This window comes from Rhopalosiphum maidis, chromosome 2 (genome assembly GCF_003676215.2).
Source record: "Rhopalosiphum maidis isolate BTI-1 chromosome 2, ASM367621v3, whole genome shotgun sequence".
In the NCBI taxonomy this organism is placed as follows: Eukaryota; Metazoa; Arthropoda; class Insecta; order Hemiptera; family Aphididae; genus Rhopalosiphum; species Rhopalosiphum maidis.
This window is the reverse complement of record NC_040878.1, coordinates 29958286-30102464: the sequence shown is the minus strand read 5'-3', so window position 1 is coordinate 30102464 and position 144179 is coordinate 29958286. Positions and strand designations below refer to the sequence as shown.

Here is a 144179-nt window from a genome sequence, read left to right as displayed (position 1 = left end):
ACCGCACGAAAAATAATCACCTGGGAGTTTGAACTATTAGAAGTTTGAAGACAAGACAAGTGTTCGGACTTCGGACGCCTATTACCAGTATTACCAGTGACGCAGAACAGGGGGGGCAAGCCGGCCGCCCAACCGATATTTTTGGATGGTGTACAGTGCACAGATCGTATTATGAGTTGAAGGAGTTAAAATTAGTTAAAACTCTTTAGGTACCTACTTATATCGGAAATCGGATTTTTTAACAGCCATTTTAAATAATTATAATAACCAAAAATGTTCGATTATAAATTAGCATATAGTTAGGTAACATAGTTAAATGCAAACATCACAAGTTTTTGTGTTTGCGAAGTATAATGTACCTACAGAAAAAAATTGTTTTTGAAAAAAAAAAGGAATTATCTACGTTACATAAAATATAATACACTTCCTCCGGTTACTATTATTTAAATTCAACACTTTTCTAATTCTAAAACTATACTTAATAGTATAGGATTAATAAATAATATAACTGTCTATGATATATTATGGTAATATTTATATTGGACAAACAGCTATTATAGCTGAACTATTAAAATTAAAATACTCTAGGGCAGTGCCAGATTAACATAATATAGGCAAGGTAGGTACATGTCTTGGGTTAAATAAACATGACCGTCAGAGGAGGCAATTTTTTATAATAGTGACACTGAGGCAGTTTAACCGGTCTTAAATCTTAATCCAGCGCTGCTCTAGGATTTTTAGTACAACGATTGTAATGAATAAATAATATTCAGAAAAATACAAAATTATGTATATATATATTATATGTCTTACGGATCGTAGACTAGTCCAGCAGGTCCACCTCATCCTACATAGCTATAAATAATATAAAAACAACCTCACGCAAAAGATACTAGACATATTATAATAGTCATTTTACAAATATGTATAGGACGTAGGTGTTTTGCACACACAATATAAATACATAATAATTTTAAAAATATACAACTTAGACTAGGTACCGACAATGCAACATAATTTAGTTCAATAAAGAAACAAGGAGATCATGGTAATGCATGATTAATAAAATAATTGATATTGTATGGTATTATAATAACTATCTATAACTAATAACTTCTGTATTTAAAGCTAAAACGATCAATTTTTTGGTCAAATCTTTGTAATAAATTAATTACTTAGGTACACAATCTCATTGAGATATTTTGATGATCTAGCTCTCTGTGGTCCGCAGTCCGCCAGTTTCCGATCGTTGGCATACACAATTTACACGTTTATTTTAATTAATAATTTTTTATTATTAATAGATAACTCAATTATTTATTAACTTAGACAAATGCTATTGCGATAGGAACCTTCTCCGTGATATAATCTTCCATCATTTAAAAAAAATTTAAGATAATCGGTTGAGTAGTGTCCGAGAATATTAGCGCCAAAGGTTTCAATTTTCGATTTTGTATTATTAAGACATCTATATCAATGGTCTTCGGAAAAACAAAACGGTGCAATATCCAAATGTTGGATGGCTGGCTACGGAGACACTTGTCAAGATCAACATCTTTAAAAACGCGTTTTGGACGACTGAGGTATGACCGTTATGGTCAGACGGTTAGCGGGCGGTGGGCAAAATCGATAAAAGTGGTGGTGATATATTAGTACAGAAGACCGTTCACGGTGAGTTGCATGAAAAAAAAAATCACTTATGTTGAAATGGAACATCAACTATTTCCGGACACGGTGTAGAACGTGTAGATAGATGTGCGACATCATTCGCGACTGGATACAGACATGAGTGATGAGTGTTGAGTACATGACCAGCAAAACGAGTCTTACGCAGTATATCGGACAAGTTTATTCACAAATGAAATTTATATTCATGTGTTTTTACATAGATTTTCGGCAATATATGAAGTCGATACATACTGCGCGCTCTTTGTTTGTTTGAACCCGTTGTTATACCATTTTTTCTACATTTTATTATTTGTTAGTCTTTAGTCTTTAGTCTATTACCATAGTGTAATATGGCAACATTGCAACAAATTCCAATTCTTAGTACATCACATGATGAGGCTACATCGGTTAATTCGAACACTACTGATGATTGAGTTCAGGACTGTTAACGCACTCACTGTAATTATACATATTAGTGTATAAATTACCTATGAATAAGTATAACAATAACTAATAATTAATTGTTATACGCTGCACGAACGCAAGGGGAGGGGTTCAAACCGCCTCCGAAATATCAGGAACAAAAAATAAATTACCTGATCTACAAATAAATAGTATGATATTTATGTACATTTTTTTAAAAACCCCCATAAAAATTTTTTCCTCCGTTCGCGCCTGGTTATACGTAATGTTAAATGTAGCGTAAAATATCGTAAATTGCGTAAATATATTACTTTATACAATATAATGTTATATACTTATAATGCTATAAATAATCATGAGCATTAAATAGTGTTCGTATTATCTTATACTTATAAGATTTTAGATTACACTGATAAGTAATAAATTAACCTGCCTCGTGTTTTTCAACGATTTCGCCGACCTACCTTTTCGAAGAGCATTTTAAATTTTAATCGTCCACTTGTAGTATTGTAATAACAAAATTACGAAACCAACTGCGCCCGTGCCATATGGACCTAAATAATAAAATACATTTATTCCATTTTCTTCTAGTTACACAATAACTCTTGTTAATATTTACTATAGTTACTGCATTTTCTAATAGCAGTGATATATTATTTTGATAATACTGGCATACAGCATTTTATAAATTGTATCATTATATGATATAACATAAACAATTTCTACTACATTTCATCTACTTCTTCCTATGCTTGGTTTGGCACTCTGTTTATTATTGTAGATTTAAAACATGGCTTAGATCTAAAATGGGGCAAGTACGTTTAAGTAGTTTGGCTTTAATGCATGTAAATATTGTAAATAGACATATTGATATACTTACTGAGTAAATAATTAATAAATTTGCTATTATGGTGAAAAAAAGAAACTTAGATTTTTTAATTAAGAAAAATTCAGGTTAAAAATTATTATAAATACTAATTGGCAATTACTATTGAACTTTTTAAATTTTTATAATATAATTTTTAATTATTATAATTAATTGTAAATAATAATATCTTAAGTATGAATAAATAATTTAATAGTCTATACATTATAATAGGTATTTTGTTTCAACTCTGATCACACCTGTTTTTTTTTGGGAGGGGGGCTAAATTATCAAGAAAATAATCATTTAGAATGTAAAAATATATAAGACTTGAGGTACTTAGTACTATGGAACCCCTCTCCTCGAATGACCCTTGGGTCACTCCTCACATAAAATCAAGTCAGATACGCCTCTGATTAAAATTACAAAGCAAAACATATTTATTTATATGATCTCTCATCCAAACACCAAATTTAGGATATCTTACGAAGATATACATAATTGTACAATATGGAAAAAATACCAGGATAGTTATAAATAGTCGATTAGAATATTATGTGAAAAAAGTTTGATTAAAAATCAACCGCAATTTATTAAAATTTTATTTATTTTCATTTATTTGTATGTATATTATACTATACCGATTGTTGACCATTTTAAATATTTTCAAATAATACATAAAATTTTAATATTGCAGCAAATAACATTAATTTTTTTATATCTTTGTCGCTAATTTCATATTACTCATATTATGTATTGGCAATTGGGTATAACAGGTATATAATATTAAACTGGGTGGTGCTTATATCTTACACATTTTGACGCAAATGATATGAAATTTTGCACCTTTAGCGCTTTAATAAATATATAAAATGTTCATTTTCTTTTAGAAATTTTGATTTTATAAGGTTTTGGTGTCATAAGTATACCACAATTTACTCCATCGGGTAACTGATCGATTTCGATTATAAAATCATGTATTAAATTGGCAAATACTAAGCTAACAAACCGCTGTGCTAACGCTTCACCAGGACATCGTCTTTTTCCTACAAAAAAATAAACAATGGTATTATTAAGCATAATTACATCATAATATAAACCAGTGGTCTTCAACCTTTTTGGACTAGTGACCCACTTTTTTAGGCCTACATTTTTCACGACCAACGTAAGCTTTGTAAAAAAGCTAAAATTGGTTAATGCTTTGCAGTAGTACCATTAAAACTGAATACAATACAACATTTTTTAAACTGTATTATTATTTATTAATTTTCTAAGTTTAATAATAAAAAAAATATTTTTTTACCTTACATAATTGTATAAATTTAATTTTTTTTTAAAAACAAGACTTATCGCGACCCAAAAATGGGTCACGATCTACCGGTTGAAGACCACTCATAATACTATTTACCAAATCCAAAAAAATACATTTCTTCAATTTTATTGAGTTTTCCATTTGTATCCATAAACCTCTCTGGGCGAAAAACTTCAGGGTCATCCCATTTCAACGGATTGTGGTGTACTGAATATAAACTCATCAAAAGTGTTGTATCCTATTTAATTAAAACTTTAATATATTTTTTTTTTAAATCGCTAAACATATTTTTTTCAAAGTATTAAAATCAAAAGAATAAATACATTTATTATTTTATGAAAAAGATAAAATGTATGCAAATAAAATGTTTATAAAAGAGAAACTACAGTTGAAAAATGCTCCACTATGATGAACTAAACAGATTATGATTAAACATAAGCATTAAAGAAACATTATACCTTAGGTATACTATATCCACAAAGATTTGTATTTCTTAACACACTTCTAGGACCCATAATTGGTGCTACATGATTCAGCCTCTTCGTCTCTAAAAGTACCGCTTCCACGTATCGATTTCTATATTTAAAAATAGATTAAATATGAAAACAATTATAATTAATAAATAATTTAAAGATGCACCCATTCAACTTATTTTACTTAAGAATTTGTTCGGCTGTAATATACGTTCCCGGAGGCTGAATCTCATCAAGAAGAGACTGAACTTTAGTTTGGACATCTGGCCACAGAGCCATAGCCAATATAGCAAAATCCAATGTACCACTAGTTGTTGATGATCCAGCAATAAATAAGTCCAAACAAACAGCTATCAATTGTTCTTCTGAAATAATTAATGTATTTTAAAATGTATTAGAATGAACATAATTAATAATATCGAATATATTATATTATATTATTACTCTTATTTGTTTTATGAAATTCCAAGCATGTATAATATTATAATTTCGGTTTAATAAGTTTTACTTAAATGCCATAGATTTTAAATCACAGATTATGAAAAAAGACTATACTATTTAAATGTACTTGAGAAATTATATTTATAGATTATAATACTTCAAGTCAAACGTATACTTTAATACTAAAAATTAATTATACAATTAGTAATATTATATTACTAACCAGTAAACGTTGTATTGTCTATATCTTCTTTTTTCATTTGATGTAAATATGCGTCAATAAAGTCCCTGGTAGTGTCAGTTATCGTTCTCTTGTGCTCCGCAATATTATTCTATATTAAATATATACATTATTCAATTTTGTATGTATTATAAAGGTCAACATTTATAAAAGAATATATTAGCAAAAAATAAATAAATAGATGTAGTAATTTTTAGAAAATTTCATTCTGACAAGGGAGAAGGGTGCTTAACATCGATGAATCAAAAATATAGTATTATTAGGTACCTACTTCCTAATATTAAATACCTCTAAATTACATGTTTATTGCACACCTAATTCTTAATTAATCAACGTAAGAGAAAATTTTGCAAAGTATGTATTTATTCAAAAAAATAAAATACTTAAATGTCATAATATGTAAAACGCAAGGACAGACAAAAAACAGAATCATAAATATTTGTTGGGATTAAGTCGTATAGAAAATTATAAGGTTGTAAAAAAAAAATGATTTTAATGAGATCTTACAGATATCAAAGAATAAAGTTGCTGATTGATTTCAGTTATAAGTGAGTAACCCGTCCTGGTAGGTGCCAAATACCGTAACCACGGCATCTGGTTAAGCAGCCCACCAGCCAAATCGAATGCTGAACTTCGTTTCCTCATCAACGTTAACAACTTAGGGTCTTCAAACTTAGCGCCCGCTGTCAGCTCCCATAAAACATTCATTACAGCTGATTGTAAGTATAAGGTTGGCGTCACACTTTCCATCGCATCGATTAGACGTTGTACCATGTGTTGATATTCATCATAAATCAATTCATCTACTCTTCTTTGTCCTAAACCAAGTAACTTCAAATGTCTGACCACAAACGATCGGTGTACTTTCCAAAGATATCCGTCGGTCATTGTTATACCTAGTTTAATGCATACCATATATAAAGTAAAAAATATTTTATACGATTGACATTTAATGTGATAACTAATTATGTATTTAGTATTTACCTCTACGTTTACCCATTGTCCGGAGTCTCATAAAAAAATTATCAGGCCGACCTTGAAATTCATCTCTATGAAGCGTTTCATTCAATAGATCATTTCCAAACACAATAACGACGTATTCACGTCCTAATTTCAACCCAATGATATCAGAGTTATATCTTTGACGGAGCTCCTCGAAAGCTAAATATTGGCCGCCTTTGATAGACGATAATTTAGCTAATTGATACGTATTTCCCACAAACGGTATCCATTTTGGCCCTAAGTATATATATAAAAAATAAAACAAACATTAATATACATTACTAAACGTATATACTTAATACTTATGTATACAAGGCAATCCACTAAGTATCATTACCCCCGCATTTTCCTTTCATAATGAATTATTTGAATTCCTAATTTTTTGGGACATTTAAATGTACTCAAAGGCCATATTTTTAAATTCTTTAATGTTGTTGTTACTACTTAAGGACTAAGGAGTATTCTGTAACAATACAAAATTCTGTTTTTTTTTTTTTTTTTATTCATATCAGTACCCAAATTTTCATTGTTAATTATTTAGTGGATAATTGTTTTGAAATTTTTAATGTACCTAAATAAAAATTTGAACAAGTAGATTTTTAATTATTAAAACGTTTATCTTATGTATAATATTGGATAAATATAAATAAAATAAATAATATGAATTAATAAAATAATATTAAAACAAAAATGGTTTTACAAAAATAGGAAATAGTTTTTTTTTTTTAATTAGAGTTATTGGATCTAGTACTTATTATACTTCGATAATTTTTACAAATTATAAATGATAATAGATTAATACAATTTCCAAATCACCATAACTCCCATCACTCCTATTACATAGGCGCAAATAGTGTTTGAAATTTGGAGGAGGTTAGGGGGGACTGTAGCTCAGTTCTATACTGGATTTCCAATGTATTATGTAGTTAAATCATTAGTTTTGGGAGAACTAAGCCCCCTAAGTCCCACCCTATTTACGCCTATATAAATCCTATATCTTCCAAATCCATGATCACAGAACTAGTATTCTTAATACATGATATAGTATGAGTAAAAAATAACTTGTAAGATATTTGATTATAATGCTTCAAATTTTTCAAAAAAATTATCTGCTAAATAATTTACAGTAAAAACGGAAGTTATTGTTTAAAAATCAGGAGTTTACATCTCCACCGAATCCTCCTAAGATCCTTCAAAGAATTTGAAAATTAGAATTTAAAATCCCGTAACAAAATTCCATTGGGTTTTCTAAAAAAGTGATAATAACATTAATATTATTTTGTAGTTTATTGTAATATAAAATAAAAATGTTTAGTTTCAGTACTTAAATTAATTTACGGACATGTGAATATATTATTATTAATGTAAAGAAAGTTATAACTTATAACTAAGGCCGATAATTATATGCCCTAAAAATGTATAAAATATGTATGCAGTTATACCCTAAAAATTACCAAAATATGCTCTAAAAAAATGTTATTGTAAAAATGATTAAATGATTAATTTTTTTACGTATTATACTATAATACAATTATTGCCAATAATTTACAAAAATGTGTGGTATTAAAAAATTAAAGTAATAATTAATAAATAATAAGTTAAGCAAAAACATTATCTATAATCAAATGATAAACATTTTAATTTTTACTTGATCTTATGGCATTGAATAATTAATGATTTGGATAAGTTTTCAAACAGCATTGATCGTCGATTGCCCGTTAACAAATTTTTGTAGCGTGAAAAAGAACGTTCTACATCAACGGATGTAATAGGTACCTATTTATAATACAACAAATCGTTGCTTGTCAAATCTTCTGAGATACCTTTTAACGTGGATTAACACCGGATAATACTTTAGAAATTTTCGTAAGAATATAAAAACCTTTTTTTTTAAAAAAAAAAAAACATCTTAACATTTTTTGTTAATATCAGTGCCATTTGTACCACCAACTTCACATATTTTACTTCGCGCAGTTTTTATTAGTTTAATTGAGTCTTTAACTAGTTTTTAAGATCTTAAATATGCCCTACAAATGCAAAAATATGCAAAATATAATTTCGTGTATACAGCATCTTTAGGTTATGAAACAAATATTGGTATAAACTAGCTATTTTTTTGATCAACCAATAAAAATATGCAAATTCATACAAGTGTTGGTCCTATTTATAAGTTATAATAATTATATAAATTAAATAATTATAAAAAAACTAATCTAATTAAAGCTCATTTTATTACAGTATTAAAATATACAAAAAAAACTTAAAAACTTATAGAGCACCTACAAAAAAAATGTCATCACGTAAATGACTTATCGAAAAAAAAGTTATTCAAAATTCAATGTTTGTGTAACAAGTATGTAATAATAATATTCTAACTAAATTGTATAAAAATATATTTTTTTCAATACATAAATACTAAAAGATAATAGATAATCTTAACACCCGCATATACTCATAATAATAATATATATGTTATCGACAATGATGATAACTAGACATTATTAAAAATAACTACCTATATATTAACTCAGCCTGTTTTTCATAGACATTGATATTATTATAATTTGTAAGCAATACCGTATAATAATACAATTTTATTGTATTTTATTAATCAGTTTATCCTATAATATAAAATTAACCATATTATTCAGTGGCGCATATAGGGGGGTGGGTTTTAGGGGTTCAACCCCCCCACCGAAATTGTTTGTTGGTACGGCACTCATACGAATTTATTTAATCAATTTATCAACTAAAACCCAACAGCGCAACACGGGATAAAACAAAAATGAAAAACGCTGACGAGGCGTATAAATAAAAATTGTTCACAATTTATATGAAATAGGTATTACTAGGTAATTGAGATAATGACCGACCGTCGAGCGACTCGTGCGTCGTCGATAGTCATAATATCTATACAATATATAGTAATATTTATCTATATTCTATATATCTCAGTTCGTGGTATCGACTTTAACGGCCACTCAAATTCTTCATAATATACTTATTATATTTATTACGAGTTACGACCAAATTAGACGCGATGAACAGAATTTAGTTTGTTTTCTGACTTAGGTTATTTCAGTATATTATGGTCAATTGAGTGCTATGTGCGAGTGGCGTGTGTAATTATATGTAGGTATCATTTAAATTACGAAAAATAATATTTCTGTTACGATCCAACAATCCACGAGGTATCAAGTTCTAATAAGCATCAAGTATGACATCACAACCTTCACTACTACATTTTTTTAATAAAAAAACCGCTGTGCCCGAGCCTAATCATAATGATGTTATTCCTTGTTCATCAAATATTATTAATAACACCGAAATTGAAAGGAACACTGATACAACTAATTTAACTGAATAAACTGAAATATATGATATTGGTTAATATATTAATACAAGAATATCTAACGATAAGCTTAAGTATGATTTATTGAAAAAACCATGGTAGCCTCATACTTCATATAACCTTCCGGTAGTTTCAAAAAGAAAATTAAAATTTCAACTATCTTGGATTACTCGTTTTTCCTGGTTAGTATATTCAAAAAAAACTAGATGGTGCGTTTTGTAAAATATGTGTATTGTTTTCAAATGAAACATCGGGAAAATGTAGCTCTGGAAAAGTTGGTGCATTAGTTAATAAACCATTTATTAATTGGAAAAATGCTCTCGAATATTTTACAACGCGTTCAAATGCTGAGTATCATAAATTGTCAACGTTAAGAGCGGATGAGTTTGTTAAAATAATAGAAAATAAAACATTTGATGTAGCTACACAGTAAATTCTTTTAAAAAAGCTCAAGTTATCGAAAATCGCTTAAAATTAATTCCAATAATAGAAACTATTATCTTTTGTGGTCGTCAAGAGTTAGCAATTAGAGGTCACGACGATAGTAGCCCTATTTTTAATTGCGAAAAAGATAATAATGACGGTAACTTTCGAGCTTTGTTAAGATATCGAGCATTAAGTGGTGATTTAACACTAAAAAGTCATTTGATGAATTCATCGGGGAAATCGGTTTACATTAGTCCCATAATTCAAAATGAAATAATACAAATATGCGGTTCTCTTATTCAAAAAGAAATTGTGTTAAAAGTAAACCAATCAAAATTTTTTACGATTTTGGCAGATGAAACTTGTGATATATCTCGCATCGAACAAATGTCTTAGTGTGTAAGATATATTGATAATGGTTTTATTAGAGAAGACTTTTTAGAATTTGTTCCTATTTCTGATGTTAGTAGAAAAGGAATGGCATGTACAATTATACGAGAAATAAGAAAACTAGGACTTAAAATTGAAAATTTAATTGGTCAAGGTTATGATGGGGCGAGTGCAATGAGTAGCTTATATAGTGGTGTCCAAATGTATATTAGAGATGAAATACCACATATGCTTTACGTTCACTGCGCGGCTCATTCACTCAATTTAGCGATAGGAAAAATCTTGTACCATTCCTGAAATACGAAATTGTATTTGTTCAGTCTCAGCAATTATAAATTTCTTTCAAAAATCTCCAATGAGATCTGAGGTTTTAAAAGAATATATAAAAAAACATATTCCAAGTGCCCAACAAAGTACCCTTATAAAAATGTGTGAAACACATTGGGTAGATCGTCACGAAAGTATGTTGAGATTCAAAGATTTATACAAAGTTATAGCTTATGCATTACATAATCTCAAAAATAATCATAATATAGAAACATCACAACTCGCTTTTCAATTATCCAAGACTCAGCGCTCGTCTCAATTTATAATAGCATTATATATCATAGAAAAACTTTTTGCCTTTACATTTCCATTATGTAATGCATTACAAAAAGTAAATAGTGATTAAACTGGATGTTGTGAAAATGTTGAAAATTGTATACAAGTTTTATCTTCTATTCGCATAAATGCCGATAGAGAATTTCAAACATTGTTATTAGAAGTCGAAAAAAATTGAATATATTGGATGAAACTATTCAAATACCTCGAATAACTGGGCATTATTATTATTAAGTCAGCTAAATCACCGAAACAGTATTATAAACGAACAATATTTATACCATTTATCGATTATTTTAAAAATCAATTAATAGAATGATTTTCTAAACACAATGAAATTATTTCTGTATTACAAAAGTTGATTCTAAATCTCCTCAACAAATTTAAACCTAGTTATGATTTTAAAAAATGTATAGACTTTTATAAACATGTTTTACCCAGTTACAATACATTTGAATCAGAATTAAAAGTATGGATAGAAAAATGGAAAAAAGTTCCTTTAGAATGAGTGTCCAAAGTCTGCTATTGATACTTTCAATAAAGTATCCGTTGATTTTTTTCCAAGTATATGGTGCTTGATTTCAATATTAGTAACTTTACCGGTATCAACAGCATCATCGGAAAGATCATTTTTAACTCAAAAAGATTGAAGTCGTACTTAAGAAATAGTACAAGTGAAAATCGACTAACAGTATTAGCCCTCATGTCAATTCATCGCAGTATTTCAATAGACACTGAAAAAGTGATTAATAATTTTGCAAATCTGCCTAGAAAATTGGATTTTTTGCTTGAATTTAATTTATATAATATTCTAGTTTTTATAACCCCCCCCCCCCCAAATTAATTCCTATATACGCCACTGATATTATAATATTATAACCATTATACACTAAAAACAAATATTATATTATATAATCATATTATCCACTATAAACATTTATATTATTCACTCACCACATATTTTATTATTAATGAAAAATAACGTAACTACAAGAAATGACTTCCAACAAATTTTAAATATCATCAACACTTTTATTAGTGTATGAATAACATTGTGGCAATCGTAAAATATATTAATTATATAATAAAATATAATAGGTAAATTATGTACTATTATAATTATAATATATAATATATATAATTGTAAATATTGGTTAGTTACATTTCAAAAATTTCATATAGTTAAGACAACTATTGTTTTAATGCATTCTAACTGAATTATATAAGTAAAATAACTATAATTGTTTATCAATTTTGACCTCATAATTAGTTATTTACCTTAATTACATGAAACTGCCAAATAAAAATACTGATTGCATTAAAATATATAGTTGCACTAGGAAATACAATTTTAATTACCTTACTATACAATTATAGTCAATGCTCTAAAATAATTCAGTAAAATATGTAGTAAAAGTAAATAAAAACAAAGTAAAAACAACTGTTTTTATTAACATATTTATAATATTTATTAAATAAAAAAAAAATATAATTATTTTTAAGTTATACAATTTATAGTAACTAAATTAAGTTTATATTTTATAATATTGACAACAGGTATTTAAAAAAATAACATTACTACTTAGGTATATAATATAAACCATTCAATTTTACACATACAGTTGGATGTACACTATTTAAATTTTCAATACAGCAATATACTAATTCATTTGTTAAAGTTACATTATACGATTTAAGATGTTCATTAAAATAATTACAAACATATTGCATACCTACTATAAATGGTTTGTTATCAGCATCTCGAGCAATAAATAGTCATAGTGATAGGATTAAACCAAAAATTGGTACAATGTATGGATCTTCACTTAATTGTAAAAGAACTGACATTTGTTTCTTTTGTTTCATTAAAATCAATCGGGTTTAAATCTATTATTTCTAATATTTTTATTTTCAAATTACATAAAAACGAATAGTTAAAAAATTGAATGTCAACAAATAGTGTTTGAATTATATTTCTGGGAATTGAATCATTACTATACCATTTTGATGCTTAAGATACTGTATTGGATTGAAGTGTTTCTATAAACTCAGTAATTGTAATTGGTTCTGGACAAGGTTTTAAAGGGAATTATGATTTTTAATGGAAGAATGGAAATTATTTAAATCAGAGATTCCTTGAGAAGTTGTTGTTATGACAGTCAAATTACAGGAAAGTGGTGTATTTATATATTGTGTGTCTAGATTATTATGTTGGTTTAAATGATTTTTAAATGAATGAAAAGAGTTAAAAATTCTAAAGCAGTTTAATTCATTACATTTAAATTCATCTATAGATTTTGGATCATGAAAAATATTTATATGTATTAAAAAATGAGAATTTAAATTGAACTTAGAGTTGCACAAAATCAAGAAGGCATCTTTGTATTCAAAAGTCGTCTAATGTTTATAATAGGTATTTATTAAACTATTTAAATGAAATATTTTTTTTAAATTTAAATTAAATTACTTATTGTAAATTAAAACAAAAAATAAAATATTATAACTAAGTATATAAATAAGTGTGTACTTATATTACTTACTAAGAAGTGACAACTTTATGTTATTTAAATTGTTTATAAATGTTTTAACAAATAAAGCATGTTTATCTGACTTGAGCGTTGTATCGAAGAAACAGTTTTGGATAAACAACCAAATCTGTTCACTTTCTTGAGGATAATGTAAATTAAGAGCAAAATAAGATTTGTAACAAACATCTAATGTTTTTAACTTATAATATATGCTGTTGGTTACAGCATAAACGTCATTATTATTAACGATTACTATACAAGGCTGTAATGTTGTACCATATTGAACTGCATTTTCTATTTTTTGGGCATGAACATTCCTCAATTCCAAAACATCCTGAAATAAAGTTTATCAAAAAATTATATTTAATTAATAATCAAAAATATAAATTAGTAAAACTTAAAAATTATTTAAAATCTATGTATAGAATTAAACTAACAGGTGTACATAGAACAAAAGAATCTACTTGTTCAGCCTTAGATGGTCTCCAAATTGAATGTTTGTCGTCTATTTTATGTTTTTTGTCCAACTTGATTGTTAATGGTTGAAAAAGTTGTGACAAAAGTTTGAGTACAAATATGTTATCATTACCTTAAAAAAGACAATGGTATTTTTTTAGGAGAAAAATATATGTTAAACAAAATATTAACTAGGTTAGGTAGTAATTACTAATTACCAAGCCTTGACAGGGTTTTAAGTTCGGAAAATAATGAAGACTTGTCTTGTAATGAAAAACATTTTTTTAGTTTATAATTTTATCAATATAATTGATTAACTTAACTTTAAATGTGTCAAACTTAAGAAATAAAAGTTTATCTTTTCCTGGATACAAAGTTTGGAAACCAATTTCAATCTATAACAATAAAAATACAAGTAAATCCAATGCTGTTTCAAACAACATATTTGATAAAATATATAAACAATAAACATGTTATACACATTTAGTATAACCATAGTTAATATTATAATACGTTAATTTCATTGTGCACAATAATATTGTATTATTTACATAAACAATTAAACATAAAACTCACTAATAAATGACCAGTAGGACATTTAAGGGCAGGTTAAATTGCAATACAATTTTTTTTTTATTTTCAATCTATAATTTGATGTTTCAGTCCATTATTTATGTAGAGTCTGACTAGGTCATGTGTTATTCTTAAGACACAATAATTTTTCTTTATACTCTAATAATTAAAGATTTAAATTTCCAATGCATATTTCTAACAACTGGTATACTTGCCAAATACATAAATTTGAATTAATTAAATGGACAAGTAATATGAATTAATATGAAATAATATGTATAGGTATAAAATTTTTCAGTGACTGATTTGTCAAATATATTGACATTTACATTATATAAAATTCCAACATCCAACACAAACATATTATACTAGTATAATACTACCATGATTGATATCTATATATATATATATATCTATAGGTAGGTATAATAACTTATTTACTCACTTGAATTTCTCTTAGCCTAGTTAATTGTTTATTAAATGATGCACGTTTACCTATCTTTGGTATTAATTTTCTAAACATTAGTTTTGTTAATGATATAAACTCATCTTTATCAATTTCTTCATCTAGTTACATTTAAAAACACTAAAATTAAAAAATTAATTACAATTGAAACATTAATTTTTTAGCCAGATAATGTACTACCTACATATAAGCTAACCTGAACTCTTAGGTATGTATTTTGTTAAAAACTTAGAACTTAGAAAACATTTAAAGTACATTCAAAACTGTATATAGGTATCATATTAAATAAACCCAATATTGTTAAATAAATAATAATAATAATAATAATAATAATAATAATAATAATAATTACCTTTAAACGTATCTATCAGTTCTTCAAATCCCCATTTAATCGGCACGCCAACAATAAATTTATTCATAGCGAAAAAATTCGATCAATAATTATATGCAGTGGCATAAATATTCGATTATATATAAAGTCCGTTACTAATTACTACCTACTGTGTACAAGCACGATATAAAAAAGTAGGTAAGTACTAAAGAACAGTAAAAAGTCTATATACACAAATACACGCATTAACACATCACAAGTAAATGAAAAAGTGCAGTGGAAACTGAAAATTATTGTAATGATGGCCAAAGGGTGAATGAAAATAATAACATATAAAAACAATAGGAACCTATTATGGGTAATAATTTTTATATGTTCTGATACACATTCAAGTACGACCCATAATGCGCGACACGCACGAATACGAATGTTAGGACAAAGGATACGCGCGATATTTTGGTTTTTCTTATGCATCTAAAAATAATATAACCACAATATCAACAACAATAACAACTTTATTTTATAATTATTCCAACTGAATAATATAATGATTATGCCTAAACGTTTAGCTATCGACATATGCAGACACCAGTTTTAGTTACTTCAACTAGTATTATTAGTAAATATTACTATATAGTTTCAACTATAAGTCTTAGCTTGTTTAATCATTAATTTTGTTGTACATATATATAATTTAATCATGCCGACTAAATTTTATTGGTACAACTACTAAATTTCTAACCATAACTTTATAGTAAATGTCAATATATAGTTGTATCAAACCCAACTAAAATATAATGATACCAAATATATTTTCGTTATCCAAATTTATTTGGTAAATATTTTTTTCCGTGTTGTAACATAACTATAAATAAAAAAAAAATTGAGGAAATTTGAAGTTTTACTGTAGTACATTTAAGATAATACCTAATAATCGAGGTATATTTTTTGATTATTTTTTTAAAAATATAAAATATACCCAAAACATTTTTTAATTTTTAGCAATATTTTCCTGAAAATACGGTATAAACAAATTAATGGGTGATACATAAATGCCCCACTAGAATAAAATTTCGCCAGGTATCGCTCTCCTCCCAACAAAAAAAACCTGACGCCGCCACTAATTACTGCCAAATGGTAATTATAGAGTACAATATTGAAATTTTTATAACATACTATAATATATACCAAAATTACAAAAGTATATAAAAAAGTATACGATATATTAATATATTATAATGTTTCTTTTATTACATCTATGAATAATGACGATAAGACTAAATGGTTTCATGTTAAATTTAACCATATACTAACCATACTAAAAAAAAAACTAAGTAACCGTTTACTCTAATAATTTATTATATGGTATTATAGTTATTAATTAGTATTTATAAATATATTGTTATCATCATTATAACTATCCTAATTATTATGTAACTATTAATCAGATGTGTATAACTTCAAAATTCTTTAATTGTAATAGTGTATCTATTAATCTAAAATGTATGGATTGTTTAAAGGAGCCCACAACATAAAAAATAAGTTTTTTTTATTTGAAAGAATGTTCAATTCTAAGAATAATGGTGTAAATTTTACGTTTCTAGTCACATTATTCAATGAGTTATGAATAATTAATAAAGACACGTGACGTCACTGCAGGGCACTACTCATCGTAATTGCCTATCTTAACGTGTAAGAGTTCCTCGCTTCACACAACGTTTTACCAACTTAAAAATTTTATTTACGTATAAATATGTGGTTTTATGTTTTTAATATGATGCAAGTATCAGGATTTCAATAAGACGTTTAGTTTTATAAATATTAATAATGTCTCTCAAGATTTTTTACTCGTATAAGATAGTCAATTACAATAAGTAGAGCTCAATGACGTCACGCGGCTATTCTACATTTCTTAATATTTTTTAAAGTAATAATTTTTTTACATCGGATTTTCACCAAATCATTTTATATAGCCATAGCTACAATAATTTAACATTTAAAACAAATTTAAAGAAATGTTGTTTTGTGTTTTGTGCTCTTTTAATAGGTAACTCAAATATAGGTAATTATGTGAAATACTAAAATCACATAAAAGATAAAAATATGAGACAATAAAATACAGAATAACGAAATTGAGAGGTACTCGTCACATATATTAGGACAGTCTCTCACCATATATTTACAAAAGCATATTAACACGTAAAAGTGTTTAAAATATTAAATGAATTAATATAAAAATAAATATTATAATTGTTATTTTATAAGAATTTACATAAGTGTAACGTTTTAACTATAGTTTATGATTCATTAATAATTTCACAACGCAATAGTTTATCTCTTTGTAAAATGGTTTTGAGAGCACTAAGAGACATTTTTTTTACAATATATCCATGGATATAATATATCCTGGATTATAATTTATTGCATAGGTACCATATTCAAGTAGCAAATTAATTATTTAAATATTACGCCGTGGTTTAACATATAGGTTACTTATCTACACACTAACTCTATTAGCCCATTTTAAAGTAAATCATTATTAAAACAAAGATAATTCTGAAAATTTAGACTTTACCTGGTGGATAGTTTTTTGGTTTCCTACACGTACGGAGAGCGATCAATAACAGAATGACTGCAATAAAACATACAAAATACCAAGACATTAATAACAGAGACATGATAGTATTATTATCGTTTAATTAGTGCTAGGACAGGTAAGAACTAAGAATAATCATAAGATAATCCACAGTCTTATATACAGGTCCGGCAACTCACCTATAACACAATGTTTAAACGGGCGTAACACGTTTCCATCAAAAGTGTACCTTTCCCTTTTCCTGTTTCCACCAATATTCGTTTCCACCAAATGAGATCTACCAAACTTAACCACGCTTTTACTAAGGGTAAGGTAGTATACTACTCTTATATTAAAACCTTTGGTATATTTTTACTTTACGGGACACCTTTTTTTTTGCAATTTTTGTAATTGAAATATATGTAGTTAAGTACGCTGGAAACGATGGTAAAGTCAGAATTTGGCGCTCGGAAATAGTTAAGAAGTTACGACACTTCAAAGTTGCATTACTATATATGTCAAAGAATAGGTTATGTCATCTGTTAGGTTACCCATTATGTTAGCTTAGGTCTACACTTAGCCAATTTCCCTCCCTAGGTGGACTATTTTCATCCCCCTGGGGGGGGGGTTGGGAGTCAAGCCTCCAACCGAGAGATCCGTAGGACCTCGAGTTCGGCGACCGAAGCCGGTAGTCGTTGGGAGCAACTACACGTATTATTTGATATTACAAAATTCAAAAGATTGTAAATTGCTATATTAAAAAGTAATTCTGTTTAATTATAATTTGTAAAATAAAAAAAATTAAAAAATAAAGTTTGTTCTATTCGAGGATTGAACACGCTGTATACATGGTTAAAGTTACCGGTAAGTTACCATTGCGTAACAGTTTGATTTGAACGCAAAATGGGTATTTAAGGATTATAGTTATGGTGACCAGACGTACTTTTTTTCGTAGGACAATACTCATTTTTGACGTGTGTCATAGTGTCCTTAACAATAGTGTGAAGTACATAATATTGTACTCTTTTTTTTAAAATTATTATGGGCTAATACTTTTTTATGTGTTTTTACTATTTTTATAATTTAATTATTAATTTATATTTTATGCTTCGACCTAAAGCATTCTTATTGGTTGCTAGCACGATTTAAGATATATTAATAGATATATAATTTTACACTTGGTATTTTTATCTTTAAAAAATAATTTATACTTCAGTTTAAGTTTACTTTAAATTCTTCAATATCAAAGTATTTTCATCATAAAAACACACACTAAATGAGTTGACATTATAATTTCAAATAATTGATTTTTATAATTGATAATAATAAATATAAATATAATAAATAAAATAAATAAAGTAATCAGATGAAAAAAAAAACAATTTTTATTGAAGGAGATTACCTATGGAAATATGGGTAAAACGGGTAGAATAGTATACACATTGGGCATTTACGACAGAGAAGGAGCTAACTGCTAAGTTTTAAAATGTACTTTTTTTAAATTTATATATCTGGTCACCATAATTATAGTATAAATAGAAAATTTCAATTAGTTATAACTTTGAAAGTAAGTTCGTGCCCCAAATTCTGATTTCACCATCATTTTTTTCGTTAAAAATATAAGGTCCCCAAAAATATTACCAATAAAAGGGGCGTCTCGTAAAGTAGAATTTGTTTGAAGATTGTTACATTCGTTATCGGTGATACCTTTTTAAAGGACATTCTAACTCAAAAAAATCAATAGTTATTTTAGTACCATAATAAATAGAATAGAATTAAACTAAGACAATGACACAAATAAAATTCGTTTACGACTATTTGTTCGCTAGTTACGAGTTACGGTAATTTTGACATAGTTCGTGACGTCACGGATTCGTTCGCCGCGGCGACAGCCTTATATAATACCAGGCTATAGACACTGTCTGATATTTGCCAAACCTGGTGTCTCTGGCCTTGAACACGGTCTCCAGTGGGCGTGACATACATTATCACTTAATAAATAATATCAATATTATCACAGAGAAATTTATTTTGTTATAATTTTTTATTTATTTATTTAACAATAAACCAGTGTCAAATAACAATATTACAGTAGCACTTATTCATTTTACTAAGATTTATTAAAATACATAGTAAATAATAGTATAATAATAATTAACATATTAAATAATTTGTTTCCGTTTTTATAATATCGTAACAAATAGGGATACACATTACAAACTTCTAATCAGATTACTGATACGGTTAACTTGTAGAGTCCAATACTTCATACCGTAGGGATACAGTAAACCGATCAGCTAGTTGAGTGCCGCTTATATATTGTTCTGTGATAATATACAGCAATTTTTATCAATTTTTGGTTTACCAACTTAAAATAACTGCTGATGAACTTATTGTTTCTCGAATGAACTAACTAATCAAATGTATTTAAGAGTATCTCATTCCTATAATCTTCTCATTCGTATAATTATATTACATTCTGGTTTAATATTTTAGAAGAAAATAACATTTAAATAAATTATATTACGAATTTTCCATATATTTACTGCAGTTTGCAGTATACGTGTCAACGTGTGCAATAATAGTTTGACGATCATGACATCATGTACCTAAAGATTTTTTACGTCTAAACTGGCTATTTTAGTTTTAACTTGTAGCTAACTACTCGTAGCTTACTAGAAGTGAGTAAGGGCTCGCATAATATTATTATCTAGCTGTACTCTTATGAGTTATGACAGTGATGAATTATAATTTATAATATAATTGTTATTATATTAAACCAAAATGTGTTATAATTATACAAATGGGAAGATTATGAGTTACTCTTGAATACATTTGGTTAGTTCATTCGAAAAAAATAAGTTCATTAGCAGTTATTTTACGTTAAATCAAAAATGGATAAATATTGCCGTGTATTATATTATGGCCGCCGCTGTGTCTAATGGATCCGTGACGTCACGCGCAATGTCAAAATTCACCGTAACCAGCGAACGAATTGACTCAAATGAATTTTAGTGGTATTGTTTTATTTCGTCGTAATATGTTCAATAATTTAAGCCAAAGAAAAAATGTTGAGTTGGATGATCCTTTAAAGTATACGATTGCATACGATTTTACCTAATTTTTAATTTTACACGATTGTGTACGAAGTATTAAAGTACATTACAACACTACATTTTTTTTGTTTATTGGTGTGTTATTGTAGTCAACATATGACTCGTTTTGGTAAAATTTCGAAATTAAAAAAATGATTATTCAACGAGATAATGAAAATTAATGAATAGCCGTGTGACGTTATAGAGCCGATGACTGAGCAGCCACCTGTTTTACGTGTTAAAGTAGTTCGATTTACACGATTTTAATAACTTAAAAGTTAAAATAGGATTTTAAAATTTATTTTTTATAATACTAATTATATTTATATGCTTAAGACGATGGTGTGATTTAAAATTGAATATATATCTTGTTGCATACATATTATAAATGATAATTTAGTAAAATGATTGAGTTTACGACTCGTAAAAAAAGGATTTAAATGTCCAGTAATAATTTGTAATGTATTACACAACACACGCTACATATGTGGCGTACGGTCACTAAAAACAAATAATTATTGTTAGTATTACAAAAATAATAGTGGTAAAAAATGGTAAATGCACAAATAAAATAATAAATAATGACGGCCACATTTACGAATTATATATAAAAAAAATATAATAATATTAGTGTCGTATAATTATTTTAGATGTTTCTATATTAAAAAACTTTTGTATCATAAATTGTTCTCTATTTTGAATATTGATGTGTTAAAATGGTTGTAACATATATTTTGAATCACTCTGTATATATATATATATATATAATATAACAATTTTGAATTGCTATGCTAGAACGCAGCGCGATGATATCGTACAGCTAATTGTAGTAGTCTCGATAAAAAATGTAGTCTTGGGTGGTAGTCACGAAAATAGCCGTTGTCTCGTATAACAAGAAAGTAGGTACCAAAACCGCTGATGGTTCTATAAGAAAAATTTAAAAAATATTATATTTAAGAATTGAAATATTGTTGTATTAATATAGACACTTTTGCACGTGAAAGATATGTCGCCGTTCCGACTTCTATGACGTCAAACGCATATTTTTAAACGCCTGTATCTCATTGGATAATAATAAGTGAGACCCGCACCATATTTCTTAAATAATGACATACTTTAAGTCTAAGCAAACTTGTTTTAGTGTTGTGATGTCAGCGCACTATTTGTTTTCTCTCTTTGACCCACGTGTCACATGGCAAATTTTACGTTCAAAATAATGACTATAATCATATTAATTTCTTAAATTAGAGTGAAATGACCTCTTATAAAATTTAAAGTTAAGAACACATAGTATTTTAAAATTATAAATTGTTTATACATCTTAAAAACTCATAACTTGCGGGTTTAAAATTTAAATATACTAATAAAACACTTATGAGATGCCCTAGGGCCTAGATAATGATTCAATTTTATAAGAAGTCATTTCAGTCTAACTTGAGAAATTAATATGGTTATATTATTATAATCATTATTGAAAACTTAAAATTTGCTATGTTGCGCGACGCACATGGATTAGAGAGAGGTTACAAATACTACACAGATATTCTCTTAAGAGGCCGTTGAGGTAAAAATGAAACGTATACAACGCTCAAGAGATGGCGTTGAATTCCATCTCGCCGCCATCGCGGTAAGCAGTAACCATGCCCATCATGTACGCGACGGGGTTCGCGTATTGTAATCGCGAAGGACTAAAACTTCGGGAGAGGTACACTATTATTTCACAGACGGTCGTTCTAGACGTTTCGCGTCATTACATGTCGTTGCGTAAAATGTCGCCCATGAATTCTATATCGTGCGCTAGCTCGCAAGTCGCAAATCTTATTAAAGCTCCTGTTTGCTTAAAAATATTAACCAATAAATTAAGCATACAAATTATTACCAATTTTCATACCAGTATATACCATACGACTACACGAGTGAACTAAAAATAATTTATAAATATTTTGCGTTTTTTTATAATCATTAGGCTTTTATTAATTATGTTTATTATTAATGATATTAGATGTATCATGTATGATGTCAAATATATCGGACATAACAACATCTTGTTATTACTTATTTCCAATACATAGAGTATTTTCTTGCTTTCAAAAGCAACTTTCATTTGTCATTTGTATTATATATTATTAGCTGTCCCAAAGTAAAAAAAAAAAAGTAAAGTAGCCTATGTCCTCTCTCAGTATGTAAACTATCTATGCTCCAAATTTAATTTAAATCGGTTCTGTAGTTTCGGAGCCTATTCAATACAAACAATCAAATCTTTCCTCTTTATAATATTATATACATAGTATAGATTAAAAAAATGTTAATTAAATTATTTTTTATTTTTTTAATTATGTACAAATAACAAATTACAATTATCGAAAATGTTAAATGCAGATTGTAGCTATACTTCTAAATATGTTAAAGAAGTGTTACTGTTACATAGATAAATGTTATGGTTAAATAATGAATAATGTATTTAGTTGGTACGGGGCTTTTTTACCAAATACCGAAAGTAGAACGACCAATATTGCGAAAAAATTGTAAGACACAGTCAGAAGATAGAATTTCTACGTGACCTATCATAATTATTAGAAAATAACTATAATGAATAAGTCTAGTTGTAATTTCGAAATGAAAGACAATATTTCAGTTCGAAAAGCTACGTATGATAAAAGAAGACAATCGTATCCGAGTTCTTTAAATGATGCAATACGTTAGTTAGAGAATATGATAAATGATAATTGTTGAACTTTGTTAAAAGAAAATTATGTTCATGTATCATGTTTCGACTGACGAAAATTTAGTTTGTCTTACAAATAAAGACAATTTGGAGTTTTTGATGAATTGTTCAGAGCTATTCACAGATGGTACATTCAATACGCGCCTATAAACTTTATACTATACACTGTTATAAAAATTGATTTTTTGCATCAGTTGTTTACTTTTTTTTATCAAATAAATCCAAAGAACCATACCAAGCTATGTGGCTATTTCTCACAGAGTTATTCGACTTGGACTAGACATTAAAATCAGAGCTCATATTCCCGAAATCCGAAATTAATGAGTGACAGATTTCATTTAGGGCAAGCTTAGTGACTTAAAATATGTACAATACAATAGGTAATTTAAAATAGATTGTTTGTAGACTCCTAATAAGAATTAGGGAATAAATAAATAAATAAATAAATAAATAAATAGCAATATAATTAAATTATAATAAAATTCTTTAACAATATTTGTTTTAATATATAAAATAAAATATAGGTAACTAATATAAATAATTGATTTTAAATATATTTTACTAAAAAGGTATAACTATTAAATTTAATATTTAAATTTTAGATAAAACAAGAAAAAGTATTAAGAATTGTTTATAACGAAAGTTTTCTTTGCTCTTACATATCTTCCATTTCCTGAAGTCGAGGATGGTTTTCTTGAACTAATAATAATAATAACAACGAATAACTAACTTTTCGTGTCCAAATGAAAAGTATAGCCACATTTGAATTATATAATTATATTATAGATAGCCATAGTCACAACAGTCTCGTATAATAGGAAATTACCATTTTAATAGTCTTAGATAGTTAGTTAACAACCAACAGGATAGTTATATTGTCAAAAAACAAGGTAGTCTCGTATAACAGAAAAGTGCCAAAACACAAATGCAGACAAAGTCGATTATGCAATCAGTTAATAATGGGGGTTTAAAAAAAATGGCAAAAAAAAACTTAAATAGAATTTTAAATATTATAAAGGCGTATGGAGTATAAAATCCATAAAAATTTAAACTAGTATTTAAAAGTAGTAGCCAGTAGGTTATAGATGTTAGGGAATTCAAATTTAGGTATTTTAAAATAATTTATAGACGATTTTATTAATTTATTAATTATTTTATTACTATACATTTAGTTATTAATTATTAAACCAAATTAAAAACTTACGATTTTATTTATTTACTAATTATATTACTATTATTTAGTTATTCTCATTAGTCATTACTCATTAGGTATATTTTATTATTTTATATTGATTGTTATAGAAGTGTTTATATATTGAACTAGATATTTATTAGGTATATGGTAAAATTTTATGGTGAAATTTGTTAAACCATTTACAAACGTAAGCAATTGTGCTCTACCCCACCAACACTATGTATACTGCGGTGTTTACTAGTTGCGGTCAACCAACTAAAAGGTTACTTACTAATTGCGGTCACTGTTTGCGCTTTTATAATAATTAGTGGGATAAAAGTACAAAAATAAATAAAAATTTCTTAAATATATTGTATTTTTATATTTCAAAAACAACTGTAATCGACTTCAGTTTAAGTTTAGTAATATAAATTTATAATTATCATATCGTCTTTTATGAAATAACTACTGTGACGGTTGATAATCATTTAAGATTAATATACAGTATATTATATAGTATAAACATAGATTGTTTAGTCTATGGTATAAACTCACATAACATGGTATTTACTAGCTCTAAAGTAATATAAAAGCATGGAACTTTTACATACAAAAAACAAAAACAATCTCCAGATTGGACTACTTAAAAACCGTGGACTTCAAATTTCAAATTAATTTTTTTAGGTATACTCATTATAATATTATATTAATTAATACTAATATATAATTTAAATTCTAAATTTTTTAACTCATTTTATTATCACTGTAAAAGTTTAGTCTTTGCTGTTACCGCCACTTAGATATTACATACAACTGCAGTGACCGCAATTGTTATATGTTTTTAATTTAAAAATCATCCATAACCGCAAATAGTATGGAGCCGTATACTGTATAGGTATCGAAAACCGAATGTTCGTATCGATAACTTTTAAACGATAAAATACGGGGTTAAGTAAGTTCCCACACGAAATATAGCAGGTAAGCGGGTACATATGTAAGTTCCCTCACGAAAAAAAAATACACCCGTACGTAAGTTCACACGCGGAAAAAAATTATACCAAACACAAACTTTATTGAGACTTAGGTATGACAACTTAAACGAAATTGGTGTAGTTAAAATTTGTTTTGTTTTTGTATTGCATAAAAAAAAACCAATTCAATTCTTTTAGGTATAAAATAATAATAATAATAGAAGAAAATCAAATTTTATTTGGTTTAACGCGAAAGCTCAAACACTTCACATAGTCATAGTGTCATACTGTGTATAATTATTTTTAAGTTATAATCTGATAATTTCTTCTTCCACACATTATTAATAATAAATAATAATAATAGAAAAAATCACATTTTGTTTGATCTAATAACAATTTACAATATAGTCATACTGTGTTAACAAAAATATGCCAATATGTATTTTCACACGTGGCGATATAATGTAATGGATTACATTCTATCTTCAATTATCTTCAATTATCTAAATAAATAATTCTTGTAAAAGAAAAGCAGTAGACAGCGTTGTTGAAAAACCTTCAAAAATTATCAGACGAGAACTTACACAACATGAAAATGAAGGTAATTTGTTAATGTCTGATATTAAACTTATTTCCAGAAATGTACAAAATGTTAGAGCCAGTTGTTATCCTAAAATACCAAAGTCAAGAAAAGAAGTTCATAATAATTTGAGTTCAATTAATGTAGAAACAAATAGAGGTGAAGATTTTATTTTTGATAATGACAGTTTGAATGAGATAACAATATTTTCATGTGATACTAATATTGAATTTTTGAAAAAACTGGAAATAGTTTACATGGATGACACTTTTAATTATTGTGATAAACATTTTACTCAACTATATACAGTTCATGGTTTAAAAAATAGTATTTATATTCCATTAATGTTTTGCGTTTTACCGGATAAAACATTGAAAACATATATTGAATTATTAAAAAAAATGAATGCAGTTGGAATAAATCCAAATAAATTTGTCTTAGACTTTGAGATATCAATGCACTAAGCAATAAATATTATATATCCTACAGCACAAATATGGGGATGCCGTTTCCATTTGGGCCAAGCTTGGTACCAGAAAATTCAAAGCTTAGGGTTTGCACAAAACTTTGATTTTGCAAATGATGAATTAGGAAAGTGGCTGGTACATTTATTTGGTTTACCATTTCTTAATCCAATAGAAGTTGGAGATTGTTTTGTAGATAGTTTCATGGCTGAAAAACCAAAAAATAATAAAATTAATGAATTTTGCGATTATTTAGTAACTCATTACATCGAGGATACCAGTACGTTTCCCCCTAGTATTTGGGCTAATGCTAGTTCGGGTACAATCCTTACTACAAATGTTTGCAAAAGTTTCCATTCTGAATTAAATTCAAATTTTTATCATCATCATCCTAATATATTCAAAATAATAGAAGTTTTAAAAATGTTTCAAACAAATACATATATAAATATAAGAACATCAGATTTAAATAGACCTCAAAAAATAAGTAAAAAAACAAAAGAAAAACAAAACTATATAAACAATAAAATATCAGATTATAACTTAAAAAAAATTACATAGTATGACTATGTGAAATGTTTGAACTTTCGCAATGAACAAAATAAAATTTGATTTTTTCTATTATTATTTTTATTTTATACATATACAAATATTATATATATTATATTATTAATTGTTATTATATATTATACGGACTAGATTCAATTAAAAATTGAACTGGACTTTTTTTTATGCAATACAAAAACAAAACAAATTTTAACCACACCAACTACGTTTAAGTTGTCAGTCCTAAGTCTGAATAAAGTGGGAAGGAAGTTTGTGTTTGGCAAGGCTGAGTATTAACAAATTAAAAGTTAAAATTATAAACAATTTATATAAACATTATTATGTGTCTGAAATTTTTTATTTTGAAAATTAGAAAATTTTAACTTTAAATTAAATTAAGTTACTTTTCTTTGCCCAGCCTTGATGTTTGGTATAATTTTTTTTCGTGTGGGAACTTACGTATGCATATCCAGGGATAATTTTTACTTGCTATATCTCGTGTGGGAACTTACATTCGCCCTAAAATACATGCCATTGATATAAATACATAATACTGCAGAGCAGTACAATAAATATTGTGTTTGTATCATTATGTTCGTTTTTTCTTATCGTTTATTTGTGTTTTTTGTATGTGGTTTTTCAGTGAATTTCATAAAAATCTATAGTACTCAACACGTGTCACTACCTCCCTCCAACGGACGGCGATTGTATTAAAATTATATATAGACAAATGAATGTTTATAGAAAATTTATAATAATATTGTTATTATTAATTGTACTTGGAATGAAAAAGGAGTATACAAAGGATACAAAATAAGCTAATTACAATATTCAAATTTGAAATTCCTATCAGAGTTATCACCCACGTTAACAACTATTGTATTCAAATTTGACATCTTCTCTAAGTTCTAGCACTAATCGTAATTTAAGAACTAATATAATATCTTCACAATATATTTAGAAAAGTACGTTTTTAAATTTCAATTTTAGAATAACATGAAATAAAATAAGTATACGGTTTATTTCAGCGATGAACGGTAGCGGTATTTAACACAAATGTATTTTGTACGGGCAACGAAGTGCACGAGGATAGCTAGTATATAATATATAAATATACACATAATATAATCAATGACCAATGTATATTGTACGTTTATCGTATTTGATCATATTTTAAGCCGTTATCGTACTTACTTTTTTTGTCGATTAACCAAAATAACATTTAACGGGACAATATTTTATAAACAAATGAAAAAAAAATATTTCCTAAAAAATTTAATTAAATTTCCTGAAAGATTAATTAAATTTTCTTATGTACTAATCTTAGATGTTATATAATTATTTCCATAACCCATAGACTTTACCAAACTTTTATTGCAGCGAAGTCAATCAAAATTGTTTATCCTTTTCCACTAAAATTAATTATTTTACTATTATATTTAGCACTAAATACCTAAATACTTTGTTATATTTATGAGTATAATATACCAACCTCTAGAGGCTCCTAAAGGGTGTCATACAGCAATACAAATCAGTATAGTCATATACAAATTAGTAAAGCCAATTGGATCAATAGGTAAACAATAACTATTTCATTTGTTATTCCAGAACTTTAGAATGAAGTTTGATTAGTGCTTATTTTGATTGATAACGATAAGTTTAGTGTTGTTCAAGTATATTGTTAGTGGATTGTATTACAATATTTTTTTTGAATATAAGAATTTAATAAGTTTCTATATCAAACAATTTATTTTTTACATGCTGAAGACAAATGACATTTATAATGCAGTTTGTTACACACAAAAATTATTTAAACATTTAGATCCAGTAAACAGGAAAAATTCGATTTTATAAATATGCAGATGATAATAAATAATAATATTAATTATTATTAATATTATCGATAGTACGAGCATCATTAAGCCGCTCACATTGATAGTACAAAACTACACTACAAAAACAATAAATGATTTTTTAACATACTTTACATATCAGTAAAATAAAGTAAAAACATTATCTCGATGACAAATGTATATTTTTTTAATAAAACACCTAGATTATAGCGTATGGTATTGGGTTCAATATCAACCACTGCTCCAAACTATACTTATCTTATATTTTTTCTTAATTTAATTTCTGAAAATTTATTAATTTACTAATTGCTGCTTGTGATATGTTATTTATCGGGTTTATAGTAGTTATTGCTATATTTATTGTTATTGCTATATGAGCATTACCTCCGATTAACTAACACATGATTTATGAAATGGCCTTATAAATTTTGTATTTTTATCATACGTGGTCTATCGTGTATATTATTAAATATACTATAATTCTACATTTATATTCATATTATTTTATATTAATATTAATATTTTCTTATTGAGTATAAGAAGTATAGAAACATGTTTGGTGACGTAGTGTTTATATAAAAAAAATACCTACAATTATATTTATTGTATTTTCCCATGGAAATTACATGTTAAGAAGGTCTGTTATTTATTTTACAAGTTTTATGAATAATTAAATACGAGGACATAACCGAGATTCGACCAAGTATAAAATAGAATGTTTTATGAGAAAATATTTAGTTTATTAAAATGTTTTTTCCAGAGCAGTATATTAAAAATGATGGCCTGCAACGGGAAAATGCCGAGAATATCTCTAATACATATATACAAAGAATGGTTTGGAAATCTAATGAAATAGTCTTAGACTTAGGATGTGGGCCAGGGGATGTAACCTCAGATATTCTTTATCCTTTATTAATGAATAATATTGATCATTTGGTTAGTTGTTTTTAATATTTTTTATAAATAAATTAAATTTAATATTTATATTCATATTTTTTTTTTAGATTGGTGTTGATAAATCAGTAGAAATGGTAGAATATGCTAAAAAAACATATGAACGCTCTAAGATGGGTTTCGAAGTTTTGGATATTGAAAATACCAACGACTGCTCTTTTTATTCACACAAATTTAACAAAATATTTTCATTTTTTTGTTTACATCGAGTTAGTAATAAAGCTGATTCCTTAAGTAATATGCATTTAATGTTGAAAAGTGGTGGGGAAATGTTGATTAACTTTTTGTTAATCGATCCATTGGTTGAATTGTATACATGTATGGACATAGAATGGCAAAAATATATTAAAGTGAGTATTTATATTTTAATTTTTTTTGGGGGGGTTTATTTCAATTAATATGATATAACTTATCATTATATATATAATTATTTATTAAGGTATTTATACAGTGTTTTATGTATCTACTTAGACAAGTTGAAGTCCCTTGGATCTTGGTTCTATTAAAATAAATACAGTAGAACCTCGATTAACCGTCAGTCTTGGGACCAGAGCTTTGACGGATAATCGAAAAGACGGTTAAGCGAGCAACAAACATTTTTTTAAACATACATACATATTATTGATTATTTTTTTTTTAGTAATTATGATTATTAATTCATATAAAGAGACTAAAAACGCAAACGGTCAAACAAACGAACACACGTGTAATATAATATGTCTAATTGACTTTTCAAAAACAAAATGCTATCACTATCGCAATTAACTGTTTTTATCTCACCCATAAAATATATATATACATATGTACCTATCGCTTATCTAGTAGATATTGCCGGAAAGTTTCGGATTATATATTATTTATAACTTACTTATACACAAGGTGATAAGATTTTACTACAACGCGTAAGTATTATAGTCCGTGCAAGTGTAGCCTGACGGTTAACCAAGAAAGACGGTTAATCGGGGGACGGATAATCGAGGTTCTACTGTATATTAATATAAAATGTTAAAACAAATTGTTATTGGTTTGTATTTTTTTTATTAAATATATATAATTAGGACTGGATAGAACTTGTGACTTACCGAATATTACTTGGTAGCCTGGCCTATATATTGATAGTTTAAGACGTTTAACTGTTTAAGTAATAAACTTTATTGTTTTTACCCATTTTAATAGGTTTTGTTTTAGTAAAATTTCTATAACTTAGCGGTTCAGTACTTACCATAACTAGAGCTGCATATAATTATTAAAATATCCACCTATACAATTATATCATTTTATTAAATAATATTTGTTAAAATAAACTTATAAAAAATTATTAACAGGATATAAAACAATCGTTAAATAATTCACAAGATGAAATTAGAGACATTTTTATCAAGGCCGGATTTCGGATTATTAATTTAGAATCAAGTGTCAAAAAATATACATTTTCAGACCTATCATCATATTTAAGTAACTTTAATAATTTTTTTTTTAAATTATTTTATAAGGTTTAATAACAATGATTTTTTTAACTATTAACAATTTATTATTTACTCCTAATACTTTATTATTGAAGCTTTAAATCAAATTTTAAGCCTAATTGCATGCACTAAAAATCACTTAAATATATACATGAAACTAAACTAATTATTCTTCTCAGAATATTCAAATATTAAAAAATTGTTTTAATTAAAAACTTATAAATATAAACAAAAAAATTATGTCAATTTATTTTTTTAATTTATCAATAAAATCTAAAATCTTGAATTCAAATTTTTATGAATAAAGAATAAATACATTTTTTTTGTTTATGCATTTAATTTTATGATATGCTTTTATAATATAGAATGTTAATAATTATTTACCTTCATTGATAATTTTTTATAACTTATCTAATAACCCTGAGTCAGCTATATGTTATTCCAAAAATATATTGTTATTAATTATCTATCATACTAACATTTGCTTATAATCAAGGCTGTGAATTTAATGCACTTGAAAACTATTAAATATGCATACATTTATGCACTAAAAATTGACAAAATATGATAAATAATATGCTCTAAAAATTCTTAAAATATGCTCTTATTTTTCAAAAATATGCAAAAAAAAATTATTAAAATTTAACTTATATTCTAATTTTTTATTAATTTTAGTTTAAATATTTGTAATATTACAAATTGGTATTCTTGCATGTGTATATGACTTATTGGGCTTGACTAGTCTTGATATTCGTCGTATACAAGATCTATAAAAATGATATGCTTAGAATAGAATATGTTTCTACTTAAAATTATATATTTTATTATACCTTTAAAGTAGCTTTGATTTTTGTCATCCGTTATATACGACTTGATACCATTAAATTAATTTAATTTTGACTTCAAGAGTTCATTAGTCAATAATACACGTTAAATATCCAATTAAAAATATAAAAGTACGAAAAAAAGCATTTATACAAAAAAATCGTTAAAACACGAATTTATATGCCCTAACCCATAAAATATGCAAAATAAGATTTAGTATTTGAACTATAAATAAGTCAAATCAAATTTTGGCCGAATCCATTTTTTTATACAAATACCATGCAAATGCATTAAATTCACAGCCTTGCTTATGACTTTATATAACTTACTGCTTCATTAAATTTGGAGGGCTATTATAATTTGCATGTTTGTATGCTCCCTGAGAAATATAAAAGTGGAAGGGGATGTATACAATCAATTTTTTTTTTTGGAGAGAGGGATGGGGCTACGATTGATTTTGAGTGGGCTTAGTCCACACAAGCCCCCTAAAATTGCGCTTATGGTTATCTATCGGTTAAATTTGATTTTTGTAACAAATTTACCTGTTCAGAATGTCCTGTTCCATTCACTATTAAAATCTTATAATTGTAACAATATAATAATATACCTAATAATGGGCGCTTTTCTGTTATAATAGTATTAAACTTTGATAACAAACTTAGTTGGAACAAAAGAGATTAACAATTTTTTATCCAACTAAGTTTGGTTTTATTTGTACCTTGTTTATTTATGTGCTTTATAGATACCATTAAATCAGTTGACTATGTGTACACTTTATTGCCACGACACTTATATGACAGATACTTCGTGCATATTAAAGAAAAAATATGTGAAACACAAGCATTGGAAATATGTCCAATTACAGGAAGAGCAACTTTATCATATACTCCTATTACTGTACATGCAATTAAAGATTAAACTTTTATACTGGGATATTAAATATTGTAATACTTGTGGTTACTTTATAACTGGACTTTATTAAGAAATTATAGTAATAAAATAAAATTTCTTTATTTACCTACGTTAAGAGTACTTTTTTGGGACAGTTTTTTAAAAAAATCAGTGACAGTGCGTGCACTAAAGATACTCCTGCTATTACCGTTCATAAAAACCATGTTCCGCCATTGATTAGGTTAGAGAATCGTCATAATGAACGAAAAGAAAATTGGTCGTTGCCAAGAAATATTGTTAATGTACATTAACTTTTTTACATTTAACTAAATATGAGAAATATAAAAATTTAATATCATCACTTCCTTAATTTTATTAAAGGACCATCCAACTGAAAATTTTTTCTTTGGCTTAAATTATAGTAGATACTATAAAAAAATAATACCACTAAAATTCGTTCGTTCACTGGTTACTGTGGATTTTGACATTGTTCGTTACGTCACGAATTCGGTAAAATTATCCATTTTTGGTTTAACGTAAAATAACTTCTAATGAACTTATTGTTTTTTGAATGAACTAATCAAATGTATTTAAGAATTTACTAGACCATCCATTGTCTCTGGCGGCACACGAAATAGATCACACTCTTGACACCATATTGTCGCAATAACGTGTGAGTTCCTACGTGACCAAACAATTTAAATCGTTTCTTTCATCAGTGATTAATAGGGATTATTGGTTTTTATTTACGGCTCTCTGCGTGCGACAACTTTACCGTTATTTATTTAATAAAATAATAAAATATACAATAAATTATGATGTGTGAGCATATCATTACATATATATATATATATAATAATTTAGTAAACGACGGATATGTCCACGATTCACTCCAAAACTATTTATACTGATGTTAAATGGTCAAAACATGCAACGTTGGGCTGGATACATAGGCGCCGACTCCACGGGGGCAAAGGGGGCGATCGCCCCCGTGCATTGATTTAATGGGGGCAAAAGTATTATTTCGCCCCCGTTGTGTACAACAATAATAATTTGGTTAAAATACCAGATTATGACATGAAAATATTCATCAGAACGACAGAACATCGACGACTGTATATTTGTATATTACCTAAATAATATGATCATCGATAATGGTTATAAACACTATAGATCGCTCACTATTATTTGGTTTTATATTTGGTCTAAAAATACATCTGTTATTTCAATTTTTCTCGGAATATAGAGACGGAATTGATTTTATTACATAAAATTAAAATAATATACATGCATAATATTTTATTTTACACCCTAGAGGAAAATTAAAAGATGGTTACCGGACAATCCGGTAATTACTCCTCTTGATCAGCAAATTGCAGTATACTACAGAATTTTTTTTCGCTTAATAAAGGAAGAGGAGGTTGCCCCCGCTCTAATATCTAAAAGTCGGCGTCTATGGCTGGATAGTTATGTAAAGAAAATCGAAAAAATATAAACATATAATATATATATTACCGCCAATGATAATATATATAAAATAAACAGAGTGTCCAATGATGATTTACCCATTGCGGTATCTCCTGAAATAAAGGAGATATCATAATTCTAGTTGTTTTTTAAAAGATTCACAAAAACAAATACATTGTATTAGATTGTATATCATTATATATTCATTATTTCGTTAAGTATTGCATTTTTTAATTTTTTTTCTTCATAATATTTTGTATTATGCTTTTCTCAAACTGAATGAAATTTTTATTTTTCTCACCCTTTTATTTAATAGTAAAACGTAAAACCATTATCAAATTTTGATTTTCAAATGGCAACCTACATTTAAAATGTACTAAATTAATAGGGCTGTTTTTTTATGAATTTTAACATTATAATCATTATTTTTCATTTAATCGTTAATGAATTACAGCTGTTCAAAGTTGGGTTGTTTGAGGTTTTTAGGTGTTCATCCGATTTTGGTTTTGTTTTCAGATATAAGTATTTATTTCTCCAATTTCAGATTCACTTTTAATTATCAGTATTGATCACCAATGGTTGAAAATATTCAACTACTTTACCATACGGTTATTTTTTTGAATAAATACATACTTTGCAAAATTTTCTCTTACGTTGATTAATTAAGAATTAGGTGTGCAATAAACATGTAATTTAGAGGTATTTAATATTAGGTAAGTAGGTACCTAATAATACTATATTTTTGATTCATCGATGTTCAGCACCCTTCTCCCTTGTCAGAATGAAATTTTCTAAAAATTACTACATCTATTTATTTATTTTTTGCTAATATATTCTTTTATAAATGTTGACCTATATAATACATACAATATTGAATAATGTATATATTTAATATAGAATAATATTGCGGAGCACAAGAGAACGATAACTGACACTACCAGGGACTTTATTGACACATATTTACATCAAATGAAAAAAGAAGGTATAGACAATACAACGTTTACTGGTTAGTAATATAATATTTCTAATTGTATAATTAATTTTTAGTATTAAAGTATACGTTTGACTTAAAGTATTATAATCTATAAATATAATTGCTCAAGTACATTTAAATAGTATAGTCTTTTTTCATAATCTGTGATTTAAAATCTACGGCATTTAAGTAAAACTTATTAAACCGAAATTATAATATTATACATGCTTGGAATTTCATAAAACAAATAAGAGTAATAATATAATATAATATATTCGATATTATTAATTATTAAAGTTCAATCTATTCTGGATAATTAAAAATAAGCATCTTTTTAAAAAAAATCGTTGAAAAAAGCAAAAAAAGTACTTTCAAATTTCATAATTGAACGTGTTATATCATGACATATATTTCTATATCACTCTGCAATATTTTAAATCAATCCATATAAATAAGTATATGTTTTAAGTGTCGACCCCTGTATTACGCAATTAATTGCTATAAGTAGCTATATTTTTCATCGTTTTGAATATTTCCTCTATCTTCGGGTTCGATTTTGTCTGTAGTAGAAGCATTTGCATATTGGCATTTGTTTTGTCTATATTTATTTTGTTATAGTACTAAAATAAAAATAAATCAAATATATTTATAATTTGATGATATAAATAAACTATTATGAATCAACTTTATGGTTATAAATATGATAGTTTTTTCTTTCGTATTCAATGGTGTCCAAAAATAATAACTTCATTGTATTTTGGATTGTTTTTTTATAAAACGGTTGATCCTGTCGGAAGTTTCTTTTTCCGTTTCATATAAATACCTTATATATTCTTCCAGCTTCGTCGTATGTACAATATGTGAACCGAGGATAAAAAAATAAATGATTAATATTAAAATAAGTTTTATTATAAATTATAAATACTGGACAATAATATTTTTAATTCATATATAATATTCAATATAATATATTTTTAAAAACATTATCCTTAAAATGTATCATTGTGCTTTTTATGGACACTATCGAAAGTAAATTTGTTACTTTTCACGAGCACAATCAAAGTTTCGTCTTCTGTTGAGGAAATTAAACATTTGCTATTCTTTGATGTTGACGCAGGATGTCTTGACACGATAGCAATCCGAGCAGATACGTGAAACATGAGTAGGAAAACACAAAATATTATATCTATACCTTATAGTCTATACTATATATCAGGGGTGGCCAACATGACTATGTACGCGAGCCACATATATTAATGCAATTATATGAAGAGCTAAATTATCTAATCTGTACTTTTATACCACAAAAATAATAAAGATAGCTAACATCCGATGAACATATCAAATTATGAAATATGAAATTATAAAATAATAATAATAAAAACATTTTTTTTTTATTTTAAATGTTTGCAAAAAAAATTAAAATTTTGGTTTTTGTAAATAAGACCGCGAGCCTGCTATAGAGTATAGGTAAACTATAGATTTGACGCCAAGGCTAGACGCAGCAGAGAAATAAAATCATATCAGTGTGACCATTACATATTATTAATTTTGAGTGTGCTTACACTTCGATACAGTAATTTATTTAACGCAGTAACTTTTTCGTCACAGTATTGTACTTATATTGCCTATTTGTTACGCCGCGCAATGCGCGTAATGCGTATGTTTATCACGAGAAAAAAAGTTTTTTATAAACCAGGAAAGTGGCTTTGCTATACAGAGCATATTTTAAATGTATGTCGTCATTGAGTATAAGTCACTGTCTTAATGGACGTGTCAGATTAAATTTTAATAAAAAAATGATATTGTATCAAAAATTATTTTGAGCGAATAGCTGATCCATTATAATATAACTAATGTGTAGGTTACAGCAAAAAGTTGGTATTTATATTTTGAAAATTGTTTGTGGAAAACGCTAGCATTTTTACCGCGCTGGTTAGTGGTTACGCGAAATATAGAAATTAGTTAGGAGAATGAGCGGAAAATGACTGAATGGGCAACAGCGGTCGCATTAACTGTAGTCGAAGATATCATACAGCCAGTTACTACTGCGGCCATAATAGCTGTTGATGTGTCAACGTCGTCGTTCTCATCAAACTTTCCATTATGTTCATTCACAATAAGCGCTTTTTGATGGACGACTTTTTGTTAGCAGCCAAAGGCCGATCTGCTTCAAGAAGTACATGGTATCATTGTATCAAACATGTGTCCCGCATGTACGGGTGGAAGTTATTTTCGAAATTAGAAAAAATATTAAAAATCAATGATTAATGAAATTAAAATGGTGAAACGTCAGTATTTTTAGTAAAATGAACTCTAAAAAATGGTTATCTTCAATTTTTTTTAAATAATTAAATAAAAAAAATACATTTCTTAACTGTTTTATCAAATCATTAAAATAACAAATTTAAACATGAAAAATTCGTATCATATTGATAGGACAATTTCCCATCATATATTTATAAAAGCATATTCTAATATGTAACAAATGTAGAAAATAAATGGGTTAACATAAAAAGAAAAATTCAAATTATTATTTTGAAAGCACTAAGAGACCTTTTTTACAATATATCCATATGGATTGTTATTTATTCAGCATAGGTACCAAATTCCAGTAGCTTATAATGAATTAATTATTTGAATATTACGCCGTGGTGTAACATATATGTTAATTATCTACTCACTAACCTTATAACCGATTAAAGTAAATCATTATTGAAACAAAGATAATTCTGAAAATTTAGACTTTATCTGGTGGATAGTTTTTTGGTATCCCACACGTACGAAGAGCGATTAATAACAGAATGACTGTAACGAAACATACAAAATACCAAAACATTAATAACAGAGACATGATATTATTATTATCGTTTAATTAGTGCTAGGACAGGTAAGAACTAAGAATAATGATACAAGACAAACCACGGGTTTATATATTGGTCCGGCAATTCATCTATAAAACAATGTTAAAATTTATGCAACTCAATAGTGCATTAGTGCTCTTATTGTCGGGTCCCACTATGGTTGCGTGCTCTAGTAGCAATTTATATTTTAATAATTTAAAACTCTGTAGTGACCTCAGGTATTCACACTACGCACTTAAAATAAACTTATATGTGAACGCTGGTTGGTCGTGCGTTGAATTGAGGAGTTCGGGATAAAGGTGATTAATTAATTAATTAATTTAATAGCAGCTTTTGTTAAATAGATAAGTTGTTTATTAATAAATAAAATAACGAGTGTTTTAATGTACTTTTAGTAAATTTGTGGACAGAGGGAAATAACTCAGCCCAAGAAATTAGTTAATTTAGTACTTTGGGATCTGGACTCAGATACGTGATACGTCACGCGGCCCCCCTACGGCCTCCGAATTTACCTAACCAGTATAATCTGACATCATTTCTATAAAAAAAATTGTTTTTCTTGGTTTGTTATGGCCTTTATCATGATACGTGCACGTCTTAAAAGTATTTATTAGAATATAATTAGTCTATTATTTTTTTTTACTCGACAATCAATCATCGAAAAAATATGTTTATGTGACTCATTATAGTACTTGGCTGCTAAACAGTCCCATCAGAGCGGGACCCGACAATAAGAGCTTCACATCTGAAGATAGTTGCCATACCTATTAATCTAAGACCGTTGTTAAAACCTTGATTTCTTAATGGTTTTGTAAAACCTTCAAGAACACAATGCTCGCCTCCTATAATTGAAATTAATGAATATTGTTTTATACGAATAAATAAAGAGTGCAGCACATCATAATGTGATTACTAATTATTATATTATATTATTTAGTTAAAAGTTCGGTCTTATAAAACTTTCTTGAAATATCCAGCTTAAACCAAACTTGCCAGTTTGTTAACGCACTATCCAAAATTAACTCATGAATAAAGGCTCCAGCTTATTCTGAAAGAATCATTGTTTCCATAAGTAGTTTGACCAAAGTATATCCTTTGACAGGGCCACGGGAAGCAAACACAGCTATAGGTTGCGAATAATTATCTGCCAGTGGCAGAAATAACAAAACAAGATCATGATTAGCTAGGTCATAGTAGCTTTTGGTTATTCAGTACAAAGTTCATTCTCTTTCCAAAATCCATTAGTCCAGAATATGAAAGTGAACGCGATTTTACTCTAAACAGTCCTAGCCTCTAGTTTCTCTCGTACACTTATTATTTCGTAAATTACAATTAATCTGTATCTTTGCATTGCATTTTTAGACTCAAGTATTTTCTTGAAAAGTTCAAAAAGAATATTATCAAAACCACAAGATGGGTTAATAGTAGATTATTAAATAATTTCTTATAGTTCTCACGCAAGGCAATAGCGTAATATTATTATTGCGCACAAAATAATATTCCGATGGTGATTTTATATGAAGTACCTAACAAACACATAACCACTATTCAGTTATCTAAATATCTAATGCCACAAGAATTTTTATTCTTTTAAGCAGCTAAGATTTCACGAACTAATAATTTGTGTCTGTGTTATGAAATTGTTTGTAATGTAGACTCCATAATTTCTTATTTTTTTTTTTTAATGTTCAACAATTGATTCAAGCTGATCAATTTTTTTCACCAAAATTGTTATAGTTCGTTGTTTTAAATAGTTGCGTTTTTGAAGAATTTTTATATCTTCTTTTTTACTGGGGGTAACTTTCAAGGATATTCTCTTTGTCTCTTTAAAGGTTTGGATTTTCTTCTATATCTTTTATTGCTAACTGATTAACCAATTTGCACGATTTACAATTTATTAACCATGTATATAATACAAACAATGAAATACTAAAATAATAATAATAGTATATAAGTACAATATAATATACACTATACAATAAAATCAATTTTTCGTTTGTTTTTTTGCAAACCGGTCAATTTTATTATTTATGTCTAATTCTATATTTTTATGCACATGCAATAATGCCAGTCCAGTCAATCTACAGTTATTACTCATTATCTTTATCTAAACAGTAATGGTTATCCATAGATAATAATTATTATCTTTGTGCTGATTAGTTTTTCTCTGACTTTTAGATCATTATTATTGTGTTGGCAATGAGAGTATTTTTTTTTTTTTTAAATAACATTTATTTGAAAATTTACCATCTATACTATATGCATAATGAATAAATTTGAGGGAGGGATGACAGTGATGGGTCGGTGAAAAGGGGAGCTCACAGTAGAGCCACCTTTACATGAAACTTAAATTTTATATATTTATTGTATTGAGAAGATCTCTGGACCAATTTCGATTTAGCTACCGGGTGGGGTTGCCAGGAAGAGATTTAGAGTGAAGTTGAGAGATGAGTTGGTTTTGGTGTCCTTGCATTTTGAAGTGGAGTCTTTGGTAGAACGTGGCTGCTATCTGGTTGATGGATTGAACTTTGAGGTCATCATGTAGAGTGACGTTTGTGACGAACCAGGGGGCTTTGGTGACCATACGGAGGCAGATGGATTGGAATTCTTGAATTGTCCTGAGATTTGAGGGTTTGGCAGTGCCCCAAAGGGCAATTCCGTAGGACCAGATTGGTTGAAGAAGACTTTTTTGTATAGAAGTAATCGATTATATACGTTTATATTAGATTTTAGGAGAGGTCTGATGAGGTGTAAGCGAGAGTTGAGTTGTTTTCTTTTATATTTGAGATGGGGACCCCAGGTGAGTCTCCTGTCAAGTAGAGGTATTTAGCTTCCCTGGAGTGGGGGATTGGTGAGTTGTTGAATGAGACTTCAGGGCAGTCCTTTGGTCATAGGGTGAAAGTTATGTGAGTAGATTTAAGTTCGTTCACTTTAATTTTCTAGGTGTTACACCATTTTAAGAGCATGTTGAGATGGTTTTGGGGAAGGTGAGTACAGATAAGTAGTTCGGGGCATGAAGCTAAGATAGCTGTGTCGTCAGCATAAGTGCACATGAGGGTGTTTTCGGTGGTTAGAATGTCCGCTGTGAATAGGATGTACAAGAATGATGCGATGTCACTTCCTTGACAGACGCTAGCGAGTATGTCGTGAGAGCCGGAGAGAGTGGAATCTATTTTAACACTAAAGGTCCTGTTTTCGATGTAGGACCTAACTAGGAGATAGTATGGCGCAGGGAACATTTGTACAGTAGGTCGGAGTGCCAGACTGAGTCGAAAGCTTGCGCGACGTCTAGGAATACTGCAGAATAGTATTTTTTTGTTTCGAGAGAGGTCACAGTTAAATCAACAACACGATGAAGTTGGTGAAAAGTGGAGTGTTTAGGGCGAAAACCAAATTAGAATTCAGGTAGCGCATTTTCTTGATTACATATTGAAAGTAGTCTCTTGAGGAATAGTTTTTCAAGGATTTTTCCAAGAATTGGTAGAAGGCTAATTGGCCTATATGAGTCCGCTTTATCAGGTGGCTTGCTGGGTTTAAGGACTGGAATAATAATTGCTGACTTCCAGGTGGAGGGAAAGTATGATAGACGAAGGGTGTAATTGAAAATATAGGTAAGTTGAATGATAGTTTTAGCCGGGTTATTTTTGATAATTATATTGCCAATTTGATCATGGTCTGATGATTTGTTGGTCTTGAGAGTTTTGATAATTGAAGATATCTTGAATGGAGTGGTAGGTAGGGCCAAAGGAAGTGGTGCAGCGATAAATTTGTTCACTTGGTTTAGATGAGAGATGTCCAGGATGATAGAGTGCGGTTTGAAAACGTTGGAGAAATGTTGGGCTAATAGTTCAGCCTTATCTTGAGCAGAGACAGCGAGGTTGGCGTTTTGATGTTGAAGAGGAAGTAAGATTGTTTTATGTCTGAGTAGGGATTTGGTTTTTATCCATAAGGAACCATTATTTGGTGATAGTGAAGATAAGTGAGATTCGTATAGATCAGCTTTGTGTTTCTTGAGGAGTTTTTTGAGTTTATTTGAAAGAGAGTTGTAAATATGCCGATCGTCTGGATAGTGGGAGTGCTGCCATTTGTTACGGGCGCGACGTTTTTCAATAATGAGTCGACTTATTTCCAGAGTTAAATGATTAAAGTTTTTAGAACTAGAAATAATTATTAAATAAGTGAATTATTTTTTACAAGAAGAATGTTGTCTGTAAGAGTATTGATTGCTATATCGACGTCTTCTATGGTTTTTAATTTGATGTTGAGGTGAGTGTTGTTTGATAAGATTTTACGGAATTTGGACCAATTTATATGATTTGAGGTTGGCTTGCTCGGAGTTTGTGTGTTGATTTGCAGTTGAACTGAAGTGTGGTCTGAAGTAGGATCATTTAGGTTTGTTTATTTGAGTTTTGAGATGGTTTGGCAAGCTTGTCAGAAAGAAGTCAAGAATATCCGGATGTCTGTTGGCATGCGAAGGCCAATATGTAAGAGCACCTGGGGAGAGAATTTTGGCGTGTGAGGAGAATACGACCCTGAGAAGGGAACGGCCTCTTGTGTTAATGTATCTGGAGCCCCAGTTTAGGTGCTTGGCGTTGAAGTCAGCTCCAATGACGAATGTGCTGTTGAGGAAGAATATGAGGGATAATAATTCATTCTCAGGAAATTGGCATCCTTGGGGAGGTAAGCAGAGGCAAACAAGATTGGGATAGAGTTTAGAACAATGGAAAAAGCAATTACTTGTAGTTTTTCAGAGGTATGAGGGAGGAACGGAGAATGGGGTATTGTATTCGAGATAAGTAGAGCTACACCACCGTTGGCGGAGCCGTCAGGGTGATCTGCTCTGAGAGCTTAGTAGCCCTATATATTAAGGAAGTTTTTGTGGGTGAGATGAGTTTCTGATATCATGGCGATATCGATTCTATTTTCATTTAAGGTATATTTAAGTTCATTGATGTTGTTCGCATTCCACAATAAGATTAAGAGTGGGTTACTAGGATTGTTAGCGGTGTCCATCATTGAGTAGGAGTTTTTCGATAACGGTCGTGAGGAGAGAGATAAGTGGGTTGATTAATGATTTTAGATCATTGAATGAGGAGAGTTCGACGACGAGGTTATTCTCAGGCGGTTGGTCCGATTTCGCCCAACTAGGTGAGTGAGTTGCTGCGTGTTGTTGAAATAAATTTAAATTGGGAAGAGGTGGAAAATGTTGAGACGATGTGATGTTTTCAACGTGTTTTGAATTGGTATGGTCAGTGTGAATGTGTTTGGCTCTAGAGTTTAGATATGAATTTAGAAAAAGTTTTCTTTGTTTAAGGATATCCTTGTGGGACTGACAACCCCTGTAGTTCGCTGGATGGGAGCCACCACAGAGAGCGCATTTGGCTGGTTCATCTCGAGATTTTTGGCACTCTGAAGAGATGTGGGTATCCCACAGCGAACGCATCTAGGGGTGTGGTTGTAGTATCCCCGAGTGTGACCGTAGGACTGACATCGTTGGCATTGGGGGATTTCCTTTTTAGTGTGGGGTGCTTCCACTTTGACCTTGGAGTAGAAGAGAGGATTTAGTTTTGAGATTTCATGGTTAGACTGTGACTGTAAGAGATCGATGACAAAAAGAGGCAATGGGGTTTTAGTAGATTTTTGTGTAACGTTTGTAATGTTTTTGACTTGAAATACTTGATCAGAAAGTTCTTTGGTTATGTAGTCCTTGTCGGTGGAAGAATGAAGGTTCCTGATTACCACTTTTAATGGTTCACTTTCCTTAGACTAGTAAGAATGAAAAGAAACGTTTTCATTTTTTAGAAATTTTACAACAGCTCTATATGAATCGGGACTGAAGGTTTGCAGTTTGACACCTTTGGTCGTAGTTTTGCATACAAAACTTGTAGAGTCTGTGATTTCTTTTAATTTGAAACAGAATGTGTTGAAGTTTAGCTGAGCTTGAATGAATATTGGGGGTGGGAGATTAATTTTATTAGTGTTGATTTCAGCAGAAATATCAGTAGGCTGTTTATTGGTACTGTCCATTGGTTCAATTTCAGTGGTAGGTGAGATCGGCGCGTAGCGGTTTTTGAGATGAATATGTTTGAAACCTTACAAGGAGGTTAGGAGATTTTTTAGTCGATGATCTGATTTGATTTTTTGGGTCTACTGTTTGCCAAGTACCTTCGCTGTCGGAGAGGTCTTCGGATGACTTATTGTTCGTTTGTGACATTTTTGTTTTAACAATTATTAACGGTGATATAGCTTTGGTGATATGGTTCGAGGTGGCGTTGTTAGTTTTTGAAGTTGGACTCATTGCGAAAACAGATAAGATGAGTGGTGTCGGTGGCCTTTGGCCGATAACGACCGCGAACGGTCGGCGGTCGTATAATATTAGGTATTGCGGCGGACGTGTGTATGTCGATTAATTACGTGCTGGGTAGCGGGATAATAATATAACATAATACCTGTAGGAGATGACTGGTCTTTACGTTATCGAAGCTATAAATTCGAGAGATAAGTGAACATACGTGTTACTCGAACGAGAGTCGAACACGAACTGAGAGTAATTTTATACATAAAAAATTGTTATCCCATTGGGGACGAGCCTGATAGAAACATTCCTTCCTAAATAAATGTACTGTACCTTACCTCTATAATCAACAATAACAGTTTTTCCAAAAAAAAACCATACTAGAAATTACACCATTAAATTCTTTCGATAATAACTTAAAGTAAACTACAATTTCTGGTTTAGATATAGATTTCTAGAACATATACACTTGAATCTAATTAGGTGCTTGATTTCTTATAAATAAATTATGCAAATGGTAAATTATTTTTTTTTGAAATTTAAATTTTCAATTGAAACTGCTACCTATATATTAATGATTCATATTACGTTACAGTTGTTACACATTAGTACATTACACTATAAATAGAATATATATATATTATATAATTTATAGTTATATAGATCGCATTGTTTTTAAATATAATATTACTGCAGTATACATTCATAAAATTCAAATGTATGCTTAAAGCTACTTAATTTATATTTTTCAACTAGTCATTGCTCAATCTAATAATCTATAACAAGACGTCATAACTCTCATTTTTACAAAATACAACTATTATAAGTTACAAGACAACTATTGAAATTATGTCGACCAAAAATAACATACAAGTTTTTCTCGTTATGGATTATACTTGTCCGTCTAAATAAATAAATCATAATAATGGTAATACAAATGATTATAAAGCAAGATTAACTTTATTTAATTACTTATATACCTAGTTGACGAAATACCTAATGCAAATAATTAGCATCCAATAAATTACAGGTCATATAAAAATAGGTAATTTAATTTTTTTAATTCGCTCCCCCCTCCTTGAGTGACTTCTGAATTCGCTACTGTTACAGTACATAATATTATTTTTATATATCTTTTTCAAATTATACATTTTTACTGTACCTAAGTAGTGGTACTTCTAGTTACATTATTGCTTGGCAGATGGATAATTGCTAAGAAATTAAAAAAAAAACAATTTGTAACGAGAAAGTAACATACCTAGTTACTTTTCTATTTGGAAAGTAAAGTAATTTCATTACAATTTTATTTGAGTAACGATTAAAGTAACTTTATTACTTTTTAAAAGTAACTATCCCAACACTGTTACTATATGACGGTTATGTGCTTTTAAGAACTCTAAAATCATTGTCATTGCGCTATCTTATGGTTGATCAGCAAAATAAACATTTGGCGTCAGTATATATTGAAATTTGAAACACAGCCTAGATTATACTAGTATAATCTATTAGTCTATAAACCTTGGACTAGAATAAGGAGATCAAACTCCGCTTCTGATAACATACCGAAATGAGTCGATTAAACAGCTATAGGTGGCGTTGCGTAAGCTAGAGTTGCTACTTTAGCCCTATTCTGTTAGTGAACAATATTGATAGTGAAAAATAATTAACTATATAATAATAGGGTTGTTTATATCACGGTCTTAAAAGATAATCTTCTAAGAGCGTGGTTTTAGTTTATATAATAATAAAAAAATGATAATGAAATATACAGTACACACATATGCACATGTATGAATGCATGATTTTACGAGCTATACAATTTGAAATGGGTCATGGTTCGAAATAATGCATATATTTTACAAAAAAACATGAGTAATCCCTATACTACTACGGGGGTTAAGTAGCAACCCTAGCTTACGCAGCGCCATCTATATAGCCGTTTAATCGTGTGACTCATTTCGGTAAGTTTTTTCATGCGGAAGGCCGTGCGAGTTTGGTCTCCCTATTCTAGTCTTTGCTCTTTATCATTAATCATAGTCTATTCTATAATCAATGCACTTCATGTTTAAAACACAAGGCAGAACCGTAACAAGCTCATTTGACGCCTGAGGAAAGTTTGAGTTTATATACATCTCACTTCCGTCAAAAAAAAATCTCATTATTTTGAAAATGTTAGACTATTATTATATTTGCTTATAAAAGTAGCATGCAACAAGTATTTATTTTAAAATTAATTTTAATTGACGCACAAAAGATAAATCTTATAATAATTTATAGGTACTCTTTTTGTGCAGACGTGGTTTGAAATTAATTTTTTACTTATCTAGTATGCCTCTTAAACAGTCTTGTAAAAAACACTTTTAAAAAAGTATTAAAATACTACTGTTATACTAGTGTATTCGCATGAAAAAGTATTAAAAATACTTTTAAAATACTTATAAAATATAATGTATTTTACGAATACTCACAAAGTATTTTTTTAATTTTTACAAATTTACATATTTAAACCGCACCTAATACTGTACATTTAAAAAATTTTACAATCAATTCTATGAAGATTTTTAGAAATAATATAACTTTAGATAGAACTATACATAGAAAACTAAAGACTACTATAAAAAGTATCTCCACACGAAAAACAAACCCACAATAGGTATCATTGTAAAATTAATGAATTTATCACATAATTTAAGATTTAAGTAGGTAGGTATTGTTTTATTCAGAATCTAAAATCATATATGAGAAAATGCTGACGTGTTAAACGTTTTATTGAGTGGAGTTCACTAACACCGCAACTTGCAAGGGTATACGTTGCAAAATGTTTATCTAGTATTCCACTCGTTCAAAATTCAATTTTTATATAGGTATGAATTTTGAAATTATTGGTCTGATCTTAATTCGAAAATCTTATTTCAAATAAAATTAAGTTAGTTATAAAAAATAGGATATCTTATTATCATATTAATTTTATACAAATTTGAATTAATTAGTAAAATTAGTTCTTGTTCTAATTGAATTGAAATTGTATATTAAATGTTTTTATTTTTTATTTTGTAATAGTATAATAATACAAATAAGTAATAAAGCGAAATGGGTACTGACCACGGCCCCTGGATTGACCAGTGTCTCACACCAGGCATTGACAAAAATTGAAATAAGTTTCTGCCCATAATATGAAGTCTGAGCGGTGAGTCGGTTGCCGGTGAACAGCAATCATTCAGCCTGAGCCCATTCAGGTATAACTTAATTTGTTCTTCCTAATTACAATTGCTAAATATATAGGTTAGGTATACAATAATGAATAAACTTCAATTTCTCAAATACGATAATAAATTTATACAATAAATATTTTAATTTTTGAAACGATAAACGTCAATTAGTAGACTGTAGTAACGAGTAGGCAGTAGCTGGTAACTCAACTCACAAGTAACTCAAGTAAGTACCATTATGTTATGACGTAGCCATGTGGGTACATGAGCGATCAGTTCATATTGTTGTTTAGCCATATATACGGGTCAATATTTTATATTTACTGTTTACTTACATTCTATGGTAACATGGCATGGATGTATAATACATTAAATTTATTTATTTTATCTAAGTCTTACTGGTCTATTCCTGTCATGTTGCATTCCTGTATTTTTGCTCAACGCCATTTTGATATTTTTAACATTTTTCCTTTGTCATAGTTGCTAGTTATAATTTTGTAAATTGTAATGTACGTTTTAGGTCTTAAAATAAATGTTATCGTTTTTCAAGAAATTACATGTTACAACTTACTACTTAGTGCTTACTGCTTACAAAGTTAGTTACAACTCATCACTCCATAATAATTTTTTGTTATTTTCATGACTTATGCACAGGTACCTACTGAAAAAAAAATATTAGTCAATGAGCTATGATGGAATGAATGATGATGAAAGCCTTTAAGTAAGTAATTTATAAATACAAAATACTTTATCATAACCACATGTCATTTTTTAACCTACATATATGTAGTTTAGGTTTGTGTTGTTACTTTTTATAGTTAAAATATATTTTAGAAGAGATCAATTGGTCTTTGAATTAAAGTTTCTTGATAGTACCTATATGCAATAGTATTGGTCTAGTGTTTCATTGAAAACCTTTTTTTGGATATTAATTGATTGGCCCCAGCCATATTTTAACTGAAATTATTTCAAAATGAATGAACAAGATCAAAATGCTAATATGATAAATATTTGTAAAGAATTTGATAAAACTAGTAGTTCGTCAAATAACACAACTTTTCATAGTTTTAATGTAAGTATACAATTATATTGAAATATTTATAACTTCATATTTGAGGTACTTACTCAAATAGGTATCTATTTAGAATTATTATTTAAAAAAATCATCTACCCTGTAAGAATAAATTATACCTATTTATCATAGGTTAGTAAAAATGGGGTTTTAATGTTATTTATAATTTATTTCTATAGAACATGAACAATAGTCAATCAGTCTTAGAAAATGACTTTAATCGAAATCTCAGTGATCCTGTAAAATACTTTGATTTGCAACGCATGATCATAGATCAAAAAAATGTAACCATGTCTTTAAAAATGTCCGAATATGAAAAAGCATTAAGTGAAAGGGATGACACCATTCAATCCTTGCATACAAATATGATGAATTCTCAAAATAACAACTATGTTCTGAATAATCAGTGTAAAAATATAATGGAAAAGTAATGACTTTTTACAAAAAAATTTTCTTGGTTTTAGAACCATATTCATATTTTTTTCTTGTAGTAAATGTAAACCTCGCAACTCGATTTTATATTACACGGGTGGCCATAATGAGGCTCTTGTGTTAGTCTCATGCGGCTCTTGACATCAAGTTTAGAATAAAACTATTAACTATTTTAATTATTTTATAAACATCTTAACACTCTGGCTCGCTTAAAATTAGTTTTATAAATTTGCGGCTCCCAAAATTAATTTTAGCAGCCACCACTGTTTTATTAATGTGCATTTTTTAATAAATTATGATATTTAATATTCAAACTTGTAATGTTTACTACATTACAAGTTTAAATTTCATGTATTCAATATTATTATATTTTATATTGTCTTAGAAAATATAAATATTGTAATGTAATCTTTTTATAATAGTCTCTTATTTTTTAGTTTATCTACCTATTTACTATAAATAATAATATTAATCTAAATTATTTATTGAATGTTTGGTAAAAAATTTTGTTATATTACAAATATTTATGTGAAAAAATTGTCAAATATCTATTTTCTATCTAAAATATTAATTTTAGGACAAAATCAGTAAATGATACATGTATCCGCCTTAATGCAAGTTTCACAAATATTTGTGAACGTTTAAACAGACTTGGCGACACAATAGATAATGCAAGATCCAGACAAAAAGATGTCATGACAATGGTAGATCAAACTACTACTACATTTCAAGAAAAAATTTTGAGTATTTCAGATACTGTTGATGAGTCATTAAAGCAAGGTACTGTAATTATTATTTATAAATATAATTACAAATTTCTTATTTTTATGCATAAAAAATATATCTAGTGCGCAAAAAAATTAATAAATATAAGTATTTCAACTATATTTTGATAGAAAAATGCATCATTATTATACAATAACAAACATAGGAGAAAAAAAGCTCTAAATGTTAAAATGTTAACTAGCTTCATAAAAAAGGTCAGTGTTCATCTTTCTCAGTCATTTTTCCTAATTTGGAAAAAATGGTAAAATAGTACCTAGATATTTGTTGACATGAAATTGTTACATATCAATTGATTGAGTGCTATAAACACATAAGATTTTTTTACTGGAATTTGAGTATTAAATAAAATACTAATAAACAATATTTTTATTATGAACATTTCAAATGTAATTATAACAGGTAACATTTTAAATCTGCCACATTTGTTTTTAAAAATTAGCATAATCAATTAATTAAAACCCATATTTATTTATAATTAAAATTTTTCTATCTTATAAAATACAGTTGTTGCAATAACTCAAATGTTTTTATTCCTCTGGAAATATAAATTCAAGTTAGATATCTCAAATAATACATATTTCGAAGCAAATTCTTATCTCCTTTCAACTTCGAGTCATTGCGACTCGATTGCATATACTTTTTTAGTTATGTATAACTTGAAAAACTACTAAAACAAAAACATTAAATTATACCTATATCTGGCTAGATATTACATTCAATTTACAATTTAAAATGGTAAAATACTATTTTAAATGAATAATTCCATTTTATATGCTATTAAACAGTATAAATAAAAAAAGAATAACAGCAATAATCAAAATATTACATTTTTTATTAGAATTGTTCAATATAATTTCTTTTTATAGTGACATTGGAAAAGATAAGAACAAAACAAGATTTGGAAATGTTGGAAAATAAGTATTCTTTAGATATAGTTACTTTTAAAACAAATTTACAAGAACGTACTAATGAAATAGAATGCTTAAAAAAAGAAGTAAGTTTAATATATTATTTATTATAACATAGTTTAAGTAAAAAATATCAATATTTTCTTCTGTAATCTCTAAATGTAATAGATCATGAAAAATAAAAGTATCAATTTACTGTATTATAGCTATTATTATTACTTACACTTATCAATAATATAAGATTTACGTATATTAATATAAATATAAAAATTTTAATTTTTTTAGAATCATTTTTTGTCTGAAAAACTGAATGATGCAAACATAAAATTAAATGAAGAAAAAGAAATAGTATTTAATCTTAAGTAAATCATAATAATATAAAATAAATAGTAAATCAATGCGTATTTGCTAAATAATAGATTTTTTTATTTTAGTCAAAATTTTGAAACCAAATTTGGAGAGATGAAAGATGAAAATGTACAGCTTATAAATCAAAATAAATCTATAAATGAAAAATATAATGAAATAAGTAATAAAAATCAAACTTTGTTGGATGAACTTGATTTACTGAGAACTTCACTGTAATTTTTACAAATTGTATAATGTATATTCTAAAAAAATTGTATACCTATAATGTATCATTTATGTTTATTAGAAATGAAAACAGAAAACAGCTAGATATGCAATTAAATACAATCAAAGAGCAATCAGAATTGTGTGATAATCTAAAAATACTTGAGGAATTAAATGAAAAATTAAAAAAAGATAATTATACATTAAAAGAACAGAATGAATATCTTGAACAAATAAATACAAATTTGGTAGAGGATAATAGTAATATTAAATTGTGTCACCGTGGAATTCAAGAAAAAACAGAAAAGAAATTTAAAGATATGTGTGAAAATTATGACAATGTAAGTATTCTGTAAACATATTTCAACTAAAATATTTGCCAATGACCAAAGTTTGACACTTGTTCTATTTAACACGTTCAACACCGCCTATGATTTTGTGGGTTATACCGCGACGCTATGATTCGATAACGTGAATCTAAAAATAACAAAATCTCAAACCGATTATAGTTTTAAATTTAGAGTTTATTGTCTACAACCAATGTACATTTCAAAGCTTATTAAAATAAAATCAATAAAATTATGGCCGATACAAACTTACATGTTACTGATACGTAAACGCGTTACTGTTCCAATGGAATAAACTCTGTTGATGCGTCATCAGTGTTGAAAGTGTTAATAATAAAAATAAAATTATAAATTGATCAATACAATTTATATTATATATTTTTATTGATACAATAAAAATATTTTTTTAATATTTGTAGAAACTTTTTAGTGTTTTAAATTATTTTGTATTTATTTTTATTTTTATAAATATATTTTCTAGTTACTGAAACTGCAAGAAGAAAGATATTTAGATATAACTGAAAAGTTGGTATTACAAAAAGAAAAAGAGAATAAAAATCAAATTGAAGTAATTGAATTAAAACAAGAAATTGAAACGTCTAATAAAACAATAACTGGCTTACAAGAAGAATTACAAGCTAATTATGTGTTGATACCTGAATTACAAAATAAAATTGATGTGATTACTTATTAAAATAAATTGTTATTGTTTATTATTTTATAAAATAATATTCAAAAATTAATATTTTTATTTTAGGATTTAAACACAAATTTAGTTAATAGTTATCAAGCACTTAGAGACTCTACTAAAAACCTAATTACAGAAAAAAATGAACTGGAAAAAGAAAAAAATGAACTAGAAAATCAAAGCAAAGAACATTTTGGTCAAATTGAAAAACTAACTGCTAATTATGTGAATATATTAATTAATAATATAATCTACAGAATACAGAACAATTTTTTAACTCATTTCATGAAAGACATTTTTAAATTTTTATACATAATTTGACGTATAAGAAATCATATTTTTTTATTTCTTCTTATTTTAATATTTTTTAAGTTTTTATTTTTCTAAATGTTGAAATTTTAAGTTTTATTATTCCAAACTAGAATATTTTAAGGAGTATTTAAATATATTAAAATTGAATACCTATTTAGCAAGTAGTTAATTAATCACAATCTCGCAAGTATTTAGTCGCAGCGGTTCCCAAACTGCAATTTTGTTTTTTGGATGGTGTGAACTATAAAAGTTTGGGAACCACTGCATTTTAGTGTTTAGGAAAGCAAAAGTAGTAGGCCAACATTTTGCAGGACACTTGTGCTATTCTATTCCACTCATCTAGGCTTATAAATTAATTAATTAGCTATTCATTAAAAATGTGATTTTTATACATAGAAATGTTTTTTAAATATTCTGCTTTTGATTAAGAAAATAAAAATGTGTTTTGTCCACATTATTATTTATGCACAAATTGGAATTACAATAATATATATATATATTTATATTAATAATTTTATTATATAATAAGAAAATAATGAGCTTAATAGACTTTAAATAGGTCTTAAATTTATATTTTGTTTATTTAATTTTTCTAAGTTTTTTCAAGCTTTTTTAACATATTATATAAATATTTATACGTAAGCATTTAAAACAATAAATATAATCATTACATTTAATCTAATCTATAAAAAAAATTTATTTCATAAATCTTAGATGAAGTATAAATCAAAAGCCAAACAGTTATATGTAGAAGTTATGCGACTTAAATATCAATGTTCTCGATCAGAACAAAAAAAAAAAATTCAACAACTTCCGGCATTAGATACTATTGAGGTATGTAATCTTAAACATTTTTTACAAAACTATTTTTGTTCATCTCTTCTAATTTTTTTAGATATTAAGTGATGAAGATAATAATAATGATGTAAGTACATTTTTTTACACCTTTTTATGCACTATTTTTAATTTTTATACTTAACTATTCGGTAAAATACTATTAAAAATGGTATTTTTGGTAGGAATACGATTGAGAACATATAATTTTTATTTCTTTTATATCAAATTTAATGATTGTTATAAGTTTATAACCATGGATATTAATTCAAAATTTATGGCAAACTTATAATTAAAAACCCATTTTTTATTTATTAGATAGCGGTGTTTAAACAGTGGTGGATTAACCATTAGACTCGTGAGGCTCGAGCCTAGGGCAGCAACTTGTAGGGGGCAGAAAATGTATTATGTTGTTTTATTTTTATTCTTGAAAAAAATGAACAAAAAAAAAAATTGAACTATTACTATTTTTCACTCTCGGGGCGGCTATACCCGATCACTCTTTGATGTTAGCCCATTTAAACTACGATTCTTGGATAGTATTAAAAAAAAGGGGGCTGTTAAGGTTAATCTGCCACTGTGTTCAAATATTTTTATTGCATATTTTATTTGTAAATAAGTAAATTATTTTAACAATTTATATTATTATTAATATTTATCATTAGTACTCTGATATTTTCAGTTCAGGTCGTTTAAGAGGACGCCATACCCACATGTGTTGTCTCTGTCTTACTAACGTACATCATAACAAATTTTCGTTCAGCAGAAAACATTTTATGGTGTTAGCTTTAATATTAGAGTAAATTTACCTATTATCAAATTTAAAGGTAAGAATATTATCTAGACAATGACCTATGCTTTTAATGATATTATTATTTTAAAGTGAGTTACAGCTATGTGAAATATTACAACTTTAAAATGATAATATCAATAAAACATAGTTTATTGTCTAGATAATATTCTTACCTTTAAATTTGATAATAGGTAAATTTACTCTAATATTAAAGCTAACACCATAAAATGTTTTCTGCTGAACGAAAATTTGGTATGATCTACATTAGTAAGACAGAGACAACACATGCGGGTATGGCGTCCTCTTAACAAAAATATTTTTCTTGAACTATAAGGATTAACTTTTGATTATGTCTAGACTAAAAGTCAATTGTTTGATCAACAAAATACAACATGCTGAATTCTTCAATAACGTTACATGAATATTTGTTCTCAGTCAAATTAGTATTTTGAGTTAGCCATAAGTTCTTTTTTAATTTTAAGTGTTCTTAATCGTTTAGGGAAAAAAGTGTAAGTTCTCAATCATTTGATAACCTAATTATTTAATTTATTTAAAAAAAAAATAATAGGACGTGAGTATAGTTGAATTCAATGACCAGGATGTATCGAACATGAATGTTAGTTCTACTTCAAGCAAACCTTTTCTGAAATCTAACTTGTCAAGTTTAAAAAGAAATTGTTCACCTGTAAATTATACTGGTAATTCTAAAGTGAAAAAATATACAACATCTATTGATGTTGCTGCCTCACATGTGAGTTTAAAAAAGTTTACAAATGTCTTTCTTTATAAGAAATATAAAGTATTAGTTATGATTGAATATTTTTTATACATTTTAACTGTAATTTATAATTATATTCTTAGTTTCCTTATGAATATATTAACATTTTAATTTTTCTGAATGTTGATGACTTCAATGTAATTTTAAATTAGTAATCAATATTAATATTCCTTTATATATTTTTCAATTTATTATTTTTATTAACAGTGTTAAAATAAAAAAGGTCACTATAAGAAAAAAATAAAATAAAGTTATGAATTAAAAAACAAAATTTTATAATAATACTACAAACGGCAAATACTTTAATTTTAAATTTTGTCTAAATTATCATTATTGTAATAATTTTATATTTTGAAGATATCAACCAATATTTCATCAAATGTCTTAAAAGAAATAAATAATGCAAAACAAATTGAAAATTCATTAAATTCATCATTCAAGAGTATTAGTTTGATACCCTTAGACAAAAACGCCAATAAAATAAAGGTAATACAATTTTTATTATTAAGACTTATTTTATAATGTGTTTTGAGTGTGTGAAAGTAAACACAATTAATAGTTGAATAGTTGACAAAATGTCTCAATGTTCAACTTTAAAAGTGGTTTCTGATAAGAAATTGAATTACTCATTTAGATCACAGAGAATCACTTAATTATTTTGGGTTATGACTTATGACAATGATATCAAATTGTGTGATAGTTGTTGAAAAAAAAAAGAAATTAATAATTAAACTTAAAATGATGTGTAGTATAATATCATATATTATAACTAGATTTTGTACATTAAACTTACTTTAAGAATCTTTAATAATTTAATTCAATATATTTTTTTGTATTAAATAGAATAAAGTTGAGTACAACAAAGATATAAATTATGATATTGATTATAATTCAACTATGAGTTCTCAACAAATTAAAAGTAATGTAAATAATGAAAATAATAAAAGTCAAATAAAATCAACCTCAAATATAAATTTGAATCCTACCACCAAAAAGAAATTTAAAATACCCGCTGATATTAAGGTATCTTAAGTAAAAACTAAATTGTTTAATTAATAAACTAATATTTATTTATTCATGTGTATTTTCAGAAAAAAACTAAATCAACAAATATACAAAAGACTGCCTGGACTAAACCAAATTCACCTGTTATTATGACTGCACCTTCTCCTAAACTTCAACCTAAATTTAATAAATAATTAAAAAGTAAGTAAGCAATTTGATTATTAAAAATAAATAATATACATACATTTTGTTTATAATTTCTATTTGTATTTATCTACGTATGTTAATTTTATCATTTCTAATTGATTTTAATTTAATTCCTAAATTTTGTACAATTGTTTCAAGATAAGAAAGATTAGTTATAATTATTATGGTTTGTACTCAATTATTTGTTTTATTATTTAAATTAACTTATTGTTTTTTTGTGTTTATAATTCCTTAGAATTTTGAAAATTGTCATATAAGAAAATTTCAAAAACAACCAGAAGATTGCATTTATTTTAGAATAAAATATTCACTTATAAGACTCAAGATATTATTAAATTAGAATTTATATTTTTTTTAATTAATTTATTTATTTATTCATACAAAAATTATTTTTAGTTTAAAACATTTAGAAATAACTTAATCAAACATTGTAATAAATTTATTAAATATTGTTAACTGTTTAAATATTATATTGTGAATTAATGTTAAATTAGTGTAACTAAACAAATAAGAGTAAAATAAGGTTCTACAAGTATATTGACATTATATCTACTTACTGTGGAGAACACTTGACTATGTAGGTATTGGAAGATACTGTTACTAATAATAATTACATTAAAAGTGGAAATTTAACAAAAGTTTCACGAGGTTAATTAATTGTATTATGTTTATTTAAAACAAAAAAAAATAGTGTGAGTTATTGTATATATATTGTATTATTATTATATATTATTTTTTAGATCTGGCTTATAACTAATTGTTGTTTTAAGTTTCAAACACAACTAGATTTTTATTTGTTAGTTGGCTTCTTTATTTTGTATTCTATTCATGCAAGAGAACGCTTGCTCACACGAATAATACGTTGATCTGAAAATCACCAGTACTCCAAACAGTCCAAACGATATCATATTCTTTTAGACTTAGTTAGCATTGTTAACTTGGCATGACGACGTGTGACTAATTAGTTGTAGATAGCGTCGCGGTTATCGGTTTTAACAGTATGTACAACGACTAGTCTATAATAAACATTTTACAACGATAGACTGTGCTCCATTTGGGCATTATCAAATTATTTTTGTTATGTATTAATTCATATTTCCAAAAGCAACAAAAACAATATACATTTTTTTATATTTTAAAATATTGTTTATGAACATAAAATATTTTTTTTGCGTGTGTAACTGGAGAGCCACAACTTTAGATTGAAAAAGCCACAGGTTGCCAACCCCTGGCCTAACAAGATGAGATCGTTTGTTTGTTTGCTTATTTTTTTTCTTTCTGTTTCACCAAGGTTTTTGTGCTGAATTGTGATGGCTAGGTCATCAGCGTATGCGAGTTTAATGAAGTGAGTCTGAAAAGGTCGGTTATATTGCTATATATACGTTTAATAACAGGAGATGAGGAGTGCTAATACCTAGCTGTGCGCTAGGTCATTATTTAATGTTCTTAAGTTGCTATTTTTATCATCTATATGTGTATTTAATATTATATGTACATTACCTTAACCTATATATAAGTAATGATCAAAATAAAAATTATAACCCCAGTGAAAATTGCAAATTACCTTTTAAAAATTCATCCAATATTTAAAATCATTTCTAGTTTAAACTAGATTTACCCACTCTAGTACTCTACTATCACATATTATTGGGTAGTTGGCTTTTGGCTACCCAGATAACTTATTCTGCAGACCCACGCTGGTTTGATCAGAGGCGCCAGGTTTTGAAAATGTCATGGGGGGGCTAACTATTTTATAAGCACATGTACAATTTTACCTAAATAATTACTAAATATTACTAATCGTTTAACAATTACTAAAATAATATAGTTATTTGTTGTTTTATATGTTATAACATTTTAATAGTATTAAGCTATTAGCAATTTAAATTTTTGGGGGCTGAGCTCCACTTTATCAAGCTCATGGGGAGCTGCAGCCCCCGAGCCCCCTTGTACTCGGCGCCCCTGAGTTTGATTATTTTTGTAACGAAGTCTCAGTAGTTGAGTTGTAATATAATGGACTTTTCACTTGTGTAGATGAAATGTTACCATCGTTAGGTATATATCACTTACAACTAATCCTTGAAAACATATTTAAAAAAAAAATTAACACATAATAAAAATTAAATATTAAACAGCTTATTATTGAAATAAAACTAACAGTTTTAGTAGTTTTGGTATAATATTTGATATGCTTTCAAATTTTCAATGTCTTATTACAGTGTCTCTTATTCTCTTAAATACTTTATGAATTGTCAAGTAATATTTTCGTGGAAGTTTTTTGCAAGAATTTGCATATTTTCATCATTTTGTCAAATCTAGAACTTTAAAATCCTAAAAAAACATTATATTAAGTATTTTTAACATAAAATAACTTAAGAACAGCTTATGAGTATCTTTTTATTAATGTTTCAAGCTTTTTTATCAAGCCTAAACATTTTTATTTACACTTACTAGTTATTACATTTATGAAATTCAAATGTCCAAAAATAGTTTAAAATAATTTAAAAATTTTACAGAATTAAAGGTATATCAATGTTCTTTCTGATCGATTTGACAATTTAGTACAATTATTGTAAAAGTGTAAAACATGGACTGTAAGTCTTAAACTCTAAGACACAGTATATCTTAATTCTTAGTCCGTGCTATAAAACAATATTCTTAGTTTAATGGCATATAAGATATAACTACTCACGAACGTACACTTTTAAGACTTGTCACTTATGGTAATATAAATGTCGAGCATTTTATACAATATTGTATTGTTTAAATAGCGAGAACATAACAAACCTGCAGTAGGTATCAATGTATCATTTGAATTTTTACAACTTACAAAAAAAAATATTGTGGATATGACGTGTTTATGATATTTTTTAACTTATTCACCTAAAAAAAAAATTTATCATACAAGTAAATCGAAAATGTATAATACTTATATAATTAACAGAAAAAAATCGAAATATTTTGAACCTTTTCTAATATCTAGTAAATGATAATATGAATATTTAGTAAAAATTTCATATCCCTACAATTATTTATTTTTAAGTTAGGTATTATAAAAAAATATAATCAATTTATACAAAAATGGGAATTTTTTTTTAATTTTAATTTTTTATTTTTCTCGGTTATTTTGAAATATATTTGGAATTTTTGACTAGTTGTCCGAAAATATTAACTAGATTTAATTTCCAATCAGAAACCATCCAACTTAGAGGGTCTAAGTTGGAAATCAAAACGTTTTACTACCTCAAAACCCCAAAGGCCAAAAGGTATAATAACAGAATACAGAAAGAAAACTAATTCACTTGTCTCTATCGCTTATTAATTTAGAGACCAAAATAATGGGAAAAAAAAAATGCTTTTTCAAAAATGTTTTAATGTGATTAATTAAGTTTACCTTTAACATAATATTGCCCTGTATAATATAATCAGAGTCATATTAATTCGTTATATATTATAATAAAAATTGTAAAACATTAATTTTTTTTTAAAGAGGAATAACTGAATAACATTAATATATTATCTATCTAAATTTTAATAGTAACATTTTTAATTTTATTTCTAATATAATCTAATTAACCAATTCTTAAATATTTAACCCTGTCAAATATATTCATCAAATGTTATAATATTTCCGCATGAACCTTTTTCTGTGACATTAATAATAATACAATATGGGAGGTGATGCAATTGTATAATATTTTTACTTTTTAGTAGGTAGGTATACTTACCTAGTTAACGTGACAGTGTTATATTTGCTTTAACGGTGTTGGGTGTATTTATAACTAATTATCATTAAGACCATCATGATCATCATGCCTGCCTAGTACCTACCGGCTACCATGATATAATAAACGGGTATATAGGTTTTAGGTATGTAGGTATATAAAACATATTCATAAATAAATAATATAAGTGTATATAATAGGTACCAATATAATAATTAAGAGCATTGAAGGTAACAATAATTACTATAGTCAATTATAAGGTAACTTATATATTACTTGATTATTTTATAGAACATAGCGAAGGGGGTCGCTGGTTTTATGATGCATTATTTTTTATTTTATTGCTCTATGTGTTACTGTGTAAGTGTTCAACAATAAAAAATAAAACATAAAAACTTAACCTTTATTATTATAATTAACTTCTTTAAATCTTTGTCACATAATTTTTTAAAGTACATTTTTAATTGAAGAAACTATAATAGTCAAAATTATAAAATTATTTAGTTTAATATATATATTAAAGTAGGTACCTATAAATGTTTTAATGATTATCTTTTATTTGTTTAATTTTTTGAATTTTGAATTTATTATAAATCAGGCACAAATGATGCTTCAACTCTTAAAGGTTAATAAAATACGATAAAATAAATTAAATAATTAATTAGTTACATTTTAGGGACTGAGAACTTGAGAAAAAAAGTCATCCAGATTCCAGACATTTAGTGATAGAAAATCGTGTTTTGATTGTTTAATTTTAATTTTAATGATATTATATTTTTTTACTAGTGCATAGTCTACATACATGATAGGCATGATACATAATAAATCAAATATAGGTAGATTTTAAAATGTTGTACATTAATACATTATATAGATGTGGAGTGAGTGACTGTAATAGATGTGTGAAATTTGAATTCAATAGTAGGTTGTAGGTATAAGGTATATCATTATTTACAAAAAAACAATTCTGAGCAGAGACAGTCTGTCAGCCTATAATAGTATATTTCACAATATACCTATTATTTTATAAATAAGTTATAGTTATTAAAGTAATTTATTTTATTATTGATATTACGATAGGTTGATTTAATTTTTGATGCAACATTGCATTTATTTTATTATTTATTAATATTTATATTTTATTTAGTATATGCATAATATACGTTAATAATACCTTATTGTAAATACCATTATATAACAGCGTGAAAAGGTGCATACTATATTGATTGATAATATCTTAAAATTAATTTACATATTTTGAAAATATTATTTCAACATTGCGTTTATTTAAATTCAAACGTAAAAGTTTTAAAACCCAACAAATATGTTTTTGAATTTAACAAAATAATTATTATCGTTATTTATCATTATAATATGTTCTCGCAATTTCGTCAACAATTTTAACTTCAGATATTTATAAAAAGTAAATAATATAATTGTATATTTGTTTGGTTTAATTTTTTTCAATTTCAAAAATTAGCTATAAAAACTAAAGAATTCCTAAATACTACTACAAAATACTTATATCTAATTTGTAAATTTTTGTGATCTTAACGATTTTATAAAAATTTAAACTTAAAATGCATTTAAAATCCATGTTTTAATACAAAAATATTCTCAAAGACTTAAAACTTTGACGTATATTATTAATCTTTCTATACCCAACAACATTTTCAAAATATTTATTTATAAATCAATTTTAAGCAATTAAGCTATTATCTACCTACTTATTTTTACTATGAACCTATTCACACTGTTTTACTGTAAGACAGTGTCGTAACTAAAGAGTCAAAGACCCAGGTGCAAACATATGTATATGGGCCCCTCTTTCTTGAGATACATAAAAAAGTCGGACTGACTTCACACTACGTGAATTTTTTACTCCTTAGATAGGATAGTATATGTGGATTTAAGGTAATCGTTGCGATTACTTTTAAACCTTTAAATTTATTTTTTTATAATAATCATTGAAACTATTTATGTCACTCTAGATTTTTCACAATATTTAGATAAAAAATTCCAAGTAAAACGGACCAGATTTTTACATTTATATGAATTTAAATAAAAGATAATAATTAGGGCTAGGGACTTTATGCCCTAAAAAAACCTTAAAATATGCATGCATTTATGCCCTAACAAATCTCTAAATATGCTATTAAAAATTAACATATGCATTTAAAAAAAGTATATTTGTAATAAATAATAATATTTGTAGATATGATCCATAAATAGATAAATTTGATTAATTATTTGAGATAATTATTTTCCTTTTTTCAGATTTGTTTTTATTTTACATCGAGTTTTAGTCTAAAATAAATTTTTTTTAAAAAACAACTTAAATTAAATACATTTGTATATTTTTAATATAGGTAGTACTAATTACCTTAAAAATTGAGCTATTAGATATTTTCTTAATTTGGGAATTAAAAACTTATTCATTCATATAAATAGTTGTAAAGGGCATTATAAAATGAAAAATGGTCGAATATATAAAATATGTAACTATACATTTAAATATAAACTCGTATTGCTATGAAACAAATTTCTATATTACTTAACTATGTTTTTAATGATTATTTAAAAACATGCAGACTCCTAGAAGTCCCTAGCCCTAATAATAATACGATAATTATGAATCAAAAAATCAAATTAAAAAAAAAAAAATGAGAGCTATCTGCCCAGTGCTATACATCACCTGCACCTATGATTTTTACGGCACTGCTGTAAGGTACTAAGAAGATACCGACTTGAAAATGAATAACTAATAATATAATATGGTTTAAATACGAATTATCATAATAATTAATTATTAATAATATAATAACGAAATGTTTTTACAAAAATTAAATCAACCTTCCATAATACTAGTAGTAAAATGAATTACTTTTATATACGATATACCTATATTCAATATTAAAAAACATATTATTACCATGAAATATATATAGTGATATAGGGTGATTGATCGTTTTTAGTCAGAACCATTTTTTGTATGCATGATTATTAATGATATATCAATAATCAATATACCGAATATCATTGAATTCAAATTTAACACATACATTTATGACCTACTTGACACCTACTGTATAACAGAGTGGTATACCCACTTGCCAACCTTTTTTTGTATGTAATTTTTATTTCACATAATTGTATTGAATAAGATATTAGTAGGTAGTCAATGTGATGAATCATTCCATGTATTATTATTATAAATCAAGTATATAATATTACATATTGTGTATAACTGCAGGTATGGAAAATAATTTTAAGAAAAAAAATAATTGCATGTTTAGCCGTATATAAGTACATACAAATTAAAATTATTTTTTATGTTAATAAAATACTATAAGACAAGTGTAGGATCCAACCTAGATTGTTAAAATAAAAATGTATTGTAATCTCTTAATCTTTCATAAGTACCTATGTAATAATGTAATTGTAATACATTTTACACACTTATAATCACTTATATGAGATTTTATATGGTTGGAATAGGTATTGGAGGTTGTGACCTGTGCGGCTGTGGTGAGCCCAGAGCCCTTACAAGTTAATTGGTTAGTTTGCATAATTTCAAAGAATGTTAACTTTTTCAAGTCTTAGAGTTAATTTTATTTTATTTTTCTTATTACAATTTTGGTCTTGGTAAATACATTCAGGTTTTATCTATGCTTGACGGTTTTAACTTTTTTCATATTTATTTATTTTTATTGAAATACTCAAATACCAGGCATCAAAAGGCACATATAAATGCTATTTATTTCATTTATATTATAAAAACATTATAAATTATAGTTTGACGATTATTAATTATTATATTACATTTTAATATGTTATTCTGTAGTACGCCGAAGAGAGACGAAGGGCACTGCTTGACGATGACGTACACGATGTATTAACGTGAATGACGCAAATATATAATATATATATATATTTGCCTCCGTATAGATTTTTCTTTTTGTTTGCCTCCTACGTATATTATAGTAAATTTATCGTGTTGTACATTGGCTTTCGGTAAGAACACCAGTTCATATTCATAATATTAAATATTTCGTTGTTTGCATCATCTCACGAAAAGCGCAACGACTTGTAAATTGTAGGTAAGGTATATAGAAGAAAATAAACATTATATAGCTGCGGTATACATTTTTATAATATAATATAGTTAATGCAGAGTATTATTGTTACATAGGCACTTACACACCGAATTACCGGGGGATGTGGATGAAAATATAATAATATGAATACGTTTGGTGTATTGTGTGTTGTGTGTATCGATATGCATTTTGTGAATACATCGTGTGCAAATAGTTTATCGCTTTTGCCGCGCGTCTGACGAGGGACCGCGGAATTCGGAACGTGACGTCATCCCCGTGCACATTGGCGTATATACCGTTCGTCGTCGACATACCTACCTATATATACTGTGGCCGTGCCCACCACCACTACTACCGCCACCACCACCACCGCGGTAACCGACGAGGCGCTGATTATGGTTTCGCCATGCTTGCACACCAGTAAAGCTTACTGCAGCAGCACACTTACCGGCTGACGACGTCTAATAAGTGCACAATAATAATAATAATAATAATATCAGTGGTTTTAACTGTACGTATGTATTGTTGTTTCTTTTATCTATGGTCTCAACTACAGCTCTCAACGGTCTGTAGTGTTTGTGCTCTACGAGTTCCGCACGTCGCGTAGTGTTATTTGTTGCGTCTTCGTATTAGTTGTCAGTGATCGTCACTCGCCTATCACAGTATCACGTATTAATTCATTATAGATAATAATAAGTCAACGTCTATTCCGCCTCGAACAACGATTTTTTATTAATAAAATTCTCGATTCTTTCCACCTACGTTAATAAATCATATAATTGACGCACGCCTATCTCCTCTCGGAACAGGTAAAGAGCTGTAGATACGACCCCACGATTATTTCTCTCCGACGTTGTACGTGTAGGGCGTTATCGACAACGTGCCGTTTGGCTGTTTCCGGAAAATAATTTTATTCGTAACGGTTGAACATTTTAATAAACTAGTTCGATGTTGACTGTTTATACTCTGACGAGTGGTCACACGGCGTCTTAGCGTTTGGCCAACGTTTTTGCACAAGTTGACGTTCAAGGGATCGATATGGAATCGTCGAGGTAACGATTTTCCTTTCGACAAATCATTGCCATGTCCTCAGTTTCCGTCATGGACACCCTGTCCTTCACCGTTCTCTCGGTGATATTTATCCCGTTTCTCCTTTTCTTCCTCAGCATTGTTCTATTGGCTTATATCGGCAAGACGCTAGGAGTACAACAGATTTACGTGGACTTCTTACTTAAAGTATTTGAGGTGAGTACTATACATGATATATTAAAAACATTGTTCACAGTTGATCTTTACCTTATTTACCTTTTTTACCTATATAATAATAATAATTTTATGATTAAAATTTAATATTATTATGTACATTTCGAAAATTTTCAATTTTATTTGTAGATTACTGTAAAATTGAAATATTATTTGTTAATTAAACAAATGATACATTTTTTTGTGTTTAATATAAGGTTTATTACTACATAATAGTGATGCGACTAAAATGTTTTGGTTGTAATTGTATATGATTGATTGCCTCTCTATAAATTACCAAATTCTAATAGTAGGTCTGTTTTACAATTTAATTTTTAATAATAGGAATTCATATAGTATCAAGAATCATTATAAAAAAAAAAAAAAACGGAATAATACTAACATTATATTGATACATTTGTAATTAAAATAATACAATTATTAAAAAATAAAAATGTAGTTATTATTTTTTTTACCCCAATTAAAATTTCTAAAAATTAAGAATTTTATTTTGAATATCCTCTTAGTCTGAGTTTATATTTTTCAGTGGTTTTTTTTACCATCTAAATAAATTATACAATAACTAAATTTGATTAAAAGAGAAAAATTACTTGTGGAAGACATAAATAGAGAAAATATCTATTAGATTAAATACATTTTTTTTAGATTTTGAATATGAATAATAATTAAGTTAAAAGGTCTCTGAACCATTTTCTTTTCAGTCAACATGTTGTATCAGGTGGATCTAGAGAGGATTAATTTGATATGAGAGGATTTGAATAATTATATAGTTTATTATAGAATCATTTGTAGAATTTAGATACTTGAACAAGAATGGTCATTATAAAAGGTTTAATTACTAACATACCACAGAGCATAGTTATTGTTCTGAATGATATTGATTGGAAGGATTGTATAACAAAAAAATATTAAATATAATGTTTAATAATTATGCATCATAAAGGTAACAAGTATTGTTTTTTAACCCTTAACTATACGCGTTGATATACTTTGTATACTAATATTTCTGTTTATCTTGTTCTATTTTAGTTCATATTTGTTTTCAGTTATTCCCCTAATCTAACCTTTCTTTATCATTTATATAATATTTATTAATGCATGTCGGTCATCATTCGATGTTTATAGCAGCATAAACAAGCTCCGTATCAAATTATTTTTGTATTGATAAACGACATTTTATATTTCTATATATCATTATTATTAGATTTAAACAAAATTAAGGAGCTATTTGTTCTTTTATAAATAAATAAACTCAATTTTATATATGTACAATACGACATTGATTTTTGTGTAAACCAAATTGGTATATAAAATACACCATACGTGTAATAATTGTAAAAAAAATTGCGCATGTAGTTAAGGGTTAAAATTTAAATTATTTGATAATATCTTTAATATTAATATAAAATATAAAATATTTTTTTTTCATTTGATATTAAAAATAAATACTGATTAAGTTTAAAAAATACATATTTTATTTCGGTAACAATATTATAAAAGTTTAAAGTACATCATCTCATCATATATGTTAATATTTTACTTTGCCTAATATTAACTAACAAATGTTCAAAGGTTGTGAAAGGGTAATGTTCTTTAATGATTAATGATATGATATTCTGTTTTTGATAAACAAATATTTTTTTAACTTATCAGTTATAGGTATGTTATTTGTTGGTTCATCTCTATTCACTATATTACTTTTTGATCTTGCATAACTATAAAATAAGTTACACAATGTTATTTTAACTTTGATATTCATACATTATATTATGCAAAAACCAGATATTAAAGACCTGTTTTTTTTGTATTACTTTTACATATTTATATTTTTATAAGTTCTCTATATGTAATATTATTTATAAATATTCTAACTAAATATATTTTGTAATAACTTATAAGTTATTTAAATAAAGTTGCCTATATGTTACTGGAAAATCAAATTAAATTTTTAAGATGTGTCCCATCTAATGGTTGATAAATTTGGTTTATATAGTCTTGTGTTTTGTAATTTTTGGTTTTAATGATCTGTAATAGTTGGTAACTAAGAGGTACCCATTAAATATTAATAATATAATAATAATATAGGAAATTATTTTGGTTTACTTTTATAAATAATATGTGGGCTCAAATGTTTAGTTTGGAATAAAGTAAATAAATTTATATTGAAGAAAATTCAAGATAAATCTAATAAAAATAAAAAGTTTATCAATATTACCACAATAACAATACAAAGTCAGTAAATCACATAAAGCTATTGTACTAAACTAGTTAATTAAATCTCATTTAGGCAAACATTAGTTAAGATGATTCTATTTTATTAATCCATTTATTGGATTTTGCTGCTATATTTTATTATTTTATCCCCAAAAATATTTTACTTGGTACTTTTAAAGAAAGAACTCGCTTTTATAAAATTGAATTAAAATGCTCAGTAAAAAACTGTATTTGTCTAGACATTTTTGATATATTATATACATATATTTTCAAAAATATTTGCTAAATGTTTGATAAATAATTTATATTTTTAAACAAGAAGAGTGTTTTGTAAATTTTACTTTTATTATTTTTAATATAGTTTTTGATGACCTTGCCAGTTTGTCCTGATAACAAATAACCTTATAATAATATATTAAATTAAATATATAAATGTACCTATACATATTTATTTTTAAATTATATTAATTGGTATAAAATAATTATACATTTTGTAAAAAAAATCTATATTTTATCATATTTAAGGTGATAGGTTAGTAATAATAACTAATAATAATATGTAGCTTATAGGTAGGTAATATAATATATGATATGTATCCCACTTAAGCAATGCATGAAATTTCTTAATTTTAGTAATGCATTAATACTTATTAAAATTATCTTTTCACACATTTTATACTATTTTATAGTATAGTGTTATATTAATCACAATTCTAAACCCTCTCGCATTGATACATTTATAAGTAGAGTTTGGATTTTTAGGCAATATAAACAATAAAAAAAAAACACTTATGAAAAAACATTGATTGACAAAAAAACTAAAATCTATCTATCAAGAAAACATTTTAATCTGTAGATAGTACAGGCACTTTGATAGACACCAAATTAATTTTATCTTTTTTAACAGTAATTATAAAACATACTCATTAAAAATAATTTTTAACTTAATGTCGACAATGCACCATTTTCACAAACTTTTATCAATTTGTACCATAAATATGTGTATAACTATAATGATTAATTAAAACTATTTTTCTATCATTGACGTAAAATCAGGCAGTTGCCTTAAAACCTTAACTCTATAAGTATACTTGAAATTGAAAGTTTTTCAAGTTATTTATGTTAAAATTAATTTAAATGCAATTTCAAATACCTTTTATATTAATATTTAGAAAATATTATATGATTATGTTTTTTGTGTATGTATAATAATCAGGATGATGCTAAACCTGCATATGTTGTTTCCATCTTATAAATGTAAAACATAGCAATAACTGTTTTACATAAGAAAGAACCTAGAAGGCTTCTGTTATAACAACTAAGAAACAACATTTTCACTACATAAAAAAAAGAACTTTTGCTGTAAAATATTGTTTTTATTTTTTCTATATAGTTACATAAAAAGTTATTCAAGTTCAAAAATAATGAATTTTGAAAGAATAAAAACTGTTTTTGTATAAGTGATACCAAAATAATAAAAGTAATATTTTACAGATAATGTTTTCAATTATATTATTTATTAATTTGGAGTTAACTCCCTACAGCCTGAGTGATTCTATCCTGCACCAAAACAATTCTTGTTATGTTTTAAACGTGTAAGACAGAGACAACACATGTTGGTATAAGAGGACACTCTTAAATACATTTTGCTAATTATTTTCACAGTTGGTTATTATTTATCAAGTCTGATAGTACTGACAGTGAGATAGTACTCTGAGTACTCAGTTCTGGGGGCCTATGTTAGCCTGAAGCTGTTTGTAAAAAAACAAAAGTCAGCTAACTTTTGTTGTAATGTGTAATATAGTAATAAGTTTAGGTATAGGCTAAAAATAATCGATTTAAAAAGTCAACTTTAATGTAAATAATATTGTTTATTTATTTTAGTATGGACGAGAAAATCTAGAAAAACAATCGAAAAAAAAAACTAAAAGAATTGAAGAAACTGATAGTGAAGAAAATGATGATGTTGATGAACTGGATTTGGTGACTGAACTTGACGCGGATACATTAAATGAATCTACAACACATTCAGTGTTAATAAGTTCAAATGGATCTATCTCTCGGAGTAACTCGAATCATAGTCTATCTAATGGAAATGTTGACAAGAAAATACAAAACGGAGCTCCTCCTTTAATAAGCAGACAAGATTTAATACTAGTTCCAGATCCAGATCAAAATTATAATGGCAATAATAATGTTAAAACTGAAGGAGTAAGTTTAAAAATTAATAGTTAAATTGTCAATAACATTCATTTAGAATTAAAATTTAATTTATAAATTCCATTTTTAGGGTAAACAAATATTACAAAGAACTCGTTCATTTAATACATTAAAACGGGAATTTGAACTTGCTGATGTACTTGATTATGTAAAAACTGGTGTCGAAGCAATTATAGAAGATCAAGTTACTTCACGATTTGAAGCAGAAGAACTTAAGGTAAAAATTAGTTATAATGATAATATTTAATACAATAATTTAAATAATCAAACTATTGTAGCTTATAAAAATGGGTTTGTAAATGTTATATATGTTTAAATAATGGTTTTTAAAACAAAATATTTACACTATTTTTTATACCAATTTTAGTTAAATAAAAAACAATTTTAAATTATTAATAATGTATTTATAAGATATACTCTATTATATTAAGTTAAGAGGACATCTCGGTGACTGACTTATATACAAAGGTGTGACTTACTAATGGTTTACTTAGTGTAGGTGGTAATTGAGTGTTGATGGTCATCTGATGAAAATTGGTTGCCACCTAGTATTTTTCTTAACCTAAAGTATATACTAAATAGTATGTGATTATTATTCCTGATATAAATGTTATTATTTTTAGTCTTGGAATTTGTTAACAAGGACAAATAGACATTATGAGTTCATCAATTGGAAAATAACTGTTATTTGGATTATTGGATTTATTGTAAGATATACATTTTTGTTGCCGTTGCGTGTGTTGATTTGTTTCTTTGGAGTAAGTTTTTATTTTTTATTTATTTAATTTTACTTATTTGTTAACTTATACTATATTTTTGAAATAAAAGGTTTGCTTAGTCTAAAATTATATTTATTCAAATATATATTTATATCAAGGTTTAATTTTAAAATCAATTCTAATTATTATATATTATTTTTATAATTATTAGGTTTATTTTTTAATATTTGATAAATTTATATAAGTTAGAAATACGAGTATAAATAATAATAATTTATTAAAACTGATTGAGCTCAGCAGTTGATGACCTAAATAACATTAAATAGTGACCCTAAAAAAAAAAAAAATTGAAAATATGACTTATAAATATTAAATAATGTAAAAACCATAAAAATACTAAAGTAAATACTTGTATAAAATGATAACATATTCCATTTATATAAAAATGTTTGTTAATGATTATTTATTATGTTTAGAGAATAAAAATACATTATCAAATAAATTCCACTTTAAAATTATAAAAAAATAAATAAAATAAAGAGGAATTATTTTTCTAAATTATTCAAAAATGACCTTCTAAAAATCTTCCTGCCTTTTGGTTTATCTAATATTTCTAATTACTGACTAATTTAATTTCCATCCTTTATTTGTATTTGAATGAATAATTACAAACAAAAGTAATGTAATTGTAGATAGTTAATAAGATTTTGATAAGAAATAATATTATTTTTCAAAATTAAAAATTTTGTATCTGACACTCTTTCAACTGGATTTATTGTTTACCCTTATATGTATCGTTTTTGCAAAGGCATTTAAAAACATCAAATTTAATTTTATAAATGTTTGAGCTCTACTAATGAGTTATATTGCCATATCGGTAAATTTAATGCTGTTTATTATTATCAATTGAATATGCATTGTAATTATTATTTAATCTATGTATAATAAAAAATATTAAGGGTACTTAATAATAATTAATATTTAGAAACCTATCAAATATTTTATTGTTAAAAAAATGCAATATATAATTTAATCTACAGGTTATGTTATTTAGTTTAACAATATGCATTATTTGGTTGACCATAAAGGATGAATTAATACAAAAGTCATTGATAAACCGTATTTCTCAATATATTTTTGTATTGTTTCAATATGCCATGACAATGGTCATTAATGTGCATAATCCACAATGGATTCCAAGAAGTAATGGAATCTGTGTGGCCAACCATACATCGCCAATTGATATTCTTATTCTATTTGCTCACAATTATTATATTTTGGTAATTAATCAAGTATATGCATGTTTGCATTATTTGATGGAGATATATATTTCATAAAATATAATTTTAACTTTAAAATTATGTTGCACAATTTACTTTACCTACAAAAGTAAGGAGTAAGCAATATAAATGTATTTTTTTTAATGATAAAAATGATGAATTTTATCAATTTAGCTAAATTATTGTTTACTATAAATTATAATTTATTTTACTTTAATTTTTACGAACATATAATATTTCTGAGAAAAATGTGAGTCAATTTGATTAATATTTAATTTAAATGTTGTCTTCGGCAACATTTTCAGTGTTGCTTATAAGATACAAACTTTTGAATTTTCAACATATTGCTTACGATATACTATACACTCTGGCAAACCTTTATAAACCTCATATCTATATTTTCTATTTTAACTTAAAAGGTAGCAGTTATTAATTTTTTAACTCAGCACATGCATAATACACATTAATAAAAGAATATTATTAATTGTTCAATGTTCATACTTGTTAAAATATTTATATTTCTATAGTATCCCAAGATATAAAATCTAGTTGATTTAGGTAAATTAGTCTATGCAATTATTAATTTATGTAATTATTAGTATATATAGTACTTTTGGAATAATTTAAAATTTAAATTAGAATAAACAATTTTTAATAACTCTTATATTCACATTACAACTATCAAAATTAAAAAAAAATTTAAAGCTTTATATGTTTTTTGAACCAAGTACATTGTAAGTTTTTCCAAACTAAAACCATGATTTATTTCCTAAATTGATATTTATATATTTTAGAAATATTTAACTAAGATGTTCAAGTATATGAACTTATATTTTCTTTTATAGTTTGATTGAGAATATTACTATACAGTCTCATGTCAAATGTATATGGATTATATATATATAAAGGGTGTTCATAATAAATGTAGTTTTTAATTTTGCTAAGTATCAATTTAATTTTAAAAGAAATATTTTACATTGACATGTATGGTTTTTCTGCAAATTGAGGTTTTAAATGTCACACTTCATCACTAGGGTGATGATTGCATTACTTCATGAAAATATCACAGCCGATTCCTTTTTCTCTTTGGCTATCAACAATGACCAAGGTCATGTGATTTTATTTCTACTGATTTTAACTTTATTTGATTTCAAGCAAGAAGTTCAACAGTAATTAGCAAATTTGATGGCTAAGTCTTTTAAAACATGATTACAAATTTTATTGACAGAGTAACTGAGCGAGTAAAGGGGGTCATATGTGTGATATATTACACACTTAAGACATGAATTTGTAGTGAAACAATACAGTAAAATCCCGTTACAACAAACTCCATAGGACCAAATTTTTTTTCATTATAACGGAAATTTTGTTATAACGAAAATTCGAATAAGCTCTTTATAAGCCCTGCTTTTCGGCTGGGGACTTCTATGACTTTCGTTATAATAGGATTTTTCGTTGTATTGGTATTTGTTGTAATAGAAATTTACTGTATATAAAAAATATAAAATATATCTCTTAAAGTCAAATTGTTTTTTAGCAAGAAGCACTCTTTTTTTATATATGTATATATTGTTTTTAAATAAATCATAGTTTTTCTTGTCTTTTGTTCATCTTTATGATAATTTTAATATTTTATGTGAATAGGTTATGTGGCTGTGGATTTGTACATTAATTGTTGGTTTTGTGCCTGATAGTTTGGGTAAACGTTGGCTGAACCAAAATTTATCCATTATGTGTTTTCAAGTTTTATCTGCTTCATTATCTTCAGTCATCACTTATCATAATCGCGAGAACTTACCAAAGCGAGGCATTTGTGTTGCCAACCATACATCTCCGGTTGACGTACTTGTGTTGGCATGCGATAACCCTTATGCTCTGGTGCGTCTCAATAAGTGCACCATCATTATTATCATGATGCAAATATTTAAGAGTAGTTTATCCAAAAACAGCATTATATTTTAAGAAGCACTCATAATTACACATTATAACACCATAAATTCAATGAGATATAGTAATACACATTTAACATTTGCTTTGTTTAATATTCATTTTATTTATAATAGGGTTGCCATTTATTCAATATTGTAATTTGGAACACTGCTGTATTTTTTTGTTCATCCTGTAGAAAAATATCACAAGACTATTTTAGTCATTACTATTATTTATTCAAAGGTATAACGAAGAAGAAAGAAAAATGATATTTACTCTAGTATCCTATAATAAGCCACTTATCAGCTGTATTTCAATGTTGAATAAAAATAAATGTATTTTTACCTATTACAATCAAACATTTTAATAGAAACGTAATATTTTATTTTATATGTTCTTGTAACTTTATTTTAGTTATACTCTGTATGAATATTATTACACACAAGGCTAAATTTAAGAAACAGGTACTTTTCACATATCTAATGAAATTTAAAATATTTATGCACTGAAAATCAATAGTGGTGTCCAGATAAAATTAGGATCAATGGCAATCCTAATTTACAAATATTAATTAATCTATTTACACAATGCTAAATATTTAACATAACATTTCTATAAACAAAATTTTAAATTACATTTTTATTAGTCATTTCATTTATTGGATAAACTATTATTTTTTTTATATAATAAAACTATATCTATAAAGTTAATCAAATAAATTTTACATTCTATTAATATCAGATTGGTCAGCGTCATGGTGGATTTTTAGGAATCCTTCAAAGAGCATTAGCCAGAGCTTCTCCTCATTTATGGTTTGAACGGTCGGAAGCCAAAGACAGAGAAATTGTTGCAATGAGGTAAACATATTTTGTTATGAATCACTAATTTTGAATATTAATTATATTGTTGTAGCATAATAGCTTTATTATTTATAAATTATTGATTATCTTCAGTTATACATTACCACATAAGACAACACATGTATAATTAATTTAAATATATATTCACAATACTAAACTTTCAATAATTAACTTTAAAATCTAATACAGTAGTCCCGCTAATCCGGACTAGATGGGATCGGACTCTCTCCGAATTATCGAAAATCCAGATTAAACAAAATTACGTTTTTTTTACTTACTAATTAATAAACACTAAGTAAAAACAATAAATATACTGTCAAAAAACACTACATGTAATTATATGAATTCAAAATGTATTGATATACAATTTTACATTAGGTACACATTATTATTTTTATTATTAAGACTTGAAAAACTCCATGATATTTTTTTGTTTTAATGAAGATTGACGTAATTTCGCTGTGTGATGTCTTGATTATGGGTATATATATTATACATAAGGATATACTAAATACGAAACAAAAATTGTGCAGATTAGCAGGACTCTACTGTATATCATTAATTACAATTTTAAAAAAAAATTGTAATTATTAACAATTTATATAAATTGTATACTTGTATAGTAAATTGGATTTCAAAGACAGAGTATCTTATTCACTTGATCTGGAAGTCGCATAATAATTGCAATATTTGGTTGGAATAATAGAATTTATGGGTTTAGATTATAAAAACAGTCCATTAACTATTTAATTTCAAATATTTAGTTAAATACATTATAGATATTAAAGACAGTTAAACAATTATCTATTTTAATGTTATTGGAGTTTCTTTACAACATGAATTTATGTTAATATCTTTAAATTCACTTTTAAAATAAAAAAAAATGAAAAACTTTGCTTTTATATACATAATAGATTTTAATTGAAATTTGTCATTGTGATGAATATTATGTTAAATTTGAATTCAATGACAAATTAATGTTTCCAAAAAATAATTTTGAGGGGAGACTGCATATCAGTAAATAGTCTTTTATTTATTCAATTTTAATGTTAATTTGGTTATATAAATGTTAATATTTAAAAAAAAGTATTTAAGTATATTATCTAATTTTCATAAAAAATGTGTTTATTTATTAAAAAAAAATTATTTTTTTCAATAACTGATTTTTAAAAACATCTCCCAAAACATTTTCCTGCATACGTCCCTGAATTTATTGTTAATAATTTAATAAGCCAATACCACCATGTATCAGATTATTGTGAATAATTTCATAGTAAAAAATAAAAATTGCTTATATTTATTCTAAATATTTTGAAAACTAAATTGTTTCAAATGATTACTTATATAATTTTCAGACTTCGGGAACATGTTTCCAATCCAATTAATCCTCCAATACTAGTATTTCCTGAAGGAACGTGCATCAACAACACATCTGTTATGCAATTCAAAAAAGGAAGTTTTGAAGTTGGCAGTGTTATATACCCTGTAGCTATTAAGGTTGGTTATATTTACAATTGATTTATTATTTTATAAATGTAAACAATAATTTGCAAAATGTACTTGTGTTGTAATAGTATGATCCAAGGTTTGGAGATGCATTTTGGAATAGTAGTAAATATTCAATGCTTCAACACCTTTATTTAATGATGACATCTTGGGCCATTGTTTGTGATGTATGGTACTTGCCTCCAATGTACCAAAATGAAAATGAATCGGGTGCTGATTTTGCAAATCGAGTAAAACGAGTAATTGCTGATCAAGGCGGTCTTGTTGACCTAGTATGGTAAGATAGTTGTACAGTATCCATTTTGATTTTAAATTAAAATCAACTTTGGTAATAGTCAGTTAAAATAAAAAAAAAATTGTTCCTTCTAACTTAATTTATATAATATGTAATGAATGTGTTAGATCAACATAATATGGTCATGGGGGGGGGGAATTCAGTTAATAAAAATCATGATTTTATTTTATTATAGTATATCTTTAATTGTGTCTATAACATGCAAATATTAATATGGAATTTTCGTTAATTGGTATAAATATTCAGGTTAATCTATGGTTTATTATTTTGTAAAAGTTTTATAGTTGAAGTTAGTTCTATATGAACATTTAAGTAAAAGTCAATTGTTCTACAAAAAAAAATATTTCCCGTTAACCTTACAATAGATTCTCGATAATCTTGGCAGATATCATACCAGAAGACTGCCGAATTAATGTACGTTAACATATAAATAATACATACGAGTACTTACTAATTTATTACTACTGTTTATATTCACCTTTTAATGTGGCATATCTATTTATATATATATATATTTGAATGATGCTATTAAGACTTTCTGGTAGTCAATTAAACAAATATGAAAATAAAATATAGTTGGATAAAAGCACAGCCAAATTACTGAGAGTCTACTTACATTTAAAAATCTGGGCACTTTATAGTATATTGTGTTCAAGATATGAATTATAATAAATTATAATATAGTGTTTTATAATTAATTATTGTAATGATGTCTGACATTAATTAACTAAATAAAATGTTCATAGGGATGGTCAACTTAAACGTTACAAACCGAAAAAAGAATGGAAAGAAAGACAACAAGAAGAATTCAGTAAACGATTAAAAGTTGAATAGCACAAGATGATACTATTTTTGTTTAATACATATTGATTTTATAACAACACAAAATGAGATTGCTTAAACACGTCATGACATAAATGAAATGACTCAATCCATAAGAACAAAAACTAGTCGTACATTAAATCACCATTTTATTTTTTTATTTAATATTTATTTTAGGGTTAAATTATAGAGTAGATATTAAATGAAAATTATAAATTTTTTAATTGTCTAAACATTTTGTGAATTGTAATATTGATTTTGGTGGCAGTCGATAAAATATGGATTTCTATCTGTGATTTAAGTAAGCCTTTGAATAAGATTTTTAATTATTAAAAATATCTAAAATTTGGATGTTTACTAACGTTGAGTTTACAAATAGGTTCCAATTTTATTTCTTATTGCTATATTTATAAAATGTTGCTTAAAATTATCCAACATATACTTACTTAGATATTTATGTTAATCATATGATTAATTAAGTTAGTTCCTTATTGGTTCGTTTTTACGAATTATTAAATTATATATACCAAAACATACACCAATATATTTTTTATTAAAATTAATTTTGGTATATTGTTTTGTTTTAAATGTAATTGTTATATATTTTTTTGTAATTATGTATTGATTCATAAACTTGTAATTTACACAATATAATATTATGAGTAATTATAAAACAAAACTATTTGTTTATATATACAAATGTATATTATTTTTATTTAAGATATATTTTCAATAAAACATGTAAAGTAAAATAATAACTAAAACGAAATAGTAATGTAATAGTTTTTAATTTTTCACATTGAATTTGGTTATTATTATTTTTTACTTTTTTGAGCATATTTATCAATATAGTTTTTATTTTATTTTATTAATATTGTAGATACAATGAATGTGTGTATAAATATTTTATTTGGAAATTGGGTTGTTTAGGTTTTGCTATTTGAATAAAATGTAAATTCTGTTGGTGTCAAATGTAAATTTACTAACAATACAATATGTTATATATTTGATTTTTTTGTTGATTAATTGAGGTGTTTTATTATCTAACATTAAGTTCAGTATCAATGAATCAGTGATTATTTTTAAACTTTTCAATTTTGTTTTCAAAAATAATCCCTAGTCAGCTCATACTGTTTCTCTTGTATATACAATTATTATTTGTTTCTAATTAATAAAATATAATTATTGAGCGAAACCAAAAACTAGTTACCATTTTCTTATACTTAACTTTATATTTTCAGAAATATTCAATGATTTATAAATTTTTTATCATTACATACAATATATTAGTACTAATTCACAATAAAAGTTTAAAAATAATATAAGTTAAATTTTAAATAAATTATTAATCATTTGATACTACAGAATAAGTACATTGAGACTGGTTCTTAAAAGAAATATATTTTTTAGATAATATGCATTTTATACATGTAATAAAATTTATAAAATATGAAATAATGGTTGAACTAACCAGTTATTAAATATTCTATTTTGTTGTCAATAAATGATTTAAATAAAAAAATATGATATTGTGTGTATTATTACTTAATAATAATATTAATTTCAAAGATTTTTTAACAATGAAGATTTTTTCCGCTTTTTAACATTAATTGATGTATGAGTAACTTCCATTGTAGTTGAACTTTTCGTAGCTTTATGGTTTATAGTATTATTTGTTATAGTATTAGTATTTGTTTGAATTCCTTGATTTTCCTCTTTAGTTGGTATGATACTTGATTTTTCATACATATCAGGATGTCTTTAAAATAATATGATGTTATTGGTCTTATTTATACAAAATAAAGTTTATTTTTACTTTATATCGTACTGTTCAATTAGAGATGAATATATTTCATACAAATATGGATTGTCATTACATAAATCTTTATGATTCTGCATTGAATTCATAAAAAAATTATCTTTTTCAAAAATATCTGTCTTAATATTTTCTATTCACAGACAAAAGAATAATATAAACAATTTAATACAATAACTTTTTTAATTATAAAATATACAGACCATGTACTATATTGCCTCCTATTAATTTGTATTCTGAAATTTCCAAATCCTTTTTTTTTATGATATCAAATAATTCTTCTTGGTTTTGTTTTAATTGTTTTATTATTTTAATTAATGGGCAAGTCAATTTGGAATAAAACTATGCACAAAAAATTTACATAAGTACTTATAATGTTTTTAATATGTTGTTTTTAATCTAAAAATACTAAAACATAAATTTTAAAATTAATAGAAAATATAATAGCGCATTAGATATATATAGTGTGTCTGAAAATAGGGTACACTATTTAGGGTATCATTCATTAGTCTTTAGTTCTTTACTCTATAAATATTTTTCAATTCTGTTTGCGGGACATTAAACTAAACTAATGGATTATCAATTCTTACGACTTACAATTTTTTTAACTCATGTATTTTGAGCATGCACAATCCAACTTCATTTATTTACATTGCAACCCATATTTTGAATATCATTTTTTAATTAAGTAGAACATGCCTCAAATCTAAGTAAAATTCATAAACATTTGAACATTTATTTTATTTACAATAGCAAGTATTTTTTGTTACATTAGAATTATTTTTAAGAAAATTATAATGAACATTGGTTTGTAATTTTTGTAATTTCATAATGTGTACACATTTTTATAAGTTATACCTAGCTCTAATTTTGCCAATTTTGGCTTTAGAATACATGCTGGTTGATCAAAATTACTTGAAAAAAATTGATTAATTCAAAAATAATATTCAAAATAGGGGTTGCTACTTAAAAAAAATGAATTGTGGCGCATGTGCAAAATACATGAGTTAAAAAAATTGTAAGTCATATGAATTGATGATCCATTAGTTTAGTTTAATGTCCTGCAAACAAAATTGATGGGTTTTAGGGAGCACACGGTATACATTTATATGTTTTACATACTCAGATTTCTATACAAAATTTAATAAAACACATGGCTAAAATAGCTTTTAAGACTTGGTAGAGATTAAATGAAGTGTGTAAAGTGAATAACCTGCTTGTTATATATTTTTCTGCTAGATACTTATAAGCATGGTATTTTAGTTTCATACTTTCAAAGTGTATTACTGATAAAACTAGTAAACTACTCATACAACAGAATAACTAATATCTAAGAATAGAATTTATAAGTAGTACATATTATAATTTATAGGATTATATCATATCAATTATTCAGAATAGAAAAATAGTCCTAACCACGATTAAAGATATCTTAAATTGTGGTTCTAAAAATTAACATGAACTGAAATTATATAGCCGATATAAGACGTACAATCAATACTTACAATATTTTCATCTTTTAACTCCAATTCCAATTCCAATTTAAATGGAGGAAATCCTTCAGATAGAGTTATTATTAAATCTGCTTTAGTATTCAATTTGTCTTGATAAAAATTATAATTTATATTATTCATCTCTCCAATATTTTCCAAAAATTCAATAATGTTTTTAACATCAACTTCAATTTTATTAGTTGACTATGTAAATAAAACAAAAATAAATCACTATAAAACTTATTAAAATGGTTTTTATATAATATTTTAATTATTGGAATTAATTTAATATACTCATTTTAAATATTTAGTTAAGACTAAAGCTGTAGTTCTTTTTAATGTACATTTGTAAGTATGATCAAAATATATAAAAATAATTATTAAGGTTATTTAATAATCATAGTTACTCACCGAATATATTGAAGTAAATAAAGATTCATGTATTTCTTTAGAGTATAATTGTTTCATGTTGGTAAAACTAAAAATACAAATATCACTTTTTCGACAGAATTGAAATAGCATCAGAGTATTATTAAAAGTTTTTTTAGTAGACACCCACATAATAAATTTTAATTTGAACAATAATTTTTTTTTAACGAACGTATCTAACTAATACAGATTAGTTTGGAATAAAAAAGTTCCTATAAATTATAATTTACAAATAATTGAATTTTGTATTGTAAAAAAATATCGACTTCATCATCACATAATAAAATTAATGCATATTTATAAATACAAAAAAAAAAAACAATAATTAATATTATTATTTAAAAATATGTAAACAAATAATTTTATTACAACAAAATATAAAATATTTGGTGTTTGAATTTAATAGTCATTAAGTAGCTATTGCCTATAAAATGTTTTTGGATAAGTTATTCATTAAATTAATTGCGGAGAAAATAAATATAATATATACTTGTAGTAAAATCACGATTTTTATAATTACATTTGATAACTCATTTCATATTGAAACGGTTAAAACTATAGTATATTAGTATGATTAGTATGGAATGACCTGATCACTCTGATCGGCGGAGTCTGATAGAGATACTCAGATATTCTGATCCGAATACAGATTATAGCACATAAATATTTATATATTTTGTACTTTTAAGTTTTAATTACATTGAAGCATGGACTAATATATATTATGTATATATTTATATAGAGAGATACATACATCTTTGACCGTAGATTAATCTAATTCATATTCTGTGATAATAGGTCCATGATAATGGGTATGGAAGATGTAACTATGCACCTTGGCAAAGGTGATTCGAAAGTGTTAGTAGTACATAATTAATATTAATCGATAGAATAAGAATTAATATTATTAATCTAACATTTATAAAATGTAGAAATGGTCCAACTACAATAAATGCTATAATATAGATCTAATATTACGTCTATTTTATATTTTTGAAAAATGACTCGTTCGAATTTTGAATTATGTTGATAAATTAAAATGTTCAAAAAATTATGGGTAAAATATTTTACAATAAGATTCTCATTTGAAATATAAATTTGTATCGCCACATGACATCATGACATGTAGTTATGTAGTAGAAAAAATCAAAATCTGAATAAATTCATTATTGAATAAAAAAATGGCGGTGAGCTGTGCGTGTTTAGTGACTCACTCTGTATTATACTATAACCATGGTTAAGGTAACACTTTAAAGAACTTGATATTTGATAGTAATATCAACTATTTAGCGGCTATTCAATTGGCTAATGCATGAATTTTGTTTACTTTTACGCTTATGGTTTTTCAATAAACTTACATCAAACATCCAGTATTTTACTATTTACTATTTATTATTTGAAACAAGTACGAAAGTGCGAGACAAGAGCTGATTTTTTATTTTTTATAGGTATGTTGTAATTAATTATTCTAAATTGTAAAAAATAATAATTTTCTTAACAATAGTCATTCTCTTAGGTTATTTGAAAACATAGACATAATGTTTATTTATTAATGTGTATATTATGTTTGTGTTTGGAAACCACATACTTTTATGAAATTATTTACAATTTTTTACTGTACAGTAGATCTCCGATTATCCAGACTAATTAATGTCAAGGGTGGTCTGAATAAACAAATATCCCGATGATTGATACATGGCATATCAAAAATCATATAATTATAGAATTGTATGTGTGTATTTATTATTAATATGTATGTACTATAATTTGAAATTTGTAACAATAAACAAATAGTTTTATTTTAATATTTAACTGAAAAAGAATAAGCTATAAATACAATAACATATTTTAAAAGAAACTTTTAAGCCATTAATCCTTTTTTTCTTGTCCGGTTAATTGGACGTTAAGTTGATAGGCGTTCGGATAATCGGAGTTCTACTGTATTATAGTTTCAATAATTTAATCATGCATCATTTTTACAGAACTATCATCAAATTACATATATCATCATGGCTACTATGCCAGTAAATCCAAAACCATACCTTAACGGTCTTATGGGTAAAACCATAATCGTTAAACTTAAATGGGGTCATGAATATAAAGGATTTTTGGTGTCCACTGACAATTATATGAACATACAATTAGCTAGTGCTACAGAATTTGTGGAGGGTAGTGAACCAGCCCTATTGGGAGAAATCATGATTAGGTAAGTCAACCTTAAAAATTCATATTTTTCAACCTAATTACAATATTAATTGTTCTACTTTGCACTTATAATATAAATAATATCATATATTAAATGTATAAGTATTTATAATGTACTTCAGTATATTTTATGAGCTAAAAATAAATAAATGTTTTTAATTCTAGGTGTAATAATGTTCTTTACATCAGATCAGTTGATGATGAAAATGAAGAACCTGATGCAGAGATGAAAGAATGAATTAATAAAAACATAACCAAATTAACAAAATAAATTTAATTTTACTTTACTTTACTTTACAGTTTATATATATTTTAAAATAAAAATAATTATTTTGTATAAACTGCCATTAGCATAGCATACATTATAAATAAAATTAAATAATTTTTGTTTAAACTAATCGTCTTCTTTTGCTATTTGTTCAAAATAAAAAGTATATAAGTATCTATATTACAGCTAAGATAAGAGGATAACTAGTTTGGTGTAATACACTAATTTTCAACTTAACTCAGTCGCATAATACTATATTCAAGTTTAGAAACATACTAATAAATATAAAATCAGTTTGGTGGAAGGGTTGTTATTGCCAGAGTCAGACTATTGTCCACTAAGTATATTTCTTACCTTGAATAGAGAGCATATCTAAATGTAATAGTATCCATTTTCATATTGTTTTTTTTTTCAAAATCTATGTTATGTCAATGAATCATAAGAAAATCGTACACAATTTTTTATTATCTTGAATAAATTTGGAAACTTCATTAATAGAATTTACTAAACTATGTCTTCAGATGCAATGGGGTAAATAAAATCAAAACCAATGTAATAAGGTATTATTTTAGTATCATTGTTTTGATATTCATCATATTAAATAATATTGTTAGGTAAAATAATTAACCTAATCTAGTGTAAGTGTTAAGATTAATGTTTAATATTGATTTAAAGCATTTAAGCTCAACTCCTTTTTAAATCTACTTATAACAATTTATCTTCTATTAGATTTTTAAGTATTTATATATTATATACTATATAGTATATAGTGTTATTTGTTTTGAATTTTACAACAAAAATTGATCAAATCAAAACTGATTTTGCATAAAACTTCCTGTTTTTCCAAATTATTATTTTCCTTTAATCCCTTAAATACAAACAAAATGTACTACTAAAAAAAATATTGTAAATGTAAATCTTCAACCTACAAATTTTTTTGCTTAAAATATTAAAAGAAAAGGTGATGATAGTTACAGAAAAAATCACATCATAAAATTAGAATCTAAAATAAATATTCACAATTGTAAAAATTATTATATACATAATAAGTAAAATTAGTAATTTCAGCATGTGGATGTTATCAAATAATTTAATAATTATTATTTTTGTTTTTATTGATTTATTATAATTTAATATACCTCTATTTTAATATTACCTGAGTAAAGGTCAAGATAAAACTAGAGTTTTAGTATAAGTACCTATGTCCTATATGTATCTATAATACTTTTTATGATTCTGAACTTTTATTTTAAATAAGAGACATTATTTCCCCCTATAGCATATATTTAGTTGCTTTTTACACTTTTTTAATTTGCTAGGAGTACAATCAGATACATTGAGTACCTCATTAGGTACCTTATCTGTACTCTGTAGTACTTATGGACTATGGATACTGAATAGACGTCTATACAGTTATACTATAGATCATAGAGTATTACTCTATGCTATACACTATATACTTTCAGAGGAATAAAAAAAATATAATGTTAATTGTTATTTGTCATGAATACATTATTTAGTGATAAGTCCTTATCATGGTCAAATATGAAATTATCACGAATTCACGATGTAGATCTCAGATAGAGAAAATAAAATTCTGATGTACACTGTATATTAAAATAAAATGTTCGAGTTAGAGAACTCATAGTTATAACATTAATATAATAGTTTATCGTAATAATTACTAATTAGCAATAGTATCGGTTTGTCTTACAGTTAACGATCTGATGTGCATTGTTTATAGTATGTAAAATAGTAATTTTGAGACTTGAATTTTATGTAGTTTCACAAATAAGAAAAAACAGTTGAAACTTAGAAAATGTCCTAATCTAAAGTTTTGAAACTGCCTAATAGTAAGTGTAAGTTATAGGTATAATATAGAATTATAATTTAAAATATTCTATATTGTGATAAGAACATTGATAATAATGAATACTGGTATTGAGATTTAATTTTTTGTTTTGCAGGTAAATCCTGTTTCTAGTCATTGAGGTATAACAATTGTTTTTATTTATAGTGTTTATATTAACTATTAACCAATTTAATTTGAATTCAACAGATTCATATTGTTGACAAATTTAATATGCCTGCTGAACGCCGTTTGTGGAAAATAGTATTTGATAATTTTTTAAAATCTCTTCAACCTAGATTGAAAGAAAAACCAATAGGTTCTGATGCTCAAGGTAATAAATATTATGAGTTACAAGCCGATCCTCGAGGTGGCCGTCGATTGCCCAAAAGGTGGTTTGTTCCCGTTGATGAAGAAACGGGTGTTCCAACACCTGAATGGTCACAGTGGTTAAGAGGACGACGCGATGAACCACCAACTCCTGAGGAAATTGCTCATAATGAAGCTATTGCAAATATGAAAAAAGTTAATGCTGAAAATATTGCACAAAAATTTAGACTTCCAGACTCTACAGATAACGAGACAAAATATCAACAAAATAGTAAAGGGTTTCCTGATATGTCTGAACAATTTGAAAGACAACCGGGAAATTTAAAAAGTAAATTAAAATAAATTTTACTCTATCAATTAATAAAATGTATATTTCAAAAATTACAATTTGTTGTGTATTGTTTTTTAGTGGAATACAGTATTAATGTAATATTATAGAAAATATAATAGTTATATTTGGGTATAAATATCTTATTTTTTTATTTTATGTAATGCTGTATTACTAATTGTATACATTTTATGAAATTTAGGATTTGTTCATAAATAATCTTTGATTTTAATAGACGAGTAACTAATGTTAATATTGTGAATGTAGATCTTGGGAAATGCTCTTATTCGTTAAATTGTTGCTATTTATTAATTTTAAATAAACAAATAATTTTGTTAATTTATTTAACCAACTATAAACTTTCTTTACCTTTCAGTGAATTCACTAATTTTCAATAACATTTGATATTAAAACAAATATTAAAGTGTAATACAATATAATAGGTATGTATTTATAATTTATACGTGATTAATAAAATCAACATGATTATTATATAGTAAATATATTGATTTTATACCATTCTGTTAAGTGATTTTATAAAATTGATCATTTTACTGATATTAGAATACCATCATTACCAAATGTATTAGTTTTTTAAATTAAATAAATAAAAATGACAAAAAAAAATTTTATTTACAAAATATAGATACATACAAAAAAATAATTAGTTATATAATATATTTATGTTAATATTAAAATAACTAAATAATGAAGTAAAATAATATACATATAATTATAATAATAGACATTTCAATTGATTCAACCAGAAAAGTCACTATGGTCAAATAAGGCCTGATCATAAAGTTCAGCTTTCACTAAACGGCCACCAAAGAATCTACCATTAAGGGAATCTCTAGCTTGTTCAGCCTCTGAAAAATTATAAATCATCAATTAATATAACTAATACTTATCAAACATAATTAATTCTTTTAAATTACCTGACATTTGTGTGAACTCTACAAATATTTTTACTATTGTATCTGAATCATCTTCTACACTATCTGATTGTTTTTCTTTGTAAATAATAACACGCTCCACGACACCAAATCTAAATAAAACAAATCATTAATACACAAATTAAATTAAATTTATTATTAATAATAAGTGGGACTGAGTGGCCGAACAGAATAAGACAGCAGTGTCAACGCATATCGTCATTAGTTCAAACACTGTCACTGGAGGCTTTTCTCTCTAGACAGGCGAATATTCAGAGAAATTGATTGCCTTTCCTCTAACTTGGAAGGCAACTGGAAACAACTATACAATATAACTTTCCTAGCATATAATATTATTAAGAGTTAAAACATCTTAATAATATATGTTATCAAATCAACTTGATGTTGACAAAGAAAAATAAAAAAAAATATTATAAACATAAGTTAATTACTTGCTACATTCATCTTGAATTTCTTCTTGTAAGCTGTCATCTACATCTTCAACACCAACCATGTTTCTGAGTATAACAACTCTACTCTATATAACATATTAATAAATAAATAATAAAGTATTTTATATTTAGTTATACATTTCTAAACATAATACTATTTTTTTATTACAATATATCAAGAGAAATAGAATTTAATTTTTATAAATAGTTTTAGTATTTTAAACTGAAATAATATATAATATGCATAACTGTTCATGCCAGTATGCCACTGCTTTGAATTAATAAGTAGCATATTTAAAATTTAATAAATATTTATGTATTAAGAAAAACATTTTTGATTTAGTAACTTGGTAAAGTTGGTATGGTTAAGTTTGATACAACATACTTGATAAATTATTATTGCTTATTTCTAACATTTGCAGATTCAATATCTAATGTATTTTCTGCTAATAATACGATAGAGTAATTGCCTAAGAGGTATAAAATGAAGTTTAAATATCAGAAATTATACAACTACCAAAAAAAATCATTTCAAGTCATGAAATTCATCTCATAACTGATAATATTCTGTCTGGATTTTAAGTATTCGCATCAAAGTTGAAAAGTACATTTAATTAAAAAACACTTGCCAAGTCAGAGATCGGCATGTAAACTTTCTTGATTTTAAATTTCTAGAAATGTATTAATCATATGCAATATGTACGTGTAATGTATTTTATTTTCATTTTCATTTAGTTAGATAGATCTCTGAAATTGGAGAGCAGATTTTGTTGTTTGGGGTCTTGTTAGATTCACATTGGCTAGGAGGAGTACAGTGAAGATTTTCAGAACTCTATCTTTTATAGTTAATTCCCTAGTGCTTCGAAAAAAAAAATTAAAATACATTTTAGTGGACGGTTTTTATGTTTTTCAGCTTTATAGCTTTATATTGAGTTAAAAACTGAAGTTGAAGTTTTGAAAGTCTTCATAGCACTTCTCCTAGCTAATGTGAATCTAACAAAACCCCAAATAACAAAATCCGTTTTCTAGGTTTGGTAATTTACCACGTGCTAAATGAAAATCTAGCAAAGATAACTATTTTATTAAGTGTGAAAAATCTCACATTTTGTATCTACTTGATAATCCCTTTTTAATGAGCTATCAACCAACTTTTTAGCTATAATAGTTTTGGATAAAAGTTAAAAAATAGATATTTTGGGACTACTCACAACGATATTTTTGTGAATTCAAATCATTATACCGCTTGGGTGTGATATTGAATCTCTTTCATTAATATTTTATGTTAAAGCTAGCTTAATTATCCACCTACTCATTACAACTGAGTTACATTTTAATCATTTTCCTATTAAACAAAAATTCAGATTTTTTTTTCATTTCAATTACTATACTTGCTTGATTAAAAAATACCCTTAAATCTTAATGATAAATATTTATAGTTAAATGACAATTAATCATTTGTTCTTAATATTTTATTTTGATTTCTAACTATTTTTATACTAGTACCATTAGACTTAAATTTAATTAATTTTTATTAACATAAATTTGATGTGAGGCTAGGTTGTATATTTTATGGAAATGTTATAACATTTACCTCAGTCTTCCGCATTAATTTTTGCATTACAAGATGTCTAGCACTTTGACCTTTAATAGACATATTTTCTTGTTGCTGTAATGTTTGAGGTTCGGTTTCTTCCAATAATTTTTTTTGTAATTCTTCTTGTTTTTTTTGTTGATCAGCTCGTTTTTGTGCATCTGCTGTGACTGCTGGAATTACAGGGGCTGCTAATTGTGTAGGATTTATTAGTGTTGGTGGAGGTATAGCTTGTTGAATGACTGGACTCAATGCTGCAGTACCTAATAACAATATTAATATAAAATATAAATTTTATCTTTTAGTTTAATTGGGCACATTAATAAATAAATAGAAAATAAAAAATTACCTGGTATTATTGGTACTGTAGCTCTAATTTGTTGTGGGATAGCTATTCCTGGTGGTGGTATTGTAGCAGCTGGAACAGCAGGAGTTATACCTAATGTAGTAGGTAACTGTTGTAAACCCGGTAAAACAGCAGTTTGAGCACCTAATTGAGAACTTAATTTACTTAATCCTAAAACTGCATTTGTAGCAACTGCATCCATTGCTTGAATTTTTGCTGTAGCTGCTGCAGCTGCAACAGCAGCAGCTGTAGGCATATGACTCGAAGATGAAGGACCCTGGACAAAAATGTATATTTAAGTATATATCATTAATTTATAAATATTATAAGCATACATGAAGAGCATTTGGAGGAGTAATGGCACGTCCAACTCGTAAATACTGGCCTCCGAGATCAAAGAGGTTCATTGAAGATATTGCTTCAATAGCAGCTTGACGACCTTCATACTCAATAAAACCATAGCCACGATGTCTATTTGGAGTACTACCTTGTGCAAGTTTACATGTCCTAATGGGACCAAATGCTTCAAATACACTTTTTATATCATCTTCAGTTAAATCAGGATGTATTGATGCTACGTAAATACGGTTATATTGTTTAGCTTCTTCCTGAATTTCATCAATGACAGATTGTGCTTGTGGCATATTGCTGGGACGCCCAACCTAAATCAAAAACAGAACTACACATATAATAGTGAATTTTTACAGCAAAATATCTAATAATTTATTATTTTTTTTTTTAACTAAACCTAATAATAATTATTAGATTTATAAGATTATAAAAATATGGATATCTTGTCGTATGCACTCTGCCGTCAATATGACGACTGCAGTATGTGCTCTATCTGTTTAATTACATTCTACTAAGTTATACCATCACAACTCAAAAACTATAATTAGAATTTAAACAATATATTCTCGTAATAATGGAAATGTAAAATAGCTTTAATGACAAAAAAAAAATTCTTATAAATAACTAATAACTTATTAAATATTATTTCATATTATTATTGTTTGTCATTGTTTCGTCATTAATTTCATTATAATTTATAATCATAAATATAAAAATAATTTAAAAAAATCCTTGTACCATGTCATGTCTCTCAGAAATACATTAAATTTGTCGATAATAAAGATATAAATTCGGTAGTAGAGTGTATATGACAAGATGGCCAAAAATATGTATGTAATACTTACAACTTTAATATTTCGACCACCAAGCATTACTCCATTCATTTGTTCAAGTGCAAGCTGAGCAGCTTCTGGTATTTCATATTCCACAAATGCAAAACCTTTGTGCTTTTGAGTGATAGGATCCCAAGACATGTTAATTGATTTAATACAACCAAATGGTGAAAATGCTTGTTTAATTGAGTCTTCTTTAAGTTCAAAACTAATACTTCCAACATACACTCTAAACATAAAGAATATTTACATATTATATTGGTTTGAATAGAATTTATAAGGATTTTAAAAATAAATTTCAAACAATCAGATCTTATCAGCAAATTGATCACTTAAAAGGGAAACACAATAAATGTTAACAGATATTAGTCTCAACCGCTCTCAATATTGTATATTATTTTCCATCATATTGTTTTAATGAATTGAAATTCTTTATAAAAATATGTATATATTACTGACCTGCACATTAGTATTAAAGCTTGGTGACGATGGAATGACTTGGCTTGTTGTTGTTGGTGGGCTAATGTTTGTTTCATTAATACCATTTTAATACTTTGTTCCATAGCATATTTTTTAGCTTTAGCCACAGCTTCATTTTGTTCCGTACTTAATTTGATTAAAGGAGCAGCAAGAGCACCTAAAATTCCAAGTCTTGAACCAGGACCTATAGATAAATAATTTATTAATTTAATATTATATTACAGACCATCAATATTATGTAATTTTTATAATTCAACAATTTATAGTATCCTAACTAAAATACACATATTTAGAGTAGTTTTTCTATAGTAGGATGAAAGAAAACAAGTGTTATACTGATATCTACTAAATGGAAATAAAATATTTTTCTGAGTATAAAATAACAACAAAAGTATTGAATAATTAATATTAAAATATCCAGTTAATTACATACAATTTAAATAATTAACTTATTTTAATTTTTAAGGATACATAATTATTTAAATTAAATAATTATAGTAAGTAAATAATTAAGTACCTGAGATTAAAGTTCCAACTTGGTTGAAATCATACGGTGCTGTAGTGAATGATGCATTTCCATTCACTGAAAGGAAAAAGAAATATGTTAATAAAATAATTTAACATAAGAGGATAAAAACATTAAATGTCAAAATAATTTAGTTTATAATAAATAAGAAAGAATTAAATATTGCCTGTAAAAGAATATTTTATTTTATAAATATCAAATAATTTATGCAACTAAGATATTTTAAGCTTTGACATAAATATAAACTATATTGTTCCAAAAATTAAATTTTATATCAAATACTATTTAATGAAAGAGTTAGTAAAAATAATTTTCTAAATATTGAAAAATGCCTTTTTAAACTATCTATAAAAAGTTGCAAAAATTATGATTTTAATAAACAAACAGCAAAATTTTTTTTAAATAAACTTAATAAATAAGAAAATAAAATAAAAATACAGGAAATTTCTTGATTTTTTAATGTAAATTTATTAAATTTAAATATTATGTTATTTGCTGAATGTTTAAATATGTATCAAATAACACCATTAAGGTATGAGCAAACATATTGTGTTTCCATTAGAGACCTTAACCGCAACGGGTAGTAGGCCTGACTTGCTCAGGTGGCTGCACTTGCTAGTAGAGGGATATTGGTCCGGAGACAACACAGAAGAGCATGACGAAAACAAAAACAAACCAAAATAAAATATAAAGTAGATAAATGTTTAAATTCTCCTAATTTAGTCGTCAATTATACTTACAACGTTTTTAAACAACCACAGGCCTACACAATGGACCAATTTGAAAGTTAACTCCAAAACTGAAATCAATTGATCCAAAACAAACACAACATTTTGGATGAATAATATGATTCTAGAAAAATTTACCTGCTTCCATTAAATCATTAAAAAAAAAAAAAGAATTTAGCAACCATGATGTAACATTATTTGAAACCTACTAATTACTAACATTCTATTTAGAATTGAAGTTGTCATAAAAAAAAAGTTGCTAAATTTTTTGAAAATATTGATGAATTTTTCACTGACAATTAATATTTTGTATGTATTTTTAACAATGATTTTCTGATAAATAAATATAATAAATTTATAAACAAGTTGGACATATATATCATTATAAATACATAAATGCATAAATATTTGTATAATATTTTTTTAATTAAGTATAATTGAATCATAACCTAATATGAAAATATTTTAAATATTAATTTTTTTGACGAGGAAAATAATTTAAGCAGAACAATAATCAGAAACAAAAACATCATAAAATAATGATTAATTCTGCAAACATTAGCATACCAAACATGATTGAATCACAATAACTCTCTGTTTCTGTTTGTTAATAAAATGGAACATTTTGATGAATTAAGGTTAGTAAAATATAGATAAAAAAAAAATAATTACATGAAAATAAATGTTTATAAGTATTGTACACACCCTTCCCTACAAACTAGGTAATTTAATCTTTTGATGTGTGAGAAGCGTATAGACTAGTGCTATCAGTAAACCGCCTGGAACATCTCAAAAAAAAAAAAAAGAATATTGATTAGTTTTAACTGGTAATGATTAATTAGTTAGAGTATAATTTTTTTATTTATTTTAAAACATATGATATTTTATCTGTTTATTAAGATAGATAATTTTATTTATTAAAAGAATGAACATTAACATTGATATTTAAATTCATAATAGAAAGAAAAACATTATTCTTCATGTAAATTATAAATTTATAAATATATAAAAATATAAATGTTAAGTTTCTCTTAGCAATTACTTGATAAAATTCTATATGTAGAGTTATTTCCTTAATAACTAAATTAGTTTGAGGATGTTAAATGTTTCTGAACTAAATTATGTACAAATATAAATTAATACTTATTCTTTTATTTTAGCAATAACATGAAAGGTTTAATTGTAAAGATTTATGAATTAATTTATAACAATTTTTGACATATAGATATGAAAAGTATAATCAAACCTAAAAAATTATTGAAATTATCAATTATAAAATTATTAGATACACCTATGTCAATATTAACCCATAGTAAAATATACCAAAATATAAATACAAAGACATGAACATTAGTCTATAAAAAGGGATTTTAGTACCTTTAATTAAAAAAAAAATAAAAACAATTGTTTGAAAATAACTAAAAATACCATACCTTCAAGTTTTGGTATTTTAGCTTCTGGTTCCTCTTCTATACCATTTGACATGATAGGTTCAGAGACAGATGAGGGTTGGTAGTTGTTGGAATTAGCTGTTGACAGTGTGCTAATAAAAGGTTGTTGTTGCTAAATAAGTAAATACATTTAATTAATATATATTTTTTATTATTTAAACAGTAAATAGTTATTAATTACATTATATTATTATACTAGATTAACAATGAGTTGTATAAACTAAACATTTAATACATCAATAGAACGATAATGGTATTTTATACATGATTTTTTAGTTCATGATTGATTGAATTCATTAAATTTTTAAAAAATTAATTATTTTTTTTTTTAAGCAATTATGAATAAATATCATCAATAAAATTTCATAAATAACACCTAATTAAAATATGTTTTTATTAAATAATTAATAATTTACAATTATAATTAAAACTTCATTTAAAGATTATTAAATTTTAAAAACTTAAAATAGCACTTTTCTTCTTGATCTTCACAATAAAACAAAAACTACGTATTTGTAGCCATTTGAGTAAATATATCATAGTTTAAACAAATTTACCTATAAACTGAATTAATTAAAATCAAAAAAATTTTCAAATTATAATGAATAGTTCATTTATTTTTTACATTAACAGTGAATTGAATTACACGATTCATGTTATTATATAAATACATTTTTAAGTTAGATTATCTGATTATTGATAGTATACTATATCTAGAACTTGTAAATACAATTGTATTCAATATTATAAACATAGTTTTACATTATTGCTGAGCTATATATTAACTTAAGGTTTATAATGGTTAATCTTATGATGTTAACAACGGATTTATAAACCTATAGATTAATAAAACTTTATTTTAAAATTATAATAATATTAAGGTTTGAATAATAATCAGTTCTCAAATCATTGAATATATAGATTTATTAGTAGTTATTTATTTGTCATATTAAATTATTAATAATATATAATTGATAATATATCAAACAGCAATTTTTATCACTTGGGTAAAAACATATTTTAATGACAGATGTCTTTAAATATATGTATGGTACTATTGCTAATGCTAATAGTAGATGGGATATTAAAAAAATTAAAAAATACATCAATAGATCTCATACAAAATAATGCATTGTAAAAATGTATTTCCAGGTCATGCACTTAAAAGAATAACTGAAGAAGTTATACTACCCGAGATTTCTGATTGGTAAATATAGAATAAGTGTATATACTTAAATGAAAAAAACTGATCTATGAGAGAAATACCAAATTTTGTTTAAATCTAATAGAAAATTTAAATAAACTATAGTAACTAAGAATTTATAATAACTTGTCAACGTACAAATATTTTCTTTTTCTTTTACATAATTATCTACATTTAATATTTCATAATAAAGTAGATGGTTGTAAATTATTAACTATATTCAAAACAAAAATATTTATTATATAATAATAATTAATAATATGACTAAACACCATTGATAGATTTAAAAAAGTTGTACTTACCAAGCCAACACTTCCGTTCATCATGATTAGTTTGAATCTATTGACAAATAACGTAATAACTATTACCTACTACACAACTCAATTATTTAGCAATAATTGATCGAATTGAAATGCGCCTTTAAATTACAGTTATAATAATACAAAAATTAGTATAAGGTTAGATACAAAACACTTAAATGGAAATTAAACTTAATTAATTTAAAAGAATATTTAAATAAGAATATAAAAACGGAGAACAGATAGACTAAGAATATTTTCGTGTCAATGAATGCGATCGAACACTGCAAATTTGATGCGATATGCTGAATGCAGATAATCCGGTATCTATAAAACAAGAAATGAAAACACTAAACCAGTGTTAAGTGAGAACGTTAAAATATTGGACTATTCACTGTCTATTCAATATAGTATTTACAATTTAGTATATTCGAGATTAAGAAATCCTTAAGTTCTAGTTTCGACATTCGCTGACATGGATCATGGACAAGAATACAAAAGAAAATGGTTGAATGTTGAACTCATAGAGTAACACAGAACGTCAAGCACGACCAATCACCAAAGAGTTAGTAATGTTTTCATCATGGAAGAATCATATCAAATATTTTGGCGCTAAAATCGAAATTGTAATGAAATTAAAAATGTTTAGTTTTTAGCTTCTTTGAAGCACAAGAGACAACAACATACATTTTTAATTATATATTTTGAAACAGACTGTTTTTCGTAGTATTTTTGATACATAAAATCGAAATAAAGATAAGTAGTTTATGAGTTATAAGTAGGTATTTAAAGTTTTTGTGAGTGGAATGGAAAGGTTCTGGATACTCCACTAAATGTTTGTCTACTACTCCGTTTACCTAAAATATGTCACAGTATCTATTTTTTTTTTTTATGAATGTTCAGAGTTAGAATTTTGACTATTTTTAAGTTATTTACAAATTTTTTTCTATATATTTTAATAAAAATATTTTTCTTGAGAACTTTATACAAGATTCCTCATAGATTGTTTTTATAGCAGTTTAAAAATATTAAAGATGCATTTTTTTTTTAATATTAACATTTAATCAAGTTCATATTTTGACAAAATTTGCAGAAATCCTCCTCCCAATATCAAAGCTAACATTCCTAAATCCACTTTAAATTCCAATTTCGATTAACTATAATATACTACTTTTCCTAATTAAAACCTTCTCCATTTTTATTCAAACATCGAAACATTTATTTCTTTTGTTCCTAAGTTTACCGCTATTATAAAGCCTCTTCTGTTCTTCTAACAACTTTATTAAATATAGGTAAATTATAATTATCTAGATATACCGATATACCATTGTACATTTTTCACATCATTGTAAACTTTGATTTTAATTATATTTATTTTATATTTTAGATAGATAATAAAAAACTGCACCATTTCATAAATATCTATACTGTGGTTATAGCCTATAGGTATATTTCAATAGTCACTAGCTGTACAATTTTTTTGTATTATTAAATTGTTGAGCTATCATAGTCTACACTAGTACACTAGTAGCTATTTAGCTAATAAGAAAAAAAGTCATAAAAACATAGGTACCTACTCCCTACAGTAATATATATTTATAAATTTAACTAAATAGGTTGACTGATCGTCTTCGTTTAGAATCGTTTTTCATATTCAATGATATTGATTTTATACCATTAAATTTAAATTTGACACTTCGATTACAAAGATCCCTGTAGACACCTACTTTACAGAGTATAGCAGAGTAGTACCTACTCGCCCACCTTTCTTTTTTATTGATTAGTTTGCCAATACTAATTTTTCATAGTGTATAAATGAGTTAATAAATACATACATTATATATACATCAAATGCAGGTATGTAACAATGTATATTTTCTTATATTTTAGATCATAGGCACAATATTATGAAGCACTCCTAAACATGCTTATTTGTGTAAATTTTATAATTTATTAAAAAATAATCTTGCTTATTTTATTATTATTCTGATACCATTATTCAAAGATCTGCAATAACTAAGTGTTTAAATAAACTAAGCAACATTTACCTTATTTTTAATTTTAAAGTATACCACAAAAATTTTTTCTTACTTACATATTACTTATTACAATTTTTTAATGCAATATAAAAATGTATTAATTCAATGTTATAGGTATAAAAAAATTACAATTCACTTAAGTTTTTTATCTTCTAATGGCATTTGATATTGTCTTCAGTGATTCTTTTCTTCTTCCATTCTTTGTTTTTGAAAAAATAATAACACTTCATAAATTCTTCATGTGGTTTATTTTTTTTCCAGTGTTTTTTAAAAAATGTTTTTAAGTGATTCCCTGTTATTCCATATTTCAATACCTTTAAATAAAATACTTGATTAAAACAAAATGTTAGAAAACACTTTTAATTTATTAAATAAGTGGTATATTTACCAGTTCCTATTAAAATTGAAATCAAAATAAGTATATTTCCACCATTTCTGATTGCTATTGTCTTTTCTATGTTTATACAAAAAAATTAAAGCAATTTAATAAAACGTTAGACTATTTATTATTAATATAGTATAATAGCGAGAACACGGATCATCCAAATCTAAATAAATTTATAATTTAATACAATAAATAATAATACACAGTGGTTATTCACAGAATTCAATTTAAATTTTAGTACCAAAAGAAATAATCAAAATTATTGGCTTCTTTAGTTCTTTAGAATCTGGAACTACTAGACAACAGTTTAATTAAAACTTATTTACTTATATGGAATTATTAAGTGATAAGCACTTGTCCGAAAAATGATAAATTTCTAAATATATATATATATAATACATTTCAAAGGTTCTTTTTTGTTTTCTGATGTTGTTTGATATTGTCTTTATTTATTCTTCTGAAGTTTGCCTTCTGGCTTCTCTTTCTCGTTGCAATGTTTCAAATATTTCCTCATTTAACCCGCCTGTTATTGCATTGTTTCTTGAAAATCCAGTAAATAAATCTATAATTGTGTCCCATTCTCTCCATATTCCAATACCTTTAAGTATTGATTAAAACAAAATATTGAAAAACAGTTGTAATTCGTATATATAGTCAATTTACCAACTGATACAAGAACTGCAATCATAGATATAATTCCCTGTGTTGGATCCATGTTCGTAAATGTTAAATTAATTTAATAAAATGTTGACATCAATAGCGAGTAACAACTTAAAAATTATAAATTCACATCAGAACAGTAAGAAATACAAATGGTATGTACAAATCAACTATAATCACTAAAATATCAATATTTAACAATGTAAAATTGTATTCTGAGCGACTGATAACTTCATGATTTTATGAGTCAGTGGTCGCAGGGTGGTGGTATGCATAGACCTATAAACTAATGGGCTGCGTGTAGAGAAAATGTCAGCCAACATTGAGCAAAAGAGATAAAGCTAAAAGTTGGGAAACAGTGTTACCAGTATAATTAAACTAAATTATGCTAAATTGCAATTATAATTTAATCATTAAAAAACTCATTGATTCTTGATTATTTAAAATTTATACTTGTAGTTCGTTAATTTTTTATATTATACCTGTAGTTCTATCGTTATGGATTTATACCGAGATTTAGTATTTTTATATTTCTTTTTATAATAATTTATTTTAAAATGGTGAATGTATGTTGTATTAAAGGCTGTTCCGCAAAAGCTGGCCAAAGCATAATGCTGCACAAGTTTTTTTTCATGCACCTTCACTTCATTTATATACCATAAATCATTGTCTGTTTTATTTTATTTAGAATTCCAACTGGTGAACTTGGTGTTAAATGGGTAGAATTTATCAATTTATATAACCCATGGTTCAAACCTACCAAATCAGCAGTGGTGTGTGCTAATCATTTTGCTGAAAATGAATATAGTATTTCATTTACTAGTATTAAAGGAAGAAAAACACTAATTCACAATTCTGTGCCCAGTATTTTGAATAACTCATTTAATCAAATCAAACATTTAATAAAGTGAAAAAAGCAATGAAAAATATTTAAATAACATTATATTTTATTCTATTACAGGCATTCAGTTACCATACTGTAAGCCTACCACATCTTTACAAATATCACCAATAGAAGTAGTGCCATGTATTGAAAGTAATATGCATATGAGTGTAGCTGAAAAATCATTGACAGAACATGATGATAGTTTATGTAATAATTTATTTTATAATATAAATTCTACATTTATCTAATATAAAAATATATAATTTTCATAAATATTTATACATTGATTTTTAATTTAAGTACATCAATACCACCATCTACATATTTTATCGTATCACCAAATTCTTTTAAATGCACTGATGACACTAAAAAATCAAGTGAAAAAAATCCAAGTATTAATTTGATTCTCATTGATTGTTTTATATTATAAAAAATTCATATTTATTTATAAATTGGTTTATTTTGTCATGGGTTTTTTAAAAATAATGTTCTATTAATTATTATTATTAAAGATTGCACCAAAGGACTGTATAACACAGAAATCAGCTTTCAAGACTCCTCTACCAAAAATTGGCAAAAGGTTGTTATAAGGTTGCAATAAGGTCACGTGGTGGTTTCAATAATAATCCGACAGCAGCCCAATTTGAATCGACATATAAAAGATTATTAATTCATACCAAAATAAGTGTGTCCGATAGAGCAAATTGTGCCCCACAAGATTCTACAAACATCTTACGCATTTCCAGTTTGGTAAAAAAAGCAAGAAATTTTTTTAGATATACTGTGTGTTGAAGAAAAGGCTAGTATTATTAATAGTAACACAAAAGAAGATTTGTTTGTAACAAATTTTAAATTTGAACGATAGATTATATTGCTGGATTTAATGTAAAAAAATAAAACAAATTTTTACCTGTAATTATTGTTCAAAAGCTTTAGTCAATAAACAAAATTGTCATATTTTAATAAATATAAAAAATTGAGGTGGCTTAAATAAATCAGTAAATGACATGATACATATATGTCAAAGTTTTGAAAAAATATTTAAATCATCAATGCCATCAATAGTAAAAGCGACCCAATACAGTTCTTACTATTAAAATGCATGGCAAACATAGACATCCATAACTGTTTTAAATCAATAAATGAACACATTTACACACAATTACCACTTAATAACCATCTATTACAAATTATAAAATTGATAATTAAATATTACACAACAACTAGGTTACATCATTATAATAAAGAATTAATCAAACATAAAACGAGAATACGGTCACACTTAACAAAAGTCATTACTTTTCAAAATCAGTAATTTATTTATTTTTATGTATACCTATTGTACTGTACCTATTTAACATAATATGGATTTAGTAATTCTTATTAATAGATTATGATAAATTGTATAAGCTAAATCCATTAGTTTTAAGAATATTGATTATTATTTTTTTAATAATAGCATGAATAACATTATTTTAGTAATTACACTTTTAATTGTACATTTAAAATAAATTATACTGTAAAGAACTAGCTTTATACTTACTAACTAGCTAATGTAATGTCTGTAAAAACAAATGAATTACTACTATTGACTATTGAGTATTGATTAATAAGTAATAAACTAAAAACTATTAACTATTAACTAATAAGTAAATAGTAATAACCATTAACCATGACAAAAGTATATAAATATATATTTATAATTCTCATGGAATATAAAATATTATTGACATTTATTATTCTGAGATTTTCCCAATTCGTGTAGTTGTCTCTCTCAGTCATACTGGAACATGGACCTATAAACTAATGGACTGCGCATTCCTCACCACCCATCAATGTCTTATCATTCCAAATATAACAACCTGACTGGAATACAGTTAATAAAATTATCTATACTAGTAATTTAATTTTTTCATTTACTATTTTCTTATATAATCTAAAGATTTTAAACAAACCAACGTCTATATTTAATTCCATTGCCATCTTAATTCCAACATTAATGGAGTTTCTTTTCCTAAATTCCGTTCTACACATAGGAATTAAATACATATTGGTTTGTTTCGTTCTTGTACAATGGTTATGTTTAAATTTAAATTTTTGAATATCAAGGAAAAACATATTCAATAATTTATGTCGTGCATATAATTGAGTTAAATTTAATAGATTACATTCTCTATATAACAATACAGTGTTCATCCTATAAGGTTTTTTAAAAGATATTTTAATAAGAGAATTTATAGTGATTTCAAGTGAATTAAGATGTGTATTGTAGGCATCGCCCCCAACTTCCAACACCATATGAATAAATTGACTGAGCCATAGCTTTAAAAAACATTCTCATTTTGGTGGGTGATAATATGTTACTAAGAAGTAAGAGTTTTAAATTTATAGAATAATAATCTGATTTTTCTAGTTGTATTAATAATATGAGTTTGCTATTTAAGGTTAGCATCTATAGTAATACCTAGGTATTTTACTTTTTGTACTGAATAAATAGAAGTAAATAGAATTTATATTTTGATATATTTTGTACAGTTAAAACCATTTTGTATGAAAATACGAGTAGTAAAATCATTCTTGTGACATAATATTGTATTAAAAATATAAACATTTTTTAAGATAATTTTTTACTATAGGCAATCTGTTATAATGATATGTTTGTAAAAGGAGGTTAAAATATTAAAGATGCATTTTTTTTTTAATATTAACATTTAATCAAGTTCATATTTTGACAAAATTTGCAGAAATCCTCCTCCCAATATCAAAGCTAACATTCCTAAATCCACTTTAAATTCCAATTTCGATTAACTATAATATACTACTTTTCCTAATTAAAACCTTCTCCATTTTTATTCAAACATCGAAACATTTATTTCTTTTGTTCCTAAGTTTACCGCTATTATAAAGCCTCTTCTGTTCTTCTAACAACTTTATTAAATATAGGTAAATTATAATTATCTAGATATACCGATATACCATTGTACATTTTTCACATCATTGTAAACTTTGATTTTAATTATATTTATTTTATATTTTAGATAGATAATAAAAAACTGCACCATTTCATAAATATCTATACTGTGGTTATAGCCTATAGGTATATTTCAATAGTCACTAGCTGTACAATTTTTTTGTATTATTAAATTGTTGAGCTATCATAGTCTACACTAGTACACTAGTAGCTATTTAGCTAATAAGAAAAAAAGTCATAAAAACATAGGTACCTACTCCCTACAGTAATATATATTTATAAATTTAACTAAATAGGTTGACTGATCGTCTTCGTTTAGAATCGTTTTTCATATTCAATGATATTGATTTTATACCATTAAATTTAAATTTGACACTTCGATTACAAAGATCCCTGTAGACACCTACTTTACAGAGTATAGCAGAGTAGTACCTACTCGCCCACCTTTCTTTTTTATTGATTAGTTTGCCAATACTAATTTTTCATAGTGTATAAATGAGTTAATAAATACATACATTATATATACATCAAATGCAGGTATGTAACAATGTATATTTTCTTATATTTTAGATCATAGGCACAATATTATGAAGCACTCCTAAACATGCTTATTTGTGTAAATTTTATAATTTATTAAAAAATAATCTTGCTTATTTTATTATTATTCTGATACCATTATTCAAAGATCTGCAATAACTAAGTGTTTAAATAAACTAAGCAACATTTACCTTATTTTTAATTTTAAAGTATACCACAAAAATTTTTTCTTACTTACATATTACTTATTACAATTTTTTAATGCAATATAAAAATGTATTAATTCAATGTTATAGGTATAAAAAAATTACAATTCACTTAAGTTTTTTATCTTCTAATGGCATTTGATATTGTCTTCAGTGATTCTTTTCTTCTTCCATTCTTTGTTTTTGAAAAAATAATAACACTTCATAAATTCTTCATGTGGTTTATTTTTTTTCCAGTGTTTTTTAAAAAATGTTTTTAAGTGATTCCCTGTTATTCCATATTTCAATACCTTTAAATAAAATACTTGATTAAAACAAAATGTTAGAAAACACTTTTAATTTATTAAATAAGTGGTATATTTACCAGTTCCTATTAAAATTGAAATCAAAATAAGTATATTTCCACCATTTCTGATTGCTATTGTCTTTTCTATGTTTATACAAAAAAATTAAAGCAATTTAATAAAACGTTAGACTATTTATTATTAATATAGTATAATAGCGAGAACACGGATCATCCAAATCTAAATAAATTTATAATTTAATACAATAAATAATAATACACAGTGGTTATTCACAGAATTCAATTTAAATTTTAGTACCAAAAGAAATAATCAAAATTATTGGCTTCTTTAGTTCTTTAGAATCTGGAACTACTAGACAACAGTTTAATTAAAACTTATTTACTTATATGGAATTATTAAGTGATAAGCACTTGTCCGAAAAATGATAAATTTCTAAATATATATATATATAATACATTTCAAAGGTTCTTTTTTGTTTTCTGATGTTGTTTGATATTGTCTTTATTTATTCTTCTGAAGTTTGCCTTCTGGCTTCTCTTTCTCGTTGCAATGTTTCAAATATTTCCTCATTTAACCCGCCTGTTATTGCATTGTTTCTTGAAAATCCAGTAAATAAATCTATAATTGTGTCCCATTCTCTCCATATTCCAATACCTTTAAGTATTGATTAAAACAAAATATTGAAAAACAGTTGTAATTCGTATATATAGTCAATTTACCAACTGATACAAGAACTGCAATCATAGATATAATTCCCTGTGTTGGATCCATGTTCGTAAATGTTAAATTAATTTAATAAAATGTTGACATCAATAGCGAGTAACAACTTAAAAATTATAAATTCACATCAGAACAGTAAGAAATACAAATGGTATGTACAAATCAACTATAATCACTAAAATATCAATATTTAACAATGTAAAATTGTATTCTGAGCGACTGATAACTTCATGATTTTATGAGTCAGTGGTCGCAGGGTGGTGGTATGCATAGACCTATAAACTAATGGGCTGCGTGTAGAGAAAATGTCAGCCAACATTGAGCAAAAGAGATAAAGCTAAAAGTTGGGAAACAGTGTTACCAGTATAATTAAACTAAATTATGCTAAATTGCAATTATAATTTAATCATTAAAAAACTCATTGATTCTTGATTATTTAAAATTTATACTTGTAGTTCGTTAATTTTTTATATTATACCTGTAGTTCTATCGTTATGGATTTATACCGAGATTTAGTATTTTTATATTTCTTTTTATAATAATTTATTTTAAAATGGTGAATGTATGTTGTATTAAAGGCTGTTCCGCAAAAGCTGGCCAAAGCATAATGCTGCACAAGTTTTTTTTCATGCACCTTCACTTCATTTATATACCATAAATCATTGTCTGTTTTATTTTATTTAGAATTCCAACTGGTGAACTTGGTGTTAAATGGGTAGAATTTATCAATTTATATAACCCATGGTTCAAACCTACCAAATCAGCAGTGGTGTGTGCTAATCATTTTGCTGAAAATGAATATAGTATTTCATTTACTAGTATTAAAGGAAGAAAAACACTAATTCACAATTCTGTGCCCAGTATTTTGAATAACTCATTTAATCAAATCAAACATTTAATAAAGTGAAAAAAGCAATGAAAAATATTTAAATAACATTATATTTTATTCTATTACAGGCATTCAGTTACCATACTGTAAGCCTACCACATCTTTACAAATATCACCAATAGAAGTAGTGCCATGTATTGAAAGTAATATGCATATGAGTGTAGCTGAAAAATCATTGACAGAACATGATGATAGTTTATGTAATAATTTATTTTATAATATAAATTCTACATTTATCTAATATAAAAATATATAATTTTCATAAATATTTATACATTGATTTTTAATTTAAGTACATCAATACCACCATCTACATATTTTATCGTATCACCAAATTCTTTTAAATGCACTGATGACACTAAAAAATCAAGTGAAAAAAATCCAAGTATTAATTTGATTCTCATTGATTGTTTTATATTATAAAAAATTCATATTTATTTATAAATTGGTTTATTTTGTCATGGGTTTTTTAAAAATAATGTTCTATTAATTATTATTATTAAAGATTGCACCAAAGGACTGTATAACACAGAAATCAGCTTTCAAGACTCCTCTACCAAAAATTGGCAAAAGGTTGTTATAAGGTTGCAATAAGGTCACGTGGTGGTTTCAATAATAATCCGACAGCAGCCCAATTTGAATCGACATATAAAAGATTATTAATTCATACCAAAATAAGTGTGTCCGATAGAGCAAATTGTGCCCCACAAGATTCTACAAACATCTTACGCATTTCCAGTTTGGTAAAAAAAGCAAGAAATTTTTTTAGATATACTGTGTGTTGAAGAAAAGGCTAGTATTATTAATAGTAACACAAAAGAAGATTTGTTTGTAACAAATTTTAAATTTGAACGATAGATTATATTGCTGGATTTAATGTAAAAAAATAAAACAAATTTTTACCTGTAATTATTGTTCAAAAGCTTTAGTCAATAAACAAAATTGTCATATTTTAATAAATATAAAAAATTGAGGTGGCTTAAATAAATCAGTAAATGACATGATACATATATGTCAAAGTTTTGAAAAAATATTTAAATCATCAATGCCATCAATAGTAAAAGCGACCCAATACAGTTCTTACTATTAAAATGCATGGCAAACATAGACATCCATAACTGTTTTAAATCAATAAATGAACACATTTACACACAATTACCACTTAATAACCATCTATTACAAATTATAAAATTGATAATTAAATATTACACAACAACTAGGTTACATCATTATAATAAAGAATTAATCAAACATAAAACGAGAATACGGTCACACTTAACAAAAGTCATTACTTTTCAAAATCAGTAATTTATTTATTTTTATGTATACCTATTGTACTGTACCTATTTAACATAATATGGATTTAGTAATTCTTATTAATAGATTATGATAAATTGTATAAGCTAAATCCATTAGTTTTAAGAATATTGATTATTATTTTTTTAATAATAGCATGAATAACATTATTTTAGTAATTACACTTTTAATTGTACATTTAAAATAAATTATACTGTAAAGAACTAGCTTTATACTTACTAACTAGCTAATGTAATGTCTGTAAAAACAAATGAATTACTACTATTGACTATTGAGTATTGATTAATAAGTAATAAACTAAAAACTATTAACTATTAACTAATAAGTAAATAGTAATAACCATTAACCATGACAAAAGTATATAAATATATATTTATAATTCTCATGGAATATAAAATATTATTGACATTTATTATTCTGAGATTTTCCCAATTCGTGTAGTTGTCTCTCTCAGTCATACTGGAACATGGACCTATAAACTAATGGACTGCGCATTCCTCACCACCCATCAATGTCTTATCATTCCAAATATAACAACCTGACTGGAATACAGTTAATAAAATTATCTATACTAGTAATTTAATTTTTTCATTTACTATTTTCTTATATAATCTAAAGATTTTAAACAAACCAACGTCTATATTTAATTCCATTGCCATCTTAATTCCAACATTAATGGAGTTTCTTTTCCTAAATTCCGTTCTACACATAGGAATTAAATACATATTGGTTTGTTTCGTTCTTGTACAATGGTTATGTTTAAATTTAAATTTTTGAATATCAAGGAAAAACATATTCAATAATTTATGTCGTGCATATAATTGAGTTAAATTTAATAGATTACATTCTCTATATAACAATACAGTGTTCATCCTATAAGGTTTTTTAAAAGATATTTTAATAAGAGAATTTATAGTGATTTCAAGTGAATTAAGATGTGTATTGTAGGCATCGCCCCCAACTTCCAACACCATATGAATAAATTGACTGAGCCATAGCTTTAAAAAACATTCTCATTTTGGTGGGTGATAATATGTTACTAAGAAGTAAGAGTTTTAAATTTATAGAATAATAATCTGATTTTTCTAGTTGTATTAATAATATGAGTTTGCTATTTAAGGTTAGCATCTATAGTAATACCTAGGTATTTTACTTTTTGTACTGAATAAATAGAAGTAAATAGAATTTATATTTTGATATATTTTGTACAGTTAAAACCATTTTGTATGAAAATACGAGTAGTAAAATCATTCTTGTGACATAATATTGTATTAAAAATATAAACATTTTTTAAGATAATTTTTTACTATAGGCAATCTGTTATAATGATATGTTTGTAAAAGGAGGTTAAAATATTAAAGATGCATTTTTTTTTTAATATTAACATTTAATCAAGTTCATATTTTGACAAAATTTGCAGAAATCCTCCTCCCAATATCAAAGCTAACATTCCTAAATCCACTTTAAATTCCAATTTCGATTAACTATAATATACTACTTTTCCTAATTAAAACCTTCTCCATTTTTATTCAAACATCGAAACATTTATTTCTTTTGTTCCTAAGTTTACCGCTATTATAAAGCCTCTTCTGTTCTTCTAACAACTTTATTAAATATAGGTAAATTATAATTATCTAGATATACCGATATACCATTGTACATTTTTCACATCATTGTAAACTTTGATTTTAATTATATTTATTTTATATTTTAGATAGATAATAAAAAACTGCACCATTTCATAAATATCTATACTGTGGTTATAGCCTATAGGTATATTTCAATAGTCACTAGCTGTACAATTTTTTTGTATTATTAAATTGTTGAGCTATCATAGTCTACACTAGTACACTAGTAGCTATTTAGCTAATAAGAAAAAAAGTCATAAAAACATAGGTACCTACTCCCTACAGTAATATATATTTATAAATTTAACTAAATAGGTTGACTGATCGTCTTCGTTTAGAATCGTTTTTCATATTCAATGATATTGATTTTATACCATTAAATTTAAATTTGACACTTCGATTACAAAGATCCCTGTAGACACCTACTTTACAGAGTATAGCAGAGTAGTACCTACTCGCCCACCTTTCTTTTTTATTGATTAGTTTGCCAATACTAATTTTTCATAGTGTATAAATGAGTTAATAAATACATACATTATATATACATCAAATGCAGGTATGTAACAATGTATATTTTCTTATATTTTAGATCATAGGCACAATATTATGAAGCACTCCTAAACATGCTTATTTGTGTAAATTTTATAATTTATTAAAAAATAATCTTGCTTATTTTATTATTATTCTGATACCATTATTCAAAGATCTGCAATAACTAAGTGTTTAAATAAACTAAGCAACATTTACCTTATTTTTAATTTTAAAGTATACCACAAAAATTTTTTCTTACTTACATATTACTTATTACAATTTTTTAATGCAATATAAAAATGTATTAATTCAATGTTATAGGTATAAAAAAATTACAATTCACTTAAGTTTTTTATCTTCTAATGGCATTTGATATTGTCTTCAGTGATTCTTTTCTTCTTCCATTCTTTGTTTTTGAAAAAATAATAACACTTCATAAATTCTTCATGTGGTTTATTTTTTTTCCAGTGTTTTTTAAAAAATGTTTTTAAGTGATTCCCTGTTATTCCATATTTCAATACCTTTAAATAAAATACTTGATTAAAACAAAATGTTAGAAAACACTTTTAATTTATTAAATAAGTGGTATATTTACCAGTTCCTATTAAAATTGAAATCAAAATAAGTATATTTCCACCATTTCTGATTGCTATTGTCTTTTCTATGTTTATACAAAAAAATTAAAGCAATTTAATAAAACGTTAGACTATTTATTATTAATATAGTATAATAGCGAGAACACGGATCATCCAAATCTAAATAAATTTATAATTTAATACAATAAATAATAATACACAGTGGTTATTCACAGAATTCAATTTAAATTTTAGTACCAAAAGAAATAATCAAAATTATTGGCTTCTTTAGTTCTTTAGAATCTGGAACTACTAGACAACAGTTTAATTAAAACTTATTTACTTATATGGAATTATTAAGTGATAAGCACTTGTCCGAAAAATGATAAATTTCTAAATATATATATATATAATACATTTCAAAGGTTCTTTTTTGTTTTCTGATGTTGTTTGATATTGTCTTTATTTATTCTTCTGAAGTTTGCCTTCTGGCTTCTCTTTCTCGTTGCAATGTTTCAAATATTTCCTCATTTAACCCGCCTGTTATTGCATTGTTTCTTGAAAATCCAGTAAATAAATCTATAATTGTGTCCCATTCTCTCCATATTCCAATACCTTTAAGTATTGATTAAAACAAAATATTGAAAAACAGTTGTAATTCGTATATATAGTCAATTTACCAACTGATACAAGAACTGCAATCATAGATATAATTCCCTGTGTTGGATCCATGTTCGTAAATGTTAAATTAATTTAATAAAATGTTGACATCAATAGCGAGTAACAACTTAAAAATTATAAATTCACATCAGAACAGTAAGAAATACAAATGGTATGTACAAATCAACTATAATCACTAAAATATCAATATTTAACAATGTAAAATTGTATTCTGAGCGACTGATAACTTCATGATTTTATGAGTCAGTGGTCGCAGGGTGGTGGTATGCATAGACCTATAAACTAATGGGCTGCGTGTAGAGAAAATGTCAGCCAACATTGAGCAAAAGAGATAAAGCTAAAAGTTGGGAAACAGTGTTACCAGTATAATTAAACTAAATTATGCTAAATTGCAATTATAATTTAATCATTAAAAAACTCATTGATTCTTGATTATTTAAAATTTATACTTGTAGTTCGTTAATTTTTTATATTATACCTGTAGTTCTATCGTTATGGATTTATACCGAGATTTAGTATTTTTATATTTCTTTTTATAATAATTTATTTTAAAATGGTGAATGTATGTTGTATTAAAGGCTGTTCCGCAAAAGCTGGCCAAAGCATAATGCTGCACAAGTTTTTTTTCATGCACCTTCACTTCATTTATATACCATAAATCATTGTCTGTTTTATTTTATTTAGAATTCCAACTGGTGAACTTGGTGTTAAATGGGTAGAATTTATCAATTTATATAACCCATGGTTCAAACCTACCAAATCAGCAGTGGTGTGTGCTAATCATTTTGCTGAAAATGAATATAGTATTTCATTTACTAGTATTAAAGGAAGAAAAACACTAATTCACAATTCTGTGCCCAGTATTTTGAATAACTCATTTAATCAAATCAAACATTTAATAAAGTGAAAAAAGCAATGAAAAATATTTAAATAACATTATATTTTATTCTATTACAGGCATTCAGTTACCATACTGTAAGCCTACCACATCTTTACAAATATCACCAATAGAAGTAGTGCCATGTATTGAAAGTAATATGCATATGAGTGTAGCTGAAAAATCATTGACAGAACATGATGATAGTTTATGTAATAATTTATTTTATAATATAAATTCTACATTTATCTAATATAAAAATATATAATTTTCATAAATATTTATACATTGATTTTTAATTTAAGTACATCAATACCACCATCTACATATTTTATCGTATCACCAAATTCTTTTAAATGCACTGATGACACTAAAAAATCAAGTGAAAAAAATCCAAGTATTAATTTGATTCTCATTGATTGTTTTATATTATAAAAAATTCATATTTATTTATAAATTGGTTTATTTTGTCATGGGTTTTTTAAAAATAATGTTCTATTAATTATTATTATTAAAGATTGCACCAAAGGACTGTATAACACAGAAATCAGCTTTCAAGACTCCTCTACCAAAAATTGGCAAAAGGTTGTTATAAGGTTGCAATAAGGTCACGTGGTGGTTTCAATAATAATCCGACAGCAGCCCAATTTGAATCGACATATAAAAGATTATTAATTCATACCAAAATAAGTGTGTCCGATAGAGCAAATTGTGCCCCACAAGATTCTACAAACATCTTACGCATTTCCAGTTTGGTAAAAAAAGCAAGAAATTTTTTTAGATATACTGTGTGTTGAAGAAAAGGCTAGTATTATTAATAGTAACACAAAAGAAGATTTGTTTGTAACAAATTTTAAATTTGAACGATAGATTATATTGCTGGATTTAATGTAAAAAAATAAAACAAATTTTTACCTGTAATTATTGTTCAAAAGCTTTAGTCAATAAACAAAATTGTCATATTTTAATAAATATAAAAAATTGAGGTGGCTTAAATAAATCAGTAAATGACATGATACATATATGTCAAAGTTTTGAAAAAATATTTAAATCATCAATGCCATCAATAGTAAAAGCGACCCAATACAGTTCTTACTATTAAAATGCATGGCAAACATAGACATCCATAACTGTTTTAAATCAATAAATGAACACATTTACACACAATTACCACTTAATAACCATCTATTACAAATTATAAAATTGATAATTAAATATTACACAACAACTAGGTTACATCATTATAATAAAGAATTAATCAAACATAAAACGAGAATACGGTCACACTTAACAAAAGTCATTACTTTTCAAAATCAGTAATTTATTTATTTTTATGTATACCTATTGTACTGTACCTATTTAACATAATATGGATTTAGTAATTCTTATTAATAGATTATGATAAATTGTATAAGCTAAATCCATTAGTTTTAAGAATATTGATTATTATTTTTTTAATAATAGCATGAATAACATTATTTTAGTAATTACACTTTTAATTGTACATTTAAAATAAATTATACTGTAAAGAACTAGCTTTATACTTACTAACTAGCTAATGTAATGTCTGTAAAAACAAATGAATTACTACTATTGACTATTGAGTATTGATTAATAAGTAATAAACTAAAAACTATTAACTATTAACTAATAAGTAAATAGTAATAACCATTAACCATGACAAAAGTATATAAATATATATTTATAATTCTCATGGAATATAAAATATTATTGACATTTATTATTCTGAGATTTTCCCAATTCGTGTAGTTGTCTCTCTCAGTCATACTGGAACATGGACCTATAAACTAATGGACTGCGCATTCCTCACCACCCATCAATGTCTTATCATTCCAAATATAACAACCTGACTGGAATACAGTTAATAAAATTATCTATACTAGTAATTTAATTTTTTCATTTACTATTTTCTTATATAATCTAAAGATTTTAAACAAACCAACGTCTATATTTAATTCCATTGCCATCTTAATTCCAACATTAATGGAGTTTCTTTTCCTAAATTCCGTTCTACACATAGGAATTAAATACATATTGGTTTGTTTCGTTCTTGTACAATGGTTATGTTTAAATTTAAATTTTTGAATATCAAGGAAAAACATATTCAATAATTTATGTCGTGCATATAATTGAGTTAAATTTAATAGATTACATTCTCTATATAACAATACAGTGTTCATCCTATAAGGTTTTTTAAAAGATATTTTAATAAGAGAATTTATAGTGATTTCAAGTGAATTAAGATGTGTATTGTAGGCATCGCCCCCAACTTCCAACACCATATGAATAAATTGACTGAGCCATAGCTTTAAAAAACATTCTCATTTTGGTGGGTGATAATATGTTACTAAGAAGTAAGAGTTTTAAATTTATAGAATAATAATCTGATTTTTCTAGTTGTATTAATAATATGAGTTTGCTATTTAAGGTTAGCATCTATAGTAATACCTAGGTATTTTACTTTTTGTACTGAATAAATAGAAGTAAATAGAATTTATATTTTGATATATTTTGTACAGTTAAAACCATTTTGTATGAAAATACGAGTAGTAAAATCATTCTTGTGACATAATATTGTATTAAAAATATAAACATTTTTTAAGATAATTTTTTACTATAGGCAATCTGTTATAATGATATGTTTGTAAAAGGAGGTTTTAGAATAAAGATACTATAATTATTAGTGACGGATTTCAAAATTTTTCCGGGGAGGGGCCTAAAAAATAATATTTTTTTCAAATGTACTATTTTTATTTTTATAAAAACAAATGTTTTATATTATATTGTGTTTATGTATATACTATATTATATGTGGACCTAAAATTAAAAATTTACAAAATAAAATCTAGCTAGTCTTCTTATATAATTATATATTATGTATATATCAGTATCTGGGGGGGTCCAGACCCCCCGGACAAATATAAATTGTTTTAAAATAAATAATTGAAATTAGTCAAATTGTGGATAAAAAAAATATCTTTAATTTTTGTTTAAAATATTTATATGTTAATATTTTTTGAAGGAAAATGTCATTAAATGTTGGATTATAACATAAATTATTCATAGATATGTTTAGATATATAGTCTACGCACAATCATACTAAACACATGATAACTGATAAGGGTCACCTATTAATAAATTAATCAATGACAGCTAATAAAATTGTACTTTCAGTTATTATTTTCGAACATGAAACAATCATAATGAAGGTACAATCCATTTTTTCTTTAATCATAGTCCATAGATTTATACAAGGAAAAATTAACAAATAAATTATTATAATGTTTATATATACACGGATATTAGATTACGTCTGATCGTCAATAAATTATTATATTTTGAACACGCTATGAAGAGAGGAACTCGGAAATCATCGTCTGATTTTGTTCTTATTACAGCCGGTACCGAGTTGTTGATAGGCGATCGAAAATCCAATGTCTCTTTCTTTAACGGTTACACTGTCTGTATGGAATCTGACTATGATTGGTCCAGATGCATAAGCTGAAACATGAAAATTAATTATTTTATTTTTAATCATTATTTACCGAGTTCTCGTCGATTCTCAACTACGGATGTACCGACGTATAATATTGTTTTGGCTAACTGTTTAGTTACTTTCATTTTTACAGTAATTATCTTTATAATAATTCTATTCGCATAACTTTTTTTTACAATAGTTACTGTTTCTCAACGTTTTACTCAGAGATCTAATTTAATATATATATATATATATATTTATACACGCACATATAAATATATACCTTTATATATGTATTAATTATTAATACTATAAGCTGTAGTATATTATAAATAGTACCTACAATAGTGGCATACTGGCATAATGTTTATGACGTTTCGGATTTTATGTTTTGATTATTCAATAGTCATTAGTTCATTACTTATTATGAATCATATCATTTAAAACAAAATACCTATATAATTTAACACTAAATTAATTTTTGATCATTATGCATTGCATTATGACGATTTGCTTTCCCCGGTTTTATTGAATTTACATGATGATTTTTCTTTCTAAATTAACATTTTAACGATTATATTTTTCTAATCTTTCTAGTAAAAATAAATCGCGTCCGTGGCTACTACAGGTGATCTTTATGGGTATAAATTTATAATGACTAATAAAAATACTTAGTGATTATTATAGGCTTACACCCGCATAGGTTACTATATTTTACTTCATTTTTCTGCAGAAAAAAACATTGCAAGTTATTTGTTATTTACAATTTCATAGTTTTAAATTTTTAACTCAGCATATCAATACTAATATTATAAATTTATAAAGCTAGAGAGTTTGAAAGTTTAAACGAGCTAATCTTAGAAACTAATAAACACATTTCAATAAAAGTTTTATCAATAAATTTATTTAAATTAAGAAGGTGTTTTAAACTTTTTCTTACAACCCCTGTAAGTTGGTTTAGAGTTGTACACAGTTATACATGAATTTTGTTTTAGCTTACGCGAATTGTAATTTTTGTTTGTATGCAAGGGTGCCATAAGTTATAGAAATAAAATTTTAAAAATTGGTACCTATAAAATAATCGACTATGAGATTATTTTTTAATTAAAAGAAAATATAAATTTAATGTACTGTAAATTATACTAAACTAATTGTAATGTCTTTATGTTTGTACGTTATACCAATTTCGACAAAAGTTTAAGAGATTTTCTTTAGAGATATCAGAAAAGTTTAGAGAGTTGTTTGAACCACGTTTGCAAATATGCATATTGGCATATTGCTATATTATCTAATCCACCATAGGTAGATGGTCCATTTGGTCGTATACTCGTATAAGTTCACAAACTGAGTTACCTACACTGATACCAATTTGCCCGTGAATTGGATGATTGAAATACTGAGATCCACTGATATATTTGATTTGTATTCATTTTTTTCCTAGTAAAATCGGGATATACAGCTAGTAATATAAATATTTTTGATAAAGTACGAATTTCTATAATTTAATACTAATTAGTGCTTTGGAAAAAAATAATAAGTATAATTTAAAATTTTCCTTTCTAAAGTTTTATCCGACTAAAGCATTCTTATAATTTATTTGAAAGATAAACCATTTCTGAATAACCCGCTTGGCAGACAATTACATTTTACTTTTTACTGAAGCTTGTGATACATACAATAATACAATATTAATATCGTATTGATCAATTATTTATTAATATAAATATATAATTAAGTCATCTCCTATATTAACTAGTAATCAGAATATTATGTTACACGTAAATATTGATTTTTAGTTATTTTGTTTTGCTCCGTATAATTGTAAGGTTTATTTAATTATTTTGATATAAACAGACATGTCCTTTGTAGGCACCAACCTCCCGGTTGATGAGTGGATATAGAATAAAACCAAGTTTTAGTTCACAAAATAGTTTAATAATATTGTATTAATAAATTATAAAATGTATTTCTCCCCCCCTAATATATGTACTGTACGCCTAAAATAGTGGATTAAATACTTACACGTCACCGGTGTCGCGATCGTATTGTTATCCTGTGCGCCCAACGGGTCATTTACTTTAATTTTTTCCGCAAACTCCTGAATGGCGAGGCCGGACAAACTTCGGCCACAGAATTTTTCCGCTGTCGGTGTATATACCTCAACGTTTCCAGTAGCTGCTAATATTTCTTCACCTATGTCCAACATACCTCCGGGAATGTGCAAGTAGTCGTGTGTAACTAAATCGCAACTCACTTCACCCGCCCGCCCAATGCCTTCTTCGAGCGACGGACCTGTATTAATAGGCGCACATATTATTATTATATTATAATGTATATCCACGTAAACTAGTGTATATTAACTAACCTATATGCTTATAAATATGTTACATAAATATTAATTTTCAAGAGATTTAAATGATTTTGTAATGTGATACCCCTTTACGTCCCAGGATTTCACATACCAAGACGTTAAGAGAATCATAGTTAAAGATACACACAACCAATGGGAAAACAAATGGGCAGAACAGACAACAGTTACATGAGATAAAAAGAACGACACACCCTTGGCCGTTCCCTGCAAACATATCCAGGAAACAAGAGACAGCCATTACTCGCCTTAGGATAGGACACACACATATCACCCACTAACATCTCATGAAGAGAGAAGAACCCCCTGACTGTTCCTATTGCGGCTCTTCCTCTCATCGTCAAACATATCCTCACGGAATGCCAGGGCTATGAAAAAGAAAGGAGTTAATTGAACCTCCCGGACTAGCTCTCCGAATCATTCAGCCTCGAGCCGAGCAATCTCACAACGACCCTGAAATTTCTCCACAACACAGGACTACTCAACAAAATTTAACCAATAATAACTCAGTCTTTTCTTTCCTAGATTATCTTTATTGTATTTATATATAAAAAAAATGTCTAATCATGTATAATATTGTATAATTTAACGTTCGTCCAATGGCCATAGAAGCCGCGGACTTTGAAATAAAAAAAAAATTTTTGATACATAATTCAAAATTATTTTTTTTAAATTTTGTTTTATATATATGTATAGGTTTTTTAGCTTAAAAACACAGAGGTTAAGCCATGTAAACTATCATAGTTTATCCTAGGTCCTGTTTTTATCGCATGCCCTCTAGGTACTGTGTCTATACTCTAATGATACCTATAATGATTAAGCCGGATTCCGGGCTTCGAAACTTAGTAATACACTATAAATGATTAATGATTATGCTTTTACACAAATAGCAATATAGCATAATATATTCATATGCAATACAAACATATTTATAACTATCATATAAATTCATAATATGTATAGGTGCGTAGCTAATTTACTGTCTATAGTCTCTAATAATATGATTATAACAATATTCCTGGTGTATATTTAAATTATTTGTTTGAAGAGAATGCAAAAGTCAGATGTTTGGTCACCTGCTCACCGCAAAGGAAAATAAAGACTTTATAGTTTATTGAACGTAGTAAATACAGAGAGAATAGTTTATTTGTTACTTAATTTCGTGGGAAGCATACAGTCTGGTTTCTCGAAAGTTGCGAGTTTTTCAAACCATATATACGTGTAGGTACATGCGGTTGCACTATAGGCTGCAGTTAATCCATTATTATAGTTCAGATTTCATCGGATAGCGATACGTCGTTCCGCATATAGTATTTATACTTCAGCATACAGAAAATTATATTGTAATAATATAGTATGCGTTTTAAAGTACATACAACGAGAGAAATCGGAATGTGCGTGTGTGGGTGATTAGTATAGTGGTTACTGGTTTTAGGCCGCAAAAATAAAAATTTAATACAGATGTAGCCGAGCTAGTACTAAGAAAATCCTAACAGAAATAATATCTTAATATTTTAAGATTTATTTTCTAAAAGTCTAAACGAACAATCTGTACTCGTAGATATTATTTATATTTTATAGGTATTTTTATTTTTTTTTCATATCGACGTGCGCTTCATATTACTTGAGTAGGCCGCATTTATATGAACTATGTGTTCTCTACGAATAATTTTGGTTTTTATAACCAGAATATATCCGCCTCTGAATAAAACTTGTTATTTATTACTTATACATATAATTTATAAGTTATAACATTATGTGTAGTATTGTATTAGTATTAGGTCACGAAGCATTAATTGTATGATGAACTTATTGGATAGATTTCGATCAAAACCAGTCGGTATTGAAAGACAATTAGGTTATATTATAGGCAATATTAATTAACAGTTAAAAGATTATTAAAAGTTTTATTTTTCCATATTGAAATACTATTTGTGAACTGTACACATTATGTAGAAAATATATAGGTATTAGTTTAAAATTGTTTATACGTTATACCTTTTTTCAGGCGTGATCAAGTTTTTATTATGGGAAAATTAAAATACTTATATTATTTATATTAAGTTTAAGCTAAATAAGTTAATGGTGAAAAATGTTACAACGGTCAAATTTTGAACGCGAAAATAATTTTTTGTTTAGCATATAAGCCAGTTTATAACAGTGCAAAGGAACCATATACATTTTACATAATATCAAAATACAAATTATTACTAAAAAATACCACTAAATAGTAAATACTGTTAATGTTAAGATTTAAAAAAAATATTCAATATTGTTTATTTATTTGAATCAATTTTAGTTTTTTTCTCCCAGTTTCTAGCTGTATACTTCTGTTTATACAAATACTAGTTATTGTTATATTGTTACGAAACAGCGAGAACAAACGATTCAACAACAGAATGTTATTATATTATTATTTATTAATATGTGTATCATTATACTGTGTATTGTATGAATACGCAACGATTCCGGTTCATATTTATTACATTTATATACGCATAATACTATATCATATTATTTACTGACCTTCCATAGAGTTAATACCGAACGTAGAACCGGGCACCTGCTGGAATTCGACCCGACAAGTGTTCACCGACCGTTTGATGCACACCGCGTAGTCAAGTCCTGATTGGTACATACCGCCTGCGTAGTTGAAGCTCTGTATGGTGCCGCTGAGGCTGGTATGATATTGTAGACATCCGGTAGGCGCTACATTGCAAACGGGCACAAGTAGGTAAAGGAATTATATTTTAATTTGCGCTGGAGATCTCAGACACGATGCCACGTCTAGCATTGAATGGAGAGAGGTTACATTGAAGTAGGTTAATATTATAAAACGTGCACAATAATTTATAAGTATAGTTTAATCATATTATATCATTTATATCGCACATATATGGTATACCTACTGCCTAGTTACATACATAATATTTTATTATGCACATTTCATGGTAAAATCAGCATATCAAACTAATTTTAAACGAATAATATTTATTCGCGATAATACCTACGGGCTACGATATTGTCGATATTACATGGATTGTGTAAGTACATCATCTAATAAAATGTAAAAATTAAAAATAATAAAATATTAAAATTTATATCACTAGTGTTATGGTATAATATTATATTTATTAAATAGGCTGATTTTATATGTTATGTTCAATCATTTTCGTCGTCTTTGTATATTTAATTGTATGATATATACTTATAGATTAGAATATGCTATTTATTGATTTTACTGCTACCGTCTGTTAGCATGTGAAAATGTATGCATAAACGTATTATCTTACTTTTAAAAATTATTAATTTAATCAACATTAACTTACCGACGGACTGAGGATCGGCAATGCAGTCGATTTGGGTGATACGCACCTTCCACGAATATCTGGACGATTGTGATGTCATCATCATGAGTGCTACGGAAGAGCCACCAGCTTTAGGGTCTACCGGGAAATACACTGGTAACAAAAAATATGTGAAATAATATATTACCAAAAAAAAATTGGAATCTTGTTGAGAGCTTAATTCATTTGATTGAATAACCCAAAACACTTATATAAATTGAGTTCAAGAAACATATTAAACTATACCAGTTAAAATTAATTAAGAATTTTAAACCTTTAAAAATGAGAAATGTATTAGACAATATGTTAGGTTTCCATACAAATATCAGTTAAAGCCTCAAAGGACATGCATAAATGTACTTAAACAATATGAGATCTTAGGAATTTCGCCTAAATAAAAACTGAACATGTTTGTGTAAAGTATTTTAAATTCAAAATTGGTTTATTATATAATCAAATCTCTACAATTGTAATTGTTTAGAATTGCATACAATTATGGATAAGCAGTTAATTAAGATATGAAAACGTGGAATGGAAAATATTATTTACACGTTTTCCTCATGACGAATCACGTAGAACTCGTGGTTCCAGAATTTTAAATGTAATTTTATTAAATTATACGTGAGTGGACTGATAATAGAGGAGCAAGGAGTAAGTTATTATGGAAATGATAATTTAAAGTTATTAGAAATAAGTTGCATACAATGTTGACCGGTGTTATTTCCGCACAATTCGGTTATTCCAATGCCATTCGGCAACGTAGTAGATATGATTAGTCGATCTTGTCGACAACTGCCCAAGTACTTGTGTGGTCCCCTTAACGAAAACTCTTCCAAGTCCAATCTAGAATGATATAACAATATAAATTACGTGTTGTTTATATTAACTAAATACATTCATACATATAATGATATTGCAGCAAGTAAAAATTAAAAATAAACAATTAAAATCGTCGAACTGATTAATTTAATGCTTATAGTCAAATCAAATTTATGTAAGCCTGAAAAAAAGTCTTAGTAAAAAATACCTTGAGAATTAGGTCTCAAATAAAATATCACTCGTAAAAAAAAAAATACTGAAAAAATTACTGTTAGAATTGTGTGTATAATGTAATAACTTATATTAATAACCTAAAAAAAACCAAAATAAAATAAATATCTAATAGTAATAATTTCACAAATATTTAGTCTAGAACATAGTACATATATTTATGTATTAATAAGCATAATAATATAAATATTTTATGAACACATTTAAAAAGATTTCTTTATGTTTTGGGATATTTATAATGCTAAATAAGTAAAAAATTTTTATACAAATATAATACAAGTAGGAAATCAGAAATGATAATTAATAATATAAATAATTTGTATAGCAATATACAATACATAAAATTAATAATAATAGTAAATTCTTCAGTTAATTTTTAAGGATTACCCCTTATTATACGCGTAATTATTATAATTTATAATTTTACATTAAAAACTAAATTTTTTGCTTTGTGATGATAGCTATTATACTGAAACATTGGATATTATAAAATAATTTCACGACTGCTTGAAGTTTGTCTCCATCTATGATGATTTAGACCACATCAAGATCAATCATAAAAAAAGGGTGAAGTCATCATATTCTTAAAACTTTATAAGTAAATTTAATTAGGTCAGATTTTATATAGTTACTAATTAGATAGATAAAACATAACTTTTTTCGCAATTCATAAATACATTTTTAAACTGTCCCAAGTACCCCGTTCTCCGTTTGACATATTTTAGTTAAAATAGTGTAATGATACACTCAAAATTCAAGATAATTGTTGGAATTTATTACCTCAATTGACACACATTTCTGTTCTTGATGTCCACACGGAAATCACAAAAAGAGGAGTCCCAGTCTTCGTTAGGATAGCTAGGGTTGACAAAATATGATACGGGGTCATCAGTGGCATTGTGACAACTTTTTTCTGGAATAAAAATCAAAGTTTATAATTTCCCGGTTGTTGAAAAATGTGGTTATAAAATAAATTATGTTGATAAGGAAAAATAACGAGTTATACATTTCAAAATAATTACTGGTGTGTAAATTATTTTTCAGAATAAAGGCATTTTATAATATAGATACGTAATATGTCAAATTATGTACGTTTCGCGTGGACAACAATTTAAATACATATTTATTTGATCTTTGCTTATCGATGATGTTGTACATTTAAATCAGTATCTATAATATTCTAACATTGTCTTTTAAATTCCTATGTTTAAACCAAAGTGAAATATCAAAATTATATATAATTATAGGTATTTTGATTGTAACCAAAGAAAACGTAATTACGTATTAAGTGTTTAAAGTTTATAGAAATTTTCTTATGGTACAATAAATAAAATGTTTACATATTATTATTACTATATTATAAATACACATTATATATCTAACATACATGGTGTATCGCATATAAGATATAATGTATGTGGCATATATATTTGTATAAGTATTATTTAAATATATTATTATCGAAACCACAATATCAACGAATTATCAAACAATCGTGATGTTTACCGATTGAAAGGATTCATGAGAAAATCAAACACCTCCATTTCCCTAACTTTTATAAAAAATTAAAATAATTTTCAAAAAATATTATAGTTTTATTTTGAATTTGGATAAATTAGAAAATACCTTTTTTAAATTGTAATATCGTACATAACTATCCCAATACGCTGTTAATAATTTTACAATATCATGTCATGAAAATATAAATACATAACACGGTACTATATATTGTAGTGCCGTAAATTGTTTCGTTGTATGGTAAATCGATTTAGAAAACGTTAGTGGCAAATGATCGCCAGACAGATACAAGTTTATTGCAGTTATCGTACCTATTGGAAAGGCTGGGCAAGTTAATGATTTTTTTTAACTCAGTTAAGTTAAATTAATATACACCAATAAGAAAAAGTTAAAAGTTAATACACATTTTTTTAAAACTTTTTATGAAGTTAAAAAAAGTTATTTTTTTCATTCGTTAGCCTACTTTATTTCTTATCAACACACAACTAAATTATAGGCTATAATACTTATACTTCATTCAACATACAGTATTTCTATATAGTATGTGTTTTATTTAATTTTTTTCGTTTCGTTTTCCAAATAAATTCACAATAAAATATTTTTTGACATGAAAACGACTGAAATAGTGAATGTAAAAAAAAATTAATTAACTTAATTTATTTCTTAAAATGAAAAATAAATTCGTTAATTTCACGTTAATTAAAAAATAAATTTAGTAAATTAATAGTTAAGTTAATGAAAATCCAAATGTAACTAGTTAAGTTAATAAGTTAAAATTAACTTAACTTTTAACTTATTAACTCGTTGATGCCCAGCCTTGCCTATTGGGCAGTTTACAAATTGTGCCTAGAATTACTTTTTTATATACCAATTACGCTCTAAATTTTTACAATACCTAAGGTAAGTGTATTACTGTATTAGTTAGTTATAATTATTTAATGATAGATGAAAACACTAACCATTTTTTTTGTGAGTATTAATACATAATATAATATAAATAAACAAATCATTTTTTTTTGCATTTTCCAAGTTATTTTTTGATTGTAGATTATTCAAAATTAAATATCAGTTACATTATTTAATAATTTGTTACATAAAATTCCCGAAAATAAAATATTAAAAATATAAATTCATATAAAATATTATATTATATACCCAGTCACTTTAATCAGTAATTAATTGGTCAATAAATAAGTTTTAATTTTCAAACATTTTAGCATGTGTTATACAAGTGCAATTGGTACACTGACCTTAAAATATAAAGAGCGCAATTTGTTTACTGACCCTAAATAAAAATTTTGTAATGGGCGCTATTGGTCCATGCCCACCTAATGTTGAGCACTTACCTGCGATGGCGTTACGGCAACACTCTTTGATATTTGCTGGACATTTCTCCTTACACTTCTCCGCCCGTTTATCGCTCACCGTACTCTTGAGGGCGCTCGGCTGTGCGTCCGCCTGCACAGCTCTCGTCTTTGTCGTCTCCTCTCCGTCCGCTGACGATTTGTTGACAGCGTGCTTGGCCATCGGTGCAGGAGCGCCATCGCGGTCTCCGGGCGCAGGTCTGGTTGCAGCCCTTGTGGACGCTACACCGCCGCTACCGCTGGACTTGCCCAGCTGATCTGGTTTAAATAGATTCTGATATAACAGGTCTGAAATTATAGTGTTTTATTCCTTTTTTTTTTTTTTATAGATTTTTAAAGAGATGCCGAAAGTTGATATGAGTGCCATGTATAGTATAATATTAGTAGCATTTTGTAATGTGTAGTTATAGCAATCTAACCAGTACGTGGTTGGTTTATTATAGTAGTGTTTTAAAAATTGCAATACAATAATAAAATAAACTAATAAACGCTGCTCAAAGTAAGGATTGGATTAAATACTGTTTATAATTATGACAATAAATTATTCAAAAATAGTTTGTCTTTATTTAATGTCCGTTTCCGTTGTCGATAGAATGTCTTGTCTTTACTATTTAGACACCGTGGGGCCCCGACGAATATATTCTCTAAAAAGTATCTGTTAGCGAATTTCTGATTGCCCAACGTCACGCAGAGCATCACTCCTGATACTGTTTTAATGTTTATATAATCATTAATCAGGGGTTCGTAACAATAAGTAAAGATGTTAAGTAAAGATACAGTAAAATATTATGATATGACGACAAGTGCTAAGTGGTCGGTAAAAGTTTTCGCTCTAAGTATTATTTTACGATATTATGTCTCTTATATCCGTTAGATGTGTATCATATACTTGTCAAATATATATAAATTATATATTTTGAAATAATAAATACCTACTTATTTTTGCAATTTTAGAATGAAACATGGAAAATATTTATAAAAAGACCATTTTTATCTGTATAAAAAGTTATATTATAGGTACAATATAATACATTACATATATGGTATACTGGCTTTGTATTCTATGTTCGATTAAAAAAAACAAAAGCAATTTGATCATGACATAAAAATATGTTTGTGTTTAGATACCATAAACAATTTCAGAAAAGTTTTCATAATAGATAAGTAAGAACTTAAAAGCATATTTAAAATATTTTTAAATGTATTTATATCTGTATTAAATGTATGTATATTAAAAAATGTATTTTACTTCTTATTTATTCAAATAGGTATTTGAAATACATTTCAAAAGTATACTAATAATTCTGGCGATATGTACTAAGACTATTGAGTACTGGTTGATGCATATTTATATTTTAATTATACTTTAGGTCTCAAAATTGGAAATAATTGATTTTGCAATAATCAAAACTGCTTAATCTTTTACTTTGAGAGAACGAATTTAGATGCAACACCCCCATGTGTTGTCTCTGTCTTACAAATTGTGGAACATAACAAATTTACGTTCAGCAGATCACGTTTAGCTCCGTTAGTTTAAAAATTAGAGTGAATTTACCTATTATGGAATTTGACGGTAAGAACATTATCTGTGTTTATATGTTGGTTTTTACGATCATTCAGTTTTTAAGTGAGTTATGAGCCTTTTTAATTTACGCTATATTATATACGCATACTTGCTAAAAAATTAAACTATCGTAAAAAACCAACATACAAACACAGATAATGTTCTTTTCTTACCATCATGTTGCGTAATAGGTTGATTCACTCTAATTTTTAAACTAACGGAGCTAAACGGAATCTGCTAAGCGTAAATTTGTTATGTTACGTTCTTGTAAGACGGAGACAACACACGCGGATGTGACACCATCTTAACGACTCAAAGATTATAAATTAAAATTTAAAAGATTTAAAAACCAATTGCAGTTGTACCATTACTGATTGAATGCAAAGGTAAAATAGTTTTAAAATGTATTCACTATTATATAATATACCAATTAATCAGTAAAAACAAAACTTTTAATAAAATATATTATATACAAGCATGGTAGATCCAATAAAATGAAAAATTCTCTAGTTACAACCCGATTATATGAAAATCAAAATCAGTACCTAAGTATATGAAGCTTTACTATAATCATTATGACGCATAAACCAAAATGTAAGAAATAAAACACATACTTAAAAAAAAAAATCAAAATCAGAATAATAACTAATCTTTAATGGCATGTTAGAAATCGAATGTTCCATAATGACTTCAACATATAATGACCATTCCTAATCAAGCATCTAAATTCTATGAACGATTCCATAATAAGCTAGGTAGGTACATAATAATTAAAATCCTCTCATACTAAATACATCCTCTCTAGACCACCTACCCAACACAACCCGTTGACTGAAAATAAAATGGTCAGACCCTTTAACTTAATGATTATTGATATTCAAATTTATAAAAAAAATAATTCTTAAACTCATATTTTAGATAATTGATTATAATCTTATTATTATTTATGTCGGTGTATTCGAATTGCGTCCATAAATGATATTTTTCTGAATTGCGACCGTGGTTTCTCACATGTACGATTTGCGCCCTGATTAATAATATTAATATATGCAATATATTTTCCTTTCCACTTTAACAGAATGAAAACTGTCATTTACATAAATTGTGTGGTTAAAAATATAATATAGGTATATTATTAATTATTAATTATAAATTATTCCAAAATGTATATGATTTTTTTTTAATTTTATAAAACGGGTAAATCTTTGTACCCACGCCAATTTTGAAGACGTGATATATTTATGTTTCATACTGAATCATAATATTTTTAATAAAATCCTCTGTTTTTACATCCTTTTATCGTTTAAAATACCATTTAAAATATTTTGGAAAGCAAATTTGTGTCCATTAATGATTTAATTGAATACAATATAATTGTTTATTTTTTTCCCCTAAACATTTTAAATATTTTAAGATATTTCATTATTATATTATTAAGTGAATGTTGCAGTAAAACTGATGCTAATAACAATATGAACAAAATTAATCTCCAACAATAAATTGTAAGGTGGTATTTATAGATAAGCATAAGATATCGATAATCGAAGTTATCTACGAGTTTCTCACCTGCAAGCATATAGAAATAGAATAACAATTATTGTTGCGGACGCAACTAGGAACAGTCGCTGAAAAACTGCGGTGCAACTCGGTTGTAACAACGTATATTTTCGTTTTTAGCGATACGATTATGCGGCCATCTATGTATGTATATTTATAGTGATATTAATGGATATTTGTTCTAATTATGTTTTCCACATATCGTGTATTTATCTTTTGATCAAATTAATTTAATATTGTATTATTTAATATATATTCTAATTAAAAGAAAACTATTTTAATAAAAAAAAAAATTGTATTAGATTATCTTTCTATATATTGATATAGTTCACTTAATATTGTACATAAATTATTCTTTCTGTGTATAATATATTATAAGCAAAGTTTAATATATTCATTTTTTTATTATTTAAACATAGATGGGTAATTTAAAAGTAGACGAAAAATACAGAAAAAATAACAAATAAACTATTAAATTATTTATTTTCCCTAATAGCTACTTAATAACTCAATGGGAAAAGTTATTATTGCATATTATACTATCTTATTTGGGTAGTATCGACATTAAACATAAGTTATTATATTTATGTTTACGGCTTAGGTACTACTTATAAATAGGTTACTATTATTAAGAGCAGCGTTTGTTAAATTAAATTATATATACATTTAAAAATTTGTTAAAACAGAACCTTTTGTTTCAATAATATACAGGAACTGGTTGACGCTAATAATTTGTTTCTATTTTTTATTTTACCTATATAGGTATATATTTTATCATAAGTATCTATTCGTATAAATGAGTACCGTTATAAAATATACCATTTACAAATTACAAATGTAACGTTAGGTAATAATATAGTACTACGAAATTGTAATATATAAATAATTATAAAATACGACTCTAAATATATAGTTACTATCGAAGATTTTAATAAATGGAAGTAAAATAATATTATATATTATATAATATATACTTAAAACTATGTTAAGATTTAATAATTATTGTGAAGAGAATAGCTGCTAACTGAATCAACTGTTGAACTTTTCGTATTTTATTTGTTTAATTATAGACAATAATTATATTTCAATACTTGTAACCAGGGCCGTCTTGAGTTTGTTACAGTCTTTAATCTTTTTGAGTCCCTAGGTAGTGGTATAATTGAGCCTCCAAAACTTGAACAGAGTACTATTTTATTAAAACAGATAAATAGAGTGGTGATAGGATAAGAAAGAGTTTGATTTTTCTCGAAATAAGTGTATTTATGGGTAATAAATATTGATTATCGGTTGGTGATCTAGCAGGAGCTCTGAGCTAGGGGGTCCCATCGATCGCGGAGCCCTAGGTACATGCCCAGTACCCAATGGGGAAGAGGTGCCTGCTTGTAACTTACTGAATTAGAGACCTCGTATGAGTTTAAAAAAATAATATTTTTAATTTATTTTAATCAAGTAAAACATATACACAACCGATTAATTTCAAATCATAAAAACTTAATGCATAATATTGTTCATCGAGGAATTTCAACCTATTTAAAAAATACCTTTTGGATGATTGCCAAATTATAAACAATTTTTATTTCTTTTTTTTTTATGAAATTCATTTTTGCGTGAATACATCTCTTTATTAAGGTCTAAGTGACTCAATATTTATATACTGATAATTTATTGTGAACAGCATGTGTAATAACTTTGTAACGAATTAAATTAAATTATTTTATTTTACGTACCTTAGTTTAGGTAAACACATAGGTATTTTAAAAATAAATAATAAATAATTTTTCTTAGAAATTATTGAAACATTTTTAAACAACTATAATTGAATATTTTTTCTAACTTAGTGTATGTTTATAAAATTTTTTATAAATAAACCAGCTGTTAAAATATCTTTAAAAAATTACGAAGGGGTCGAAAATAACATTCTTTGATTGTATAAAAACCCATTTCCTATAATTATACCTACTGATGATATAATATGTACCGTTTAAATCAAAGATTGTTAATTTTACATATTGGCAGTGTCAGTATGTCATTTCACAGTTACTATAGTTTATGGGAGTATCTTGTCACAAGTAATGTGATTGTAACATTTAAAACAGTTATTGTAATATTGCATATAAATACAGGCATTTATTTATCTATATATTTATTATTTATATTAAAAAAAAAAAATGTTTTATGTAAAATTATTATTTAAAAAATAAACGAAACTATAATTAATTTAGTTAGACAACTGTACAATGTCCTACTTAATAAAAATAATGTTATTAATTTTAATATTATCTTATTGATGATTAAAAGCAAAATAACGTTGAATATGTTATGGCATAATTATCTGTTATTATTCAAATCGACGCATTTAAGTTATAATTTATAGTATATAGTTTACAAAAATAATAATAACGAATTACGATAAACGGTCTACTTCCGGTTTTCGTATTGTACTTACTTTTATCGTTCTTGAGCTCGTCCAGCTTGATACTGGTCACGTAACACGAACACACCATCACCAATACCAGGGTAAATTTATTGATACGTATCATGTTTAGAGCTTCGGTGCTCAACCATCTACTGCGCGAAAACATGTGATCGTTTTCGTAAGATAACTTCACCTTATATACAACGACCCAAATGTGCGTACGGCATTCGTCAGCGTATTTTAATTAATCGTTGTTATTATTCGACTTGGAACACCCAGTGTGTCTCTCAAAGGATCATTAAACTTTTCTCTTTCCGGACCGTTAAAAATTAATTGTTCAAAAGGTAATTATTATTATTATTAGTAGTATTATTCTCAACCTAACAGTTTGTCGCCACTATGTCATATCGCAGACGCGATTCACCTTTATTTATGCGTATGTGTGTGCATGCAAGTGTTTGCAAGCGGAGAGATGTATTTCATGGTCCTCAAACAGACGGACGTTTCATTTTTGTTTTATAATTACTCACCAAAGAAATAGTTTATTAAATATTAAATAAAAATTACAATGATATATAATGAATAATTTTTATTACTATTATATGGCGATTATGTATATTATATTATATACATGTGTAGCCGTGTAGGCAAGCACTGCATATACTCATATTTTTTAAAATTATATGTATTTATATATTATTAAATTGTATAATGAATAATAATAATAATAATAATAGTATTTATATTCTATTCTATTATAGGTGTCAATATATAATTGCAAGTATTTTCCATTTCCTTTAAACAATCTTCATATCAAATTTAAAGCAGCATTCGTCTTTTTTATCGGCTTTGCGTCCGTTGTCCCAGAACTTCAATTTTACTGTGTAACTATTCCTAGGATAGTCTGTGGATATGAATAAATTGTACAGCCAATTCTGTTCGACGTTCATCAAGATGGGACAATTTGTGTATAAGCATGCGTTAGGGTCCATGTCCATAAATGGCATGTCCAATAAAAGAGTTTCAGCGTATAGTCTTGTTTGTGGTGTTTCAGAACCGAATTCTGAAATTAATTTAAAAATATTTTAATAAGAAAATGTCAAAAGTACTTGAAACAGTTCAAATTATTAAAACTTAAAATGTTTCAAAGAGGTATTACATTGATATATAATTAATTTTATCTTAAACAAAAACGAGCTAAAATAAATTTTAAATTTATATTGCATCATTAGGTTTAATTATATTAAGTATTAAGTTTATCGCAGAAGAAACGTGGGCGATATGTTTTTATTTAATTTACAGATTAATACTATACTTGTTACTTATTATTTAAATAATTTACATTTTTTAATGGGTATTCAAAAAATACATTAAGAAATTAAAACGAATTAAATATAAAAAATATTTAATTATATCAATCCAATCAACCATTTTTAAGTACTGTAAATGTGTAAATCTTGTTATTTTTTCTCTATTTTTTTTTTTTTAATGAAATAAAATTATAATTATTTTTCATAACTTAAAATGTATTATTTTTTTTTTGAAAATTTCATTTAATATATAATTGCATTGGACTTAATTAACTAACTTGACGTTAGTCTAAACCAATCATTTTGCCACTTTAGTTAGTACTTAGTTAGTAATTAATAATTGATAATATTCCAAATAATAGTTTATTTATTATAATTATTTATTTTGTTTGAAACGCGAAAGAAATAATTACTTTGTATTTACTTATATTCACTTATACTCTAATAGCTTATAAGCCTAGAAGTAATACATTATATATTTATAACGTGTGAAGTTCCAAAAAAACCTGTCATTTTCACTACGTCCGCGTTCATATTGAAATATTATTTCAACTATTAGTATAAAAAAGTGAGCATGCTATATATATATATATATATATATCTCAAGTACTATTGACTTTATAATATTAACGATTTCATTACGTTTTTACTTTAAGATTTTTATCAAACTACATTTTGATATATTTTTAATAATCGATAAATCACATTACAATTACCACAATTTATTGTTATTATTTTATTTACAGAAGCTAAATGTAAATGTAAATCTGAATTATAATATTATATTTAGATAATATTTAACTATTTATACTATTTAGAGTTTGGATTATAACATTTTCAAAATGGTAAATTTTATTAGTCTATTAAGTAACAATAATAGGTAATTATATATACTTAACAAGTTTTGCATACATCAAGCAGACAACTAACTCGATTAGGTATCCGAATTCGTTGTAAGATTTGTATCCGGGGATACACTGAAGACGAGGAATGTCGGCGGATGTACGTATCATTATACAACCGTGTTCTATTATAACTATAAGTATGTTTCCTATTCAAATGACTATTCAATGAAAACTGTGTCAGTATATATTTTCAGCTTTTTTCTTCTTATGAACACTGTTTATTATACACGACAATAATAAGTCATATTATATTTTAATTATTGATATTATAATTTTTTTAAGAAACTTTTTCAAAATAATAGTTTTATAATTAGGTAAAACTATTCTCTATTGCAGCTTTGTGAATATTTTTTTATGATGCAAATCCTAATCAAAATGTATGTCGACAATTTTATTTAGTTGTTTGCATTGATGCTATTATATTGGTATCTAAGGCTTAGCCCATCTTCGAATTCTTAAATTTCATTTGTTAAATTCTATTAATGTAGTATGAGTTTATTGATTAGTGTTTAGTTTTTTATTGATTGTATTTTATGTGCTTATTAGAATATATTATGTGAGAAAAAGTTCTATAGAAAACAAATTTACAAATAAAAGTAATTTTTCGGTTATTACTTTGTGTAATTTATGTTGTAGTATACCTATATATTTCTATTTTATTGAAACATAAATATTATAAAATTCTATATAATTGACTATTGTTATAGAAATTATTGAGACTTTCTATAGCCTTGTTTTTCTAATCTGTTATCAATCTATGAATAACGCATTAATATTAAAAACATTGTTTATTTGCTTAAATTGAATTAAGTAAAATATAATTTATTCATTTTCAATTATTTCAATTGAATAGATAATAAGAATGATTTGTAATATATAAATAATAAATTATTTAAAAAGGAAATAATATTAACACTGCATGTTGCTCTGGGATAAATAAAACCGAGATGGGCAATCTGGGGTTTGAAAAAAAAAAGTAAAAAAGGCAACAGTAGAAAAACGCAAGGCAAAAAAGAAAACAAAAAATACCAAAAGAATAAGAAAAGTATAGCAAAAAAATGGAATAGTTAAAGAAATAACAATAAAATTATTATAAAAACTGAATACATAGTATAACGGAATAAATTTTGACTGTTCATATCGTGGCTTTATGTGTACTTTATAAGCTAATAATACTCAAATACGAAATAAGATATCAAAACCAGTTCGATATCCAAGTAGATAATACAACAGACCGTAAATTATGTCGAAAAATTACATAACATCTTAGTTCATGTCCATATTCCAAGCAAAAATATTACGATTACGGTACGATTTTATTAAATATAGTCACTTCTATGCTAGGAAATCATTATAAACGTATAAAAGGTTGATTTTCAGCTTACACAGAGTACTTAAAGAAAAATACAATCTCTTGGTCTAGTAAATGTATACATATAGGGAAATTAATGTTTTAATTTATTTTGTAGGAAAATTGATTCTTTAGCTTTTTTACCCGTTAATGAAATATTATGCCAGGCGAGGGAATATAATTAGTAATAAACCTATAGGAATTTTACGGCTTGGTAAAAATTTCTTTTCGACATACACCTCAAGTTTTCTTCCTGCTAGTTGCTACATGAAATATGTACAAAATTAAAAATTAGAACGAACCAACAACCAAACGGAAGGATTTAACATTTTAACTATTGATTTTCCAAATTTGTGAGCTAAAAATTTATAACCACCCTAAACTCGGGCAATTCACCTGCAACGGATATAGTAATCATAGTGATGTAGCTTATTTTTTTCTTACGTGTTACTAATTATTGTAAGCACATATAAATGAATATGTGGTTATGATTTTAATATTATTAATAATGGGTTAGCCATCCCAAAAATCTGGTTCAATCTTATATATAATATCTAAACCTTCCTCGAATCGTCAAAATTGGCCGAGTATTTTTTGTTTCAATAATCTTCATTCATAAACGATACAGTTTTTCCGTTTATATATTATAATGTAGTTATTACCGTGTCATTCATATACTAATACCCTATATGTCCGAAATCCCAAATACAATTTGTGCAAAATTTGATATAATATATTATATTTGGTCTACAACTCAGTATCTTCTTAAGTATTAATAAGGTAAGATATAACTCGACCAATAATATTTATATTAGTCGACTATATCAAATAATCTATATATTAATGGTATCCATTTTGCTTCAGTTGAAATATTTTTAATAACTGTTAAAATTATCAAGGTTTTTTTTAATACCTATATAAACCTCAATCACACATTTACCTTATAATATATTATAGTAGCTGTTGCCTGTTACTCGATTTTACATTTTAATAAAATAAGTTTATTATAAGTAATACAGAAAATTAAATAATAATTTTTTATATGTAACCGATGGCAATCTTATATATATATATAAGAAAAGTTCATATATGAGTGAACTACTATATATAAGTCACAAAGAATCTATCTATAACTTAAATTGAAAATTGTTCAGTATAGTTTTTAAGTCAATATGACAAAGAAAGAAATATATTATTTTTATTTATTAGTATATATTCGATAATAATAATAATAATAATAATAATAAGTAGATATAGACACTTATTTGACAATACTATTAAATTTATATGAGCATAAATTTATATATATATATATTTATATATAGATGAAATGTATTGAATAGACTCTAATAGTCTATATTTCTATAATGTAAGCTGATATAAAGGGTTTACTAAATACCAATTGATATTTTTTTACTGTACTGATGTTTAATATACGTTGTAATAAATGTAAAATGTAAAATGTATTATGTATATATTATTATATTGATCTATATAGTAGTAGGTCAGAAGTATAGTATTTTTATAGATATTTTAATAGGCTTGAAAATATGATAGAAAGTTGGTTCTTTATAAAATATTCTTATGTTTTTTTAAATTTAAAATGTCGAAATTTTATGCGCAGAATATTTTTTAATTTGCAGTAAATCAAACAAATAACAATTTTTTTTAGAACTATTTTAATAATTTTTTTGTTATTAAAAACTATTAATCGTACATTCTTGACAATTTTACCATTATTTACATTATTATTTTCTATAAACAATGAAATTTAAAAAATATTTAGATTAATTTAAAACTACTTTATTACAAATATATTTACACTGTTTTACTTTACATTGGTTTTGACTATTCACATATAAGTTAATAAATATAGTACACAAGTTAATGATATTAGATATTATAATATTATAGTAATAATTAATAATACGAGTATAATATATGTAATATTTTAGACATAATTTAGTTCAATATACTATTGGTATTACACTTACTCACTCGTACAATAGAATTATAGAAAGATAATTGACTCAAAATAGAGTTTGATACACTATATCCAATCAGAAAATAATTTTTCATATGTAAAGGTTAAACATTGAAAACAAATTTAAGTTTTAAAATATGATTTATACAGTGCAATATACTAAATCACGACTTACGAGATACCTATGTTTGAAACCAACTATACAACAGAGACCCAAAATGACTGTACGCAACGTTAGACTTTTTTCTATAAGCAGTAAATTAAGATATTTTAGGATAAAATCGAATAAAATCAATACCTAAATCACTTTAGTTGTTTAATATTTGAGATATTATTTAATAAATTATATTTGTTTAAGTATATCAATTAAAATCCATTTATATTTATTTAAATTTTCAATTACTATCTAATCTATGAGTATATGTTTAATAATTGATCAATTTATTTGTGATTTAGATATAAAATCATTCTAGATGATCGTCTTATAAACTAATTAATGAACTAATTGCTAATAAATTGAACTCAAGTAGGTACCTACCTATTTATTGTTAATTCTTATAAAATAACGATATTTGATAATACTTCATTATCTAAAAAATTTCTGGGCTCTGAGTAAACAAAAAAATGATTTAGTGTTAATTTTTAGATATTTTAAGATATCGAATATCGAAACAATTTATTGAACTTTTTAACAAATAAGTATATAAATTTCAACACAATAAATACATTTAGTATAATGTGTTTTTTTTAAATAACGACACTTATAATAGTATGGTAAAACTGAAAAGACTTAAGTTATTTGCTCTGTCTTTATTTATAATTAGCCTAACAATAGCTTAAACGCACTTATATTTTTATAGTGTAATTTTTTATGTTTAAACATTAGTATTCAATATTACAATAAACTCAACTCTTTATTTGTTCCATTAAATTTTCCATTAAAGTATTAAATTCTTTGCCTTATATCAACATGAGATATCAATAATCTTAATATAGTTTAGAGTTAAATATTTAAAAAAAAAAATGCGTATGTGGTAAATATATGTCAATGTACAATGACTTTTAATTAACTAAATTTCTAACTTTACTACGTGTTATTTATTTACTTCAAGCTTTATCATCACCGAAGCAGATTCACGACAAAGTGGACCTCGTCGTTAAATCGTGAAGAGTTTATCTCTATCCATACAGTCTCACTACATAATGTAAATATAGGTATTCTTTTATTTTCGTAAACAATAGATTTATTCATAATAATTATTAGATAAATTTAAGACTTAACGAATATAATTTTAGATTCTAAACAGAGCAATAAATTAACCTATAATTTTCCAATATGTGTTTTCTTACAATTCTTTGGTAATTTCACATTTTAGAACAATAAAAATATTTTAATTTTCAACTTTGAGGGTAATTTCCAATAGAAAACTGAATCTAATTTGTATTTTATTTATTATTTTTTTTTTTGGGGGGAGGGGGGGAGATGTACTAAAAAAGTCTAAGTACTTTTTAAACTAATTAAGAGAAATAAAAATAATAAAATGATGGAAAAAGGGAACTTCCAAACTTTGTTTTGTAAAATTAATTTGGTTTTTGTATTGCTACTGAAAAATGGATAACTACATTTTGATAGAATATTAAAATAATATTAAAATTTACTAGACGTGAAATTATTTTAAGAATATATTGGATTTTTGTATGTTATTTAAAGGTATTTTAAATTAAAATTATTGTTTTTGTTTTATTTCGATATTCGATTTATAAATAATAGTTTTTATTTTTATGTTAAAAAAGTTTGACAATTTAATATAATATTTTTCATCAATAGTTATTATTGCCATTAAAAAATATGGAAAATATTTAACCAAAATTTTGTATATTATGTACATTCAAATTTTAAATTTTGAAGAAATTTAATAATTAAATTATTTTAGTTCTTATTTGTTGTGATAATTTAGTAACTATTAATCTTTGCAGGGACTTGAAACTTTTTGTTATTATACGCATATCATTATTAGAAAGCACAACACAGAGACATTTTTTTAAATATTTTAACAGATTTTAAACTTATTTTAAGCGATATTTATACCGCAAAATTATTCATGTTCATAATTCTATTGTTTTATAAGTAAACAAAATAAATAATAATATTAGGTATTTGATATATACCTGTATATGAAATAATTATAAAATAATATAACAGCTTTTTGAATAATTTTGAGTATTGTGTAAATTAATATAATCAATGAAATTAATAAGATATACAATATCCATAATTGATAGACTATCTCCACTCAGAATCATTTTTCGTATACATTACTACAACCATACAAGTATATCATTGAATTAATATTGAACACTTTGAATTACAGTAATCTTCTCTACACCTTAAGTTTACTCACTAGTCCAATTTTTTATAATTATATTTTGTATTAAATCATAAAAATTATTACCTATGGATTTTACAGTTTTATAGATACAAGTATACAATGGAAAATAGGAATTATATCAACATATACAAATGACTAAAAGTAAACGATAAGAAAACAAGAATAATTTTTATCTAAAACATTAATTATATACTGATATTTCATTTAAATGTATAAATATTTTATAAATTATGTATTTAAAATAAAATATTTGATTAAACAATAATGTATTTATAAGTTATGTAGTTACTAATAGCTACATTTAGATTTTTGAGTCATTTTAAATTATTTGAATAAAAATATATAGAATACATATAGTACGTGTATAGTCACAGACATATTTGAAAATGGAAGAATGCTTATAACAGTTACAACTTAAGATACAGCTAGTAAAAATTTGTAATATGCACGTATGAAAGTATAGTTTACACACATATAATATATAAGTTTTAAACTGATATTAATAGCAATAACTATTCATATTTACGAGTATAAAACCTATATTTATACCTATAGGTATAATGATTTGTATAAATATAACAATCTTGTAAATAACTAAGAAAATTCTGTCTACAAGTTTCTTTTTTTTTAAATAAAAATAATTTAAATTAATAGTTGTAAATTCCAACGTTGTCGGATTTTAAAATGTTGAATAGAAGTATTTAAATGGAATTGGTATAAATGATTTCGAATCATAAAAAATAATTAGATTAAACTATTAACGAATGCAACAAAAATTACATGATTAATTATAACCATGTAATAAATTAATGGCTAAGAAGCACTTAAACATTTATTGATTTTAATAAATCTTTTTTTTTTAGTTTTATTAATTGTAGAAATTAATTAAATTTTTTTTATTTATATTTACATACATAGGTATTAAGATTATTACTATTATTGAAATATTATATTACTTCTACATATGCAATATTATATTAATTATTTTGGGGTAAATATTTTCATTGTATATTTTTATATTATATTGTAAATTGAAATTAATTTCTGTAAATGAATATTATTATTATTTTTATGGTGGGACACTGCAACTTATAAGGTAAGTACTATATTATATTTTAATATAGTTTATTATACTATGGCTGTATGTTAAAGCCTATAGGTATTTACAATGATAAATAAAAATTAAGAATTCTTATGTATACGAGTTATATTATTATTATATTATTGTAACTTATTATTCACCTTTTATAATATTTGTAAATTTATATTCAATTGATCAATAAGGTTATACAAACTGAGAGGCAGCTATATAAAGATTTTTTTTAATAATACTTATGTGATATTTTAATTTTCACTCTATATGAATTTTTGTTTTAATTTGGAATTCAACTTCAATTTATTTACATTTATTTTGAAGATAAAACAATAAAATTTTGAATATTTTGTATTTATTATTTCTATTTTCTATGGATAATATTAAAAATATTTTGATAAAAATTGTATACTTGCCACTGCAATAGAAGACCTATGTTAGGTTAGGTATTCTCTTAAAATAGGGTCATTTACTTTTGTTATAAATATGCGTTCAATGTATTATTTGCATTGTGCACGGTGCATGGTGAATGCACCGTTGATTTCGGCGATCAACCATATACGTAAGTGTTTCCTGCCTTCCTGGTGTTTTATATACATATTATTATGTATACTAAGCTAAATACCTCTTACGTACCTACCTACATAATATTATGTCAATTTTTTGGTTTTTCTTATTATTGTGTTGTAAGGTTCTTTAAAGAATATTTATACATACTAGGTTTATATTTAAATACGATAGACGCGTTAATGCCTTGTGGTAATTCACATGGAAGGTTGTCTAAAGCTTCGGGACATGGATCAATAAACACATCATATACTTCACATCTAGTATCTAAAATGGAGAAAAAAACAGTAATTTATGAAAAATGGAATAAGATTTAATCGGCATAAATGCATAATTGTATAATTTATAACCAATGCAAGTATCAATGCAATACTCACTCCGACACATGCGAAAGTTGTGGATTTCTTCGGCATTCGCTGCACTTGCAGCAAGCATTAATCCTATTACAGTTAACACAAAAATCACCATTGTGTTTCGGAATTTGTAACGTACACTAATGACTAGCACGAAAAAACTTTGAATTTAGTGCAAGTGGTTTGGTACTATTTATCATACTGCGATAACCCATGGTGAGGTTATCGTTTATAAATTATAGAGCACAATTTTTTGTATTAAGAAAGTGGGGGGGATATCCAATGCATATATATATATAGTTATATACACTATGAAGTATGTATAAATAGTGTATATATGTTAATACTGGTTAGATGTATCAAATTAAACGGTGCATACTGCATAAATATACAAAGACACTATAATAATATGGCTGCGATCGTCACTATAGGATTTTAGAAAGGCCAAATAATAATTTTGAAAATTACTTGCAGAATACATATATTTTTAATGGTAATGAATAAACAAATTAAATTTTATTAATTTATAATTATAATATCGCAAAAAAATCATAGTTTATAAAAATTATTAAATTTATTATTATGATATTAGTACATATTAATAATAGCATTAAATTGATATTGAATTTTTATTTAAAGTTGTTTTGATGTTGATAGACGTTATTTTCTGTTTTTTTAATCATTTTATTTATTTACTCGGATGATTTTGATGTTGACAACCGCAATAAATCGTACAAATGTACATTACCCCTCTAACGATTTCTATATCGTTTTTGATAAATATTAATTTGCTAAAAGTGGCTTTGCACAAATATGTTGAATGTTAAAATTGCTATTACATTTTATAAAACGGAAACTACTAATTTTCTTTCAGTGTATTCCAAAAATCTATCAATTACGTTATTTATTTCATTAAAAATACCTCTTAATGTTATTTTATGTTATAAGTCTATTAATTCGCTTTTCAGCATTGTAACTAAAAATATTAATTTTAAAACCACACATTTTCAAGACAACAAAATGTATTACAAAAGTGTTTTATATCATTGAAACGACTGTTAATTTCGTTTTTTATAGTGTCCAGTAGATCAAGAAATTGAGGATTAAGATTTTAATTGTTAGTTTTGTTAGAAAATACGATATCTTCTTTCATGGTTAAATTGAATTTGAGAAAATTTGAAAAATCATTATCTGATACTTCTTCATTATTTTAAGTTTTACTTTAAAGGCAAAAATCTTATTGATCATGTGCAAGATAAGTTTATTTTCTCCTTGCAAATTAGTTTGAAGTATATTTAAACTTTGAGTTACATTTGCACAGTTTGTACTAAAATTTTAAAGTTTTTATTTCTGGGAATTCAGTTTTTTGTTCGTGAATAAATAAATACATATTTTCACAAAGAAAAAAGTTCGTTCTAAGACTTAACATTTGCTTAGCCATTACACTTCAGTATACTCGTATATCATAATATACCACTATATTGAGAATTTAGCTAGGAAAAATTTCTTTAAATTTTCGGTGGTTTAAATCTTTGGCACTGTTCAAAGAAACGATTTAAATTATTTTTTTTATAACAATACTAAAATCATTTGGAAACTTCATGGAAATTTATTAATTTTATTTTTTATAAGAGAAATAAAACCAGTATTATTTCCAATTATTGAAAGACACCAGAAAAATTAAATTTTGTCAATTTATTCTATATTTTTCAAAAAATGTAGATATTGTTTCAAAATAATCTATGCCACGAGTTTAATATTATTAACTTTTAAAAAAAATCTAATGAGAAATTTAATATTTTATAAATTATATTTTAGTATTTACAACATTTTCAATACAAATCTTTTAAATGCTCAACATCCGAAAATGGTTTCATATGGCTATCAAATGTGTTACTTCGTAAGATACTTTTGTTGCAAGTTCATTTTTATTATAAAACCGTAAAATGAATTATTTTTCAGAAAAACTTTCTTTTTTTCATTCCACTGATTTTCTTTCTTTAGATGGGAGAGGGTAAGTTTTAAAAATTAAGTGTGTTGAGACGTTGAGTTATATAGTGATGATTAATATTAATGATATGGATTAAATAATAATCTTTAAATTCATTATCGTACCTACACATATAACCAATGATTCAATAAAAATAAAAACGATAAAATAAGCAAAAATAATTATAGATAAGATAAATATAAGTTATTGCATATAACATTACACTGAAACCAAAAAAAATATATTTTATTTTATTTACTCTATTTAGGGGTGTTGCCTTCAAACTAATGTACCAGTTGCCTTTATAAATTATTAGATACTGTAAAATAGAGGAGATAAATATCTAAATAATAATCATAGTATATAAAATGGCAGTAATTGTATCAATAATAATAGATCACTTGGTACAAAGATAGTATTTTACCAAAGCGCATAGACGCGTTTAAGTATATTTATAATTATTATATTTATTATTCTATTGTACCTATTCATATTATTTTTATAAATTTTACCTATCATTTTATACTATTTTTTTATTATTTGAATTTTTTTATGTTATAAATTACATTACCTACTTATCTTTATAATTTATATATAATTGCAAATATCAATGTTTTTTTATCATTTTATATTATTTTACCTATTCTGGTAAATTACATTGTATTCCACTTATAATTATTGTATTTATCCTTTAATTACCTACAAGTATTATTATTACTTACATATTTACCTCCTCTATTTTATGGATTGGTATTATAATCATCTTTACTTACCTATAACAATATGTGAGGACAACTAGTAAATTTTATTTTAGGTATTTTTTTTTTTTTTGGGGGGGGGCATTGGTATAAAAAAAGGTACTTTTAAAGGCAACTGGTACATGCCTTTATTTAGTTTTGAATTTTAGAATTTATTTGGATGGGCGGTACTCCTTTCGCCCAAAAATGAAAAAATAGTTTCCTCTTTTCGCCTACAAATAATTGTATTCTTTTTGCCCACGGTTTCACGTTTTACATTTTGGAAACCACTGCTGTCTCAAAATTTCTCGACTGACTATATTAATAACAATCATAATTAATAATTTAAAAAAAACCATATAATAATCAAATAAAAAAATAGAAAAATATATAGGTAATTATTAATAATAATCAAAATTAATAATTTTTTTAATTCAATTATAAATAATAAAATTAAATTCATGAATAACTTTTTTTTAACGACGTCATACAAATAAATGACAAATACCTAAAATATTATTTTATATTAATGAACTAGTGATCACTATTGATTATTATATAATTCATTTTATTATTGTGTAAAAAAAGATATAAGTATCTAAGTATAATATGTATCAATTATAAATCTGTACATAAATTATGTAGATATGTCGTACGTATTAGCTACGCAATGTTAATTATTATTAATAATTACCTATATATTTTTCTATTTTTTTATTTGATTATTATATGATTTTTTTAAAATTATTAATTTTGATTTTTATTAATATAGTCAGTCGAGAAATTTTGAGACAGCAGTGGTTTTCAAAATGTAAAACGTGAAACCGTGGGCGAAAAGAATACAATTATTTGTAGGCGAAAAGAGGAAACTATTTTTCCATTTTTAGGCGAAAGAAGTTCTGCCCATTTGGATATAAGTACGTAATCACGTTAATAAATAAATATATTATGCCCACCTTTATTAGTCACTTATACTTTATAGTTTAGGATTTAGAACTTTAGAAGACATAGCCAGCAATGTATAGTATATAGTATATACATATAATATATAGTGTACAAATTAGGTATAATTAAAATATAATTATATATTTATTATAAATAAGTCGTATATTATTTTGTAGAATACTTATTTTAGAAAACACATAAGTTTATCAATTTAACCAAAATATTAAAACACGAATATCTATTCAAAAGTAATTCAATAGCTATTGTCGACATGGAAAAATAAAATACTACATTTTATCGGTTTGAATCATTTTTTTCATTATTAATTGTAGAGATTTTGACACAGGTTCGATTGTTTTTAATCCATAGACAATAACAAAATTGTCAAAATTATATCAATATGTTATGCATTATTTAAAAAAAATCAAGCTTATTCATCTTCACCTAATAGTAATAGTTAAATTTTATTGAATAGATTTATAAATTCGTTCTCCGATTATCAAGAAATTCTTTTATATATACAAAAGATTCACAATCATAATCATCTAAAATTAAAAAAAAATAATTTTATTAATTTTATGATTTCTTACATACTAGAAATATAGGT

General features: G+C 25.8%; 10 protein-coding genes and 4 long non-coding RNA genes across 28 annotated transcripts; 5 read left to right on the top strand and 9 right to left on the bottom strand.

Annotated features, from left to right (window-relative positions):
* Nucleotides 1–3644: 3644 nt before the first annotated feature.
* On the bottom strand, nucleotides 3645–18247 carry LOC113552083 (probable cytochrome P450 305a1). Of its 2 annotated transcripts, none has more exons than XM_026954763.1 (8): nucleotides 18126–18247; nucleotides 6408–6662; nucleotides 5931–6319; nucleotides 5406–5514; nucleotides 4926–5106; nucleotides 4727–4844; nucleotides 4365–4506; nucleotides 3645–4002 (listed from the first exon to the last, which is right to left on the bottom strand). In XM_026954763.1, exons 1-8 carry the CDS (start codon nucleotides 18226–18228, stop codon nucleotides 3833–3835), a joined length of 1467 nt encoding a protein of 488 aa, XP_026810564.1. In that variant the 5' UTR covers nucleotides 18229–18247; the 3' UTR covers nucleotides 3645–3832. The 2 variants fall into 2 exon arrangements, with proteins under 2 accessions (XP_026810564.1, XP_026810566.1); XM_026954765.1 differs by having other exon boundaries at nucleotides 3853–4002; nucleotides 4382–4506.
* Nucleotides 14172–15953, bottom strand: LOC113552084. The gene is made up of 3 exons (XR_003405156.1): nucleotides 15572–15953; nucleotides 14399–14575; nucleotides 14172–14313 (listed from the first exon to the last, which is right to left on the bottom strand). It is a non-coding gene; the product is annotated as an uncharacterized LOC113552084 (long non-coding RNA).
* Nucleotides 18248–21114: 2867 nt separating the features above from the next.
* Nucleotides 21115–33746, top strand: LOC113553367 (juvenile hormone acid O-methyltransferase-like). 2 transcript variants are annotated; one of them, XM_026956673.1, is made up of 5 exons: nucleotides 21115–21142; nucleotides 30294–30469; nucleotides 30538–30837; nucleotides 31813–31942; nucleotides 33521–33746. In XM_026956673.1, exons 1-5 carry the CDS (start codon nucleotides 21130–21132, stop codon nucleotides 33694–33696), a joined length of 795 nt encoding a protein of 264 aa, XP_026812474.1. In that variant the 5' UTR covers nucleotides 21115–21129; the 3' UTR covers nucleotides 33697–33746. The 2 variants fall into 2 exon arrangements, with proteins under 2 accessions (XP_026812474.1, XP_026812473.1); XM_026956672.1 differs by lacking the exon at nucleotides 21115–21142 and having other exon boundaries at nucleotides 30281–30469.
* Nucleotides 33747–48999: 15253 nt separating this feature from the next.
* On the top strand, nucleotides 49000–57507 carry LOC113553784 (putative leucine-rich repeat-containing protein DDB_G0290503). 5 transcript variants are annotated; one of them, XM_026957306.1, is made up of 18 exons: nucleotides 49000–49072; nucleotides 49132–49198; nucleotides 49312–49549; nucleotides 49729–49976; nucleotides 50559–50761; nucleotides 51634–51761; nucleotides 51961–52037; nucleotides 52110–52256; nucleotides 52331–52589; nucleotides 53077–53274; nucleotides 53353–53508; nucleotides 54310–54429; nucleotides 54491–54520; nucleotides 55791–55973; nucleotides 56358–56486; nucleotides 56844–57023; nucleotides 57092–57206; nucleotides 57448–57507. In XM_026957306.1, the coding sequence occupies exons 3-17, from the start codon at nucleotides 49451–49453 to the stop codon at nucleotides 57197–57199; spliced, it is 2265 nt and encodes a 754-aa protein (XP_026813107.1). In that variant the 5' UTR covers nucleotides 49000–49072; nucleotides 49132–49198; nucleotides 49312–49450; the 3' UTR covers nucleotides 57200–57206; nucleotides 57448–57507. The 5 variants fall into 5 exon arrangements, with proteins under 5 accessions (XP_026813107.1, XP_026813110.1, XP_026813111.1 ...); XM_026957308.1 differs by having other exon boundaries at nucleotides 49044–49072; nucleotides 49296–49549; XM_026957307.1 differs by having other exon boundaries at nucleotides 49054–49072; nucleotides 49268–49549.
* Nucleotides 57508–65458: 7951 nt separating this feature from the next.
* LOC113552238 (glycerol-3-phosphate acyltransferase 3) lies at nucleotides 65459–78700 on the top strand. Its single transcript, XM_026955000.1, has 9 exons — nucleotides 65459–66279; nucleotides 70396–70722; nucleotides 70802–70948; nucleotides 71355–71489; nucleotides 74375–74608; nucleotides 75401–75516; nucleotides 76875–77016; nucleotides 77094–77302; nucleotides 78067–78700. The coding sequence occupies exons 1-9, from the start codon at nucleotides 66118–66120 to the stop codon at nucleotides 78152–78154; spliced, it is 1560 nt and encodes a 519-aa protein (XP_026810801.1). The 5' UTR covers nucleotides 65459–66117; the 3' UTR covers nucleotides 78155–78700.
* A 941-nt stretch (nucleotides 78701–79641) lies between these two features.
* Nucleotides 79642–82062, bottom strand: LOC113553924. 2 transcript variants are annotated; one of them, XM_026957519.1, is made up of 5 exons: nucleotides 81863–82062; nucleotides 81464–81655; nucleotides 80162–80300; nucleotides 79971–80091; nucleotides 79642–79901 (listed from the first exon to the last, which is right to left on the bottom strand). In XM_026957519.1, exons 1-5 carry the CDS (start codon nucleotides 82010–82012, stop codon nucleotides 79706–79708), a joined length of 798 nt encoding a protein of 265 aa, XP_026813320.1. In that variant the 5' UTR covers nucleotides 82013–82062; the 3' UTR covers nucleotides 79642–79705. The 2 variants fall into 2 exon arrangements, with proteins under 2 accessions (XP_026813320.1, XP_026813318.1); XM_026957517.1 differs by having other exon boundaries at nucleotides 79959–80091; nucleotides 81863–82012.
* A 1108-nt stretch (nucleotides 82063–83170) lies between these two features.
* Nucleotides 83171–84482, top strand: LOC113553751 (small nuclear ribonucleoprotein F). The gene is made up of 3 exons (XM_026957253.1): nucleotides 83171–83328; nucleotides 83863–84086; nucleotides 84251–84482. Exons 2-3 carry the CDS (start codon nucleotides 83890–83892, stop codon nucleotides 84321–84323), a joined length of 270 nt encoding a protein of 89 aa, XP_026813054.1. The 5' UTR covers nucleotides 83171–83328; nucleotides 83863–83889; the 3' UTR covers nucleotides 84324–84482.
* A 1429-nt stretch (nucleotides 84483–85911) lies between these two features.
* Nucleotides 85912–87142, top strand: LOC113554035 (NADH dehydrogenase [ubiquinone] 1 alpha subcomplex assembly factor 2). Of its 3 annotated transcripts, none has more exons than XM_026957685.1 (3): nucleotides 85912–86212; nucleotides 86321–86345; nucleotides 86413–87136. In XM_026957685.1, the coding sequence occupies exon 3, from the start codon at nucleotides 86437–86439 to the stop codon at nucleotides 86872–86874; it is 438 nt and encodes a 145-aa protein (XP_026813486.1). In that variant the 5' UTR covers nucleotides 85912–86212; nucleotides 86321–86345; nucleotides 86413–86436; the 3' UTR covers nucleotides 86875–87136. The 3 variants fall into 3 exon arrangements, with proteins under 3 accessions (XP_026813486.1, XP_026813485.1, XP_026813487.1); XM_026957684.1 differs by having other exon boundaries at nucleotides 85912–86206; nucleotides 86413–87134; XM_026957686.1 differs by lacking the exon at nucleotides 86321–86345 and having other exon boundaries at nucleotides 85912–86206; nucleotides 86413–87142.
* Nucleotides 87143–87515: 373 nt separating this feature from the next.
* On the bottom strand, nucleotides 87516–96551 carry LOC113551948 (poly(U)-binding-splicing factor half pint). 5 transcript variants are annotated; one of them, XM_026954549.1, is made up of 11 exons: nucleotides 96060–96551; nucleotides 94536–94665; nucleotides 92366–92431; nucleotides 91828–92032; nucleotides 91381–91597; nucleotides 90520–90846; nucleotides 90188–90461; nucleotides 89839–90101; nucleotides 88248–88333; nucleotides 87799–87908; nucleotides 87516–87729 (listed from the first exon to the last, which is right to left on the bottom strand). In XM_026954549.1, exons 1-11 carry the CDS (start codon nucleotides 96081–96083, stop codon nucleotides 87620–87622), a joined length of 1812 nt encoding a protein of 603 aa, XP_026810350.1. In that variant the 5' UTR covers nucleotides 96084–96551; the 3' UTR covers nucleotides 87516–87619. The 5 variants fall into 5 exon arrangements, with proteins under 5 accessions (XP_026810350.1, XP_026810353.1, XP_026810354.1 ...); XM_026954552.1 differs by lacking the exon at nucleotides 96060–96551 and adding an exon at nucleotides 93808–93890 and having other exon boundaries at nucleotides 94536–94666; XM_026954553.1 differs by lacking the exon at nucleotides 96060–96551 and adding an exon at nucleotides 93808–93881 and having other exon boundaries at nucleotides 94536–94666.
* A 1365-nt stretch (nucleotides 96552–97916) lies between these two features.
* Nucleotides 97917–101588, bottom strand: LOC113553700. The gene is made up of 3 exons (XR_003405204.1): nucleotides 101570–101588; nucleotides 98484–98549; nucleotides 97917–98409 (listed from the first exon to the last, which is right to left on the bottom strand). It is a non-coding gene; the product is annotated as an uncharacterized LOC113553700 (long non-coding RNA).
* A 1949-nt stretch (nucleotides 101589–103537) lies between these two features.
* On the bottom strand, nucleotides 103538–107209 carry LOC113553704. The gene is made up of 3 exons (XR_003405205.1): nucleotides 107191–107209; nucleotides 104105–104170; nucleotides 103538–104030 (listed from the first exon to the last, which is right to left on the bottom strand). It is a non-coding gene; the product is annotated as an uncharacterized LOC113553704 (long non-coding RNA).
* Nucleotides 107210–109158: 1949 nt separating this feature from the next.
* Nucleotides 109159–112830, bottom strand: LOC113553711. Its single transcript, XR_003405206.1, has 3 exons — nucleotides 112812–112830; nucleotides 109726–109791; nucleotides 109159–109651 (listed from the first exon to the last, which is right to left on the bottom strand). It is a non-coding gene; the product is annotated as an uncharacterized LOC113553711 (long non-coding RNA).
* A 1612-nt stretch (nucleotides 112831–114442) lies between these two features.
* On the bottom strand, nucleotides 114443–130113 carry LOC113553477. Of its 2 annotated transcripts, none has more exons than XM_026956829.1 (8): nucleotides 129978–130113; nucleotides 124393–124698; nucleotides 122309–122441; nucleotides 121182–121321; nucleotides 120461–120592; nucleotides 119658–119840; nucleotides 116786–117055; nucleotides 114443–114786 (listed from the first exon to the last, which is right to left on the bottom strand). In XM_026956829.1, the coding sequence occupies exons 1-8, from the start codon at nucleotides 130111–130113 to the stop codon at nucleotides 114656–114658; spliced, it is 1431 nt and encodes a 476-aa protein (XP_026812630.1). In that variant the 3' UTR covers nucleotides 114443–114655. The 2 variants fall into 2 exon arrangements, with proteins under 2 accessions (XP_026812630.1, XP_026812631.1); XM_026956830.1 differs by having other exon boundaries at nucleotides 124393–124668; nucleotides 129978–130100.
* A 403-nt stretch (nucleotides 130114–130516) lies between these two features.
* LOC113553824 (MD-2-related lipid-recognition protein) lies at nucleotides 130517–140092 on the bottom strand. The gene is made up of 3 exons (XM_026957366.1): nucleotides 139925–140092; nucleotides 139698–139814; nucleotides 130517–131010 (listed from the first exon to the last, which is right to left on the bottom strand). Exons 1-3 carry the CDS (start codon nucleotides 140013–140015, stop codon nucleotides 130745–130747), a joined length of 474 nt encoding a protein of 157 aa, XP_026813167.1. The 5' UTR covers nucleotides 140016–140092; the 3' UTR covers nucleotides 130517–130744.
* Between the last annotated feature and the right edge of the window lie 4087 nt (nucleotides 140093–144179).

Coding starts and splice junctions, on each gene's coding strand:
- LOC113553824 (XM_026957366.1), bottom strand. CDS start 140,015: ATGGTGATTTTTGTGTTAACTGTAATAGGATTAATGCTTGCTGCAAGT. Junction 139,815..139,924: donor CAACTTTCGCATGTGTCGGA/GTGAGTATTGCA, acceptor TCTCCATTTTAG/ATACTAGATGTGAAGTATAT. Junction 131,011..139,697: donor CGTATTTAAATATAAACCTA/GTATGTATAAAT, acceptor AATTAATTTCAG/AATTCGGTTCTGAAACACCA.
- LOC113552083 (XM_026954763.1), bottom strand. CDS start 18,228: ATGTCTCTGTTATTAATGTCTTGGTATTTTGTATGTTTTATTGCAGTC. Junction 5,515..5,930: donor AACTTTATTCTTTGATATCT/GTAAGATCTCAT, acceptor TATTTAATATAG/AATAATATTGCGGAGCACAA. Junction 4,003..4,364: donor AATGTATTTTTTTGGATTTG/GTAAATAGTATT, acceptor ATTTTTTTGTAG/GAAAAAGACGATGTCCTGGT.
- LOC113552238 (XM_026955000.1), top strand. CDS start 66,118: ATGTCCTCAGTTTCCGTCATGGACACCCTGTCCTTCACCGTTCTCTCG. Junction 66,280..70,395: donor TCTTACTTAAAGTATTTGAG/GTGAGTACTATA, acceptor TATTTATTTTAG/TATGGACGAGAAAATCTAGA. Junction 74,609..75,400: donor GCGATAACCCTTATGCTCTG/GTGCGTCTCAAT, acceptor TATTAATATCAG/ATTGGTCAGCGTCATGGTGG.
- LOC113554035 (XM_026957686.1), top strand. CDS start 86,437: ATGCCTGCTGAACGCCGTTTGTGGAAAATAGTATTTGATAATTTTTTA.
- LOC113553367 (XM_026956673.1), top strand. Junction 30,470..30,537: donor TGAATAATATTGATCATTTG/GTTAGTTGTTTT, acceptor TTTTTTTTTTAG/ATTGGTGTTGATAAATCAGT. Junction 31,943..33,520: donor AGACCTATCATCATATTTAA/GTAACTTTAATA, acceptor TGTGCTTTATAG/ATACCATTAAATCAGTTGAC.
- LOC113553784 (XM_026957306.1), top strand. CDS start 49,451: ATGAATGAACAAGATCAAAATGCTAATATGATAAATATTTGTAAAGAA. Junction 53,275..53,352: donor AATTACAAAATAAAATTGAT/GTGATTACTTAT, acceptor TTTTTATTTTAG/GATTTAAACACAAATTTAGT. Junction 57,024..57,091: donor AAATACCCGCTGATATTAAG/GTATCTTAAGTA, acceptor GTGTATTTTCAG/AAAAAAACTAAATCAACAAA.
- LOC113553477 (XM_026956829.1), bottom strand. CDS start 130,113: ATGTTTTCGCGCAGTAGATGGTTGAGCACCGAAGCTCTAAACATGATA. Junction 121,322..122,308: donor AGAAATGTGTGTCAATTGAG/GTAATAAATTCC, acceptor ATATCATTCTAG/ATTGGACTTGGAAGAGTTTT. Junction 120,593..121,181: donor AAATAACACCGGTCAACATT/GTATGCAACTTA, acceptor TTTTGTTACCAG/TGTATTTCCCGGTAGACCCT.
- LOC113553924 (XM_026957517.1), bottom strand. CDS start 82,012: ATGTGGGTGTCTACTAAAAAAACTTTTAATAATACTCTGATGCTATTT. Junction 81,656..81,862: donor TATTTACTTCAATATATTCG/GTGAGTAACTAT, acceptor TTATTTACATAG/TCAACTAATAAAATTGAAGT. Junction 80,301..81,463: donor AGTTAAAAGATGAAAATATT/GTAAGTATTGAT, acceptor TTTTGTGCATAG/TTTTATTCCAAATTGACTTG.
- LOC113551948 (XM_026954549.1), bottom strand. CDS start 96,083: ATGATGAACGGAAGTGTTGGCTTG. Junction 91,598..91,827: donor GCTTTAATACTAATGTGCAG/GTCAGTAATATA, acceptor CTTTATGTTTAG/AGTGTATGTTGGAAGTATTA. Junction 90,102..90,187: donor TACAGTACCAATAATACCAG/GTAATTTTTTAT, acceptor TATTGTTATTAG/GTACTGCAGCATTGAGTCCA.
- LOC113553751 (XM_026957253.1), top strand. CDS start 83,890: ATGGCTACTATGCCAGTAAATCCAAAACCATACCTTAACGGTCTTATG. Junction 84,087..84,250: donor TTGGGAGAAATCATGATTAG/GTAAGTCAACCT, acceptor TTTTAATTCTAG/GTGTAATAATGTTCTTTACA.